At 40.7% G+C, this 144179-nt stretch overlaps 5 protein-coding genes across 5 annotated transcripts in view; 2 read left to right on the forward strand and 3 right to left on the reverse strand.

Moving 5' to 3' along the window:
* Positions 1 to 21050, forward strand: part of CAPN9 (calpain 9) — a 23686-nt gene extending 2636 nt beyond the window's left edge. Inside the window, exons 2-20 of the mRNA XM_063153470.1 lie at positions 2405 to 2474; positions 2894 to 3012; positions 3596 to 3729; positions 4082 to 4250; positions 4753 to 4836; positions 5077 to 5162; positions 6903 to 6980; positions 9364 to 9524; positions 10316 to 10473; positions 11096 to 11304; positions 11957 to 11993; positions 13094 to 13174; positions 13684 to 13741; positions 14312 to 14376; positions 16710 to 16778; positions 18154 to 18232; positions 18872 to 18988; positions 20037 to 20095; positions 20883 to 21050. Of these exons, the coding sequence (XP_063009540.1) occupies positions 2405 to 2474; positions 2894 to 3012; positions 3596 to 3729; positions 4082 to 4250; positions 4753 to 4836; positions 5077 to 5162; positions 6903 to 6980; positions 9364 to 9524; positions 10316 to 10473; positions 11096 to 11304; positions 11957 to 11993; positions 13094 to 13174; positions 13684 to 13741; positions 14312 to 14376; positions 16710 to 16778; positions 18154 to 18232; positions 18872 to 18988; positions 20037 to 20095; positions 20883 to 20909 (1860 nt within the window). The 3' untranslated portion in view covers positions 20910 to 21050. The remainder of the gene's footprint in view (positions 1 to 2404; positions 2475 to 2893; positions 3013 to 3595; positions 3730 to 4081; positions 4251 to 4752; positions 4837 to 5076; positions 5163 to 6902; positions 6981 to 9363; positions 9525 to 10315; positions 10474 to 11095; positions 11305 to 11956; positions 11994 to 13093; positions 13175 to 13683; positions 13742 to 14311; positions 14377 to 16709; positions 16779 to 18153; positions 18233 to 18871; positions 18989 to 20036; positions 20096 to 20882) is intronic.
* A 16825-nt stretch (positions 21051 to 37875) lies between these two features.
* On the reverse strand, positions 37876 to 59071 carry C3H1orf198 (chromosome 3 C1orf198 homolog). Its single transcript, XM_063151670.1, has 4 exons — positions 58704 to 59071; positions 51499 to 51549; positions 42226 to 42777; positions 37876 to 40316 (listed from the first exon to the last, which is right to left on the reverse strand). The coding sequence occupies exons 1-4, from the start codon at positions 59049 to 59051 to the stop codon at positions 40260 to 40262; spliced, it is 1008 nt and encodes a 335-aa protein (XP_063007740.1). The 5' UTR covers positions 59052 to 59071; the 3' UTR covers positions 37876 to 40259.
* Positions 59072 to 61818: 2747 nt separating this feature from the next.
* TTC13 (tetratricopeptide repeat domain 13) lies at positions 61819 to 101256 on the reverse strand. The gene is made up of 23 exons (XM_063151671.1): positions 101058 to 101256; positions 97369 to 97463; positions 94534 to 94609; positions 91683 to 91753; positions 89350 to 89415; positions 87769 to 87861; positions 86411 to 86527; positions 85480 to 85590; positions 83004 to 83086; positions 81755 to 81896; positions 80357 to 80531; positions 79781 to 79937; positions 79379 to 79509; positions 78943 to 79075; positions 78357 to 78449; positions 74140 to 74223; positions 72624 to 72708; positions 70229 to 70338; positions 68761 to 68896; positions 68002 to 68081; positions 66795 to 66873; positions 65381 to 65460; positions 61819 to 61969 (listed from the first exon to the last, which is right to left on the reverse strand). The coding sequence occupies exons 1-23, from the start codon at positions 101254 to 101256 to the stop codon at positions 61846 to 61848; spliced, it is 2520 nt and encodes an 839-aa protein (XP_063007741.1). The 3' UTR covers positions 61819 to 61845.
* Positions 101257 to 101443: 187 nt separating this feature from the next.
* ARV1 (ARV1 homolog, fatty acid homeostasis modulator) lies at positions 101444 to 116320 on the forward strand. The gene is made up of 5 exons (XM_063151672.1): positions 101444 to 101593; positions 110716 to 110835; positions 112488 to 112641; positions 113811 to 114035; positions 114521 to 116320. Exons 1-5 carry the CDS (start codon positions 101495 to 101497, stop codon positions 114625 to 114627), a joined length of 705 nt encoding a protein of 234 aa, XP_063007742.1. The 5' UTR covers positions 101444 to 101494; the 3' UTR covers positions 114628 to 116320.
* A 10788-nt stretch (positions 116321 to 127108) lies between these two features.
* Positions 127109 to 133332, reverse strand: FAM89A (family with sequence similarity 89 member A). Its single transcript, XM_063151673.1, has 2 exons — positions 133078 to 133332; positions 127109 to 129107 (listed from the first exon to the last, which is right to left on the reverse strand). The coding sequence occupies exons 1-2, from the start codon at positions 133330 to 133332 to the stop codon at positions 128949 to 128951; spliced, it is 414 nt and encodes a 137-aa protein (XP_063007743.1). The 3' UTR covers positions 127109 to 128948.
* Between the last annotated feature and the right edge of the window lie 10847 nt (positions 133333 to 144179).

Consider the following 144179-nt stretch of genomic DNA (forward strand, 5'->3'; position numbering starts at 1 on the left):
GATTCAGACAGGTAGTGATTTTGTTTAGCAATCCTTTTAAATCCTTTTTAATTACAAATTCAAACTGCCCTTTATCAAAATTTTAGAACGATCTGAAGAACATAAGACTCTTTTCTCACTATATTTCCTTTCCTTAATTCAACAGTTCAGTGTCTGGGTAAGTAGACATATGAATTGAAGAAAGAGAAAAACCCAACCCATAAAAGGGAAGACAAATGGGTTTTACCAGTTTCAGATGAGTCTATGGTCTACAGGAGGAAGTAAGAAAGAAATATTCCTAGTATGAACAGCCACGGACAACCAGTATGACAGGTTGGGACCAGGCAGAGAAATGTAATCACAGAAATCACCTAAACAATCTCACTCCCAATGTGCTTTAGGTCTCTATGCGTCCCCTCTACCAGTGCAAGACAGGCACTGGGATGCAATTTGTTTTCTTTTGGGTTTAAAGAAACATAGCTTTAATGCAGCATCAGGACAGTCACAGGTCACTCTCTTTCATCTCTCTGAAGACTGCATGTTCCTACTTTCAGGCAAAGTCTTTGTGCAGGTGAAGCCTTAAATTACTGCATGCTGTGTGTGAATGCTGGGTTTTGTCCTTTAACATGCCAAAAGTCCTGATACATTATTATACCATCTGAAAGTCCTTTTAAAATTAACATTATTTTTGCAACACCCACTCAAAAACTATAGTGTGTTTTCTTTTGCTCCGCAGAGAATATGGCACAAGTCCAGTCAACACCCTTTCAATTCCTTTTTATTGATTTTTTTAAAAATTATTTTTGATTTCTCTAGACACAGGAGATTGAAAACATTTTTCTATGTATGAGTTACAGAGATGTGTTACAAACAATGAGTCACAAATCAAAGCCATGTCAGTGGAAAGGATTTTTATCCTGTCCCTTGCTAACACACAGGGCTTCTTGGTAACAGCTAAATGCATTAGTTGCAATGAGAATTACATCTCCTGAGAGCAATGGAGATAAAACAGCGTGTTGTTGAACATCAGCTACTTTATCAGCCATTGCTATATCAATGTCTCAAGGCAATGAGCTGTGGTTTTATTGTTCATGCCCAGCCCCAATGAGACTGAGTGTATTTAACTAGCAGGCGGGCCAGGTGAGGAGGAGCTGTTGTTTGCTTCCCTTTGCTCCACGCTCTGGGGACATGGTGTGCTGCGGTACCTCCTCCCCAGGCACCTGTGCCTGAGGCACAACCTGGCCACCACCTCCTCCCCAGCAAAGGCAAACAAAGATTATGCAAACCAGTTTCCTCCGGGATGTTGCCTCTGCAGGGGGAGCTCCACAGCAGCGGTGCTGCTTCACTGAGGGGAGTGCCCTGGCTCCAGCAGCAGGTGCTTCAGCAATAAGTGCAGGAAGCTGAACAAAGCTATCAATATTCTGCCCTATGGTCTGAAAAAATGCAGTGGTATGAACGCAAAGCAGCTCAATTTAATCTAGGCAAAGGCAGGGATTAAATGACTGAATGTGCTCTTCTATTTCCCCCGCTCTCCCCATTAATTTGTTTCATTTGCCACTTAGGCAGAAGGATCTGCTTCATGCCACAGGGTCTGCAAGAATGTATCAGGGCAGGCTGATTAACAGCAGGCATATTCCTCCAGTAATATATTAGATATTTTCCTCTCCCCTTTTCCATTCAGTTCAATCAATTACATTCAATATACAGTTCATGGGAAAACGGAGAAGAATTCCTGCCACATTAATTGGTTTATCACTATAATTTTTCTATCCAGCCATGGTACTAGTAATTGAACTAAACCAGTCTAATGAATGCTTGGGAACTGCTGTAATGGCACCATGAGCACCATTCCCTCTGACCTCTGACCCCATGGCGTGGGTAGTGTTATCTCCTCCTAAAAATTAGCAGGACTGAAGCTGTCCTTGTTGTTTGCTTTTTTGAGGAGGAAGTTGTCTCATGGTTGTCAGACACTGTAGGTTCCAGGTATTACATGCAAGTAAATAAAAGGCTTACTAGTTCAGTTAAAAGTAAATTGCCAATTTTATTGTTTTCAGCCATTGGAGGAAAGCAAGTTAACAAAAAGCCTTGTTAACGAGGGCTGCAGCCTGACATCAATCTTCTGAATGAGTTTGTGCTATGATATTTTAACAATTGCCTACAGATGAATAAAGAATGCCAGCCTTTCATTAGCAGCCAACTAATTATGAAAAATATGAGGATAGTTGATTCTTTAATTGCTCTACACTGTAATTAATTAGCAAGGATTCCCCATCTTGTTTTGTGGTGGCAACGCTGCTGCAGGATAATACAGCTCATGTGGCACACAGGGTTTGTAAGCCCTGCTGGAAGTCTGGTTCAAAGTGAAGGTGATATTTTCCTATTTTCCTTAGAAATTCTAAGTAATTTCTCTGTTTCACTGTTGCAGGACATTGTCAAAGACCCCAAGTTTATCATTGGAGGAGCCACCAGAACTGACATTTGTCAAGGGGATCTTGGTGAGTGATTTCCCCTGGCTGGATGTGTTTGTGTGGAGCAGCAGCAGCAGCAGTGTCCTCACAGAGGAGGGGATGTTGTCCCTCTGGAGCTGGTGGCAGCAGTGGAGCTGGAGGTCCTGCCCAGGCTTGCCTGGCCCACGGCTGCTTCTTGGATAGATCCCACCCATCCATGCCAGGGGCCATCTTGGTGCAGTGGGATTCAGGGTCAGGGAAGGGTCTTCACTTGGTGCTACTGTGAGCCCAAGGGAGTCTTCTGTCTATCAGCTCCTCCAGACTGAACACAGTCTGCCCTGGCCAGGCAGGGACAGCCTCTCTGGGGACATGCAAGCTGTCTTTTGAGTTTCAGGGGAAGTGGCAGCTAACTGTCTAACATCTCCTCTGGCCCCTTTTCCTCCTCTTTCCCCTTTCTCAATCCACAGGTGACTGCTGGCTTTTAGCAGCCATAGCTTCTCTCACACTGAATGAAAAAACACTAGCAAGAGTGGTGCCACTGGATCAAAATTTTGGGCCAGATTACGCTGGAATATTTCACTTCCAGGTAAGGTAAACATCTGTCACAGAATGAACCTATCTCTGTCATTACATTTCATGGTCTATTTTGCAGTGAGGCTGACAGGTACTGCAGAGGAGACACCAAAAAAAGTAGGATTTATGAGCTTACAGTGTTGTTCATGTTTTGAGAAACAAACTAGAAGGCTACATCAGCCTCATACAGGCACAAACACAGCCACTCTTGTTATGTGAACAGATACATAGCTTTAGAAATAATTTCATATTTTCCTGGGCACACACACCTCACTTAGGATATAAATCCTTAAAGGAGTTGAACTGGTACCTGTAACACACATATGTCCTGAAGGAGTTTTGAATTATGTGGTAAACACTGGTGTGATTGACATAATCCAGTCAAGGAGCTACAGTACAGGTCTACACATTTAGCCTTGGTGTTTTCCTAAGACAGATCACCCTTCCTAGAGAGCAGCCTTGCAGGGCAGAGCAGAAACAGATGGTTTACAAGTCATCTAATCAAGCCTTACCATTAGAAATGCTGGGACACCAGAATCCTGCTCTCAGGAAATGCTGTGCTGTCAGCAAACTCATGCACCATCCTTTCTAAACAGTTTTGGCAGCACAACGAGTGGCTGGATGTCGTGATTGATGACCGATTGCCCACCTTCAAGGGCCGGCTGGTTTTCCTGCACTCAGCTGAACTCAATGAATTTTGGAGTGCCTTACTAGAGAAAGCCTATGCCAAGTAAGTCCCACTGCACATATATAATTTGCTACTTGTACATACATTATTCACAGTTTGTTCATATGGTATTCACAATTCTAGTGAGCAGCTTCTGGCATTTGCTGCTGCCCTTGCCAGCCTGACAACTGGCACTGAAGAGAGAACACCCCCAGGCCATAAAGATACAGAGAAATGGATGAATTAAAAATACAACTAAAAATGAAAGCAGAAAAACCCCAATACTACTGCTTGGGTACACTCTGGGGTGCTTGTTTTTGACTTCAGTGCTATTGCTGCAATTCTACACACATGTGAGAAAGCTCTCAGACCCATGTCTGAAAAGCAGTTCTCACAGTCAGTGTGTGTTTTCCAGGTTGAATGGCAGCTACGAGTCTCTGAAGGGTGGCAGTACAATAGAGGCCATGGAGGATTTCACTGGGGGCATAGGAGAAACATATGATGTTAAGGAGGCTCCTGACAATTTCTATGAAATCCTAGGAAAAGCCCTGAAAAGATGCTCAATGGTGGGCTGTTCTATTGATGTAAGTAAGAAATGGGGTCTCAATTTCTTGGTGCCCTCAGCTTTGGGCTTCAGTGTTTTCTGGTTTGAGTTTCACATTTCCTCTTGATGAAGTTTGCTGCTTGCAAAGACTAGTTAAAATTTTATTGAACTAGGCAGTGTGATACTCAGCTGGCTGATGGCGCCCTTCACCACCATCACTGTCCATCAAAGCCTTTTTACAAGAAATGAGACAGTCTGAACACCTGATCTCAGTCTGGAAATGTAGATGGTGCTGAAACAAAATCAAAGGGCAGAGAAGGAATTCCACCCTGGAATAACCTCATTTGAAACAATGTTTAAAACCTTCCATATTTTTTCCCAAAAGGGGACTACTGCACCATGGTTGAGCAGAAAGACAAGTTCCCTGTTTGTAGTATGGGTTAGCCACTGGTTAGCCTGGTGCTTAATAGAGACCAGGTGGCACCATTTGTGATCTCACTCTGAAGAGAGAGGTTAATTCACATTTTTTCCCCCTATTCCAGACCAGCAGTGCTGCCGAGTCAGAAGCCCGAACCCCGTTTGGCCTTGTGAAAGGCCATGCGTACTCTGTGACTGGCATTGAGGAGGTATGTCCAGCAGCATGGGGCAAGGAGACACCTGGGGAAAAGATTAGGGAGTGTCCCCTCAGCCTCAGGAGGAGGTTATCCTGGGGAAGGTATCCAGATTCCAATCCAACTCTCCCTCCCACACCTCCAGTGGCACTCTGCACCTTTTGCCCAGCTGTTAACACCAGCCTCTGCACGCTGGGGAAGCCTTGCTCCCTAGATCCTGGCACTTGATATTTTCTGCATTTCCTTTTTCCCTAGGTGAGCTACAGGGGCCAGCAAGTGCAGCTCATCAGGGTAAGGAACCCGTGGGGACAGGTGGAGTGGAACGGCCCTTGGAGTGACAAGTGAGTGCACTGTCCCTTACACACTGGCCTTGCAAAGGCCACATCCCAGCTTCTGCTCCATAGCTGGCTTCCTGCAGCCCCAGCTGCTCCATGGGAAATCAAACCAAGAGTTTGCATGTGCCTAACAGTATTTCTGCCCCACAGCATCTCCCCCTCAGCACATTCAAAGCAGCACAATGCAGGGACACTGTCAAGGTTGTTTAGCCCCAAAAACCTAGAATCAGCAGAAATAATGCATGAATATAAATGAGATAAGTTAATATTAATACACTCCCAATTGTAAAAGTTACACATTTTATTGATTAAATATTTACAAGCCTGTTGCTGTAGTACTTGAAACACAACATCCATAGTTTGTCCTACTACAGATAAGCTGAAACTGATAATGTATTACCCCCTTTGAATAGCTTGCATCTCTCTGTTTATTGTTTGGGGTTTCTTAAACACATCAGAAGTAATACCTTAATAATAATAAATGGCCATTATAATTGTGGAAGGACCCCAAAACACAGCAGGGTTGGTCTAAAAACCAGTCAGGTTTTACTACTAATGGTAAACAAAGTGCAAACAATACAAAATGAAAAAAATACGTGGTAAAAAAATCAACACTATGTTCCTCTCCAGCACACACTTTTCAGTACATTTTTTCACATTGTTTCATTTTTGTTTCACTTTTTCTACTGAGGTTTTTTTTAATTCACATAGATGCAGAGGAGAGGAATCATAACCGGCCTGGCCCTTTAATATTGCTGAGACATGTAACTAACCATTTGTAGGACTACTTCAAATTTCCCTGTCCTTATCATGGCTCAGAAGTAAATTAAATATGTCCACATCAGCTCAGATCCTTTATCTTGAAGAAAAACATGGATAATTGACGTGTATAATGAGTTCTTAAATCTGGAAAAGATGGAGAGGTTATGATCAGGACAGGCATCTGGCAGTTTATGCTGTTCATCAAAAAGGCTGTCTCTGCAAAGCAGAGCTCTGACTCTGCACTTGGGAAGCTCTCTGGAACTCAGGGTGCAGAGGGGCTTGCAGGTCAATACAGGAGCCTGTATTAACATATTGCAGTGGTTGCTGGAATTAAAAACCACAACACAAGGGGCCTTCTACTCCTTAAGTTTGTTATGTCAAATTGGAAATACATTAATGCACTTCGACGTTTCCTGAAAAGATTTATCAGGTTTTTGTTTGGTTTTGATATGCCACAGCTGGAGTCGAAGGGGTGCATGTAAAGGAGGCAAAGGCTTAACCTGGAGCCACAGTTACTCCACTGAATCTCTCTGTGCAGTCAGTTCCCACTGACTCAATTTTGAAAAAAACATCTGGCCCTAAATTAGCAACAAGAGTGAAAAAGATGCTGGTGCTACAGATGGAATACAGGTTTAAGGAGACTGTTTACTTACCAACATCTTGAGGTTTACCAATAGCCTTACTGTCTCCAACCCAAACACCTGAGACCAGTCCCAATGTCAATAACTCATATTAAGACCACTCTGGAGCAGCTTTGGGATTTTTGGCCTGATGCTGCTTTTGGCTGCATTAATTGGGTCTCTGCAACCATGAGTGCCAGCAGAACCAGGAAACCTCTTAAATGCAACTGTATTTGTGTAAGCTGCACAAATAAGACACATGTGAGAGAAAAGCAGCCTGCTGCTATGTCCTGCCAGTCATTCTGAGCCAGGGAAAATGGATTGCCACATGCCTGTAGTAAAGCTTGGTCTTGTTTTCCTGCAGCTCTGCAGAGTGGCGCTCAGTCAGCCCGTCGGAGCAGAGACGCCTGTCTCAGGCAGCACGGGATGATGGAGAGTTCTGGTAAGACACAGGTTCTTAAAGTCTGGGACTCTAATCAGAAATCAAGGTGCAAGTGGCCAAAACAAGCAAAAAGGAAGAAACCTTTGCATGATGAAATTCTCAGCTTCTGCCTAAGAGAGGACAGGTAGAACGCTCCCTTTGTTTTCTGTGTTTTCTATGTGCCTATACCTGTTTTAATAACAAAAGCCCTCAAAAATCAGTTTAGTTAATGGCATTGGTATTTCAAATACTGTGTGTCTCCCATGAATGTAACACCCTTTAAATCCTTCCCATGAACAAAGGCAGGATATACAAAAGGGAGCATTGTATGGCACTGTATCAGCTAGAAGATTCATTCTGGGCATGCACTGGGAGAAGAATGAGTCCTGAGAAACCATTCTACTAGTTGCATAAAGTAAAGGAGCACCAAGATACATATGAAATTGTGGAAAATTTGAAGAAAAGATGGAATGGAATGGAATGGAATGGAATGGAATGGAATGGAATGGAATGGAATGGAATGGAATGGAATGGAATGGAATGGAATGGAATGGAATGGGGGAAAAAAAGAAACCAACATGGTGGAAATTGCTTTAGAAGTGTGAAGTGTTCTTCATGCCAGATTCATGATCTCAGACAGAGCAGATGGCTGACTTGCACATGATCCTCCCCCACACCTTGTATTGATTGTGACAATGTGTTGGGTCACATCTTCTAGGGCCAGATGCTCAATTCTTTTACACATAGGTAAATCTAGAGACGTATGCAATGGAGCTGTTCCAGGTTTTGCCTGTGAGTTAAACCAAAGTTCAGCTTCAGGCCTGAGAAGTTATTTGAGATAGACAGTGCAGCACATTAAGTCACACAAGATGTTTTATCACAAATTTTGATAGCTGGAGGGAAGTAGGTCCAGTGGCTGTTCCGTTACTGTATTTTAACATAAGATATTTTGAATGATTTTCTATTGACATAGCAAATTCTTTAGGGCATTTGCAGCTTTTTCAAAAAGCTTTTGTGTTTGTTTGGGCTTTGGGTTTGGTGGGATTTTTTTGTCTGTTTTTGACTTGTTTACAGCTGTAGTTTATATGGTGAGCGTAAAGGAGACAAAGACTTTACATGGAACCCAAGTAACTCCAGCAAGTATCTCAATACGGGGCAGAACTTAAGCCCTGACCATGTGATGGAGGTAAAAGTGTGCAAGTAGGCATCAAATAAACAGTGAAATTAATGGAAAAAATCCCTTTTTAAACCCTTTTGTCCTTTGGACTTGTGAGAACTGAAGAAAATCTTCATGATGACAGGCTGAGGACATTTTGACCTCATTAACTACCTCAAAGATGTTTTAGCTACGTATTAGCATTTTAGATTGGTCTTGTCCAGGTGCTTCTAATAGATGCAAAGGGGCATCTTGTGATTGGCTAAGGAATCAGCTTCTTAGTCCTAGTCCCTTCCCTCCTATGACCAGAGGGTCAGAATCTTCCTCTCCCTTCATAAGTAGTACAAACCCAGAACAGCTCTAGGGAAATCAGAACAGGTGTTTTACCTCCTTGAAGTCAAATCTATAAAGGGCTACCCCTTCCTCTGCTGTGCAGTACATTTCCAAAGAGCCCAAAATTGCATTGCGTGGCCAGGAAACCAAGCCATTTAGAGACAGATTTTGCTATGCTGCTCCTGCTTTAGTGTCCTGAGCATCAGAGTGAGAATAAGCAGTGCCTAGGGCTAGCAATATCTGGGAATAGCTGACAAGAAAGGGCAGAACTCAGCAAAGTGAACCCTGCTGTTTCTTTTCACACCAAAACAAAGTTGTAAAATGGCCCACAGCAAGTGTAAATTAATACCACCGCAGATATCTATTTGTTACGAGGAAGAAAAATTGAACTAGCTCTGTTGGACGAGGCACATTGGAGGCTTGCTGGATCCTGTCTGCCTCTGCCACAGATAAACTTGCATCTTGGAGGGCTTTTGCTCTCCTGCTACTCCATTTTGTTGTTAGGCGTCTGCCACAGGAGGAAAAGGATAGTTACAGAAGTTATCCATTTCTGTGGATGTCCGTTTATGTGGATGAGGAGATCCATTTCTGTGTGTTATTTCTGTGGTCCAGGGAGAAAGGGAGGCTCTTCCAGACAGCAGTTCAGAGCAGAGAACAAATCTAGATGTCAAATTACCCTCATGAAGGCCTAATGCATCAGCTCTTTTACAGAGGGAAGTTCAGACTACCAAGGCTACCCTCAGGCTTAGAGTATAAGTGAGGGAAAGCTAGTTGCTCTCCTGCTGGCATATATCCATGGTCACCAAAACTACTCTGCATGAACTGGTGATCTGGCCCTGGGGGGATAAATACTTCTGCTGGGCATCCTTCACAAAGATGAATGGCTGCCTGTTCCTTACCACTTCTTTTGCTCAGGATGAAGTTTGAAGACTTCAAAGTGCATTTTGACAAAGTTGAGATCTGCAACCTGACTCCAGATGCCCTGGAAGACAGCACTGCCCACAAATGGGAAGTGGCCATCCACCAAGGAAGCTGGGTCCGGGGAGCCACCGCAGGAGGATGTAGAAATTTCCTAGGTAAGTAAATACCAGTTTGAAAATGAGAAGCAGACAGTGAAATCTTTACCTGCCCTCAGCTATAGCTCTTCAGAGAAGGAGCTCTGTAGCCAGAGCTGTGGGTGCAAGGCAGTGCAGCTGACAGGAACCAGCTAAAGGGACAAATGAGGAAACTCAAACCCCTGTGTTGTTTAAGAGTGCTGTACTTTAATGATAAGGCCTTTCTGTGACTGGCTTTTTCGAATGAACACACCAGCAATGAACAAAATGATAAATGTTCATATGGTCCCACTTGAGACTTTGTGGTGAAAGACTTTGCTTATTTTGCTCTCAGGTTCATTGGATCTGATTTACCTGTTAATGACATTTGTGTGAGCAGCACAAAGTTCAAATTAGCCAGTTAAACTGCAGCAGCAAGTTTAAAATGAGACAAAAAGCCCAGATCAGCCAACATGTTTATGTGCCTCTGAAGCTGTGTCGTGGGTCTGAACTCTGTTAGTGTAGAATGGCACCAGCACTATAGGATCATTGCAGCTATGAAATTTTAACAAAATTTCATCTCACAACTGCATTTGAATTATAGTAACTTAATAAGGCCCCAGGCCTAAAATCTTTCCTACACCTAGTTCCATGAAGGACTTTTGGATTTGGCTTATTTTTTGCAATGCTTAGTGGAAAGAAGTATAACGATTAATGGAAAAACTAAGTTTGAGTGAAACCTCATCTTTACTGTCTTTGGGGTATTTTTGTAGTAGTAGTGGAGATTTATTATTCTGAATCAAGAAACTCTCTGGTGTTCTTTACATTGGCAGAGACTTTCTGGACAAATCCACAAATCAAGCTGCATTTGACAGAGAAGGATGATGGACAAGATGGATGCACATTCATAGCAGCACTGATGCAAAAGGGTCGCCGTAAGCTCAAGAAGCTTGGAGCTGAAATGCTGACCATTGGCTACTCTATTTATGAGGTACTCCTTTGCTGCTGCAGCACAGGAGCTGCACTATTGCTGTTTGGAACTTTCCCTTGCCCCAGTTTTGGGGCCCTTGCACCTAAAATAACCTTTAGTAAGTAACCTAACATCACAGCCTGTGGAGGATGGAGTCCTCTCAGAGGAGAATTTAGTAGTCCCCACAGGGCTATGGGTTCCTTGAACAGACACCTCAGCCATTCTGTTACCCTCTGCCTGGCTCAGGGAGAGGGAATATTGCTTCTTCTGAGCATCCTGGGGCACGTCACACACTGATGCCTGTCCCCGAGTGAGGTTGAGGTTGGTGAATCTGTTGTCACTGCTCTGTGACACCCTGTCTGAGATGGTGGTGTTTAATGGCAGGGTATGTTTAAGTAGGAAGGCAACATCCCAGAGTACTCTGAGACTGCCTTCTGGGTGAGAAAGGACAGTGCTAGTGGGTCCTTGCCATAAGGTGGGAGCTAAATTACTGTAAGTACCTGGGAGAGGGAATGAGAGTCAGGATCACAGCCTGGGTTGATGCTTGTGCCAGGCAGAATTTGTCTCTGTGATTAGGAAGGGGGTGAGTATGGCTTTCAGCACACCCTGGCCTGTGCAGCACTGCCTGTTTTTCCCCTCCTAGAGCCCTGGCACAGATGGACACTTGGGCAAAGACTTCTTCAGGTACCACGCTTCCAAGGCCAGGAGCAAAACCTACATCAATTTAAGGGAAGTATCCCACCGATTCAAGCTGCCACCGGGTGATTACATTCTCATTCCAACCACATTTGAGCCACACCAGGAGGCAGATTTCTGCCTGAGGATCTTCTCTGAGAAGAAGGCCATCACTGAGTAAGTCAGCAGCAAGCTTTGGGCCCTCCAGTGCTCCCCTGCACATGGGGTTGTTGGCTGCTGGGTAGAGTGTGGCTGCCAGGCACCCAGCCCTACAGCAGAGACCCAGCATGGCAAGCTCTTGATCATTTGGGGGTTTTTGTTTGTACTTGCCCATTTTTGCTAAACCCAACCTTATTTTGAGAGGAGTTGAGAAGGTGGGAAAATAGGGTGTGCCATGATGAATCTGCTGGATGTTTGACAGGGAAGAGTTGCTAGCTGGCACTGTCTGGGTCTCTGTGAATACAGCAGTGTTTGCTTCCTGTTTGTTTCCTCCCAAAGTTTGTCCAAAAGACAATTTTATGTTAAAAAAGCATACTGAGGAAAAAATGTGTTCACAATGAATAATGAACAAAGAATAAGATGAATTCTTTAGCAGATGACATGCGCAGCTGTGTCCTCCCTGAATCCTGCCTAATGTCTGTTCTAACGGCTTATACCAAAATTTAAACAGTGTAAAAGTCTGCTTGTTTGATGAATTTTAGCTAAACATAACCTGTTACGTTAAAAAACCCATTTTATCATTCACCTGGGGAAAAGGTAATTATCAAGCTTCCACCCCAAGCAGATGTTGAATACCTTCAGATACCAAATAAGGTTTTGTTTTCTCCAGGGATCTAGATGAAAACGTTGCCATTGATCTTCCTGAGGTAAGTCTACAGAGTTAAAGTAGCAAGGGAATAGCTCAGCAGAAGCTGGCACTCATTGCTTTTGCTGTCTTTGGCTAAACCATGTTCATTTCACAGGAATGTTACACTACTGCCAGCTTTGTGTATGTCACTGAAATGCTAAGCTCTGCTTAAAAGAGCTGTAACAATCAAAATCATAACTGTTATGCCTCCCATCCCCTTGAAGGCAGTCAGTGCCAGCCAGCACGAGAGGTGGCGTCAGCCACCGCACGTGCAGTGAAAGCACCACCCATTAGCACTGGGAGCCACAAGGCTGTTCACATCTTTTAGCATTTTATTTATTGTGAAAAATAAGGAGCAAGAGAATGTCCAATAGACCTGAATTAATTTTGCATACAAATATCTTTATTTTACTTCTCAGTATCCGCAGGACTTGAGAGGGAATGCTTACACATGCACATGCCTACTGAAATGATTGAATTCTTTTTGCTTTTCAATGGCTTGGTCTGCCTGCTGAGCACTAATTGCAGCTGGGTCTGAGTCAGCTCCTGCTTAAATGTATCCCTGCAAATAAGCCATTAATTGTGGTGTGCCTTTCCATGGAAACAAGCTAAGCCAAGATCTAATTTGTCCCTCTTTAGTAAAACTCTTCTCCGGGGACCCAGCGAACAACGACATCTTCATTTCCGTGATCTCAGGGCCATATTCTGTAGCAATATAAATCTGTGCTGGGTAACATGCTCAAGTGAGCCAACTCTGGCTGCTGCTCTCATCATCTCAGAATGATGCCATGAGAGAGAGCTCAACAGTGCTGTGGTTGTTGGAGGTCTGGGGAAACAGAATGGTGCAGGGTGGGATGAGAGGAGAGAGAGGTGTTTTACTCTCTTGGTGCTCTTGGTTTTTACCAAGTCAATGGCACACTGTACTCTTGCCCAGGTGAAGGAAATGAGAGGGTGGGGACTCCCCTTGGGCAGAGAGGTGGCTGGGAGGCCTCAGATCTGGCAGAGTTCAGAAGCACGTGTACCCTTATTTTAAGATGTACATTGGTCCGGGGTGCACATTTGCAGGAGAAATGTCATGTTTTACAATTCTTATAAGGACTTGTGTGGTTGGTGTTGCAGCCTCTACATCCAACCCCAAGCTCACAAGAAACTGAAGAAGAAAAACAATTTCGGGCACTGTTTGAGCAGATTTCAGGAAAGGTGAGTGCAAAACACTTCGGGTCAGAGCAAGATGTAAAAAGAAGGGAAATACTTCTGCTCCTCTACAAGGCCAGGGATACATGTAACAAAATATTTTGGGAGTATGCTTAGTTGTAGTGTGTTGTTTGGGCACCAGATGTCACCATGCCTTATGGCTCGATGGATAAGGGTGCAGTCCCTGGTGAGCGAGCAGGAGGACCAAAGCTAGAACTCAAGCTCTGAAGTAGCCTGCCTGGTTTAGTGTTCAGTTGCAGTTGAGTTTTCTTTGAATCAACAGCTCCCACTTGAGATCTCGTTCAGACAGACTTATGCACAGCAGCACTCCTGTATTTACCCAGCCCTTACATTTTTTAGCTTTTTCTGGGTTTTGTATGGTTCTCTTTTGTTGAGTTGCAATAAAGTACAAATTAATGATGTTTGTATTTTCTGGGGTTTTTGGTAGATCTGATTACAGAAACATTAAAGTAATAGATGCTTCACTTTCTTTTTTTTTTTTTTTTTTTCTGCAGGACCTGGCAATATCTGCAGAAGAGCTTGAATATGTTCTGAATGCTGTATTAAAAAAAAGTAAGTGCTGACAACTTCTAAGTTAAGGGTTGTATATAACTTTGTAAAATCTGCCATTTAATTCATTCACATATAGAAAATTCAGGGCTGTCCTATGACCCCAGCTTGGTGTTCTTGAGCCAGAGAAGGCAGAGCCAGGAAAGCATGTGGTGCATGATCTGACCAGGAGTTTGCCCTGCCTCCAGCATGATCCATGCGAGCTCAGTGAGGCCAGCTCTCTATTGATCTGCCACTCTGCTGTGGAAGGACAAGCCCTAGAATGGAACTTTTAAGGCCTGGATGTAGCTCATGATCCTGCTACGAGCCCTTTGTACAGTGGAAAACATGTCACTCCCTGAACCTCATCTTCTGATTTACAAATCAAGGACAGTGTTTCATGTCTCCAGTAATTGCATCTTCTGTCTGGACTGACTTCTCTGTGGTGAGAGTTGCCTTCACCTTCCAGTTGACAGCCCTCCCACAATGAGGACTAAGATTCAGCTATCTCTGCTCATGAGTCCTATTTTCTCCTTTCTGCTTATAAAAGACAGCTTTGCCCATGATTTCTTTCTTATTATTGTTCTTTTTCAGCAAAGAATATAAAATTCAAGAACTTAAGTCTCATTTCATGCCGAAATATCATTTCTCTTATGGATGTATCCTTTCAAATAAGTGCCTGTGAGGCTAAATGAAGAATGAATATAATTATCCATAACATTATATGTCGTGGATGTCAGAAATGGATTTGGTAATGTCGTGGCAGGTCACTACCCAAAGAAAAGAAAAATACGTGACTGTTTTATTCTGATTTTTATTTTAGAAATTTAAGGTTAAGAGTTTCAGCACAAACTATTTTATATTGCAGACTTAGAGGCAGATGCTTTAATGCTGACCACCTTTAGAAGTAAATCTTAAGCTACTTCTGAATAGAGCAGTGCATTTTTCAAGCTGTTTTTTATTTGAAAGAGACCTAGAAAATTTAACTCAAGAAAAGTCTGTTGTCTGGAAGGCTAAATTCACCAGGCAGAGTTGTACATGCAAGTTATGGGTCAGAAATTAAGGCTCAGCAGTGGTGAAAATTGCTGATATCAAAGCTCTTTTTTGACAGTCAGTTTAAAAACTGGAAAATCTGGTCTTTCAGCTAGCTGCTGGGACTCCAGGAAACAGACATGTGGGTGAGAGTTGTCTGTCCAAATTTAGGCATTTGTGGTGTAGGTGTCTACATCTAAGCCAGCTTTCTAGACTTCCTTTGTAGATAGCAAAAGGGGTGGTGTAATTAATTTTTCTGGCTGTACCTAACTGAGGGGTGATAAATGACTGCTCAGGCACCAGGTGAGGTGAATCACAGCCCTGGTGCTTCCCCACCAGATTTGTCCTTTGCAGAGTTCTGGTTGCTGCTGAGTTTGCTGAGCATGGCTTCTCCACAGGTAGAGCTGCTTTTGCAGTATGCTTTCCCAATAAACAGTTTTGTTACACATAAGACAAAACAGTCCTACCAAGGCAAGTATCTAATATTTGGTTTATGTCTTGCTTGTTCAGCTGAGATGTTCTTATCTTTTGCTTTTGTTGCCCCAGTCCATGACAGAGGTAATATCCATTAAACATTTAGAGAAAACAAAAGCAGACAGAATTTTATCCTATTAAAGCTAGTTTATAATATTAAAACTCAATGCAGATTAATCACTCTACACATGCAATGAGAAATGGGACCAGTCCTAAATTTCCTTGCTTAAAAACCAAGGCTCAGTAGGGAGCTGGTCCATGTTCACATCTCATCCTTACATGGTATTGGCACAGAGCCAGGACCTGTGCCTGACCCTGGAGCATGGCAGCAGTTCTAGGTTTGCTATTTAGGATACAACTGAATAGTTTCCACGATTTGCAATGCTTCCAAGCAAATCTCTGCATAGTTTTGAATAAATGGGGAGACATCTCTTCCTCTGCTTTGGAAGCACAAGGAATGCAGACACAATCATCCCACTCTGGCCATGCTATTTGGAGCACAATTGAAGAGCAAAACCATAAAAATGAATATCCAAGTCAGTGCTGGCACAGTCTCCTCTGTGTCACATGCTACTGAATTCCCTGGCAACTGTCACCATGGGGTGGTGAGGAGCAAGGACGGAGTTCTACATGATCCTGGGAAGAAGAACCTGACTGGGTAAAAAAACCCTTTGCAGAAGTGAGAATGTCCTTGGGATCTGTGGGTGCCCTCAATAATGTCACCAGCTCAAATAGCAGCAGGTGATAGCCAGACCCCGTTTGGCATGTTTTGACCTTTGTGAATGCTCACTGAGCCAGTGTCCATCTGAGCAAGGGCTTTGTCCTGGCAAGATGGAAAAAGGAAGGGGAATGGGACCATTCCTTATTTAGCATTTCAGAACAGGTGCCTCATCCTCAAAATGAACTGTGCTCAGTTCATCAGTAACTCAGTGAAATAAGTCCCTCGCTTCAGGCAGAGGGAAGGCCAGGCAGATCTAATCATTGCCTCCTAGAACTGCTATACAGGCATTTATTTCAGACCACAAGGACCAGATTTTGCCAGTCTCACCCCACTACTCCCATGAATTTTTCGTTGAGCCATTGCAACAGAGCCTGGTCTCTAGATAAAAATACTGAAGAGCACATTGGTTGACTAACTCCTTTGGGTACAGTAGCAATTTGTTTTAATCAGGTAATTTAATTCTCTGAGTCATTTATATCCCATTTACATCCAAAACTGTTCTTGCCTTAGAATAATCTTTCTTCCTCATGTAGTGCCTGAATTGCTCAGCTGTGTTTTTATATCACATAATGTTCCTCCAGTATCACAGCCACAGGCATGACTGTAACTGCTGGAGCTCTACCTTTTGAGAAATTCCAAAGCCAGTTTCAGCAGCACCATAGGCTTTCCAGTCAACATTTTCTTCTTAAGGGAACTACTCTGATAAGTTCAGACTGAATTTGGACTTTCATATAACAAGTCCTTTTCCTTAGTTCGTATTACCAGACCAATGGCTATGGGAAACTGGAATTCAGTGAGTTCAAAGTTTTCTGGGAAAAACTGAAGAAATGGATAGTAGGTGACATTATCCACTGTAATTTTTCCTCCATTTCATTAGCTACTTCCCAAACAGTTTATTAGGTAAAAGCAGACAAAAATGGAGACAGGAGTGTGTTCAAGCCATGAATTTTAACACAAAACAAATGTTTTAAAAGCATGGGGTTTGTTTTGGATAGTCAGAGACATTCTTAGCTTTCCATGATGATAAACCATAATGGTTTTCTGGAAATAACTGAGATTTTTGTAAACGAATCAACTATGTTTGGGATAAAGAATGCAGTGGACACTAAAAAGCAAGCCATTCAAAAGGAAACTTAAGGAGTTTCCATAACTGCTGTTTTACAGAAGAAAGTGATGATTCATGACTAGTAGGAAACAATCATTTCCTAAGCCCCTGCGTTTTCATTACTGATCTCTCAGGAGTCAACTGTGCTGAAGTCTGGGAAAATGCTGATTCTAATTTTAAACATATTTTTCTGCCACTGTATATGGCAGTAAGAATAAGTAGGCTTGCAGAATCAATCACAGACTGAATATTCAAATAAAAGACATTATAATTGTTTCCTTATGGCCATTAATAGGTTTTTCTGAATTCGTGCTTCACCAAAGCACTCAAAATATGCAGTTCTTTGCTTCTCATCTGGCCCATCAAAAATGGCCAACACTTTTTCTGGTTACTAATGCCACATCTCTTTTAACAAAGGACACATTGTGTTTCAGTAAGGGGCTTGAGAAATCCTTGTATCCTGTAGGAAGATTTGCACATATATTTGCTGGAAAATTTTAAGCTGAATGTGACGACAGCTCCAAATAACTCATATTCCAAAGGAGAGTTGTATTTGTCGTCTCAATAAAAGGATGGAATTTAACTCCAGCTTGAAAACTGCTTAATATATAGGTCAAACCTCAAACTGTTTGACCAGTTCTCTTGGTTGTACCATGAATGTGGCTATTCAGCTCTTTTATACTTAGAAGCAAATGAGTAAGTGAGAATATTAACATCATGTTAAAATTTGTCTCTGGTCTACAGAGAAAAACATTAAAGAAGATTAAGAGAATGTGTCAGTTAAGAGTTAAAAGACAGAGAACAATACATCTTTCCAGTTAAAATTACTTTTTTTTTTTTAATCACGACATTTTTAATCAAGAACAACTCATTATTTTTTAATGCTTGCATTTGGCAGTACTTTTTAAAGTCACAACAACCTGTTATATGACAAGAGAATTGGGACCAAGATTTGCTCCTCCATTACAAAATCAGACTGGATCTAGACCAAAGTCTTATCACCTTTCTTAAATGCTTATGCTGTGCAGTTGGAGATAAACACCTTGCCTTCCTATCCCTTTCATATGCCAGTACTGAGCTTTCTGTGTGCTCCTTTCATAACAGAGTATCTTCCTTCAATTTGACTTTGATAAATCTGGCTCCATGTCCTCTTATGAGCTTCGTGGTGCTCTTAAAGCTGCAGGTAAGACAAGCACTGCACTTTATCTGGGAAAGTTGTTGGGCCAATCAGTGTGAGTGAAGAGGACAATCAATCACAGGTCAGGTGTTCCTGAAAAGGAAGGAGGAGAACCTGGGCACATTGAATAGGGAAATTTTGCCCCAGTTACCCCCAGTCCTGAAAGGCAGTCAGTCAGAATAATCTCTGTATTTTCTTGAGCTCTGTTAAACTCAGCAGGGCTGCAAATGTGTAGAGTTAGACCTTGAAACAGACCACTTCAGAGTCAATCTACATTCAAGAATTAAAGGAATAGCAAGTAAGCTGCCATGAAGAGAGATCACTGCATTAGTATTTCATCACAACTTATTTTTATCAAAGCAGAATAATTTTACAGAAATCCCTCCGAATTCAAGAAGACAGAATAGTCTGTCATACATCATAGTGTGCATGGACTAGAAACTGCAGTGCCTGAAAAGTTTCTTGTTCAGAGTTTGCTATTCATTGCAGACTTAAGGACCTTTGTGGTTAGATCTCTTTCTGGACGGATGTGTGCCACCGAGTATCCTCCCATTAAGTGGCTTTCAAGATTATTTAATAGAGATCTGTAGATTCCCCCTGACATGTGAGGTTGCTTACCTTTTCTTTATGTGTGTCTTTGGGAAGGATACCAGCTCAACAATTACCTGCTGCAACTGATTGTCCTCCGATACTCTGATGAGCAGTTCCAGATTGAATTTGATGATTTTCTGAACTGCCTAATACGCCTGGAGAATGCGAGTCGTGAGTATCTCCTTCCTCTGGAATTTCATCCCCTTTGAGAAAGAAATTGTTCTGCTTTTGGCTGTTGAGCATGTTGCACAATATCTGAGATGGAGTACAAGGCTAACAGAAAGGAGCTGTGCTTAGCATTTGCATTTAGGGTGGCTTTTCTCCGGTAACATGAAAAATGTTCTGCTGCCAATGGAAAATTTCCCCATGTGAATACAGCTTGCTACATAAACTCTGCAGCAATGTTGAAGGCATGTGAAGAATGCTGGTAAAGTCCATGTTGTAACCCTTCTTGTGGCTCACCCAGGAGCTTTATTTGGGATCACACAAGTTCAAGGTTCAAATATTACTTGTGCCTCATGGAAAGAGAAAATTGACATGTGCTTGGGCAGGTATCTCCTGTACCTTTTACACAACATGTTCCCTTTTGGCTTCAGATGTGGTTCCCTGTACATCAAGGCACCCAAGGTCTCAGTTCACTTCTGGCACAGGGTCACTCTCATTACAAAGCAGCAGTAGTAGAGATTGGTGAAAAGGCTGGATAAATGGCTGCATAAAGTGACCACTAGTGTGGCTGAGAATTCAAATAAAACCCAATTCACTCTATGAGAAGAAAAATCAACTTTCTTCACTGATTTTTTTTTGTTTTGTTCTTCTCTTTACTTTCTGGCTTGACTGTAGCAATAGAATTATTAAATTCTATTGCTAGAGAGATAGAAGTTAAATAAGATTTTTAAAGGAATGCACATTGCTTGGATTGATTTCAGAGTATGCTCCAAATCTGACTGTTTAGCAGAATCAGGACACCTCTTCCAGACAAGTCCTGAAGTGACCCTTGCCTAAAGGCCTTCGGTCAGCAAGACATTTCCTCTTGCAAGGACTTTGCTTTGTCAGAGGAGCTACCACCACCAAGCAATCCTAAGCAATCTGCCTTTGCACCAGGCCTTCCCTCTCCCTGGCATGGCCACTCGTCCGTCTGTCCGTGGTTGTGGGCGGGAGAGCTCGTGTATGAATATGAATGAGGTGTATTTATAGCACTGCTGTCCCTCTCTCATTGCAGGAGTATTCCAAGCACTGAGTGAGAAAAACAAGGACTTCATTAACCTGAATATAGGCGAGGTATGAGCACAGATTCATAAACACTGACAAAATGATGGGCTTTCTCTAGAGCTTTGTCCTCTTCTAAGAACTGGAGGATTTCTGCATGGCACTTCAGGTGTCCATGAGAGTGCAGCGGGGTATCTGCTATAGGTTTCACCACAGCTGGAATTTTACAGCCCACTACAGCCCACTCACTGATTAAATCTCCTCCATGCTATTTCTTTCCTTCCTTGCCCTGTGGCATATTGACAGCTTCCCATGCCCCTTTCTCTGCTTTTATTCCATCCTTTGGTGCCGGGTTTCAGTGGGGAAAGAGGAAGGAGCAGATGGGGATGGGGCGGTCTTTCACTCCCCCTGGGTCCCCCAGGAATTCAGATCAGCCTCGCCTGTGCATGTCTATCATTTGCTTCTCACAATCCTCAGCACAGGTTTCTTATTTTATTGTGCTCTCCTTGTCTCCCTGTTGCTGTGAGCTGTCTCTCATTTCACACTAAGCCAAAGCTTCCTGGGGTGAGGCACAATGAATTCCCAGGGAAAGGAAATGTGGGAACAAATGTAGACGGCTGGGATGCAAATAAAGTAACTGCTGCTTCCAGCATCTAGTGTTTTGCCTTATTCCTTCCTGCTGGCTGAGGTCTCTCCTTAATGACAGGATGTAAAAGCCAAGTGAGCAAAGGTCCTTTCCCTGCCTGGGGTCAACTCAGAGCAAAGCACTGCTTTGGAAAGGCTCTCATTTGGGAAAGACATGGGGAGGGAGAAGGGCCTGAAATACTTAATAATAAAGTTGACCTTTTTCTGATACTAGTTTATCAGCCTGGGAATGAGCATCTGAAGAAATCTGATTTGGATGCCAGGAGTTTCTTGCAACTCTGCTGCTGAGACTTTTGCCCCAGGAGCTGAGGTCCCCTTCACATGCAAACTTCACCGGGAGATTTCCTGCAGAGAAACATGCATGCTACCTCCACTTTCTGTTCTCCAGCCCTGTGGATGAGTTCAATGTCAGATCATGTGGTTTTGGTAGAGCCTAAAACTGGATTTGGCACTGAGCATTTGGAGGGGGAACACATGCCTCTCAAGCAGGCTGAAACTGTTGTTCCTGAATGACCACAGGTTTTTATGAAATAGGATTGTGTTTAGTTTCAGCATAGCACAGACTACAGTGATTAAAAGTCTTTATTGATGCTTGGCTCCTGATTACTGTAAGGTGCTTTTGAAAATACAAGGTTGCATAAAACTTGCTCAGTTTGGAATTTATTTCCGGGCATAATGTGTGGCTGCATGACAAGTACCCCATTGTAGCCACATGAATTGCAGTCTGGTGAGCTGTGGACAAAGAAACACTAGGGACTGTATGGATGAAAATTCACTTCTTAATGGTTGTGGTCCTTCCCTTGGAAGGATGGTTAAGCTAAGGTTTGACATTCATCACAGGTATACTTTAGGGAAGAATTATTGCACCTCACATTTTCTTAGTCCTTCCTCTGCTACCAGCAAAGTTCCTCTGCTTCACATTTTGCTCTGTAGCCAAGAGTGTCCCACAGGCCCATGTCTGCAGAGTTGCACACAGTTTGTCACCATCTTCAGAGAAACACCTGACCTCTGAGACAGTGACAACTTGCATGGGGCCATTTTCCTCCAGGCAGTCTGAGATTGTGTCCCACACCAGCCATGCTCCAGAAGAACAATTATAATCATTTTAGATTAACTAAATGTACCCATTGGTAAGGTCCTGATCTCTGCAGATGCTGTTTTGCATCTGTGACTTACACAGTATTTCTCGTGTGATGTGGGTAGCCAGTGCTGACTTAAAAAGTAACAGTAATAGCAGCCAGGGACTTAAGAGGTCTTCACAGGATTTGTTTCCATGATAATCTTCATAACTTGTGTCTATTTTATAATGAATCAACTGTCTGGCTTTGTTTCCTAAAACCTTCCTTGCAGTGTAACAGATGGCCCTAGGCTAGCCTTGCATTCTCTACTGTCTGGGATCACTGAGACAGACAGGGCTTTGTTTTCTCTAGATTTAGACCTAATGAAAAATTCAGGAAAGAAAATCAAGCTGCAGTAAAGGTGAAGCTCAAACAGTGAAAAAACATACAGATCATGGTGTTTAAAATACCAACTTTCCTTTTTTCTAGCAGTTACAAACTATGCAGAAAATACTCTGGAGCTAGCTGGAAGCCAAGCAAAAGCTGATGGTTGCAGTATTTGATTAACTGAGGTACTCAGCCCCATGAGGTGTATTGATTTTCAGATGTGCTGATTGTATGCTCTTTTACAGCACCAGAGACAGCTGTCTAAATTTGTGAAAGTTTGGATTAAAATCTAGACTGTCCTATGAACATTCAGCCACACACTCGAAACATAAAAAAAAACAATCCACAGATCTTTAACTGGTTCACTGTACAAACTTAGATGTGGATACAAATTTGTTGTAATATACCATTGTTCACATGCCATGCAGAAGAAAAGAGATGTCTCAATACCTGGCAGTATCAGTGTAGCTTTCTGTTGCTCTCCACAGAGCTGATGTTGTCTAGAGAAATCAGGATTGCTGTACAAAAATTTTAAGTAAAGATGGGAGCAATGAGGTACAGGCAAAAATCTCTTTGATTTAAAAACAAAATTCATTCATTTAAGAAAAACACCGCCTGAGGAGTTTTCTGCCCACTCGGAGCAGTTGCCTGCTGACTGCACCACAAGGAACTTGGGAGGTAACACCTGAGTTCCTTTGGAATCAGCCTCTTTCTTGGGCAGCCAGCTCCGCAGAGAGCCCAGTCCCAGTCCTGCCTTGGGGCTTACACAGCACCCCAGCCACAGCAGAGGGAGTTAAGCACAAGAGAACTTGCAGGTACAGCTGGGCTGGTCCATGGCCACTCGGACTCTGCAGCAGCACAGCTCCTGTCTCACCACTTTGGCTGTAAGGATGTTGCAGATGCCTGTGCTGAAAGCCTTGCCAATATCAAGGTGAAGAACAGTAATTGCTTGTCCTATGTGCTAGACCTGTTCCTTTCTGCACTGGAGCAAGGCCCACCTTAAAAAGGGAAGAGTAGCTCTGGCAGTAACTTTTGCAGCATGGAGAGAGAATCCCTGGTGAGGAGGGGGTTTTGTGTGCTATTAGCCTGTTCGTGTGAGTGAGTGAGTGAGTGAGTGAGTGAGTGAGTGAGTGAGTGAGTGAGTGAGTGAGTGAGTGAGTGAGTGAGTGGGTGGGAGAGTGAGATGTTTGATTTCACAGCCCCACCTGAACACGACTGTCCTTCTCACCCACCTGGTGTTAGAGCAGGAGGGTGACTTTGCCCAGAAGCAGGAGTTTGGGCTTGCTGGTCTTCTTTTCTTTTAATCAGAACCTTGAAGATAGATCTCTCTGCCTTCTCTGACATGAGATGAGATGCAGATGTATTTGGCTCTGTACCATTACAGGAGCTATGGCAAATCCCTCTTCCAGTGCTGGGAAAGCTGGGAGTGGTCCACTCCCTAATGTGGTGCACACAGACCTTGTTAGCAAGAATGGCTCATGCTGGGAAGCCCTGCCTTGTCTGCTAATAGCAACATTAATGGGGAACATGAGAGTCATTTTTCATAATTATGTGAGTGGAAAAAACTAAGAATCACTTAGCTACAGGGTTGCAATCTGAGCATGCTTTCCCACTAGCTAAGCAAATGGAAATCTCTCCCTAAACCTGCTGCTAAAGCCTTAGGTTAGAGTTAGCAGGGGCTGGCTGCTGCCCTGGAGCTGATTGTCTCTCCTCTGCTCCCCTGTGCCCTCTCAGCCACCTTGGTGCCCCAAGATGTTGGGCAGTGCTCTGAGACATGGCACATTTCTGAGTTTAAAGGAACAGCATCAGCTCAAGGCACAAACCTTTGGTGAGGGTATTCACTTGTGGTTTGCCCCAAGCTCCACCACCTCAACCACCATGATGCTGGATTTGGCAATGGCATTTTCCTGCCTTGCTGTAGGTTTTCTTCCTAGCCTGTTGCTGAGGTCAGAAGGAATTTAGTGAATACTACCATGAAAAACTGCCTTAAAAAAAATAAAAAATCTGAAAAACTGTGAAATTGTGCTCTGCCTTTTCTCCATACAGAGACAGAAACCACCAGTAAACATTGTGGGCACAAGGGTGGTCAGAAGTATCCCATGCTTCTTCAGAAAGCTCCCGAGGAGTGGCTCAGCAATGCTGCATGTTTGTTTTGGTTTGGGTGTTTTTGTTTGGTTATTTTGTTTTGTTTTTTGGTTTGGTGTTTTGTTTTTTTTTTTGGTAGGTGTTTTGGGTTTGTTTGTGTTTTCTTTTGGTTTTGTTACAGACCTATTTAAGTCCCAGTAGGTCTTTTGGGAGCCTACAAACTCATGTGTCAGCACAGGTGGTGCACGAGACATTGCAGGGGGAGTGAGGGGAAAGAAAAAAAGTAAAATCTGGCCATCCCACTGTTGGCAAATCCTCCATATTGTGGTGCTGTGATATCAGGTAGGAGAAATGCTAGAAGTGATGTGGCAGCTCACCCCATTTATAACAGTTGTGGTTGCTTCCAGTCATGAAAATTAAATATTTGTGGATAGAGATGAGTTATCTAAATAATTTAAATTTAAACTGCATTATCTCTCCACAAGTCCCCCACTTTCCCCTGAAATATGTGAGCCTTTGTGCTCTTTGACTTGTGGCAGCATGTGTTTTGGAAGAACACCAGAGTGCTGAGGGCAGTTTGCAATGTTCCCAGCAAGGCTGGAACTTCAGAGTTTTAAAAATTAATTATAAATACTTGCTGATTGAGGTAAACACACAAGATGTCAGCAATTGCCAGCAACTATCTTCTGCACGACAGGCACTTATAAGGGCAAGTGTGTTATAAATTGCTCTCCTAAAATCTCTTATTTTCATCCTTTGTCCTTTGCATGACTCTTCAAAGGAAGTGAGCTCCACTGAGCAGGATTTGGCCTCCTGGGCAACCTGGACACCTCTTTGAGTGTTATCCACAGAGGCAGAGGACTCAAACACAGCAAAGATAGCAGCAGGCATTAGATACATGCCTGCTCTTCTTCTGGCCCAAGGAATATATAACTATCACTCTTAATTGCCATTTTATTTTTTTGGGGGATAAAAAGCTCAAACCAAAGTAAGATGGTGTAGTCATCTCTCCCACGTATACAGCAGAAATGGTGAATAATTTCCTTTTCAGGTACTTCACTACTACACTTGCAGTGTGCTTTTTTTCCTGGTCCTTCAGAGAGGAAAAAGCATTTATCCCAGATCCAAAATGTGTCCATCTTTCATTTGCCCTCAGGGGCAGATGGAGCTGCCTACATGCCTTACCTGCAGTGCAGTGTTTGCCACGCATGAGGGCCAAGTTCCCTCACACCTTGGCAGAGGCCCCCCAGGAAAACAAGGACAGGCATGGGGGTCTCCTCATGAGCGTTGTGTGGCCACCTCGCTGGCAGACAGCCCCCCCAGGCACTGCCCTGGTGAGGGGGCAATGCCAGCATTTTGTGACAATTTTATCCAGTTGCTAAGCAGCTGGGTCCCAGGGACACAAATAAAGAGAAAACAAAGTGTCCCGGGGGAGAGCAGGCGCGTTGCTCTGGGAGGGCCCTCGGAGCCATGGCTTCCTCTGCCCTCCTGCGCCAGGCCTGAGGGAGGGCATGGCCGGTGCAGGGCTTTGGGAAGGGGCTCTGGCAGCCAGGCTCCAGGCTGGGCTGGCTTCTCTTCTCGGTGGTTTGGGAGCCCATACCTACCTGCAGAAGGCTGGCTGAGGGTGCACAGCTGGCCGTCCCACCCCCAGCTCCAGCTGCGCCTGTGCAGGGCACTGAGCACTGCTGGGGCCAGGGAGAGAGGCTGTGTCCAGCTCTTCAACCCAGCACTCAGGGCACCACTGCTGGGAGGCAGTGTCTGTGCCCCTAGACAGCTAAGTGTTTTATGGCACTAAACTAAGTGTTTTAAGTCTGACCAGCAGATCATACTTTTCATTGCTTGCACACTCCCTGCATCCCTGGCCTCTCAAAGAACTGCCCCATTTCACTGCAAAGCAGAGTAGCTCCAGCACAGGGAGCTGAGAAGATCCCAATCACCACAGTCTGGCGTCTCATATCCCAGTGATGGGGGCTGCAATAGGAGATCTGGGCTCAAAACCCCTGAGTAATTCAAATAGCACTTACCTCTCTCCAGTCTCCTCTGGTTGTTAGACACTCAGCTTTTCTGCATCGGTTTCACACCCAAATTCAAGGCTGTCATTCATTCAGGAAATAGTCTGTGGGACCTTATTTCTCAAAGAAATTGTGGAGTCTCCCTCACTGGAGAAGTCTAAGAACTGCCTGGACACAATCCTGTGCCAAGGGCTCCAGGATGGCCCTGCTTGAGCAGGGAGGCTGCACAAGATGACCTCCCCTGGTCCCTTCCTGCCTGACCTATTCTCTGATGTATCAGCAGGCCATTTTAGGACACAATACCATGCAGCAGAACCATTTATTGTACAAAGGGGAGCCAACACAGGTCTTCAGGGGTGCAATCACATTGCACCACAGCCCCCTTGGTCACCCAGCAGCAGGCTGCCAGTATGGGCACCTCAGCATCTGCTCCAGCTTGAAAGCAGATTATCTGGTGCCAGAGAAAATGGATTTATCATGACTGATCCCATTCATTTCCTAGAGGACATGCCAAGTGACTGAAATAGAAATGGGGTCAGCAATTAATAGGGTTGCTCTCAGCCACTGTCACCATATGTTGATATGATGATGGCTGGTTTATCTATTTACCTGATAAATAGCTTATGAAAGTTCTATCAGGACATGGGTCAAGGAGAGTGGAGACAAAACTCAAGGGGGCTGTTGTACAGACACTGACATCCTCATAGATTTCTTCTCCAGCATTGAAACTTGCATAAATATTTCTGCCATTTCGGGGAGGGTTTCTTCATGTCCCTGGGGAAAGGGGACTGGATGAGTCACAATCAGCTGCAGCATCAGCTTAATTTTCTGTCCTACCAGGTTCAGCTGGAGACTGACTGACTTTATTCCTTAAAGGGACATAATATATTATGTATTTTCTTGAACTGGGGTAGGAAAACTTTTGAGCACAAGAAACAGAGATTGAGAAGTGTCTTAATAAATGTGCCATGTCACGAGGGCAGCAGACCAAGCTGTGGCTTATGCTGTTGGAGCCAGGAGCTCTGAGACATCTTCAGTCCTGCCATGACAGAGGCTGTTTCAGTTTCTGATCCTTGTAATAAGTCCAGCTTTCTCTGCAGCTCATGGGTAATACCTTTCCAACAGAACCCACAGAGCTCTTTTAGAGAGATGTTATTCCTTCCTGAGGCAGGAAATTTTAAGCTTGTCAAAGCACTTTTCTGAGCCAACAAGAGCTACAGTAGAAAAATTTTGATCAAAAACAGGTGCACAGGCTGGCTGGGAGGCTGAAAAAGAGTCACTGTGCAGTTTGCACAACCCTTGGGGAAAAGATATGTAACTCAGTGTGAGGAGAGGAAAATGAGCTCTGGGCTGAGTGCGGGATGGGGAACCTGCACGGAGCTGGAGAGGGACTGCTCCCTCAGCAGCTCACACGGCAGTCTGCAAACAGTTCACTGCAAGTCTGGCTTAGCTGGGGGGCATTACAGCTTGCCTGGCCCACTAGGGAGCAAATGTCCTGCTCCCTTCTTCCAGGATGATGAAAGAGTGTAAGACCATAAAAGCCACAATTATCATCGGTTAAAGTCTTGGGAACCAGAAGCAAAGGCTCCATCACCACCCCAAAAGTTCTGAGGAGACAAGACCCATATGTCAGGGGCTGAGTGTCTGATAGAGCTCATTGATGTTGGGGAATGATGTATGGGGCAAATCCTTCTCGGTGAAGAGGCTGCCTGAATGTAGTGTTTGGGGACAAGACACTTTTTTCATTATTTTAGCCTATAGAGACCTCCAGTAAAACCCTTTAATCTGATTAATTCAACACCTGTGGCACTGGAAGGAAATTTTCCCAGCTGTGTGCAGAGTTTGCATTTAAACTGCCCTCATGCTCCTCAAGGCACGTCCTCAAGGACAGCTGCCTAACTTCTGCATTTCCTAAAAACAGATGCCAATTTTTGAGTATAGAAATCTCCACAATGTCAAAGCCCATTTGAAGAACTGCTCACACAGAGCAGCTTTGCTGCCAGGATGCAGCCCCCCTGATGAGGATGGTGTGGGGGGCTGGGCAGGCAGCAGCTGGAGCCCACTGCTGTGGCTGGCTGCAGGGATGTTCCCACAACACCCAAAGCATGGGGACAATTCCCCTGCTCAAGGCAAAGACAGCCCTGTCTTTGTGTCCCTCCACAGACCACAGCAAATTTCTCCATTACCACACCACACCTGGACCTGAGATGGCCCCAGACATGGTTCCTCTGCCCTGCTGATGGCAGAAAGACACAACCCATGGTTTGGGATAACTGAGAAGATGCTCTTTGCCTCATGTGGGGTGGAAATCTGCTCACAATTTCAGTCTGGATTAGAAAGGCACCTTCCTTGCTGGCAGCCTGTGCAGTTGTGCTGTCAGTGCCATAGAATTTCATTTACTCCAGAAACCTCTGAGAAAGTGAGAATTGCCAGGATTTTTACTGGAAGTTTCAGCTTTTATGATTACCAAGAATATTTCTAAAATGGCATTAGAGCAAGTCTTAAAGCTTCAGAAAACTGAATACAAATAAAGATTAATCCAAATTTATTATTTGTGAAGTCTAAACCCTGTTGATCATTTCAGTGGCCCTAACTCATGGTTTGTATATTTCTTTATGTGTTGTTACTGCTCCTGACATGAAATAACCCTACACTGGCTTTGTTTACAGGCAAGGATTTCCTTCCCCAATGAATGATTGAAAGTGTTGTCAATTAACTCTCCAGAGTCATTAATTTAGTAGTTTCCTGATCACTAACAACCAGTTCTTGAAAAGCATTAACACCAAACTACCCCAAGAGTGGAAATCTGTGGTTTGGACCTATGAAGCCGTAACATCAGTTTTCTAATGCTACATTGCTTGACTGAGGAGCATTCCTTTCCTCTCCAGAGTCTCTTTGCTCTCAGGCATCTCTTAGATGGGGAGATATGGAAGGGAGATATGGAGATCTACTGCTCCAAAAACATATTAATATTTATGTTAAGGTAGGCTTATATACTTAATATAAAATATGTAATATAAATTATTATTTTCATATAGAGATATACATGTGTTTTAGGTGCATGTGGCACAGCTTGTGTACAAGGCTTCAGTCACAGCTGCTTGTAGCAAGGCAGCTGGTCCCCTAAAGATACTGACAGCCAACTTTGGGTCCACCATCCATGGATTATCCAATTTCACAATTAACTGGGAAAGAGTACCAAAGCCCTGCACAGAAAATTGCCTGTAATCATGGACTCCCCTCTGTCCCAGGGGCAAAATTCTGTTTCTCCAGTTACTTATTAATGTGGAACCCAAAAAAATCTCCCTTATGTTTCATGGACCTCTGAAGGGAAGACATAGGAATGTGCATGTGTATCCATGTGGGAACAGGCTGTGGTGCTGTAAGGAGGAGACCCCTGTGGCCAGTGCAACAAATCTTGTCATAATCAAGGCCTGTCAATCAATCCTGCACCACTTGTTTTGTCTCTAAACGGGAGCCGGACTTCAAAACTCTAAATATTGTCCAAGTGACAGGGCCAAGCAGGCAACAGAATGCTGAACTCACTGTAAAATGCCTTTTTTTCCCAGCTGGTCCCTTTGCTGTGTAGGTTGTAGAAGCCTCTATAATGTGATTGGTCTCCTTGAAACAAGGAATCAGCTGTCCCTCATGTCCAGCCACAGACCTGAAGGATATTCATCACCCTGCAGGTATTTTCTCCTTATTTCCATGCCTCTAACTTTCACCCTGCCTATACATTGCATACACAGATTTCTTCTCAGTCAAGGTTGCATGAGAAAGCAAAACAAAAATATGCCAGGCATTTTTGCCTTTTCTTCACGCCTCACTTGGTTCACAGTCCCTACAAGCCTCAGAAGCCCTGGGTAATTCCTGAAGGCAGAAACATTCAGCTCCAGTCAAAATGATGTTTAACACTCAGCACTTGGCCTTTCCCATCTGAAAGCAGCATTGACTTTAGTGATTTACCAAGGTATGTGGCAGCTCCAGAGGGCTTTCAGGGCTCCAGGGGCTAAAATTAGATGTGGCAGCTCCATCCTGGCATTGGCACCACACGATGCCCTCCCCTGCTCCAGCTGGCCCTGCTGGCCGTCACACTGGGGCGCGATGCTCCACAGTGGGGTGACCACCAGAGCTGAGCAGTGTCCCCCTGACCCAAAGGGGGCTGTGAAAGCTGAAAAAGTGGCCTTCAGTGGGACATCCTTAGTGGAGAGACCTCGTTACTTCCTCTTGGTGAAGGGCAGGATGTTTAGCTGTGTTTGCAAAGCAGGTGGAAAAGAAACAAAAAGCTCTGGATCCATGAGTAGAAAGTGCATCCAGCAGCAGCTCCAAAGCTGGCCCCAATGTGCACCGTGGCAGGCGTTTGGGAGGTGCTGTCTCTCTTTCTGTCAGCATGAGCATCGGTGAAATTCCGCTCTGCTTTCCCCTGCAAGCACAATAAGGCCCTGTTATCCAGGCAGGAAAACTTTTCCATTTCAGGGCAACAACTGCCTGCCAGAAACACAGCACACAGAGATGCGAGGTGAGCACTCTTGCTGAGAACCGGGAACTCTAAGAAAGGGCCGCCAGCTACACACAGCTGGGATGTGCCAGTTCGTGTCCCACTTTGTGTGAGTGTCCTGTAACACCCATGAGTTATTGAAAGCTGTTTCTCAGGCACGTTTGGCAGCCTTTTCTGTTTGTAAGTGTATTTTGAATTTAAAGTTTCAAAACTTCAATTCTGATTGTAAGCTCTAAAGAAAATCTACTGCTTCAGCAAAGGCTTGTCTTTGTGGCATACCAGTGGGTGCCACCTCTGCAGGACACCTCAGTGTGGGAAATTATTTGGGGCTGCTGGTGATAGACTGGCCAGCCACAATTTCATCCCACAGCAGCATTCCTGTGCAGCTCCCAGCATGGAGCCTGTCTTAATGTGGGGACATTTACTCCATCAGCAGCCTGTGTCTCAGCTAGCACCCAGAAAGGCATCTTTGCCACCATCTCAAGTGACTTACAAAGGTCTATTTCTTGTCCTTCCCACCATGAGGCTGCTTCCAAGTGACTTCAGCTGATGCTTTTTGCATCTTTTCAGGAGTTTAAAATGATGCTTTGAGCTGTGTTCTGGCATTCAGCCAGAGGTGATGCCAGGATCAGAGCCCACTGCTTTACTGGAAGTCTCTGAATGGGAGTCTTGATGTTCTTGCATCATCAAGAGAATACCCAAGGGATTTCAGTGCAGAAAAGTTCTTTGGAATAACTTCAACACTGGAAAAAATTATGTCCTGTAATAACAGAATTAGCATGTTCATTCATTAAGCTACACCTCATGCAGTCAGCTGAGGCAGGGGCATCCTCTTGGCTCTCCACAGAGAAGAACTGTGGGCTGTGGATAATTTGGGAAGGAGAACACTGCCATCCACCACTGGTCTCACTGAGGCTGAGACAGGCCAGGAGAGCCATGAGCACCTTGTCTTTACCATGGTTATTAGCAACTGCTCTGGCAGGAGGTTTTCATATTCTATTTCTATTTCCATTTTCTATTTTATACGTAAAAAACCTAATCCACAGGCTTCATGCCCTTCATCTCGCCAGTCCTCAAAAGATGACAACAAATGTCAGCGTTGCTGTCCTTGGGCTTGGATGTGCTTTACACACACACATGAGCAGCATCCCTGCAGGACAGCCTGGAGGTGAAGTGAGGGATCTGAGAGCATGCCGAGTTTGCAGGCAAAGACTCCAGTGGAGGTGTCCTGCAGCAATGCCCCCATCACTGCAGCCTGGCTGTCCATGGCTTCCATCCCAGGCCATCCCTTCGGCACCGGAGCAGGAGGAGGCGCTTTGGGGTGGAGGCCCAGCTCTGCTGCCAAAAGGGACAGCAAAGAGCTGGGCTGTGCCACAATCTGCTCTGGAAACAACTCGACAGATGGAGCTGACTCTGATCCTTGGAGTTTTGCTGAGAGCAGAACCCCTGGCAGATTTTCAGTGTTTCAGTTGCTGTTACAAAGAGTGAGCATTTCTAAGCCCAGTTTCTTGAGTTTAAAAATATATGTATAACCTTGTTTGTATCCTGTTGACACTCAGTGTCCTTCAGGAGTGTGAATGCCCCTTCCCTACAACCACCACTGGTTTGGAGTCTCCTGCAATGACTGGGCATGAAAAGAGAATTTGTGCTGCCCAAAACTGGATCAGCTGTTTGCAAGAGGTCGTGAACTGACCACATTTTGTAGGTAGCTGGTTGCAAGTGCTGAGGCTGCTAAACTCAAAAGCTAAACTCATTTTAAATGTGGCAAGAGTAACTTGAAGCCTATGAATTTTTAAACAGCCAAGCTCTGGATCAATTAAAAATCTTTCAGTGCACCTCTCCAGTAACAATTTGTTTGTGTGCCATGTGCTTTCCCTCTCTCTGTAACTGGGTTATAATCACTCTCTTTACAAAGCTCTATGTGGTGCACGTGCTTGTTGGGCTTGCCTGCTCTTTTTGAGCCAGTCTGACAGCCGGCATTTGATCCTCTCATCTCAGGAGGCACATTGCCTCACCAAGGTGGGTTTGGAGCCTCTCAGCCCTGAACAGCTGCAAGAGCAGAGAAGAGACTGAGCCACGTCACCTGTGTGCCAGGAGGATGCTGGAACTGTTGGTCCTTTTTATTTCATTTAAACTATGAAGAACCTCAGCCCTCTCCTGAGGCAGTGGGAAGCTCTGAAATGTTGGATTGTCCCCTTTCATGGAGCAGGAAGCTGTTTTGCTCCCCCACCGGTTGCAGTGCCCAACCTTTGTCTCTCCAGGGTGAGTGAGGACGTGAGGTGTGTGCTGGTCTGGAAGCTGAGACTCCACAGGTGCTGGCAATCTCCTCTCAGAGTCCTGTTGGAGCCACTGGCAAATGCAGCTTCCCTGGAGCCTGTGTGTTTCAGCTGGGTTGGTCAGGTTGGGCTGAGCAGCCGCTCCAGAGTCTCCCTGTGATGGCACACGGGGAAGCTGCTGCGGAAACACTGCGTGCAATGCATCCTGCAAAAACAGCTTTTTCACTGCAAGTTTAATGATTTATTCTCTAAGTATTTCTACTGCCTGGCCAAAGTAAAAGTATCTCAAATTAGCTTCCCCAGATAAAGACATTTTTATCATATTTGGTGCATTCCTATCCGAGCACTGAGAGCCAGCTGTTTGTGCAGGGTTACAGAGAGCAATCTGTTTGTAACTGTACCGATCTGGCATTTCTAGCCCTGGAATTAATAGCTTTTTTATCTTTCTACATCCTAGGTTCATTTTTTCCATGCTAAGAGAGCGCCAGAAGAAGCATTATAAACGCTGTATAATTAAAACCAGAAGTGCCTCACAGTGAACCTAATTGTAAATGCTAATGGCATTTCTAGCAAAAGTAATACCCTGGGGGACCCATTGCAAATTAACTAAGAAGAACTCAGTGATGTTGCTTCTATGGATTTTAACTGAAACTGTGTAGTTAAAAAGAATCAGAAGATGGATCTTTTTCCATGTCAATTGAAATCCTTATAATTGGGGTCACTGAGTGCTGGGTAAAACCTGTGAGACCAGATTCAGAAGCCACCCCTGAGTCTGTTTTTTATTATCATGTAACTTCCCTTACCAGGACATACAACCCAGTTTTTCCATCTGCTCTTCTGGCTCTACACTGGTGAAAGTAATTTGGCTTCAGAGAGTGGTGCTGGAGAGAGAAAAGAGCTGGGCTCCAGTGTGAGGAAAGAGCAGGGGCGAGGCCGCAGACCTGGTGGTTGGGCTGATGCCAGCAGAGGGACCATGGCTGGCTCTGTACATCTCACTCAGGGCTCTGCTCCCTTTAGTGCAGAAAGAAAAAAAAAAAAAAAAAAAAAAAAAAAAAAAAAAAAAAAAAAAAAAAAAGTTGATAGAGAGAAAAAAAAAAGCACATTTAAAGAATGCCCACAAAAATCCAGCGGTCTCTTAATGGCCGTGCTTCGCGAATACTTCTGTGCTGATTTTCTGGGCATGTGTGAGATGCAGCCTTCCTGTGGCCTCTCCACCGAGATGCTTGTAGGGCTGGGGGCTTTGGCAGGATGGCAGAAGACTGGAGAGTGAATAACAGCTCAAGATGAAAGTTTTTTCTGTGCTGAGGGTCATGAGGACTTATGGGCTGCAGTGGGCTCTGGTGCCTGGCTTGTGAGCTACTGGCGGTCAAATGCCTCCAAGGGAAATTTCCTTTGCCAAGCTGCTGCTGCAGCAACAATCCCTGCTGCTGAGGGCAAGCCCGGAGGGGAAGCTCCCTTTGAAAGGGCAAGTCCAGGGCTGGAGCAGGCTGGACTGGAGGCTGACAGGCTCATCAGCAAGTGCCCACCTTGCCAGCTCCTGGTTCTAGCTCCATCCATCCACAGCAACCCACGCCCTGAACCCTGGAGAGCCCTGACAGCCCAGACCAGGGACAGGGCAGGGAGAGGGCTCCATCACTGGCTGCAGGCCTGAGGGGCCTGGCTCCATGTCTTGGCACATTCATGCAGTGCTGGGAAGAGGGGAGTGAGTGTCATTCCTGGTGGACACATCAGTGACAAGGAACTGAGAAGTTAGTTCAAAGCCATAAGCAAGATTTGCTTGTTCCCAGCCAGGCTGGTTTTGAACCAGTTGGTGAAAAGAACATCCAGGAGGGTGCTTTGCTTTTTGTTAAGCTTGTTCCTAGTCATCAGTGCTCCTGAAATGTGACTTGTGAGACCTCAGCGATGAGAGGCTTCCCTGGGACGTTTGTGAGATTTCCACGGTCAGATGATTTGATGCCAAAGTTAGCTGGTTGACTCAAAGCTTGGGTCAAAGCTAGTGGTAGAGACATGGTACAACTTGTCCTATAATTGGGCACTCAAAATTATTTTATCTGTGATTCTTTTTCCCTTTCTCAACTTCTTTTAGTGGTTTCTGGAGGAAAAGCAGTTAAGATCTGCATGAAATTTAACATGCCAGGTGTACCCCAGTGAAAGCAGGTCCCTGATGCTTTGCTATGTTATTAACATGTCTTGCAACTTTACATTTTCTCCCTAATAAGGCTCTGCATGGCTCTCAGTGACTGCTAAACCACTCTCCTGGTGAGATGGGAGACAGGATGGACAGAGGGCAAGCACAAAGCAGTACTCCTGTGCTGGCAGGATGGTGGGCCCAGAAGCTCTCATCTGCCGGTCCTTTAGCAGGGACTTTGGCCAGACAGAGTTTCTGGAGCTCAGTGTGTCAGACTCAGGCCGTGGGCTGTGCTGAGGGCTCAGAGGCAGTGGCACAGCCCCAGGCAGCAGCTCCAACACCTCAGAGCCTGCAGCAGTCACTGCCTGCTCTGCTGCCAGCCTGGTAGGTGCTCAGAGGTGCCCTCCTACGTGCTCTGCATCACTGGCAGCAGCAGCTCAGTTTCTCCAGGACAGAGAAGTTATGAAGAAAGGCTTTAATTACCAGCCACAAACATTTGCAGTATTCTTGCCCTGGAGCAACTGAGCTGCAGCCAAACGGGTGGAACCCAAAGGGATCAGGGCAACACTCAGGCCAGAGCAGGGTTTCTTAAACACAAGCTTATAGGCACACACCAGAAGTTTCTTTCTTGGCAGATGTAAGGCCTGAAAAATGTGTCAAGGAAAGCAGGATGTTCAGTTAGAACTTTAATTACAAACAGCTGTAATAAAGCCCGGGCTTCCTACAAGTCAAAATAAATTTTGCCACCAAGTTAAGTGGAGCCAGTGCTCCAGCTCACACAGCTTGGAAATGTCAGGATAAAGAGGACCCATGTGCTGAATTTTCTCCTCCCAGCAGAACTCTGGTTTTTCTTCCATCACATTTTCTTCTTCTCCCACCTCCATTGGGATGCCACTGCATCTTTTCGTAGCAGCCAGCGCTTCACAGCAACAAAAACATTTCTCCTGAGATAATTTGCACCTTCTGAAAGTGGGACATTTTCAAACACTGCCTTCAACTCTGGTTATTGGACTTCAGAGAACAAACTCAGGAGACAAATGACTCATTGAACTTCAGGGTCACTGGCACTCGACACTTTTGGTAAGAAGAGAAGCCAGGGCTCAGGTCAGGCCCTTGTGTAAACCTCTGTTTGGTCACTGAAGTCAAACCATCCAAAAAGCACAGAATTCTCTTTCCTTCCCCCATGCATTTCATTTTTTTTTCATTCCCTTGTTCATTTTGGAGACAAGAACTATAGGAAAAGTACAGTAAGCTATTTTCAGGACAGCTAAATATTTTTTGATTTGTTGGCATCCCAGTCGAATCCTGACTTGCCAAGGGCATTTAGCCCTACATCTTGATCCTGCATAAGGTCCAAGTTTCACAGCCATGTGCCAGCCACCCTTTGGGGGAAGAACTTTTTTCTAATATCCAACCTAAACCTCCCCTGACACAACTTCAGGCCATTTCCTCAGGCCCTGTCACTGGTCACCACATTATGGTTTTGATCTCACAGTAATATACAGTAACATACTGATTCAAGTGGGTGATGGGCAAACTTGGACAGCAAAGCCCAGGGGTCTGTCTGTAAATAATGCCTACAGAGTTGGGTTTGTCTCCCAGGGACATGATTTGCAAGCTCTTTGGGGGATGCAGTTGTTGAATGTCCAGCAGGACTCTGCCAGCTGGGTGCTGCACCAGCACCCACAACCATGACCTCAAAGGTTGTCCCAACCTCAGCAAATACCACCAAAGTCACCACTAAAACAATCAATCAATCAATCAATCAATCAGTCAGTCAATCACCATTCTTCAGCCACAGCATCTTTACTACTCTGCCCTTTCAAGTCTTCACTCATACATCAGACCTGCTGGCTCCTTGTGCTGAGACAGCGCCCAGATGCTGTGGATTTGTCTTTAGTAGAAAACTTTTAAAAGTTGAGAGGAAGCTTAGACAAGATTGAAGCAAATTATATGTAGGCCAAATCCTAAATATAGTTGGAATACCACCCTTAGTTGGCTGTGGAGTCTTTCCAAACCAAATTCTTCTTCAAATGCCTTTTTAGCTGCTGGAAATCCAGCCCGAGTACAAACCAAATTGTTTTTCCAAATACATTTCTGGAAGAAGTAGATGTGAGCATGCAGAAGAAAAACTATCCTTGTGGCTGCACATTTGATTCTCTTACACTTTGGGAGCTTGCTGCACATCACAAAAGGCAGGCAGTGAGACTGCCCAGTGGCCTCTGCTAGCACCTTCCTTCCTGTGAGATGCTTTTAAAGCCCACTCATAACCCATTCTCTCCCCCATCCTGCCTGGGTGAAGTGAGGGAACAGCTGTGTGGTGTTTCATTGACAGCTGGGGCTAAGCCACAACGTGCAGTTTTCAAATTGCTTCTGCAATAATGATCCAGATACTGCTTTGGATTACCTGGAGATACTGGTGGGAGAGTGTTTGTGTTAGGTTTAAGTCTATTACAATGAAGTACAAATAGATTTTAGTCTTCCCAAATCTCATCCTGCCCCCAGTTGTCAGATCACATGATAAAGCAAGGATACCTCCCCAACAGATTCACTCAAAGGCTTGAAAAAACGCAAAGTAATGAAAAAACAGCTGAAGTGTGTTTATTTTTTTTCCCTGATATAAAATTTTGGTTTCTAAATTCTGAATCAAATAATCTTTGGCTGTCTCTCAGGCAGATTCAAGATGCCCCAAACAACTCCAATGGCACCAAGGAAAGCAGAGTATCAAGGACAACATACAAAGCAGCACAAAAACCTTGACAGTTCTATTTAAAGTGACTTTATTAAAACATTGTTAATATAAAATGTGACCAAATACAATTTCGTTTTTGTAAGAATGTTTAATAAAAACATATTCAAGAAAGAAGGAGCATCAACTCTTGCCAAAGCACAGGAAAAACCTACCAGGATAAGTAAAAAGTTCTGCAGCATGTTCTACCAGCTGGTCCCAATGTGTATTAGGGTTGAGTTAGCCATGGAAGAGACAGGCAGCCCCGGTTCTTCCCTAAGAAGCTTTAAAGTATTACCAGAGATTTAAAGTAACCCTCCTTGACAGTAGGAGACTTTTGTTTTCAGATCTCCCCAAATCAGAATAAGATTAGAATGTGCATCTTCATTTTGGATTTACTACTTTTCAGCAGCTGAATGTACAGAAAATCAGATTCACTGGTAACTGTAAACCCCAAGATTAACATTTGCTAGCTTTAAAAGGAAGGTGCAAGTCGATGTCAATAATACACCTAAAGAATTTGTGTTAAAGTTCTACTAAGCTGTATTAACTCTGGATGCTTGTAGCAAATGCTATGAAAGAAAAAAACAGTGGTGAAGTCCAGGATGGTAACAACAAATATTTTCTGAACTGCTGAATGCAGAGATAACATCCAAGAACTACAGGAGTTTGTACATCTCAGGAAGAATGGAAAAAAGCTTTCAGAAGCCTATAAATAAGAGTATGCTATACAATGACTTACTCCATGGTGATCTTACCATTTAGCTAAGGAACCTTTTAAGAAAACACTAGAAAAAGTGGAGGTTTTGGCCTTGGTGTTTTGGGGTTTTTTGGGGTTCTTTTGGTGGAGTGTGGGGGCAAGAAAGGGGGGATATGCTTACAGCATTTTCCTTGTCCAACAAGTAAATGCTCTATCAGCACACTCTGCTTGTTCAGAGCAAGCAGCACACCAATTAGAGGCAAGGATTCTTCCAGGACATTGCAAACTCTTCCTGTAACAAGCAGAAAAAAATCCTGCTGCATCCAATTCTGCACATTTAACTGCCCCTGGCACTGAACCAAATGTCAAGTGCTAATCCATGAGAAGTCTAGCACAACTATGGCTTAGGAGATGGTGACCTTCTTACAGCCTTGGCTGGGACCCATGAGAGCCCTGTGTTTTGCCTTCTACCCCAAACAAATGCTATGGGACTATTGCTGAGGTAAAGGGAAAAGTCAAACCTTTGGCATTGGAGCAGACCAGTCACTGGCTGTGCGTGGGGGAATTAAGGCTTCAAGGTGAGGTAAACACAGTGAGAATCAGGGTGTAAATCATGCTGCATTTCAGAGACAACAGATCCAAATGACAGCTACTCTTGCTCTCTACATTTTAAACACCAAAGATCATTCAAAAGCAGAACTGGAGGCAACACTGCCAAGGGCCACCTTGAGATGCCTCTCGGCACCTTAGGAATAAATGTAAGCCAGATGTTGAACACTAAAGAGGATGAACCCACAAGGAGGAAAAAGCACCAAAGTTGATGAGTCCTTGAGACGATAAGCTGCTTAAAAAACAAAAAAGCCTCACACTGCTGTGGCCTCCCATAAACATAGTGGTTTACTGACACAAGGTAATCTACACTCCAGAAACTCTCAGTGCTGTAGTTCCAGCACCAGTATTACGAAGAGTTATGCTCTAGTAAGGAGGCAGTGAAATTGTGTTCCCTGAAGAATTTCTCCAATTCATTAGGTGTTGTCCCACTCCCTTCTACCCACCCCCAGGTCTTCAATCCAAACACCAGAAACACCATTTCCCCAGGTCATTTTTCTAAAACTCTTAACTTATTTTAGCAGATTTGTAGGGTACAAACACAGTGCTTTTTTTGATCCATCATTTTGGCAACACCTTTGCCTTCTCCAGAAGAAAAAGTGTCTTCAGTAAGTGGTACAAAAGATACTTTCAAAGGAAACAAAATCTACAAATCAATGCAATTCTGAATGTTTGCCTTTCACACTGTTTTTTGCTAGCTATCTGAAGTATGCTTGGAACCACTGCACGTGCAACACAATTTCTTACAAGTCATGCTAGCAAGGTTTCCACTGAAAACTGCAACCTGGTCCTGTAGGTTCCATTTCTAGGATACAGAGACTCTCATTTGTGTTTCTTTAACATGTGTACAGTAACTTCTCCCATCCTCTCAATACAGTAGCTACTAAAAATTTTAACAGATATTAAAAAAATATCCAAATGAAACCACACTTCTATCACTGTTTAAAAAACAAAAACGCATACGGTATTACAAAAGTTTATACAAAGGCAACATTTAAGAGTTTGAAAGTTACTTCTAGAAAAAGACACAAATGCTAGTAAATTAACATACAAGGAGAAAGGTGTTCCACTCCTTCCCCAAAATTGGTTTGATCTGTTTTGAAGTATCTTTTACCAGTTGTCTAGAAAATCAAAGCCAGTCTTCAAGATAACATTGCTTGTACTAGTCTGCAAGGTAAAAAAAAAAAAAGGAAATAAGATTTAGTTGCTAATTATGTTTTTGCAAACTCAATATTTGACTGCCTATCTAAAAACTGAAGCTTAAAATGTTGTCTGACAATTTTTCAAGATCTTTACCATGCTCTAGGATACCTAAGTACCTACACCATAAAATGCTAAACATGACAAGGAAAAATACTCACAATGCCCAAAAAGGCAATTCCAGATAAAAGTAAAATTATCCTTGTGGTCTGCAGGCAAAACATTTTGGTTTTTTCGTCATGGAAAAAATTAATGAAGATCAATTTTTCAGACTACATTGGGAATTACAGAGAATGAAACCAACACAGAAGGCAAGCATCATTAATTCAACAGATTGTCTGTTGCAATTAGAGTCAGTTGTTTGCAGAAAACTACAAAGATTAAACTTTGATGACAAGTTATTTACTACTCTACCCAGAACATACTCACTCCTGCAGGGTTAGCCTTGACATTTAAGGTGATTATAATGTTTAGGAAGAGTATTCAAGAGGCACAGCTGAGTCTCTGGATTCTCTTCCTAGAGCATGGCTTCCCAGAACAGGGAAGATAATCCAGAAAAGAAGAAAGGAAGAAATTCTTATAATACATGAAGTTGCCTGCTCCTCTGTTCCCATTTTCACATGGGAGGGTTGTTTCTCCACAGAGAGAAAAAACAGGTTTTTCAAACAATTTCAGTTATCTTGAAAACATTTAGAAAGGAACTGAAACTGTTAATTTGTAAGGAAACACGATAAAGCCTTTAACTCAAATTAAAGGAGAACCATGTTCACAAATTGTAGCTAGGCAGCTCAGGAAGCATTATCCCTCAGCTTCAGAAAATGGTAACTGAACAAAGGGCTTCAAATACTGGAGTGGCTTCAGTATGGCTCTCTCCTAAGTGCTGCCACTCTCCTAAGTGCACTTCTCTTGCAACCAGTTACCTCACCCTGCATCTTTCTGACTTTACATCATCTCATTTGGAATTTGAACAATCACAGTTGGGAAATCAGAAAAAGCTGTGTGAAGTGCTGAAGGTGTACAGCAATGTGTCAGGCTACTGCCAGAGTGCTGACACAGATTTCAAACAGAACTGCACAGCTCTGCTTGAAGTACCACTCCTCTTCTCTACTTGACAGTTTTCAAGCTTTTGATCTCTTTTTTTTTTCCCCTCCCTGTATCATATCCTGCTGTTTCCTTTCTTTTCTCACAGATCAGCATCTGCTTTTTAAAATAGCTTCAATTGGCTATTGAGCTGCTTAAGGTTATTTTTTGTTGTTGGGTTGTTTGGGTTTTTTCATTAAAAAAAACATTGAGAAGGCTAATTCTGGAAGCTCATTCTATTTCTATCCTGGACTTTAAGAGAAAACACATTTGAAAGCAGCACAGCTGCCTGGGACCAAGCACTGGGAAGTGGCTGTCAGGCTACTGCTTGGAACAGCTGAGAACCAGTTCACCATTCACCACTATGCTGTGTGTACCAAAAAAGTGTGCTAGACCCTAGTTCACCTACTTTTCAAGTTAAAAAGCTTATTCTTTCCATTAAGTGTTTTGCTTTTGCAAATAAAACCCCCAAACCCCACAACCTCTTTTATGTGGTACAGCAACTTGCTAGGTTGCTGTCAATGAGCTACTTGGTGCCTTGTCAGCATTTCTGGTGTTAGATTTAAATTGTGCCTTTATCCTGTGTGTTAAAAAGCACTTAATTGAAGTTAACACGTCAAGCAGACTGTTAAATAACAGATGAAATAGACTTCTTCACATTTGAAAGACAAAAAAGCCATCAAGCTGAGCTATGGCTTAGTGATTTTTGGAGTCCCTAATCTTCCAGTGGCCTTGCCAGATTTTAATGTGCTGTACAGTTCTTAAATATAAAGGTAGTGGGTATAGCAGTACTCACCTGTCCAGGCATTTGTGGGTCTGTAAGTATAGTACCATCAGTATCCTCCTTGTTTGTCCTAGAAGATGCCAGATCCTGTGGTGGATCAGGAAGAAAGAAGTCATCTAGAGAACTAGTGGGGAGCTGGGTGGGTCGAGGTTTCTCCCACTCGAGAGACACAGAGGGTGTGCTGGGGGCAGCGGGCTTCTCCGCTTTAGTTGTGCTGGGCTTCTCAGCTTTGGGCATCTCCTTTGGAGCAGACTCCTGTCTGTAAAAAGAGGGAAGGGGCTTCTCTCCTTTCTCCATGGACTTGATCTGGCTGGGGGTCAGGGACTGGAACTCAGACTTGTCTCCTTCGAACTTGGAGCGCTCTGCGTTTATCTTCCAGAAGGACGACTCCTCTTCCTTCCTGGGTGCCATCAACCCCTCAGGGCCAGGGGGTTTACTGGCCTGAGAGGATTTAGGGACCTGGGCACCGGGCGCTGCTTTAGCAGGCGGCCTCTGCTCGCTCTGCAGCTGGGCACCACCTTGCTCTTGGATGGAGAGAGATGCGACGCTGAACTCCATCTGGCTCTGTTCAGGGACACAAAAACAGCATTTCAAAGAGCTTCACACACAGACAGTTCTGACTTTCTGACCCTGGTGCACATAGATAGCACCTCAACCCACTCCAAGACAGCTCTCAGACAACAGATACCACAGCAAAGCTAACTTAATTCCTCCATAAATGTCTATCTTTGTGGTTTCATAAAAATAATGATTTTTAAAAGCCTGAACTGCAAGCAAACATAAAAGTGTCCCAGACCTGCTGCAGAGGAGACAGAGAAAGGAATTGTATTGGAGTTACTCAGTGCCATCTAGGGCAGCAGTGCACAGCATGCACAGCACTGAAACATTAGAATAGCAGCACTAAAACAGCTGCAGATGCATTTTGAAAGTCAGAGATGTTTTACATGAAAATTTTAAGCAAAAAAAGCTTTAGAATGTAGCTCAAAAGGCAATCTTCCATTATAGTCTTCGAAATAGCTGGCTACAGGTCCATCTGCTTCCAAGATAAAGGATTAGATGTAATGGGTATGCATAGGTAAATAGTTTTATAATTCTAATGCCCCTCTGAAGGAAGAGAAATAACTCCAGTAGAACCATTCTTCACCTATTCCTCAGCCCTGGTTTGTTTTCACTTGCAGTGCTGAGATAGCTGTACCTGCTTCTGAGAGGTAACACTGGGCCAAGGAAGCAAGTGACCACAGTTAATGCATGAAAAACATCTTACAAGTCACAGAAAAATGAACAGTACTTCCAAATGTTTGCTTGACTTACCACCACCTCAGTAAAATGATTCTCAACTAGCTAGACACTCTTCAGACTAATAAAAGTGAAGCTTATTACCCTCTGAGAAACAGGTAAGCATATGTGCCAGGAAAGAACAACCTAATACACAGACTTGTGTTTGTAAAAAGGAACAAATAATGTAAGGAAAAAAAAAAAAACTTTACTGTTAAAGCTGTGGTGTTGTCATTATGGGCCTGATTGGGTTTGAAAAAAACTCAAGAGGACTTGTAGCTTTTGCTACAAATGGTTGAAAGACACTTTGAAAGTTCATTACAAATTTGTGATGTTTTTTCACCATTCTACATCATTACCCAGCCTTTCCCAAATAAAACTGCAATAGCGTCTATGGGCTTCAGTCTAAAACAAGTCCTAGTTGCATATAATTTTCACTGAAGTGTTTGATCTTGAGTCCTACATTATTGTGCATGTGAAGTTCAAAGGGGCTCTAGATCTAGCAGGACTCACAAGCCTGACAGTTAATATTCAGAAACTTCTCATCAAAGAACAACTGTTAACCCAGCAACTGATTATTTATAAAACAATTTTTTTTTAAACAGTCAGCAGCTGACTACACATAATTTGATTCATGGACTTAGATCTGACCTTTCTAAAGAATTAGATGCACGGTTTTTCCAAGGCTGTAGGCAAGAGAGCACCAAGCTCCGTGTTCTCATGAAGAATATACTGTGCTATCAAAAGATGCAGAACATAAACAAGCTGCAAGTAATTATAGCTCTGCTAGAATAAGGTGAGGGCAAGGATACACACAAGTCTTACCAAACAACTCAACACTCCACCCTGCCTGCAAAAAAACTATGAGGAAAAACCTTAGTGCTCTGATTTATTTTTTTTAAACGAGTCATGACGTAAAATTAAGAGCAGGATATTTATTCACAGATAAATTTTGCATAAACAAACCATGGATGCAATGGTGTTGAGGATTATTTACAGTGACTGCCATTCTCTATATTAAAATATAGGGATTTATTTCCCTAAGCTCATTTGGCAGTACTACTGAATAGTGATTTACCACCCTGAAGTTAAGATGCTTTAAGACTTTAGAACTGATAAAATCCCGGCTTAAAAAAAACCCACAACACAATATCAAATAGACCTGCAATTCCCCAGTAGCTGAGAGAAAAAACAAAAGGCAGATTCTAAAAATCAAAGACAGGTTAAAAAAAAAAAAAATCCATCTTGGAAGACTTAAGTCATGTAGGAATTAAAGCAGTGCTACTTTTTGTCCTGCAGCAGTCTGCTGTCTGCTGAACAGCCTGTCCTGGGGGCTCCCACTGGGGATGACAGTAGCTAAAGACCACCACAGCAGCAGTCACTTTCAGCAGGATGATTCCTTCACCCCCCAGCCCAAGGGAGAGGCAAGATCAGTGCCCAGAGTGCAGAGCAGCCACCTCAGCCCCCAGCTCCACCAGGGCAGCGCTGGAAATAAAATCCAGAAAAAACACCCATGGAAGGGAAGTACGGGTGTGTTAAAATAAAAATCAGGGAAAAAGTAAAGCAACAAGATGGCTCTGCATTTCAACAGCAGCTAGCCAGACAAGCTGAGCCAGGCCTTCTGAGAAGTTCTCAGGCTGTGGAGCTACAGCCACTGACTGTGGTGATATTTAATGTTCTTTTTATGGAGCAAAACATCCCTATCTTTTTATGGGGCAAAACTCAGAGAGGTGGTTTGGAAGCGGCACATCGCTCCTAGCGTAGAGAAGAGCATGGCACTGCAGCAGCACCTCAGGCAGTGCCTTTCCAGCTTCAGTGCCTTTCCTTTCCAACCTGCCCACGGATGCATGTTCTGGAGAGGATGTCCTCTCTGCCCTTTTGTGCAGAGACCATGGGGTGCACCATTTCAGAAGACGGGACCACCTGACACTTGAGATTGCATATCTGTCTCACAGAATGCTCTGGAGATCAAACAGCTCATAGCCTGACACAGAATAATCCAAATGAAAATACTTCAGGAGTTCTCCTTCTCCCACAAGGAAGGCAGAGAAGACAAGACTACCCCGACAGGTTCTGAAAGCACCGTGTCTCAGCATGATGTAAATACAGCTCGGAGAGGTCACAGGGAGAATTCTGCTTCTAGCATTTAATTCCAGAAGCCAAGAACTTCTGTGGACCAGTCACAAGATATTCTGTTTCCCCTGAAATATATAATGCTTCTTTTTGACTTCTGAGGTTATTTAACACATCTAAACCCCTAAGAAATGTAGCTGACGAAAGAAAATGATTAATAGGCAATATCTTCCAGTCAAAAAATTGGCAATAAAACACCCTCCCCCGCAAGGAAAAAACAAACAACAGAGCAGCAGCCTAAGTAGGAAGATAATTTCACAGAGATAGAAAAGGCCCATGTGTGAAACACCCTATGCTGATATCTAAGTAATGACTAGTACTGTACACTCTAATGAGTCACTAGACCCTACAAATGTGATTTTAATTAGAGTTCTTCTCTCAATTTCTTACATCAGATTGCAAATTGGCAATTGGTTGCGTCAGCAGGAGAAGGAAGGAAACTATATTTAAAAGACAGCAAGCTCCCCCTCCCTCCCTCCCTCCGTCCCAAAAATGCCCTTTTCCTTTAGGTTTGCCAGCCATGGGAATATCTTGATGGGGCACATCTCTCCTGGCCCCAGCCAAACTGAGGGTGGCAGCTCACCTGTAAAGGTTTCCCTCCCCAGGCTGGGCAGAGCTGCTGTGAGCTGCCCGTGCCCACGCAGGGCTCAGGAGCAGAACGGCACCTGTGGCACTCCGCCACCCTGGGGAGGCAAACACTCTGCAGGGGGGTGTGATTTCATGGCCACAAGCGAATTGTCTGTCAGGCACAGTTTGGGATTCCAGAGAGAGGGCTTCAATTCCCCGCTGCTTTCATTGATTTTTGTATTACTTTACACGAGCTGCAGTTCCTGTACATATAAATCCCCATCTGAGGAATAAAATGAAAATATTTTCTTTTTCCTGCCATCTGTCCAAATGGTATTTCTGGGAATTGTTCTGCCCAGAAAGTCTCAAGAGTTTACAGACAGACTAGTACACTGTAATTTCTAGAAATTATTGGAATTCAAATAAAAGCTATTAACAGCAGTAGTATTTTCAAGATATTGCCTGAGCAAGTCTTTCTCAACACATTAAGAGAGAGGGGGTAGAGAGTGCATGTGAAAGCATGCACAAAGAAGTATTTTGAGGTAAAGCAAATCTAGAACTCTGTGTTCTTTTCAGTCTTATCCCTCTGGTCCCAAACACTGCAAGGGTTTAAATAAAGAGTGTCCTGTCTTGATCATTTTTCTGTATCATAAATATAAATAATATGATAAATTGCAGGTTTTAGCAGGCTGTATGTCCATCTTTCCTTAAAAAGACCAATGAAGGTATTTAGGAATTTTGTTTACTGGATTAAAGAATTTAAACCAAACTTCAGTCTCAAAGCAGCAATAATCCACTAAATTGCAATAGTGGCTGTATATACTCCTGGGAAACAATGTATGCTGAAAGAGAGGCACCAGGGGCACTGAGAATGTCATGACTTAATTACACTGCATGAAATCAGGTCTCAGTTCATAAGTACATATTAAAAACAAGATGACCACAAAGAATCCAGGAACTTTTAAAGCTTCTTATTCACTCATCAGGAATGTATAGTATTTTACTAAGCAGTCACGCAAATACAGCCAAAACAAATTGTTTTGCTTGGCAGGCTGAAAAATCCAAATTGTTGAGACAAAGACTACAGAAACACTGTCAAAAGCAACTTGTTTTAAGCACAGCCTGATAAATGCAGAGGTAAGAAAGCCAATTTTAAAAGATTTAGAAGATGACTTTGCTTTGCTGAATGGACAAAACCAAAATAAATATAGGGCTCAAAGCAGCTGCAGTTTTTGCTTTGTTTCCTGCACACACGGTGGGTGTTTTCAGAGATCTTTTCAGAGTCAGAAAGAAATCCTTAGGTCAGCAGAGGCAAATTGCAAGGGCAAAAAATAGAGCAAAGCACTCAAAATCAATCTAAGTAATTTTAGTCCATACAGAAGTCAATGCCAATGTTATATAGCATGGACCTTTGGAGGAAATTCCATTCTATACTCTGCAGATATGAACTGAATGCAGCCAGCCACTGTTTCTGGCTAGCTTGAGCAAGCTGGTACTGACAGTGCCTGGTTTTATGCTCAAAACCAACAAAGATTGATGCAGGTAACTGAACTCTTACACTTGGCCATACAGACTAAAATAAACCTTGAACACAGCTTCTATTACCACAGGTTGGGTTTGGTGGAGGTTTTTTTGCTCAGGAACAGAAGTTTTACAGCACTGTGTTTTAAACACATGTAGTCTGAATCAAAAAGGAAAGGCTAATCTCCAAAGCTCAGGGATCACTCTCCTTCCAAGGAAGTGCTGCCATTTACGCCAGCTTGGTAAAAATAATCACACCAAATTACAGCTTGTAACAAACAATTATAATATCATGCTGCTAAGGAAGGAAGGAAAAAATTCTCTTCTGCCACTGTGTTCCTATTTAAAACAAAACACCAACTAGGGCTCGTACAAAGAAGGATACTGAAGACTGCCTCAATTTTAGATAAAGGAAGCAGTTGGTAAAGCATGTTTATTACAAGTGGAACATAGCTGTTTTCTCCCTAAATCATCCCTGGGATTAGATCACTTCTGTAGCAATATAATTAGGGAATTCAGACAGGGAGGCAGCAACTAGATTATTGAAGGGATTGAAGCCTGTCACTTCTTCATTTTGCTTTTTGTTTGTTTGTTTATTTTAAACACACCTCAGAGGCTTCTCTTTTCAACAAATACCTGAGGGCCTGTTGAAAACAGAAGAGAATCGGCAACTATTCTACCTGTATCAAGAAAAAGAAACCGTTAGATATGCAGATATGCATGTGTCAATTTAAAGTTTTTGGAATAAAACCTATTTTCATTAATAGCATGATTGCAATTTATTCCCATGCTGTTCAGTACATTCTGAGGTGGCAAACCGAAATATTTTCTGACCATTACTAAATTAATTAAGTCCTCCCCTGCCCCTGCCCAAATCTAAAATCACAAAATCCACAAAGTTCTGAATTCAGGAAGAGTTGCAGAGAAATTTTACTTCCAAGTTCAGGCATGATTCTTGTTTTCCATTTATATCTTGAGGTCTGTGCTGAGTTTCACTGAATTTTTACTTCAAACAAACCAAGAAACCTCAAGGGCTAAACTCAGCCAAAATGTCATCTTTCATCTCAGGTAAACCTGAAGCCATAAATAGAATGCCCTGAATTCATAAACCTGGGTAGAGCTCCAGTAAAAAATGTAACCCACATTTCAAGACATGTTATGTCCATGAGGGCTCCACCCATGAACCAAATCACTCCCTCCAATTCAATCTTTAGTTTTAAAATGTCAGCCCTTTTGCAGTGCCAAGAGAACTCACTGCTTCCCAAGTTTTCCTTCTGAGAAGTGTTATCGTTATCTACTAAAAATATTATTTTAAATGCTGTCTAACAGTTAACTCGGCAATTTACACTGTAGTTCTACTTTGTTTGCCTTGTGTGAGGATTTAAAAATAAAAAGGTGAGACAATAAATACTCATCTAAAAATAGTGGAGATATTCAGGCAAGTGTTTGTTGTGATATGAACAACTGCAGCCCTATCTCACATTTGTGTTTAAAATGAGAATACAGAAAGTTTATTTGTGACACAAGAGAAGTCACCAAGCCCTTCAACAAGGTTCTGAACAGAATGACAGCAATTCAGTACACTCTTCTCTGGGTAAGTTTGACTGCATGGAAGTAGGGAATCCATGGCTCTAGCTACAGTGAGAAACATTTGTCCATACCTTATCAACTAGAATGCCCACTGGCATCCCTGTTACAGTGACAGCTTCAGCCTGGGAGAATACATGCCCTCCCCTCTTCCCTACACTTCTCACTACCCCTCGCAGTTTCCCTCATGTTAGTTACAGAAAATACTCATTTTTCTGCTTTGTTTTCCTTTCTCAGTGTTAAAAAGAAAAAAGGTCCTATTGGTTTTACTGATTTACATCTCTACTTTCTTCTGCTCTGCCAAGCCACATTCCTTACCCTTCCTTGGGTAAGACAGAGCATATTTGTGCACATTAAGGCAATAGCATGCTAAAAACCCAAACCAAACAAAAAGCTCTGCATTAAAGGGAGATCAGGGAGAAGAGTACTGTGGAAAGAACAACCCATCCTGCGGAGAGCTCATGGAATGGAAAGAGCCTGAGAGCCTTAAATAACAGTGGGATCAGGTCTGGCTCACAGGACATTGAACAATGCATTACAACACACCAACCTTCCTGAACAGCTCATTCAGGTTTCCTCACATGGCACCACTTGAGTAAGGCTACTTTTTCCTCAGCCGGTGCCTCATTAAAAATTGCCTCCCAGTATTACCTCATAAAAGTTAGGGAAGATCAAAGAGTAAGCACAAAGCAAGATCTCCACTTTTGAAAAGGAAGACTCAGCAGTGGAAGGATTTGGTTGAAAGATTGATCCACTGGGGAAAAAACCAAAAGGAAGAATCCACGGGAACCAACCAAACCATACCCCATAAATCCAGACAAAATGGATTCTCTAGACTTTTGCTAAAGAAAAAGATCATGCAACTTTTCAGCTCACAGCTGTGGCACAGCTTTTATTTCTTTTTATTTTATTTCTTGTCAGCAAGGAGGGAGAGGGGAAAGAGGGAAACACAGAAAATCCTCCACTGGTTCCTGAACCATCACAGCTTTTAAGGGAGTTTTAATGCAAGTGAAGACTGGCATTGGTTTCTCTCAAACTGCAGCACTGCAGGCTGCCAGGACCCAGGAGTCACACCAAGTTATAGGTTAATCAGCTTCTGCACAGCACAGATGGGGTGCAGCTACAGGCAGTGACCTTGAGCAGGGAGGGCTAAGTCTCAGGTCAACTGGATTAATTTAGTATTCGCTGGCATTTCCAAATAATTACTCTGCATTAGGCTAAGATTATATTCATAAGGTCATACATGATTATCTACATAGTTCAAGGGCAAAAAAAAAAAAAAAAAGAAAAGAAAGAAACAGGGAACAGGGCAGTAGCAGCTTTCTCTAGCAGATAAGGGCAGAAAACACAAAGTCTGAAATGTGTGATTAAATTAACATGCCTGCCATACCCAGTTGAGGAGGACAATGAGCTGTGGTTTTGCTCCCAGAATTTTTCCAACAAGAAGAATTAAACTCGATTTCCCACCACAAATGTGGCACAACTGTGTTTCCTCACACTGCAGCCTCAGAAAGATGGAGAACTCTGGCTCTGTGTTAGCCATATGAGAATCCCATCATAAATAATGCTTTAACAAAATACCAGCAATAAAGTGAGGTGTAAAAGAAACTCTCCAAACCAACTCACCACAGAAAAATATGCTGGTTTTTTTAAGGAGCCTTTTGAAAAGGAAATAACATAGAGCTTCTAGCATGGCCCCAGGTTAACAAGTTTCACTACATTTGTCCTAAGACAACATTCTAGTTCATAATAAAAAGATGAAGTACTAGACAGGCTCCAGAAAGAATCCAGTGAAGTTAAGTGATACCTGCACATTTCTCACACCATCTTCTAGCTACTTTACTCCTGACCTAAAAGTGAAATGCAGCTATGTTTATACAGTATCTGAGACAAGGGTCTTACTAAACATGGAAAGTTGATTAAAAAGCTTGCAACAAAAAATAAAATTGTAATGATTTGGTTTTACATCTGCACTCAAAGCCAGAACATTAGTTCATGAAGTACATTTTGAGCTTCTCCTAATGTAAATCAAAGCATACCAGTCCTGTTTGATTTGCAGCATGGTCACTTCATACCACTTGCATAGAATAAAGGTGACATTAATCTATCAAGCTAACAAAATGAAGACAATAAATGCAGTAGGAACAGTATAAAATGGCAAAGCAACATAAAAAAAAAAAAAAAAAAAAGTTGTTTAATTACCTTCGTTTCCCAGGAGAACGGAGCTGAGTGTTCATCTTGCCAAGTTATGTCCTGAAATAAAATTGAAGAATAACTAAAAATCAGAAGAGTAGCTTCATCTTCTCAGAAGCATCACACAGATGACATTATGTTACACTGCTGGAACTATAACAACCACTGCTACAGAACTGACTAAAAAGTGAAAGCACTACTTAAAGATGGCACTGATTATATTTTAAGACTGATTGAAAGCAGGTCCTCTAAAGGGAAGGTTATCAATACTGTACCAATTTAATCTACAAAATATATGAAGGTTTAGCCTGGTCTCAATCTCCTGAAATAGTTTTTCCACAAACAGCTTTAAAATGTATTATATTTCCAGTCTTCTACTAGGTGTTTCTTTGGTAGCCACTAGCAACACCCAGGGACAGAAACAACAAAAGGAGAAGGGGATTCAGAGAAATCAAGTCCCAATTCCTCCCTCAGGCAGACCAAAGACTACATGCACAGCCAGGCAGTCGTGGGGCAGTGAAACAGCTGTGTGGCCAAGGCACAGCTGGATCCAGCCCCAACAGGATACATCATCGCACCATGGCAGTGAGGGCACTCTGAAATAAATGTTCAGAGGTGGTGAAGGAGCCACACAGCACCCACAGCACCAAATCTCAAATCCACTATTTGAAGATGCTGCATTTCTGAAAATGATCCCAAACAGAGAAATGTAAATAATCTCTTAATACACGGCATGCTCTCCAGAAATACACGCAGCCCCACATTGAAAAAAGAAAGGGTAGAAAATAATTTGAAAAATGATTGTTGTTCATATTTGTTGAAGAATTATAACAACATGATTGCATTTCTATTCCTAGGACTCACTGGTACATTGGATGGTCCCACAAGGTACAGGAGTGGGAACACCGTATGGAAAGGGAAAGGCCAGGAGTAACCATGCAGGATTTTCACACTCCTGCTGTTCAGAGAATAGCAGAACTCAGCCATGTTTTAACACAACACAGGAACCCCACATTTCTCTGTGACTGCTTTTTTCTTCTTATTCCTGGTCTCTGCCTTTCTAGGAATATATTTCTCAGACATCTGATAACATTCTCCTGATCTGCCCTCTCTTATTTCACTGTAGGCAGATTTTTTTGGCCTAGAGCTATGAGATCATGATTAGAAATGTCTAAAACCATCTCCTAAACATAAAAACATGGCATACTCCAACTATTACTCATCTGTGAAATACAGAGTTTCTAGCAGCAAGGTATTTGTGGTATATATGAGGGTGATCCCACGCTCCTAGAAAGCACTGGCCTAGTAGAGCTCATCTAAGAGAAAAGGCCTGGGCTCTTCTCAATCACATATTGTGGCCAAAAGGAAATTTGGTGTAGGACATTTTTGCCAAGAACACAAATGTAATTCAGGTTCTCTCAATCCAGGAAACAGATTCTCAGATGTTTTAACATTTAAAGGAAAAAAAGGAGCTTTTTGGTATCTCTCAGCATTGGCATTGCAGTGTGCTGCTGTCTGCATGGGAATGCCACACCACTCAATGTGTGACACCTCACAGCAGGTGTGTCTAATTATTTCAAACTCCTTCTAGAACAATGTCCTTTGCCTCTGAAATGGAGTTGCTCATTTCTGAGCAACTGGAGTTCATAATTTCTGAAGCATGCCTGAGAGAGGAATCACGGCCCAGATGGGAAGAGAGATGGGAGAACTATTGGATTGAGCATCACACAAGCAGGACTACAACACTTCTGTCTGCATGGGGTCTGGACAAATCAGGGCTTGACTTCAAACATAGCAGTACAGGACAGAACTGAAGTCCAGAGAACACTGTAACACTGCCACAGGCAGTCACAGCACCTTAAAGCTCCAGATGTGTAGGCATAGGTGCCACTGGGTTTTATCTAAAGAGTTTAAAGGAAGCTCTGTCTTCTTGCTATTTACAGGACAAGCAAACCAGCCAGGGACCAGTTTTAAACTTGGCAGTAAGCCATCCTCATGCTGGATCCGAGACATTCAGTTCTTTATTTTGCTGTATTTGAGGCAAGAGAAGACAGCACTGGCAGGGACAGCTCTTCACCCGACTCTCCCTGCACACCCTGAACTCAGCCGTGACACCTCTGCTGTGAGCGAGCCCTGAGGACAAAAGGCTGACCACAGAGGGATGGAAAAGCAGCATGGGCAAGGCAGAGAGAAGCTATGAGGCTGTCATGCAGCAGAATACATCATTCCCTGCAGGACAGAGCAAATCAGCCTCCCACTTCATGGAAGCTGATGTCTCCTCGAGCATCATTGTCCTTGTTGGCACCGCAGCTTGTAACCTCAACCTCCAGCATGGGCAAGCAAAAAGTTCCTGGAATGAATTAATTTTGGTAACAGCTGTTAAAAGTTCTGGTCAGGGATAGAATCTGAGAGTTTCACAGATTATTTGGTTTTTTTACTTAAATGATGGCTCATTGTTTCTTAGGCTGCACAGCGCAGCCCTCCTCAGAGCCAGTAACTCTGAGGAGCTCTGACCTTATTCAAAATATGTTCTGTGGGATATGGCAAAGAATAAAATAGGATAAGACATGGCTGGAGGACACAAACCTTCAAGCAATTGATGTCTGTGGCTATTTGAAGTGTACTTGGGGCTAGGATGAAGGAGACAGTTGACAAGTTCTGCCCTTTGTCAGGGAAGGAAAGGAAGTTTGTGGCTTCCACCTCATGTGTCCTCACACAGAGAACATGCAGAGGATCAAGTGAAAAGACAGGACACTGTTGAACCATGTTCTGCTATCTGAACTGCCTGATTCATGTTTATTTCCAACCAAATATGAGAAGGAACTTAGGTTTTCTGTAGAATAAACAAGTTCTTACATGCTTGAAGAAACTGGGAGCAAAAGAATCAACTGTCTCAATAATAACAAAAGAGAATTATGACTGGAAATTCTAGGGGAAAAGGATTCAAGGCCATTTATCATCAACATAGATGAGAAAAAATCCATATCTGATCAGCTTTTGTTTTCAGCATACAACAATGCCTTCTTCCAGCAAGAAGGCAAATAAATAAACTTTTGTTCACCAGGGTTAAAAAAAAGAACCTATTTGTAAGAAATGGCGCCTCATGCAACATATTTCAAAGCTGAAAAAGACGAGTGAGAAAGAGGCAAAAATCTGGTCATACACTTGACTTCAACAACCAGCTGCAAAATACATAAAAAATAACCACAAATTACATTTGCTATATGTAGGCAGCTTGCTGGAAAACAACATCTGAATTTCAAAATGGAAGGCACTGGTAGAAGTGTGCCTGTGTATCTGACATGAGCATTGTTCACCACAGCTGACAGCAGCTGGGCAAGACACAAACCCACCAATAAATGCTTCTCAGAAGTGTTATTAGAACAGGACTGGCTGGTTACTGAGGTTTTACTGCACTCAAACACTGCCTTTCATTTTGGGTGTTTAAAAAGCACAAATCTCTAACAGACCAAACTTAAAAAAGTTTTTGCTATATTGATTATTTGTTGCTTTAAAGCAATTTTAAGTAGGGAGGTAAAGGGTTGATTCTTTGTTTGGTGCCAAAGTTCTTAAGGCTAAGCAAAACAAACAGCATCTCTGCTGAAGGCAGGTAAATCAAGCTTCCCTCTTAAAACACAATGAATGAAGCTAACCAAACTCTCTCACCTGCCTTTCCTCCACATAAAATGTTTACCACTTCCGAAAGCATATGGCATTTTTTCCAATGAAAAGTTAATTCTTTCACATCCAACTCTTTTACCACTCAAATACTTAATATCCATTAAAAAAACAAAAAACAACTAAAAACCAAAGGAAAAGTCAGACCCTGATTCCATGTCTATGTCACATGATTATGCATTAAGAGAGATGGTATTAAGAGAACAGTGAGAACTTGCTGTAAACTGAATATCTAAATTATCTTTACTGAACCAGAGAGAACTCAGTGGAATCAACTGACACCAAAACAACTACATTACCAAAGGCTGACCACCTCAGCATGCAAAGGGTTGTAGCCTCTCAATACTGCTGGTTTTCCTCCTATTCCCTCTTGGTTTACAGCATATTTCAAAAATAATCAATCTATATTACATTCATGCTCAATCTCAGCTTGAATTTCCAGATTTCTGCCTGCTCAGTTAATCTCCATTTCTACCGCTATGGGCATTAGAATGAAGAAATTATAAATGGAGAAATGCCAGCAATTGGAGGCTTGTTGGAAAGAGGAAGCTCTGTTGCAGCATCCCAAAGCCCCTGGACAGGAGGCCTGGGCTGTCTAGACACAGAAAATTATGGAGAAGCAACAAATAGCCTCCTGTGCTGGGCTCATGTGCGATGACAGCAAGTCAATCTTCAGCAAACAGGACAAAACTTATTTCACTTATTTCAGGGGTGTGAAATGCCCCTGTTAGCCTAATTCTCTTTTGAAACTGTGCTCACAGTGCCTGCAGGGCTTCTGCTACCAGCTCCATGACTGGTGACGCTGCAATGAGGATAAGATGGAAAGGAAGGAGCAGTGACTCCAGGCATTTGCTAAGAGTCCCACATGGTGCTGCAGTGCTCTAGCATTATAAAATGACTGGATCATGGCTACAGGATGCCACGGTCCTGTTACTGCATATCTATTTTCTATAACACCCTTCCCACACAGCCAACAGTCAAAGGTGTTTTGAAAACGTAAGCGATGTTTATAGTTTGAGAACTTACAGTCCTGGGCTACAAGTTCAGAAGATAAATTTGGTGTTAGAAGAAATATACAGGAAATGGTGGGGACGAGAAAGAGGGAAGCAACTGTCCAGAAATACAAGACCACTACATATATCCTCTGGAACACCTTATCATAATGGTCATATGCATGAAAATGGGACTGAAACAATGAGAGACCGGACCAGCAAATCAGTATCTTCAGTATTCATCCTTGCTTTGCTTTCTAGCACATCTTCCAAAGAACATGAGGTCAGAGAGATCAAATTTCCGTGCTTAAGCAAGCCCAGGTAGATCACTACAGATTTCAACATCAGTTAACAGGGAAGATGAGCTGTGGCTGGAAACATGAAACTTTTGGACCAGGTGTATCAGCAAGAACATCATCAGGCCAAAACACTCTCACTGAAAGCGCTGCAGCATCCACAAGTGATTCTGAGGCGTGCGGGCTATTCCCTGTTTCCTTGCCTTAGGAACCACACACAATAGGCAACCCACTCGTCCTGAGCGAGGGCTGGGTGCCCACGGTGCGTGAGTGTCACACAGGCTCAGGGGCACAGCTCCCTGAGCAGGACACACAGACAGCAGAGCCCTGCAGGCCAAGCCTTCACCAGCCTGGGAAGCAGAACTGAACCGGCGAGGGACCGGCACGGCGCTGGCTCTGCCACAGCAGGACAAGGAGGGACAATTTGTCAGCCAGGGCAAACGTCCAGCAATCAGGTCGAATGCCAGCAAGGGAGCCAGGAGAGAGGAAGCTATCAGATGAAGAGCCAGGAAAGGCTCCAAGGCTCAGTAGTACAGTTGGAAGAACTAAAATGGAAACGGCAAATGCCAAAATGAGTAAAATCTCTTTTCTTCAGAGAAACAATTTATATTAACTTCTGCTTAGAAGTCAAAGAGGAAGTCAATTGAGCCAGATGCTTCCAAAATTAAACACTTTGTATCAAGTATTTGGAGGAACCTTGCCTTCTTTGGTTAATGGCTACAGAAACATTAACATTATGCATATTGTAACTGTATTTGGGGAGAAGAGGGGAAAGAAAACTATTTGCCCAGTTTCAGATGGACTCTCTAGATGTTTAGGAAATTATTATTTCCATACAGTGCAGCACAACAGCCTACAAACATGCTTGCTTTCCTTCCAGATCCACATAATTCAAAGCAGAAAGCACAGCAGAGCTCTCCAAGTCTGAGAAAACTGAACATATTTATTTTCCACACTCTTTAAAATTCTTTCACTACTAACTTCAGATTTAAGTTACTTTTCAAAGGTTGTTTGCACAACCAAATTTGTTGTCATGTGTCCTTCTTCTACACCTCTTTCTGGCCATTACTATCAAATATTTATCTAGAATTTTGGGTATCATGAACTAGACAAGCCGGAGCTACATCCTGCGCTCTCTAGCTTTAGATATGATGTGTGTGCAGCACAGCATCACACCCTCCTGACAGGGGAAACACAGGCAGCAGTCTCCTGGCACAAAGCTGGTTGGGCACCACGATGCCCAGTATCAGTGTGCCCCACATGCTTCTCAGAAATCCCATTGCAAGGGATATTGGAGAGAAGCCTAAAAGTAGCCCTGCTCTCTTTAAATTGGATTCATGATTACAAATGGAGAAGCGGATTTTTTTCTTTCTCTGGTAGAAGGCACATAACTAGCAATGGGTCACTTAAAGTTATTATATGGACATAGTGAAAGAAACTGGCTCTGTAACCATACGAGAATAAAAGAATATAACAGAAATGTAAAAGAATAGAAAACAAAGGGAATCAATACACTGGATAAGAGACACAGTATCCGAAGAGTACTGTCAGGTTGCTTCAAGCATTGTTAGACCTTCCTCTTCAAGGGCTCACACTGGGTAACACGACCCACTGCTCCAGACCGGGTACTCTTTTACTGTGGATTTCCAGAGGGGCTGCCACGCTTCACCACTGCATAGATGGCTCTCAGATGGTTCAAAATCCATACTTTTTGCCATCTATCTTTCCACACCCTTGTTTTTCCTGGCATGTGACATGGAACAGGCTGCATTTTTTTTAAGGTGTCAAACATGCCAAGAGCTGGAATGTTTTCAGCGTTGTATTTTTAACCGTGTCTAAAACTAGAAACGAAAAGGAAGAGATTTAATTCAGTGTAAACATTCCCTACAGCCCATTTTCAGCAAGAGACTATGTCCAGCGCCATGCCCCGCCGTCGGGGGAACTGGGACCGTCCAAGTCCTTCTGCAAAACCCACTCCAGCGCTATCGCTGCCGGCGCCTTCCGTGCCTTTACGGGCGGCGAACATCCCGCCCCCAGCACAGCCAGGCAGCGGGGAAAGGAACCCAGCTCATCCCCGGGGCAACTCGCCCGGCTGCCGACGGCGCGGAGCGCCCGCGACCCCGAGCCCGGCGCGGCGGCACCGCAGCCCGGGGATGAGGCGGCGGCCGCACCCCGCCCGTGCCGGGGCCGGGCAGCGCCGCTCCCGCCCGGACCCCGGCGCCCCTTCCCCTTCCCCCGAGCCCCGTACCTCGTCCCCGAAGCGCACCACCTTCTGCCCGGTGTTGAGGCGCAGGCTGGGGTAGGAGGCGGGCTGCGCGGGCGGGCGGGCGGTGCCGCGGTGCGCGGCGTAGCGGGCCTGGACGTGCGGCTCCACCAGGCACTTGTCGATGATCTCGTCCTGCTGCCGGGGCGGCAGCCGCTCCCACTCGGGCCCGTAGCGCTCGCGGATCCGCTCCTTCTCCGCCATGATCTTGCGCGCCATGGGGCTCAGCGAGGAGAAGTAGCTGAACCGCTTGCGCTCCCGCTCGTCCAGCGGCCGGTTCCCGTTCATCACCGCCGTGCGGGAAGCGGCGATCGCCGCCGCCATGGAGGCCATGGCCACCCCGCCGCCGCCAGCCCCGCACTCGCACGGCGGGATTGGGGATGGCACCGGGAAGAGAACCGCCTCCTCCGCTCCCCTCCCGCAGACGCCGCCTCCCTCGCTCCCTATAAAGCCGGGCGGCCGCCGCCCCGCGCTGCCCGCCCCCCGCACGCCCTGCCCGCCTCCCGCCGCACCGAGCCGGCCTTTCTCCTTTTCTCCTCGGGCCGCCCACAGGGAGGGGAGCGGGGACACCGCCTCCCGGGCGTGCTTCGGTCTCGGTACCGTCGATAGCGTGGGGCTGAGCGCGCCCCTCCGCCCTAAGCGCTCCTGCCCGTAGCGCTGGTCTCCCGCAGCCCTTCCCTTTTGCCGAGGAGCTAAGCTGTAGTATTCCCACGCTGCCCGGGCCAGGAGCACCAGGAAAGGACTTGCCTCAGCTGGCATTAGAGAACCGTGCCCAAGAACCTGCCTTTCCTCGCTCTTAAATAAATCGTACATGTTTCTTAACACGATAGAAGGTGCAGCAGCTGCTGTCAGAAGAGAGAGGATGCCGGGCACAGGCGCTTCTGTCCAACTCCACGGACTAGGGTTCAACATGGTCTGAAGCCTCCGTATTAATTTGATAGTACAGCTGAAGCCTAAGTGTAACAAGTCTGTGCAGTAGGCATTAGTTACATTAGTAAAACAGATTTCTAAAGGCTGAAATAATTAGGCTTTCTGGTCTCTTCATTTGCTGTACAAATGCTCCTTTCCGGCAACAAGTCCTTATTTTGGCAAAAGATTCACTGAGGTCCCACACACACATTCCCAAAAGATGACCAGTCTCCTGGGGTGGGGTGGAGGAAGCATAGTTCCTTTCCTCAAAACAAACAAACAAACAACAGCAAAAAAAACCAAGCTTACCTAACATAGGCAACTATATCAGTAGATTTATATGAGACTAAATCTATTTTGACTTTTTGGCCTAGGTAGTTACAAGGAATTTTTATTATCTTCAAAACATATTTCAAAGTAGCACAAATACTGAGGTTCAGATTAATGGTTTTTCATTGCTTAGCCTATTTTTTTCCCTCAGTCTGCTTTCTTTAGTATCATTCTTAATAGATAAATGACTGGGGCTGCAATACATTAATGTTCCCATTTAAGAGTTCAAATGGTATCGCTAGACCAGCTGTCTAAGACGACACAGAAGAGGATGGAAAATGATAATTAGATTTCTCCACATACTTGGTTCTTTGGAGGTAATTACAGTTCCCCAAGTCATCACATACCAGCCCAGTTATATAATCCTGTTTTGTTTGTTAAACTTGTTTGAGAGCACTTGACTTGAGCTCGCTTTCTTTCTTAGTCATCTGCCTCACGCCCAGAGAAAGAAGCCTCTGAAACACGTTTGCAGGCACACACACACACTCTCCTAAGAGGTGTAACACACATTACCCCAACCCTCTCGGGATCTCCCATTAATCTCTTTTGTCTGCCACCAGGGGGTGGGGACGAAGTCAGTCACAGGAGTAAGAAATGAGGACAAGGAAACCCAGACAACTGTACATGGTTTGTTTGTCCAGGAAGTTTTTTCTTTCCCCTTCTCCACTCCCTCTGGTCTAAACCCCAAAACAAAACCCCTCCTTTTTATAGTTCCCAAGACAGTCTGGTCAAATGCCAATATAATTCCCCTTTCTCAATGAGTAATACAGGGCATAACAAAACTTAGAAGAGGCTTAGAAGATCACATTAGAACACAATCAAGGTAAAAAGTTAGGCACATTTTTCCAGGAAAATAATAATTCTTTTCCTCCTTAATATAGCGTAGTAGAGGCTTCTTAAACTTCTAGACTTTTAAACAGAGGAAGCAAACAGAGCTTATTGCTAGTGGGATAGAAGAAGGTACTTAGGAACAGAATGTTGGGAATACCTGTGTCACAAATGGACAGCATCCCAATTCCTTTATGAAAACTTACACACCTTCTTTATCCTTAGTTGCAAAAAAATACCTACTTTTGCCCTTTACAGAAATTCTGATCAATAAAGTTTAGAATTCACATTCATTAGTACTAAACAGACAGGTGGTCAAATTTACCTTTATTAAGGTTTGGTTAAGGAAACCTGCCTTTCCAGAATGCTGCCAAGTCTGTCCAACAAAAAACAACTCAAGGAACATTAGCTAGCACTCCCAATATAGTTCAATCCTGTCAATCTGTTAATAACTTTTGCCAACCATCACCAATGGGTACTTGGAAAGGGAGATTGTTGTGTTTCTGACATTTGCTCACCAAGAGCCTAACTCCAAATAAGTAATTGGTTTGGTTTTGTTTCCTAATGATGCATCCCTGAACCTCATTCTTTTAAGCTGACATCTGTTCCTTCACTGGGCTGCACTACATGAAATGCCTGTGTATTCTCCAGTTACTCACACATGGGAGAGCTCTAAGTTTTCTGTGCAGAGGTTTGGAAAAAAACAATGAGAAGTAGTATAGTGTTATTTCCAATGAAGATTACTTTCCTTTCTTTATTAAATAAATTTTCACCTGCAGTCTGTTCAGTTTGTAACTGATCAAGTTTCTTACTGCTCTTCAGTTTGGCCCCTGAATAACTATTTCTGTTAGAGTGTGTCTTAATATGAAAAAGTAGTTGTTCTACTTCTTTTTTCCTCTTTAATATTACTGGTCACAGGAAGATTTCTTTTACTGGTGATAAACAGTCAATTAAGTTTGTTCTATTAAAAAAACCAAAATAAAATCAAACCATTTTGATCATAATTTGTCATTCAAAATAATTTACAAAGCAGTACCTCTTGGCCTTTTATTTGTATAAATTATACAACAACTATAGTTTTTTTTAAACAATGAGATGAGTCTGTATTTAGTACTTCAATCATTGTTCTCAGAGTTGGAAAAGTCTCCGATACCGATGGCAGGCTCTTGTAAGAAGGTGAAATACTGAAAGAGAAAAAAAAAAAAGTTATTTTTTAATGAGTTTTATAATTTACCTGCAAGTTAACACATTAACTTAGTTAACTAAGACTTTTTTCTTATCACCTTCTCCAACAAATTTGGGACCTGTGTCAAGAATTGACTCCGTGCAGGCTTGGAGCAGAGTGGCTGAAAGCTGCTGGGCAGAGAAGGACCTGTGGGTGCTGGCTGACAGCAGCTGAACATGAGCCAGCAGTGGGGCCAGTGGCATCCTGGCCTCTGTCAGCAATGGCATGGCCAGCAGGAGCAGGGCATTGATGGTCCCCCTGTACTCAGCACTGGTGAGGCCATAACCTCAAGTCCTGTGCCCAGTTTTGGACACCTCACTGCAAAAAGGGCACTGAGGTGCTGGAGTGAGTCCAGAGAAGGGCTGGAGCTGGTGAAGGGCCTGCAGCACAAGTCTAAGGAGAAGCAGCTGAAGGAGCTGGGGTTGTTTAGCCTGAAGAAAAGGAGGCTCAGGGATGACCTTATTGCTCTCTACAACCACTCACCAAGGAGGGTGTAGCCACATGGGGTTGGTCTCTTCTCTTAGGTTAACAAGGGACAAGACCAGAGGAAATTATCTCAAGTTGTGCCAGGGAAGGTTTAGATTGGATATTAGGAAATACTTCTTCATGGGAAGGATGAAGACATTGGAATAAGCTGCCCAGGGAAATGGTGCAACCACCATTCCTGGAAGTCATCAAAAGTGTGTGGATGCAGCACTTGGGGACACGGTTTAGTGCTGAACACAGTGCTGCATGAGCAGCTGGACTCAATGATCTTAAAGTTGTTTCCCAACCTTAATGATTCAATGATTCTCAGAATCTGCTGCTCACAAACAGCTCTTGCTTTTCATGACTACTCCATCACCATACAGAATGAAAACAATGTCTACATAGAAGAGCTTTCCAAAGCAGCAGAATTTAAAGAAAAAATGTATTGCTTTAAGTCTTCCAGCCTTATTTACCACATCCACTATTATTTGTCTACCACAAACAAATAAGCCCCTCAGGCTAATTACCTTCATATTACTACATCAAGTCCTTTGGGCTGTAGTTCTTCAGATTTCTTTTTTTCTTTTTCCTCAAAGGCAACTTTAGCATTTTCTCCACTCTGGCACATTTCCTCACCTATTATATATACACCTCTAATTTGACCCAGCAATTTCCTAGGTTCTACTATACTACAAAATGGTATTGGTTAAAAATAAATTGTTTTGGCAAGGTTATTTTTAACACAAATTACTTCCCTGATCTGGTTTGACATGGATTCCCATAAGTTTCAACAGTACAGCTGAGGGAGTCAGAACCACATGGGTAGCACCAAAATGTCTTAAGCTGACTTTACTCCCAAGAAGGAAGTAAGATATGTCTTTAGAAAAAACCAAACAAAACCCACAAAACCAAAACCAGCATGAACAGAGGATTAATAAAGAAGAGTATATAACTGAGAGAATTACAGAAAAAAATTGTGGGAACCACAAATAATTTCATATTTCCAAGACAAGTATGTCTCAATATTTGTGCAGGCTACTTCTAATAAAATCCACAACTTGCTACACCTGTAGTTTAGAAATGTCCCTCCTTAATGAATACTGAATTTTACTCATTCACAAGTAGATTTTTATCCTGAGTTTGACAAAGATGTCCTTGAATCTTATTAAACTTCTTCCTTTAGGAAGGGATTTTCTAGTGAAAAGGGACAGTCTAGTGAAATTTACCAGGCTCAGGACCCCTGATCATAAAGTTAAGTAACACACATCAGTGTGAGATGTTTGGCACTAAGAGCAGCTGCAGAGTTCTATAGACTCTAGGATGTTGGACCAGACCTCAGTAGGTATGGGATCTAAGATCCTGTTCAAAGCAAGGTAAACTGAGAAAGCAAATCAAGGTGTCAGGGCTTTATCCTGCCAAGTCTAGAAAATCTCCAAGGGTGGAGACTGCACAGCCTCTTTGGGCAGTCTGCTGATGAAAAGATTAGGCCAAGTCTAAATGTTGTTTCAGCTCATGCACATGGCTTTTTGTCTTCTCACCAAACACTCACAGGTCGTGCAGAGCTGCTCTTAGATCAAAGCCTGATCTCCCTGAGGCTGAACAAGCCCAGCTCTCTCCTGTTAAGGCATGTGCTCCAGACCATTGGCCATAGTGGTGGCTCTACACCGAATTTGTTCTGGTTTATTATGGTCTCTACTGCAGCTGAATGTAGTATTTTAGGTGTGGTCCAAAGTGCTGAGTACCTCCTAAATTTGGTTATCCAAACATCATCTTAATCCATCTAGTTGTCCTTTTGTCCAGACTATAATATGCTATCTTGATATGAGAGTACTGTGGGACCCTTGCTGAAGTAAATAAAAATAAACAATGTTGATTGTTCTCATCATCCCCAAAAGTCAGTTTTTACCACAGAGAACCATCACTGGGTCACAGAATGTTTGGTAAGCCCACATGGATTGTTTTCTGTGACTTCTTCCTCCATATCAACTGAAATGCTTTCCTAGAGGACTCACTTCATGGCTTCCCCAGGGATCAAAATGAGGCTGACCAGCCTACAGTTTCTCTGGGTTTCCTTTTGGCTTTCTTGAAGAGGAACTCAAGATTTCCTTTCCTGCAGTAACCAAGAATGTCCCCTGATGTGCACCATATTTCCAAGATTATAGATGGCCCTGTAAGGACCTTGGCCAATTCTCTCAGAACCCTTTAAGTGTCTTGACCCTGACTTGAAGCATACTAGAACTGGTGTTGTGTCTGGCCTGATTTTTAGATTTTGTACAGGGAATAACAACTAGGGGACCAATTAAATACACTCAAATCATAATATTAATTCCTTGTCAATCTATGCAGTATTAAATTATAAATTCATATGAAAATCAAAAATTTGAAGCATTCCACAAAAGTCATGCACCTATACCAAGTAACGTAATTCTCCGTATTTAAAATGTCTACCTACTTTGAAAACACTTAATCTCCAAATCAAAACAGAACTAAAGGATAAGCAAATTACTTTGGATATACAGTTTGAAGAGACCCATAGGAATTTTAAAAAAGGGTCAAAAAATTCCCCTTGCTTTGTTCACTCATTGCCAGTGATAATCCATAATATAAAAAGACAAATATAACCCACTGGATAAAATTAAGAAAACATTAACCCAACCAACTTCCTCAGAGAGTTTACTCACATAACTGGATGTCTAGACTATTAACTACTCTGTTAGACTAGAAATACACTAATGTATCTGTAAATGCAAATCTCATCAATTCCTAAACAGTGTTAAAATATACACTGAATCCTTTACTAAACTCATAATTTCTAAGTAACGTTTCTTAGTATAGCTTTGAATTTTACATATAGTCTTTCATATTTTATTTCCCCATTCCCCATCTGAACAAAAGTATTTACCTTTTTAGATTCATCCAGCTCCTTGCTATTTTGGTAAACGCTTCAGACCCTGGTGCTGTCATGGCTTCAAAATCAACCAGCTGAAAATTCAAGAAAACAAAAGAAATATTAAGAAATTACAGAATTTTTAAGTTCTCTAACTTCAGGAAAGGCTTTGAGGGCTTTGCTACCTATATTCTTGGTAAGACAGGAGTAAGCTTACCAACCAGTCTGTGCCCTCACTACTTTGTCTCTCACAATCTGTTTGAAGCATTCAAGCCAGACACTAAAATCCTCTGTGGGTTTGCACACCCCAAAACAACCAATACTGGGAGCTACACTGGCCATGTCATGAAAGGTTTTCTAAAAAACAAGTTTATTTGTATTCAGGCACACTGTTTGAGGAAAAACCCTCAAACGTAAAGATGTCTCCAGTGATCCTGTAAGTCAGAAATCCTGCTTAGTAGTAATCCTGAAACTCAGTTTGCCTGCATAAAAATCAGTCAGCAAAATACTACTCTATCAAGTTCTAAGAAAATACTTAAAAACCCCACAGAAGTGTTTTACCTTCACTTGAACTCCCACAGAATGGGGAAGATACCAGCTTAATGATGTACTGAAAAGAAGTTTTTTTGCTGCTAAGCAAATGCTGTTTGCTCTTAAAAGTTCACTGCACTCAAAGGAGTACATTGTTTTCAAGGCTTTCTAGAACAAAAGAGAAAATTATCCTTTCTTCAGTTATCCATGCAGGGTATTTTCTTCAACAACTTAGATTCTTATTGGAATTTTACTGATTCTTTTGACAATACATTAAGGAGACAGAGGCATTCTCACTCCTGTCATGCTGAAAAGGGAATACAGCTAACAACCTCAAAGTGCTGAAAAAAAGGAAATCCTTTATTAAACAAGGTGGCATAATACTCAAACAGAGTCACTTAAAAACCAGGACTTAGTTTGACTTCAGCAGAATACAGAGGGGAAGGAGAAATCAGAGAAGTTGCAAATCCACTTCTACTAACCAAGCCCTAAAGCTCTACAATACACTGAGAGTACAGGCAGAAAATTACTGCTGTGCATCAGAAGAATCACTAATTCTGCCCCAGTATTCTCAGAACCCTTAAAGCAAGCTGAAAAGAGCAGCTCAGCACACTGGAAATGCTTCAGTAACAGATTTGTAATTCCTTTTGGACCAAACTGCTACAATTTGACTAATCCACATTACTGCACATGCCATCTCCAAATTCACCAGCTGTCAGAACAGCAATGGAATTTTCAATACTCTCTCAGGCTGCAAGACATCATGGCATGCACACGACCCATCTCCAGCAAATAAGCATGCAACTTCTGTTCATTCTTCCAGCTCTTTCCCCACATTTACAAGTATTATCTCCTCCATCAAAACTGAGCTAATGCACTTTGATATTTTGATACTTGCCTTTCCTTTAGGGATTTTTCCTGATACTTCTTTTCCACTTGCCATTAGTGCTCCCATGATCACTGAATAGGCTATCACACTAAAAAAATAAAATTAAAAGCAACAAATGGAGTAAAGTCTTTCCATAATGCTATTTTAGACTACAAAAGAAATGGAGCATAGTATTGTTTCATAGAAGGCTAGTAAAGATTACTGTGCCAGTTATTTTAGAAGGAAAAAAACAAGCATAAAACACTTAAAAAGTTAAATCCTTGTAATTATCCAACATCACTAGAATGAAAGTTAGGAACCTATGGAGTTTTACTACTGTTTCTACATTAGTCAGAACCATATTTTTAGACTTTGGAGCTCTTAAGACTCTACAGGGCTAAAAACAAAGCAGACTCCTGTTCCCAAGAAGATCAGCTGTAGCCCAGAAGAGTTTATTAACTCTACTCCAATAGAGCTAGAGGCACTGTAAAGCTATTCAGTTATTTCATTTTTAACTTAATTTTTTGAACTGTGAATCTCAGACAGAATGTCCCCTAATTTTTACAATCAATAAGATAAATGCAAAATCTGATTATAAAATCCCAAAATCTCAGGTTTTTTCTTCATACTGAACTGTATCTAGAAGTAAGATTAAAGATGTTAAGTGCTTTGTAGAACAGAACAGAGATTCAGAATAGTCTTACATGTAAGCAGGTTTGCATTAAACTAGAATTCCAGTTGAAGAGTTCTGTGATATATGCAACTTTATCCTACAGTTTCATCTGGTGACCTTAACAGTTGCAACAATTTACTAACATAATATTTTAATGTATACTTCATTGAAGTAAGTTATGCCAAAGTATATCTCATTTTAAGTACACATTTTAGAAAAACTTCCTAAGTGAAATTACAGTGGTGTAACACAATATGGATTAGAAAACCAAGCATTAAAATTTAAAAATAACACTTCTCAATGTGTGAGCTGAGACTACTCATCATTTTAAATATACATGCAGCTATGAATAGTTACCATTAGCAATTACAAACTAGCATTTAGAACAGTACCAAGTCAGTTCCCATTGTCACAGCAGCACAAAAGGAAAAGCTGTGCAGGGCACACAGCTCTATTAAAAATAATATTAATATTAAAATTTAAAAATTCATTAAGATACTGCAAGGCATGGACATTGTACAGCAGGCAACAAAGGTAACAGAGGTGATGAATACCAACACTAACCTAGATCCTCTTGAAAGTGGCATTAAATTATAGAAGTAATAAACTAGTGACAGGATCAAGTTGCAAACAGCATCTACTTCCTAAGAGAAGAAAAAAGCGTGAATTAAAGATAATTTAATAGCTGGCTAATACCTTACAAAGGTATAGATCGCAAAGTCATACATTACCACAAGTATTTTTAAGAACCATTTTAAGAACCATTTCCCAATGTGAAAATGTCAAATAATGAAACTGAAGTCTGATTAACAGAAGTTTGAACAAACTACCTTGTTGTATCTCTAACATTTAGGTGAAACACAGTTCATCTATACACATATTAAAGGATGAAAAAGAAAAAGCTCAAATGTAGTCAGACTGTCCTAGCAAATCAAATCAACACAAACCCAATTCAAGAGCTTCTCACAAATTTGTGTTAGTCATCTTATATGTAACCACTGTGAGCCAAACCCTAAACAGCACTTACAGGGATGATGGCAAAGGTGAACACAGGCCCACGAGAAAAATAAGAAACAACCAGAACACACTGCAATACTGAGACCTTGCCTGGACACTCTTTAGTACTGCAGGCAAAGCCCAGAAAATTTTAAAACGACAGACAGAATGATAGCAACTTCTTATGGTACTTGTCATAACTGGGTTTAAGTAACTTTATTACCTATGAACTCTGTCAAAAACTGTTACAACTGGGACTATTAAACAGAGAGTATAAAAACATAAAAGGCTTTTTTAAGGAATTAATAATTGCTTGAACAGCCTTACCCCCAGCTCTGCAGACAGAATTAGAATTTTTCCTTTAGCTGTTAGATCCTTATATAGTGCATCTATTTCTGCATGATACAGCTGTGTTCTCTCTTCTGTTGTCTGAGTTTCTACTGAAAATAGTATGTTCCCCACTCTGTTAAGCAAATGAAAAAGAAAAGGAGGTAAGACATTTTTTGAACAGAACTTGATGCATATGTAGGGCAAATTACAAATCTACTACAGTTACACATCACCTTTTCCCCATCATCTTCCTTAAGCATGTGCATTACTTCCCATTCAATTAAAAATCCCCAAAAATCGCTGAATTAAAAATGCTACATCAATCCTAACTTTTAAAGAATGCATAAAGACTGCCACCTAATCACAGATGAAGTATTTACATTGAAGAACACCTGACAAGCATTAGTGTTCCACTTAAATTGTGGGTAAAAAAAAAGAAATATGAAATTTTAAAATATCTTCATGGAGTCTGGATTTTTGTATAGAATGCTGAATGTAGTTTTCTTCATTTCTAAGAGGATTGTTTTGGTATAAGGCAGTTACCAACTATGGATCAAAACAGACTGAATGACACTGAACAAAGTTTGTCTGGAACAAAGTTAGGCTATTTACTGACACCAAAAAGTTTCCCTCAAAATAGTGAGACCATATATTTAATGCCCTTTCATCATACATAAGCCTGTGATTTAGAATGTAAAATAAAAAAACAAGAGATACATTAATATTTAGTAGGGAAGTTTGGATTCCATGCCACTCATTGAAAGCACACAAATTCTGGGAAAAATCCCAATGCATAGAATTTTAACTTTTTTAAATTAAAGTTTTAATTTAATAGTTTGACAGTGTTTCTGAGCTTCAATTTGCTCACTTTAAGAAAGACAAGGAATCAGAATCAATAAAGTGAGACATTTACTATCTCATCCAGAGAGTGACCCAAAGCCTCCTATTGTATTGTCAGACATTCAGGTACTATTTAAATTTTCACTTGCAGATAGAAGGTCTGCAAGCATCTCAAACACAAAAAAAGTCAAAATCTCAAATAGAAGACCGTGTCTTCTATTCTAAGATCACAGAAATTTCCCTTCCATTCAGGACTTCTCAGTAAACACAAAAGACAAGGTCTCACAACAAGAAATGCATTTTGATATGTATAAAGACTGAGGTAGTTGATATTTTTCTCCTTTAGGCATTTTATAGTCTAAGCTGAAAAACAAGGTCTCTTATCACTTCTGTGCTCTATGTTTGAGAATCAACTCAGTTCCACCAGTGTTATCCAAATTCCCTTTTTGTTGAAAACACAACAGGAATCAAGCCCTCAAATGAATAAACTTTAGTTATTTACAAAAATGCCACTAGTGAAAAACAAAACCCACTTTATGTGAACAGAAATGGCATTTCAGACAATTAATTGCTAATAGTTCATCACTGCTTAATGTACCCTAACCCTTGAAAACAGTGAACATACTTATCTCCCGTTATTGTAATTGTGAATCCATCATATTCTTTCCCTTGATCCTTCAGGCTGGGGACTTTTGTGTTCACAGTGAACCCATCTCTGGTTTTACTGTTAAACTGCTTTCAAAAGAAAAAAAAGTAATATTAGAGGTAGCAGAGGCTGCCTACCTATTGCTTTGAAGCACATGAAATACAGGGAGCAGAAATGAATGTGGACAGCTTACAGAACAGAACAAAGTTACTGTCAGTGACATTATTTCATTCATCCTGTATTTCCTTCTGAATGGAAACCATAAATTCTGAATGAGACACAGTGGCATTTAACTTTATAACTAAATAGTGAATAAAATGTGCTGTTTATGAAAAGCCAATGTACAAAGCAGTTCAAGTTGTACAGATTTGTCCCCAAGTTGCACACGGATGGTGACCTTTTGGTGCAACCATGTAAATGGAAAAGCAGGAATTTGAGACCCCATTTTATGTTTACACTAAGAAGTGGTTGCATTAGTCCAAGTGTGAATTCCAGAATAAAACTCAAAGCAACAGTTTCTTAACTGTGATCCAGTTTCAAGTGATGTTTATTCTCATCAGAAGGAAAATATCTCTAGGTTTAAGAACTTTACAAAGCTACATTATGTAAGAGTAACACTGTAGCCATAGAGTTGTATAAAACCAGGCAGAACTGCATTTAAGTAAAGCCAAAATCCCAGCTTTCCACATAGAGCATTTGCCAGCTACCCAAATAACCAAATTACATCACTATCAGAAAGACATTCATTTTATACAGGCACTAATGAAACTAGTATGCACTAGTGTTTACTCATGCAGCCATTTACATTAACCCAAACCTGTGTTCCAGGGTGTTTTGTTTCAAGAGAATCTGCATTTATTTTAATGGAACAAAAAGTCTCTAATGAGACAGCATTCCACTTTGATACAGTCTGGAATGGGATGCAGGAGACTCAAACCAGACCAAAATGTACAGGTATGGAGACTTCTGCCAGCTGAGACATTTACTTTGAAATAATTATACAGTCCACTGTGTTTATATATTTTCATCACTTTCTTGGAGTAACCTGTATTTTTAAAATCCACTGGTAGCATTTTTTCTAGCCTACAATTCAAAAGTAACAAGATTAGATGCCCTACAGGGTCCTACTTGCACATGTGAGTGTCAGGAGGGAACACTTAGCTGCCCACCCCAGCATCTACTACCTCTTCAGGGAAAGCTTTTGTTAAGGTTCAGTTTGTATCCACTTGGCTTCATGTTTCAAAGCCAAGAACAAGACAGTAATATAAAAAGGGGCTCTGAAATTGGGGTGTCTTCAAAGAACATATATTCACAACACATTTTAAAACCCAGAGAAAAATGTAATGCTTAAACCACGTAGCTCCTGCAAAGATAATTGCAGTGCATGAGTGAGCACTAGTATCAAGAACTCATCCAAACCCAGACAGTCTGTCAGGAGTAGCAGCAAGGCAGCTTCAGAGACTTCTGCTCTATGGCAACCCAGCTGCTTTGCTTAGATACAAAATTCCAGTGTGGACACACAAGATAAGAAAGAATTTGTCTCTATTTAGCATAATGGTTTCTTCCCAAATTTTATTCTGCTCTGATTAAAATCCTGTACAATCCTTTAAAAAGACATACCTTGTAATTTTGTTTCCCCAACCCCAAATACTTACACACTCCTCACCCCCAGATTAATTTGGAGGTGGGGGGGGGGGAAAGGGGGAACAACTTTTACTTAAATCCAGCTCAAGACTTACTACTCAAGTTAAGATAGGAGTATAAATAATTTTGCAGGTCATATATCCAAAGCCTTTCTACAAATACCACCAGCAGGAGGAGTAAAACCTGCAGGTTTCCCACTCTTTTTTTTGGCAAGTCTTCCTAAGCTCAAAAATATTATCCAGGATTTCATTTTAGCTGTCAGTCACAAAGAACAACTACTCCCCCACTTCCCCACGCCAACCCCACCACATACTGAGCTGCACCAATGAACCTAAAAGTAAAAAGAGCTTCTATATTCCTAATCTTATATGCACATCAATCAATTTTTCTCCTTCCTATTGTACAGGCACAGAGTGAGGCCACTATGGCAGATCTGACCAAAAACGCTCTTGGGTTGAGAAGGCTGGCTTCCAAGAACTACATTTAACATTCTGGTTTCCCATTATTTTGTTACCAGTCCACAATTAGGCAAAGGATTTCAAATATACATCACCCATTCACACATATCAAAGGGAAGATCCAATCCTATATCCAGATTTGGAGTAACCTGAGCTAGAATTTCCAGTTATTCTTTTCAAGCTTATACAATGGTTTTATTTTGAGGAACTGAATATCTCCCAGGACACATTTCATGATTTTTACCATATATTGAAGTTTTTCTGTAATTTACCTTCATAATGGGGAGAAGATCTTCTACTTTATGTACCTTTTCCAAAGCTTCTCGAACTTCTAGCAGTCCTTTTGGATTATTAGCACTGGAAAAAATTAAATATGAAATACAACAGTTGAACACATGTAGTATTTCTGGAAATACACATACCTTTAATCTAATCAGCCATAGTTAAGTAAGTTGTTGAAAATTAATTATTTATGTTCTGAAAATAAGTTCCCTTATACTTGTCTACATGTTCTCCTATATTTCAAAAAGTAATTTTCTCTTGTATCAGCTCAGCTTATTTTTTTCAGCTACAAACCTCAATTTCAGTATTCAGATTTATCTTATTCTAATCAACTACTCTGTCTTACTCTTGCTGTTGACCACTCTAAAGCATCAAACAGTGTTTGCATGACTGTGTGTGGGCAGGGGGTTCTAGGTAAGGAAAGATGGAAGTAGGAGAGAGTTAAAATTAGAAATATTCTTCACAAAATACGCATCTGGGTAGCCTCAAAGGCAAGTAAATACTTCAGATGCAGGCACAGTGGGATCACGAAGAAACCTGTTGAATTACTGCTCTAATCATTATTAATTACACTGTACCAGATTTTAAGAACATAATTATCTCAGAAATCACACCACAAATTGGTCTGGTTTAAGGTCAAATGCTACTGGGCTTACTGTGAACAAACTTCCTAGCAACAGAGGACAGAGTGCCAGCTACATATTTTCAACAACTATCATAAATTTCTAAAACTTGAACATTTTCAACTGTTACAAGGATTTTCTGCACTTTCATTTTTTGATATTTAAGTAGCACAATGAGATTGAAAAACAGAACTCAGTATTTAATAAAAGTTACCAGGCCAGAGGAAAATTAGAGGGCTTAAAGGTAAAAGAGTTTTTTTGTTTTTTATGTTATCAGAATACTGTACAGTATTCAGGACAGATGGCAACATCAATTTTCATGTTACCTTTAGTCATATTATTTCATTCAAGACTCTACAACTCTCTTCAGATCCAGGGCAGCATCTACCAACCCATCTATGTAACAGATAGTAAAGATTCTCTGCTCTTTTAAAGCTCCTTGTCAAATACCTGTTCAATGAAAATTACCTTCCATATCTTTGTTTCTCTTTTTTTCTCCTCACTTCTTAATAAATTTATATCAACAGTCAGAGTAACTGTACTTGATTCTACCAGGAGGAACCTCAACATCATTAATAAATCATATGCTTAGAAAGAATAGAGATCCTATCATGACAGAACCATGGCTACAAATTCCAAGCAGTTATTACTTTCAAGGTATACTATAATTCACAGGGGTTTTTTCCCTATTAAGTTCCTTTATGTGGCAATGAATACAATTTTCCATTTCCAGCAGGAATTAAAACAATTATATATGCTAAGGAAACCAGAACTTACTAAACTAAGAAAAAAGTCTTTTGGACTTTGTAAAATGAATATTTTGTAAAATTCAGATCACTATAACCAGGAGAACAAAGGAGGGGGCAAAAAAATTGTAATTTACCCATGATAAACAAGGATCCTGTCTTTGATAAAATGAAGAATTTTCTCAAAGTATTCCAGGTACCGCATGTTAATGACCTGTCCCCTACAAAGAAAAGAAAGGGTGTTTTGAAGTCTTGTTTTTCAACCCAACATTTCAGGACACAAATATTACTCAATATTTGACACAATTTTTTTCACAATTGCTCTGTAAATTAAAGGAATGAAGCATGTAGGATTTATCTACATGGTAAATTGCCAATCTCCCATTTTAAATATAGATTACATAGTGAACTTGCTCAAATTCATGTATCATTAGAATTGGTGTTCTCTGATAAACTACATTCCATGCATATTTCTCCATTTTTAGTGTGCCTGACTCCAGCAAATCTTATCTATATATAATAATTATGAATTTGTACAAGATATATTCTTCCCTAGACTCATAGATACAACATAACTAGAAAAGAATTCTCAATTTTCACATCTAGATAACAACATGCTCCAGTTTTCATATTTGGCAATATACATGTTGATCTGCTCTGACTGTCCACATATATGTTTCTTTATTCACCTATGTTCCTTTATATTGAACTATTTTTGCTTTTAATCCCAAGAATTACAAGTAGTAACTGAAAAACAAAAACATTAAATGTGTTGCTTTTTCCCTTGGACTTCTAAGTAAAAAAAAAAATTAAAAATCAATATTAAGATGTGGTAGAAACCTGTTGGGATTACAACCACTCTGAGAGGAAAAATTACATACCATTACTGCATTTGTAGGAGTCCTTCCTCTTCTCCCAGTCTACAAAACAAGATTTTATAAAGCAAGCGTTATCGCTCTCTGAGGAAGCAAAACCACTGTCAATCACAGGAAGCTGTGTGCACCTAGCTTTTTCTTTCCACTTTAGGGGATTTTTGTCAGCTCAAGTCCCTGTCTAATGTCTCACTTGACAGTCTCTCACCTTAGGAGGCCTAGTCTCAGAAAACCAGCAGAATCAGTCCTCAAAAACTGAACAGAATTAGAACACATACACATGTCTGCACATAGGAAAGGGAGGCAGGGAAAGTGGAAGGATGAAGACAAACCTAATATACAGAATTTGCCCTTGTTGTACGTCCCATCCTTTTCCATCTGTATTAAAAAATATCTGTACAACAGGCAGTAGTGTGTCAGTATAAGGAAGTGGGTTCTCCTTTAGTGTCATCTTGGAAAATACATCCAAAGCAGACCTCTCCTCTATAAGGCCATCGAGAAGCTGTTGTACCAAGAAAGAATTTTGGTGGGTGGTCAGAAGTGATTTGTGTTTATTCCCACTCTTTCTTCTTGTTTAGCAAACATTACCACCAAGAATTCAAAAGTTGCAGTGTTCCAGAGTGCCTCTTTTTCCCATAAGAACATTAAGCATATCATTAATGTTTAGCTGATCACAAATCCTTGCTTTGTCTATGAAAACAGCTAAAGCTTTCCAAAACATTTTCTCTACTTTAAATCAAACTTACTAGCTTTCATCATTTAAGCCAAAAAGGAGATAAGCCAAATTCACCCTTATCTATGGACCAACAAAGAGACAGCTGACTGACACTTGCATCTTAAGATCTGAAATCCTATCAAAAATTGTGAAATGCAAGATGTTTCTTATATATCTTTTTAAAAAGGTCCCCAAATTGACACAAAACAAACAAAAAAGGTTTTTATTTCCTGACACACTCCAAACATTTTGCCATTCTGGAAAAGAAAAAAAAAATTAATTTAGCAGACACTGAATCTAATGCCTCCATGACAAGACTCATTTGACAGGAATCACTGCATAATACTGGACTTCCAATGAAAAGAACTTGACTAAAGAAAAAGACAAGTAATCCAAGTATTTTTGCCCACAGAAATTCTTGGTGTGCAATTCAGATGAAATAAAACCTAGAGACAGCTTGAGCTCAGCATGAATAGATCTTTTACAAATGCTGGAAGAACACCCAACTGCTGTTGCTACATTTCTTGTTTGACTGAACAGCTTTTATCTTAATATACATAACAACCATGCAAACTGCTATTTGTCAGCCTAAATCTACTGTTACACCTGGCTGTCCGGTAGCCATGCTGTTTTAGAAAGAATTCAGCCTTAGTCATATGGGTATGAGAATAACTTTCAAACCATAATCTAACTATAAAACAAAGTATATGTTCCTGAAAGACAGTCAAAAGACCATAAAGCCATCTCAGTTACCAATAAAAGGGTATTAGCTCTGTGCCCTATTAGTCTTTTCAATCAGCAGCCATTTTACAAGCTGAATAATGTAAAAATGAAATTATACAAATCTGCATAATTATTTAAGAAGAAATTGTCATTTAGAAATCTGTGAACTAGAAGATGCTTCAAAACTGTGAAAAAACAACTATTAATGTTTAATATGTTCATTTATTTTATCCCTCACATCACATGAAATAATCAGGATGGAGCCAAAAGCAGACACAAATAAGAGAAAGCTGATCAAAGAAAGAGGTTATTACTTAAGGCTGGAGAATGACCAAACTAGACCAGGTTTCCAGAGTCAAAAAGAACGCAATCACCATCCAGTACTAAAGCACAAGAAACTCTTAAGACAGTGGTATTTAGGCTGCTTCAAATCTATCACTTCAAAACAGGCAGCAAACCAGTATTTTTCAGAGAACCACTACTTAGCTATCAAACAAGCACAACCAAAATGCTAATGGGATCCCCAAAACCCAAGGCTGGGCAAAACCAAAAAGGTTAGAATTAGGTTCACTGTGGGCCTACAATTCTGAAGCTTACTTCAGACTTCTATAAAATGACCAAAACAGCTGTGACAGTACATCGTCAGTTTTGCCAGCATTCTCTGATGAAAGGAAAACAAGTACCTTGGTCACCGCAAAACCAGAGTTCCTGACACAGAGATTCTGTACAAGGACATATCTCCACAGATTAAATGTTCAGTATTAGTTTCAGGACGTTAATTATGTGTTGTTACATGAATGCCTTTCTGCCAACACAGGTCACCTAGAAGTTAGGCTTTTACTCTCCTATTTAGAAATAAAACCATGAAGAAACAGGTGAAGTATGGAATGCATCTCTGTCTCCAAGGACAGATGGCTGTGGTTTCTGCTGCACTGTACATACCACAAGAGAGAAATGCAGCAAAGATGGAAACAGCTTGGAGCCCAAATGTAACCCTTGGCTTAGGTGAAGAGAGAAGCCTGAGCACAAGACTGTTTAAAAAGCAGCACATCTTGCAAAGTAAATGATCTGCACTGGAGTTTAATGCAGCATTAACCACTCCAAGTAAAGGAGAGGCTGCTAGGGTCCGTTCCACAGACTGAAAGGAAGAGTGAGGACAAATCCTCATGAGCCTCTGCATATGAACATCAGAACATCACTATTCTTTTCTGCCTGAAATAATTCTTGAGAAGGCTTTGTTTCCCTCATTCTTCTTTTTCAGTACAGCTTCTCAAAGAACAAAGAGATAGACACACATAAAAGCAGAATGACAGATCAAAGATTCAGTATTTCTTAGGAGGGGGTGGATTAAGATGAAACCTGGCTACATATTTACTTACACAAACACACTGCTCCTGTGATTGACAGTGATGTTGCCACATCGAGCCTGTCACACTTGTACCACTTCAAAGGGGGTAGCACTGTCATGACTACAAAGTTTTGCAGCATGGGAGAAGATGGAACGTACAACAGTGGTTGAATCTTTTAAATTTTATCTTTATTTGAAAGTGCAACTGTTACATTTCACAGGTTACTTATTTCATCATTTTTGCTTTACTTTGGCCTGCCTTGAAAACAAGTATGAGAACTGTTTTCCTTCATCATTGTAAATCACTATTAAAACTAATAGAACAGCATTGTTTCAATCTGCCTTTGAGAAGCAGGATTGACAAAAATTCCAACTATGATAAACTTAATAAAATTTTTACACTTAAGGTTACTAGGGAATTAAAAATAGCATGTGAAAATATGTATATTCTGGATCCTTTTTAGACACTGCTACAACTCAGTAACACAACTGCAATTCAGGAAAAAGAGGAAATGTCGTAAGGGAAAACTGTGCACAAATCCCAAATGTTCCATCAGGAATCATAAAATGAATATTAAAGTAAAACAGTAAGCACATACACATTCAACCTTGTAAAATGCTGTTTCACAAAGAGCTGGCAATTCTGGTGCAATCCCTTAGAGTGTGTGGGAATGCTGTTTGGTAAAACTCTCATACCTGATTAAGTTAATGTGATTATTGAAACCTCTGCTAAGGCTGCGGGCAGGCATTTGGTCCAACCAAAGCACAGGCTGGTCAGGGTCAGCTATCCTACAAAGACAAAGGACATCAACACTGGCACACATTTCAATCCATGCAATATTTCTAATAAAGCTTTTTTCACAGACAAAAAAATTTTAGGCATAAACTAGAATTCAGAGATTACAGAAAAGAATTCTTCCCAAAACACAGGTTTTTTTTCTTATAAAAACCATACAACTCAAACATTTGATGTTTCTGGAGTTGAAACTGTTAGTTTTTATTTGCCTTAGCTGCAATGGATCCTATGGTCTCTCATAGCTTTGCTTCAACTGGAAAATGCTATACCTTTTTTCCCCTCCTTTATAGAAGAGAAAAAATTGAGTATTTTCAGAAGTGTACTCCTTTTCTTTTATCAGAACTACACCCATCCTTTTATCAGAACTTTTCTAGTTATAGAGTGGCAGCTAGTGTTCATTTTCTTGTCCACGACTGCAGCCCTTTGGTTACCTGGAGCACTCATCATCATGACAACCAGTCCAGGCTTGCCCTCTGCGACCATTACCTTCTCCACTTGACAGCAATATCAAACATATCTCTCCACTGCATCAGCCTGGTCTTCCCATTCATCCGAACTTTGGAGTTTGCCCAAGTCCGCTGCACAGCCTGCATCACTTCTAGAGTGGCCAATCCCATTGCTGAGGTGAGGCACGAGGACACAGGTACCAACAGCAGAAACAGAAAACCAATTAGAGCCAAATACTCAGTGCTGCACAGACAGGAAACTGAAGTGGGAAAGCAATGTATTTACAGGAATAGAATGGACAACATCAAAAAGTCTGGGAGATCCTGATTTCCAGTGCTCAGCCAGGTCAATCATTATTTTAAAGTTTCTATCTGATTTGAAAGAAACCCAATTTGCAGACAGAAAAGATACAGCATTCAATTATCACACTGACTCCCCTGCCCCCTCTCAAATTTACAGAACATTTTCAGTATACCTCTATGTATCCTTTTATTGGGAAGAAATCCTGGTGTCTCATACTGCATCATGGAACCCAGATGATCAGCTACACATATGAGCTCTTGCACATCAGGCTTATAGCTTTCGAAATTCTGAAATAACACATCTCTTACAGGGGAGAAAAACATGCATCAGACATAGCTTGGTTATAAAAGTCCTGAAAGCATTTGGCAAACAAATCTATGTTTTACAAATCAATACCATTTGTGTGAGAAACATTTTAAAGGACAAAGAACACTCATTCCTCCTCCAGCCCACTGAACATACATAGTATGTTGCAGTTACATGCAATATCTCAAATTAATTCAGTCTTACTGAATTCAATGGCAGATCCCCCCCCCCGCCATTTAAAATAAGTTTTAAAAATAAAAATTCTCACTTTATATGTGGCTGTAACCCTGGCTGTTCTTCATAATTTTCTATAAGAAAAGGAAGATTTTTGGCCCAGTGATCCTTGAAATTTCCAGGAAGATCTGTATCAGTATTATACTCTGTAAGAGGGGTATCCAAATGTGCATGCAAATACCTAGAATACTCTGAAGGAAAGAAATAAAATTAATACTGTTTGCATAATCAGTTTACTTATGCCATTACACAAAAACAGTAACCAGGTTATATGCTTGGCAGTTAAACAACATGACTTAAATAGTCATTATTTTTAGACAGTATCATTTTTCTATTAGCCAATTTCCAAGATAAAAATAAGTACTTTCCAACCAAGTATCCCAACAGTCTACATTTATATAAAAATGTATATTCCATTTTTGGATCTAGTTTTTACATGTATGAACAATACGAATCAGTGTCTCTTTTTCTTAACATCCATAGTCAACAGTGCTCATGAGAATGCACACTGTTTTCTCTAGAATGACCATAATTACAAGCAAGCTTACACTTTTAGGGTCCTTGAAGCATTTAAGAAAATTTTTTACAAACCCAAATAATTCCAACTTACCTCGGAGATATTTCACTTTCAGATATTCTGGACTGGCCTTCTGTCCTGGTAGAGGATCATTTAACATAACTTTGGTCTGAGCTTTTATGCCTTCATAAAACTGTCCCATTGCAACATGGCTGAGACCCTTCATGTACTGGCACACCTCGTTGTATGGTTCTAGCTGAAGACATCTCTAGGAGATTAAAGGAACAAAGCACCCATAAATCAAGAGACAGAAAGACCATCTTCAAATAATCCAACCTGTCTGGCCACAAGACATGTGAAAAGACTTATTGATTATTAAGATCCACTTCCATCATCATTTTCTTTCAAATGCTGCTGAGCACTTAAATTGCTAGCAAATTTAAGAAAAAATATTTTCAGCTTTATAAAAGGGGAAAAAATCTGAAACCCCACACCTTGTCAATGCAAATATGTCTTTGCATACTTTGCTCTAACAATATTAGCTCAATGTTAGCTGGGTGAAATTAGGCAAAATATACTGACAATATTGCAAATTATTTTGGGTTAAGTATATAGATATACATCTCTTCTGTCATTTCCCCCATTCATCTCTTCACTACTTCATGCATTAGTACACTTCTATGTTAGTCAGCTATTTACTGTATGTTAAACACACAGCAAATTCCTGTTTATGATTCAGAAATGAATGCTCCAATTCTTCTAGTAATTACATGTTTTTAGAAGAGCATCTCCATCTCAGAAGTTGAAGTACCTTTTCAATTACATCACTATCTACAAATTGGGTTATAGAAGGTGAATATGTAATAATGCACATAAAGTGTTCTCCCTGGGATAAGCACAGACTCATTTGGAAAGGGATCTTATTTCATTCCTTGTTTTAAGAATATGGGCGTACAAATAACATCTGCCTTTTTTTGTTCTGTCTCCAAAATAAGGCAATTATTTAATGCCAGTAGAGATAGGCAAGATTTTGGCAATATGAAAATTTCTGCAAGCACAATGAACCACAACATATGCTGAATTTTTCAGAATAGAAAAATTAGATAAACACTGTAAATGATTTTCAGCTGAAAATTACAGACTAGTATATTTTACCTTTTATGCGATATGAAAAAACTAAGTTTCAAGTCAAAGTATCAGCAAGAACACAATTACCAGTTTAAAAAGAAAAATAAAATATTTCAGTTAGCGTTTGGCTTTACAAACACAGAAAACAGTTAAAGAAGCCACTTTAGTTTTACCAAAATTACATTCTTAATTACAAACTGTTAAGTTTTATCTTTTAAGACAGATTCAGAAAAGAATACTTCTAGTTCAAATGCACACACACTCAGAATGAAAAACTTTTAAATTTTCCCGTTTTATTGCACTTGTTGCATACAAGACCTTGTTAAAACATGTAAATTTTGTGTTTACTTAGGGCCTGCTTACCTTAAAATTCTTTAGTGCTTCATCTAAGCTACCATGATGATAAAGCATCATTCCCTTGAGCTGTAATGTCTGAACATGATTTTGATTCAGCAGTAATGCCTTCTGGAAGCTCTCTGTAGCAGCATCAAAGTTGCCAAGCTCTCTAGGTGATTCCAGAAGACAGAAAGTGAAAAATACAGAAGGCAACAGTGACAAAAAAAAAAATTGTTAAAGGTGATTTTAACGTGTCCAAAGGGGATATCATTGAAGAGAAACAAAGTACTAAAGCAAAATTTCTTTAACAAAAGCAGAAATTTTGCAACCATTCTCCTGTGCCAATGAAAGAACAGCTGCACAGTTTGTTACTTCCAGAAATATGTACTCTGATATACAACCCCACAAGAGCACAGATCTTCAAAATCCTCAGCAGACACTAAAACTATAAAAACACATACCTAAGGTATTTCTTCAGAAACTAAAAAAAGTAAATAAAACTTCCTCACAAAGCATTCTTGGAAAAAATTATCTTTGAGAGGACTTTTTAACTTTTAAAATACAGAAATGTTATTAAAAATTTACCAAGTACTTAAATGTTGAGTAAGAAGAAAGCATATGGTGTTTGAAAACGGAAACTAACTAAAAATTTACTGACTGGAATTACTCCATGTGTAGGACAGCTGTACATATCAGCTGACAGTAAAAACAGTCACAGAGAAACTGTCGTGAGAAAATTAAAATAGAAATAGTATACAATTTAGTTTATCATAGTTTTTTAGTTCAGTAATTCAAAAAAGAGCAAGTCAAGAAAAACAAACAAGATTTACTAGTTTTAAATACATTTGCCAAGAAGAATTTTTAGCAGAATAGTGATTAACCACAGCTCTTTACTTTCAAATAAATGCATGAACACCAAAGCCACTACATTTGAAGCAGGATTTAATCAGCTATAGCTCATGTTGTATTAACCCTTTCTATCATTTTTAAATCATTTAGCATACTTAAAACACATCTTACTGAAAACTGCCATTTAGCTAACCATTGTGTCTGGGAGACTCAAAGAGCTCCCAGGGACTAAATTAAAAATACAAAGCAAACATAGAAATTATTTATATTGAACATATCCTGACATAGTCATACCAACTGCTGGAGCTACCAAATATCACATTTGGTTCTGCACAACTTTGTAGTAAATGTGTAAAACTTAGAGTGCATTTTAAAGAACACAACCAGATGAAAAAATGACTTTACAACTACTTCAGAATATGAGTACCTGTAGGCTTGTCCAAGACTTTTATATGCATCTATGAAGTCTGCTTTCTGCTTCAGAGCTTCTTTGAAAGATTCAATGGCTTCCTACAGAAAGGAATCAACAGAAAAATCTGTAACTTACTACATTCATTAAGTTTCAGCATCCTCAGTAGTTATTAGCTATGGAATTTATGGTTATATATCACAAGCTTTGGAAGGAACAAAGAGGCATGAATTTATTACAAAATCTATAGAGTAAAAATTATTACATAATAAATGAAATACCAAAACATCCTTTACAGTACTGACAGATTTAGCTGAAATTCCTTTGTCTAATATGCAGTGGGAATGAGCAATTCTTTTAGCATTTTAATAGAGTTTAGAGATGAAATCCCTTCAGAGTTGCTTTCAAAGCACAGTCTGCTCCCAAAAGCAAAGCAGTCTCTCCTTACAGTCTTCTTTCTTCATTCATAATACACCTCTTAAGTTTTGGAGGCCAAAAGACTCCTTCAAATCTGCACTCTGCCTTTAATTGTCTTACTGCATTCTTTGTTATTGTCTCAGTTGGAAACATTCCCTTTAGGGATTACAGAGGAAGTGATCATCTTCACACAACAGCATGTAGTGTTGCTATCACTGCTATTGCTGTTGTAAGGAATACAATGTAATACAAACAAAAGCTAACAATATAAGCATGTGGTTAAAGAAATATTCCTCTTCAAAGAATCTGATTAAGAACTCAGCTTTTTTAACTAGAGTGGCTACAGAAACTGGAATATTCAATACTGAGACTTAGAATTAAGGATGGAATAATCAACTACTTTATATTACAAAGGAATGCCTGGAAAGTATCTTGAAGTCTTCAATGCAATAAATTTGATGCAGTAAGTAAAGAATTACTGGTATCTTTAGTCACTTTAGAAATTCTTGTTTAGAAAAACTATCAAATATATTCTGAGCACTACAATGTGCACAAAAATACCCGCTGAACAAAAATGCAGGACAATCACCTACAACTATAGAGAGGCTCATATCCTACAGATAAGTTTTAAAATCAAGATTATTATTCCAAAAACCAGTGATTCAAACAAATCTCTTTTCACCCAAAAATTAACACATCCACCCTCAACCCCAATCTTCAATTTTCATCAAGCCTTATAAAACCTAACACATGGCATAGCTTTCCTTTAAAAGGCAGCCTGAATCTGACTGGAAGCTAAGGTGTACCTGGGAATGAAAAACCAGTCAGTGATAATCTCTGAACATGAACATCAGAGAGGGAAAATGCTTCCTTTGAGAAAAGAAATTGGGGAGAAGGATGTGGCAATACAGAAATGTATTGACCTGTGTATCAGAAAGAAGAAAACTTTGCTTCTATTCTGCTAACTGAGACAGCACTTATTTTTGTCAACTTTTCAGTCAGCTTTTTATTTTCACCATCACTTTTTGGGGTCTCTGTTGCCTACAACGAAAATCAGAAATCCAGACTATTATTTGTAAGTGTCTCTTCTTACTGCAAGAAGACACAGACAATAAAAGTTCCACGACAGTCTGATGTTCTCACAGTATACAGTGAGACTGTGGAAAAAATACCTGCTTGGGTACTAAAAAAGTGAGGAAGTGTACTGCAAAAAAAAATAGAGATTAAAAAAATAGTGATTGCCTATGAAAGATAGTGGGCTGAAACTCAAGAGTCCTGGGTTGCCTCCAGATTCTGCATACAACCCTTAAGGAACCCCAAGCTGTTATCAGAGGTTAAACAAAAAAGACAGCTTCCACTATTGAATTCAGGAATCACACCATTGCATCTTAATTTTTCCAACTGAGGATTTCAGATAACTTGTCTAATTACTCTATCCTCTGGAAAATGGCAGCAACACCTCTAAATACTTTACAAACAAGAAACGGGCAATATTACTACACCTAAAACAGAGAGAAGCTTTGAGTTAGAAATGGTGAAAACTTAAAGACATGGGATGAACTTACTTCCCTGCTGATTTTAGAAACTGAAGGAGCAAGTATGTTCCCTCAAGTTAAATATCAGCCTTCCAGAAACAACATAGGATTGAAATAAACATGCATAAATGCAAGGCTTTACCAGCACTTTCCTTTATTACTCCCTAGCTCATTCAAGAAAGAGTTCAAAATTAATTTCTTCTTCATCCCTCTTCCCTTCCTAAAACTTAGGAAATCTCTACTTAATTTTGAAATTTTTGAACATAATCACACAAATACTAGCAGAGGTGCTAAGTACAAATATCTTTCAAAGCATTATCCTTGAACATGCCTATTATCACTGACCTAATGAGATTCAACAAGACCTGCAGTATTTACAAATCATATAATGGAATCTTTTTGTTTTGCTTGCACGCTCTTACCTTAAAAATCTTCCTTATGTGAGAGAAAATACAACACCAATGATATTTCTACTGTTTTATGGAAATAATTTCAAATAAAGGGCATTGTTCCACATGAAGTATTGTTTAATACAGCTTTACCTTCAGAAGTCCTCTGTGAAAGAAGGTTAAGCCTTTATAAAGCATAGCTATAGGCTGATTTTTGTTCAGTTCCAGTGAGCGCTGAAAATCTTCATGGGCTGTTGCATAATCCTATGATAAAGAAGGTTTCAGATGACACAGAAAACACCATACAAATAAAGAGGAATATGCATTTTTATTTCCATAAAAGTAAACTAGAGAATTTTGTTTAATATATGAAGTCAGTCTCATGGCTAAGCAGCAATGATTATCAATTACCAATCAGAACATTAAAGAATGCACAACACACTTCCAACTTTTACAGAAAGGGCTGTATAAAACATAGTAAAGTAAATGGAAAAATAGCTGGAGGCAAACAGTAAAATCAAAAGAATCAAGCAGGAAATCAGCTATCTAGTATTCACACAATCTTTGAAGATAAAGCTACTTGTTCTACATTAAAGCTTTAAGAACACCACACACAGATCATATAGCAAAATGGGATGTTAGCATTTTTGTAGGGGTTTTTTGTTTATTGTGAGAAGTGTTTTTTTAAGTATATAAAAGACTTACTGCCTTGGCCGTAAGTATTTTCCTTCTTAGACTGGTGTTTATCAATACTAATTAACTGCAGATTATAAATCATGTCAAAGTCTTTATCTACTTCCTACTCCTCAAACACAAAAGTATCTGAGGTGTGCATGCAAGGTACTTGTCCTCTGATTCTCAGCATTAAATAGATTTGTCATTGAAATACTTTGTGAATACTCCTGAACTGTCAGAAAGCAGCTACAGGAGAAGCAAGGCTTTTGTTATTAGAATGGTTTAGGTTTTTTTAACTAAATAGGAAAGAAGTTCTAGAACAAAATTAAGAACTAGAACAGAAGTCAACAAAATCATGAACAACATCCAAATCAACCAAAGCCAAAGAGAATCCCCAAACTCCACTAACCTCAGATATGAAGTAAAGGGTACCTCTGTGCCTGTAGAGCCTTGCTGATGGTTGTAGCTGAATAGCTTTGGTGAGATCTGATAATGCTTCACTGATTCGTCCTAGTGGGGACAATATCTAAGAGTACAAAACCAAAATACAGTTTAGAGCAGACAGACTGAATGGACTTGTTTTAGAAATAGAAGATTATTCTTTTCCATGTTCAGCTTTAACAGAGTAATTGTATTTGCTAGAATAGGTTGGAAAGTTCCACTGTAAATGTCAGTAATTATGGCTTTTAAATCCCTATGAAAGAGTAAATCTGGAAGAATTTTTCTCCAAACTATCAGTGTACATGAACATCACCACATATTCAGAAATCCTGTATTCCAAACCAAAAACAAGTCGATCAAAGCAAAATACTCAATTTCAAGTGATTTCAACATATTTAAACGAAAATGTAATTAAAGTATCCTCCACAACCTAATTTGAAAAAAAACATTCCCCCAATGGAAAATGGTCCATTTCCAATTATTTTAACGTCCTTCACATTTTTAGATCAAGGTTAACAAATGTGCTAAGAGGTCATTAAAAACATTAAAACTCTGAATATTATGGCAGCTATCACTGTATAGTGATAGCTGCCATAATATTCAGAGTTTTAATGTTTTTATAATATACTATAATATAATATAATATTTATACTATAATATATATAATATATTATATATACTATATATATAGTATATATAGTATATATAGTATATATAATATATATAGCATATATAATATATATAGTATATTATATATACTATAATATAATATAATATATATACTATAATATAATATTTATACTTTTGGTTTGTCTACAAAGCTGCTTCTTAACACCCTTAACATTTTCTGTAATGTAGTTAGCAAAACAAAACTTGATTTTTAAAATAAAAAATACATGTGGGTTGGAATGATTTTTAAATTACATGCAGAAATATAAACCCAGAACATTAAATTTTTTAAAAATTTGGTATTTTAACAATTAGTATTCACTGCAGATTCACTAAGGTGACAAAAGGTGCAAACAGTAAGGTTCAAGTGATATTTTCATTAATTTCATAAAAAAACGTAAACACAAATGATCATGTTATATAGTATGTCAACATAATACATGCAGTTCCATTGGCTAAAATAACTCTATATGGTCTGTGTCTTATTTTAAAACTAAATATTCCACAAATTACACTGTTTGAGAGGAAATGTGTATATTTTAAAAGAAAGGAGAACAAAAAATCAAGCTTTAGGCATTAAGTCAGTTAAGATATGACTGGAAACACAGTATAATTGCAACTTCTCCTAAAGTCTGAGAAGACACAAAAAATGCTCACTTCTGCTCGCTGTTCAAATACTTCAGGATGATCTGGTTCTAGACTAATCACCCTGCTGAGCTCAAACAGGGCAAGTTCAGCGTTTTTCATATCCTGGAAATGAGAAAAATAAACAAGGTGAACAACTGTGCACGCTTAGACTGATATACTCTCAAGATGAAGGACAACTAGATTGGCTAAGTGTTTGAAAGTGTAACAGTTGACATTAAAAGCTCTTCACATCTTTGGTAAAAACATCAAGATGCATTATTCTGCAAATAGCTGGAAAAAACCACGTCTGGTACAAACAACGAAACTGAACTTTGTTTCTACACATAATCTTTATGTTGTACCTCTAATAATTTATTAAGTAACTCTGTGAATAAATATTAGATTTATAGCTCCAGAGGTACTTTGCTTGGCAGCAAAGCTGGTTCAAGCTCACACATGAATTCCAACACACAGGAACACTCATACCCACAGTGCTGTCATCAGCACTGTCTGCAACTTAAGCCAAGTAGTACTGATAATTGGGATGATGCCAACAGCATCCTGCCTATCTAAAATTATAAACTGTCCTCAATTAAGTAGTTAATCAATAGGATGGAAGTAATTACTTCATTGGAAAAAAATTCTAAGTAATTATACAGCACATTCTAGATTAGATTCCATTGATTGTTTTTTCTCAAAGCAAAGAAATTTTGTGCTTAGTATCATCTTTGTGTCTTGAAGGTGTCACTCAAAAACTTTTACCAAGTGAAACTGTATCAGCACCTAGCTAAACCAAGAAAACAAACTCACATTTATGTTAAAAACAAGCAAATATGAGGGACCTCAAGCTCTTGACAGTATCCCTAGATAATTAAACACTCTGAAAAAGAAAATTTTCAAGGAGTTATTAAATTATTCATTCTTCTAGAACTCTAGCAACTATTCAACCATGATTCAACTGGCCATAAATTCCTACAGGGACCAGAGTCTACTCATAAATTTCTCAAATTTCTCTCGGATCAAGAAGTTATTCGAGCATTAAGTATTGCAACCAAGTAATTTTGATTTTTTTTTCACAAATTCAAAGTGGTATACTTATCATGAGGCATAAGCAACCAAAAAGCAATGCAAAGTCCACTGTATTGGATGAGCTGACAACGTTTCCAGGCTGCAAAAGACTTTTTCATTTCCAAATACAGCTGAGGTATGGAGATGAATTCAGTGGGACTTCATAAATTTCTCTCAGAGGCAAAATACTGCCTGTTATCTTAATAGGCAACTCTTTCAAGAAGCTGTGGCTCACAGCCTTACTATCTAGCACTCACAACAGTGCCCAATCTCCTCCTTTGGCACACTTACATTGTGCAGCTTTACTTCCACAGTCTCACAAAGCAAATGCACCCATGGCTTGAGCAGCATGATCTGCTAGATCCCTCCATGTCATACAGTGCACCAGCCAAGGGACAGACTCCTCATGAAACAGAGGAGCACAAAGACTTAGGGGTGTACTTAACACATTCCCATCAGTCTAGTTATTCCTATTACAGGCTTTCTGATAGTTCAGACTCAAATAATTCAATCAGATATTAATTTAAAAAATTATCTACTCACATGCAGTCCTTTTTTTCCATATGCTATCCCTCGTCCATAAATTGCACTAACCAGCTCTGGTTCTTCCTGTTAAACAAATAAAATATTAATTTGTGGTGTGGGTTTTTTGGTTTTTCAATATGTATTTAATTTTAGCTGATCTAAAGTAGTAAGCAATGAACAATCACAGCTACCAGGCAAAGAAATTTATTGTATTACACTCCATACTTTCATGTGCTCACAACTTCCAATTCAATTTAATGGAATTGTTCTGGAGTATTTTGCTGATAAAAAAGCCAAACAGAGAGCAGTTATCGTGCCACCTACCAAAACTATTACCCTGTGTACATTAGACTAGATTACAATACACAGTATTCATTAGAATACTCTGTTACCCATTGCAATAGTTGTAACCTTAGTGGTAATTATGTAACTTCGGTCTCATGTCACTGAACTGATAAAAAACATACAATTTGGCAACTCAAAGCTTATTTTCCATGCAATTTAAATTTGAGATTTAAAATTTGGGAGCAAGATATTATGACATCCTTATGAAATTTATATTCAGACAGCAGCTAAAACCAGAGGTATTCTACTAAAATAGTTCTGTAAAATTCAAACCAACTTTCCCTGGGTTAGATTTAATTTTGTGACTTTCCTACTTGGGCACTTAGACAGGATGCACCCTACATAGTAAATCTACTTCTTGTTTGATGTCATTTACTCCAACCACAGTTTCCCACACAAGTTTCAAGAACTATACAGCAAAACTGTTTTGTCAACACAACAATGCCTATACAGCAAAGTTTCCCTGAAAACCAGGCAGGAATCACCACCTTCACACCTGCAAGGAACACAGCTGTCCTACAAAGTTTGTAGCACAGGCCTGGTCTTTTTTAACTGGGACATCTGCCAAGAAACAAACTGTTTCCTAAGAAACAAACTGCTCTGGACAAAACAACAGAATAGTGGCATATCAGTGCTGGCAGCTTGCCAGACTCCAACTTATTCCAAGTTTATGCTTGGCTACATCAACAGTAGGTATAGCTTCCTACTCTTAATACTATAGCTAAGCAAGGCTGGTTTATTCAGTTAAATGTTTTAATGCTCACTTTATATGTATTTAAAATTGCATTGTGGAAAACTGAATGAACAATCATGATTACTTTACAGCCTTTCAGGCATACCATAAGTATGATATTAAAGCAGACTTTAAACTGAGATGTGGCCACTGCAGAAGAACTCTAGCACATAAATGCTTCTCCCAGAATCTTTCTACAGTTGGTGTATCTTGCTTATCTTCACCTTTTAAGTATTAAGTTTCCTTCAAATAAACACAGGAAACAATATGTAAATCCAGTGGTTTTGAAAGCAGGATTTCTCATTAGGGTAAAAAAAAATCCTCACATTAAAGCAAATCAAAGACAGATATCACTAAAAACTTTTATTTGGTTTATTTGGTATCAACCAAATAAAAATAAAAGCACACAAAACCCCCAAACATTCTTGTCCTCAGATAAATTCCCTGGAATAATTCCATTAAATTGCCACACTTCCAGTCAATTTAAGAACAAGCCATGTGACACTTAAAAGAAATACATGCCACTATTTGCAATATTGCTTCCAGCTTGCATTTGTGTACTTTAAACAGTTTAAATGAAAAAGTATGTCCATGCTTCTGAACGTTCCAGGTTTTTAGCCATAAAAATGCAGTATTTTTAAAATCTTTAGTTGAAGCATATAATATTGTTGGGGCTGATTTTGTTTTAAATGTGACTACCTCCTACTTGATTAACTGTAGAAGATTCTGAATTCTTTATTTTGGTCAGGAAAAACACTCATAAGTATTAGTTATGTTTTATTTATATATTAAACTAATTAAATTCTTACCATTGAAAAAGGTCAAAGGCAGCATACAAAATCATTTATCACTGTGAAAGCAATGTGTTACTTGCCACTAGCAATAAATTATCTCTATCAGGGCTTTTTTTCTCATGTTATTGGCACCATGCTGTCACCCAAAAAAGTCTACTTTAAAATATCTCATCCTACACAACAAGCAGACAATCTAAGAAACTTCAGCTCTGCAGAGGTCAGGCCTCTGAAAACACGTGCTTTTTATGGTCAAAGTGCCATAAAAACTTTATGCCTACAGATGAGAAAAATACTCACCAAATAAGCAAGATACTGATCACCCAGTTCTAACAGTATGCTTACGTTTGGATGGAAAAGAAAATGAACAAACAGTAGAATAATTACTCTCATTTTAAAATCCTTAATTTAATATTTGTTTTATTAAAAGCCATATGTGGCAATGGATATTTTCATTAAGTTATTTTAAGCAGAAAACTTACCTGCAGCATTGTTGAAAAATGTCGTATAGCTTCATCATACAAGCCGTTGCCAATCAACACGTATGCAATTGCTAAGAAAACATTAAAAATGTAAATAACACAGAAAAAAAAATCACTTTTTAAAGCTATTAAATACTACCAAATTGTAAAATGTTTAAGTTGCTACATGGCAGTGAAGATTATTTTAATCAGAGGATTCCTGAATGGCCACCAAAATGACATGACTTCCCTCAGCCATTACCTAGCATTCATGAATTACTCAATTCATACTGTGCTCTTCAGAGCTTTTTTGGGATTTTGTGATCTACTTGTGGGCTTTTTCTCTCCTTTTTACAAGTCCTTTAGGAAAGGACCCATGTTTGCTTCTCAAATACTTAGGATCAGAAAAGGCACTATGATCCCAATACAACAGTTTTGGATGCTTTCTCAGAAGTGTCACCTGGCTAAGTTTTTTTGACACTTTGATTAGGGAACTTCTACTTGTTTGTGCACATATTAATAAACTTTATTAGTTCACAATAAGATTTTCCTTCATTTGAATTACCTAGAAATACTTCAACTAAACTGATTTCACTATTTATAAAACAGAAACTGAAAAACAACTGAATCTTCAGCTATGTTATAATTATGAAAAGCTTTCAAGTTCTTGTGCATCCCCCCATTTTGAAGTAGAAGCCAAGTGTTTGAAAAAGAAACAGACCATTAGAAATACGTGCCTGTAATCTCCACAAGATATAAAAACACAGTCAAATCACAAGACTGGAAAGCTGTAGTTTTGCTTGCATGACTGAAGTTCAGTTCTGACACCTGAATATCTCAAGATTGTTTCATTTTGCATGTTTTAATCTCTCACTATTCTTAACTCTGGACTAAGCTCTATCTACCCAGTACCTTGAAGACCACAGCTATGAAAGTTAGAGAGAACTTTTCCCCAGGCAGTTTGTTCAAACAGCTGGCAGTGGAACTACAAGCAGATTTCACCTTTCCCCACCTACAGTGAATTTAGCAACAGAAGAGGCACCTCTTAGCTTAATTATTTATTCAAACATGAGAAGAGACAAGTAAGTCATTTAAAGCAAAGGCATTATTAACAGGACACAGACATCTTTCAGGCAGGCAGAGCCACATTGTTTTGGCAGTGCTGCTAAGAGCTGCTAAACAGTTCATTAAAAAAGGAAAAGTTAAATGAAAAAGAAATAAGAAGTGTATTTAATCCAGAGCTTGTCTCATACTCAGAGCACTTCTATTATGAAGAAGGAAATATTTGTGTGCAATATAAGCTTTCTCCTCAATACATAAAAAGCTTCACTTGGCACAAATACATAGGATTACCAAAAAAGGAAAAAAAATGGCCAGGGGGAAGGACAGGATGAAGAGCTCTTGAATTTTCCTCATTTCATTCTTCTTCAAGACTATACAGTTATTACTATCATCTTTAGGCTTCGAATCCCAGAACACAGAAAAAGTGGAACATAAAATAAAGTCAACTCAACCATTTCAGGGTTAAGAAAAAATCTGGAGGACACAAGATAACCAAGACTTACATTGTCACTCAGTTGCTTTACTGATAACAACTGTATTCAGTTTATACAAGATACTTGGCAAAATGCCACACTGAACTGTGAATTGTCTGCAAAACTCTGGCGAGCGGCTGACAGCTAGTACCTGATACAGTACCAACTTCTTTTAAACAGTATCCTCTTGATTTTTTAATCTTTAATATTACAAAACTACAAGTACTTCATTATGAAAAAATCTAATGGTTAACAATGGCCCATTGGCCAAAGTATTTCAGTCTCAATATTCCTTCAGAAGGCCCCATACATTCTGTGTTACTTCTCCTCAGAACAGTTAAAAGCAACATGCAAAAACGAGAAGGACCAAACCAGGCTCCTCACACCACAACATCCTCGGACTAAAGTGGGTAGATAGGTGCCAGTCTACATGCCAAACATGAGGAAAGAGACCTTCTAGCAGAGTATTCCAAGTCTACAGAACAGATACTAGAAGTACCAGATATTTTCATCTGAATAGAAGCTTCGTATTCTTTGCAGGATTCTATGAACATAGAGCTAGGTAGTCTAGGAATATTAAAAAAGATTAAGCCCCCAAATTTTCCTGGATAAATTCATGAAGGTAGAAACTAAGCCAGAAAAAAAACCTTCTTAATTATTTTAAATTCATTAGAGGGGATTAAAATCTCTCTTTCCTGTTACACAAAAGAAGGTCTGCTGCCTTCCTTGACACGTCCTCAACAATCTCTTGGCTACCTTGTAATACCTCTATTTGAAGAAGCATTGCAACTCCATTTTTGAGTCCCCTGAGGAAAGTATATCCTGCTCATTTATTAGAAATGCTCCCATTTCTTTGTGCCGAGTGTGCTTTGAAAAAACTTCAAGTAGCAGCCTAAGACATAATTCAGAAAGTCTTCCTGCTGCACATAAGTTTTGATGGGAGGAGTGTGGAGACAGGAAACAGATCCAAGATCTATGCTTCATAGAAAGCATATTGCATTGGTAGCATTTTCTGGATGTTTGAACAGTTTTAGTCATCAATAATCACAGAAAAATGGAAACAGGAAGTAGCTGAGCATATTAAAAAGGATTTAATCAGCATTCTTTTTGAACATCTGCTTAAGCAGACATGGTGAAGAATTCTAGTGAAGAAAGCAGGAAAGGTTTTTAGCATCATTTTTTTTGCTTTATACGACCAGAGAAAACTTGCTGTATTTCCAGACTTACTACGATCAATTTGAAGTTAATGCATCACTTCAATCATCAATTTTCAAAACATTTAATGCTAATAATTAGCACATCATTCACCTGCACAAACCTTATATAAAGCATCTTACCCAGTTCTTCATTTGTGTTGTCATTATCAGTAGCAAATGGAAATCGTTTTTGTTCTGCAAGCAACTTCGCTTGACTCTGTAAAACATCATATTTTCAAGTGTTCAGCAAACAACAACACAGAATTTAATAGAAAATCCATGTCTTAAATCCTTAAGAGAATGCCTTAAAACACAAAGTTAAAACGAATGTGATTTCACTAAGGTAACTGAAATCAAGTTCATTCCTAGTCTTCCACAGGGAGAAAAGCTCCTCTTCAGTCAGATGCTGCTGTTTTCTGCTCTAACATAAGGGTAATCAAACCTCAGAAACAACATTGTCAGCATTTTACCAGGGACTGATGCTTCTGGATTGCTTAAGGTCAAGTTTTCTGGCCTTCTTAAGACACCTTACTTCTTATGAAAGTTTACACTGTTTGCCCTATAATTATTCCTTTGTCTCCTGCAAGGGAAGAGTACTGCAGAAAAGTAAAACACTGAAAATAAACACTGAAAAGAGCATCACTCCATCAATATAGAACACATCAATATAGAAGTTTAGAAAGCTAAACTTCACAATGCCATACTAAAGAGGCTGTCCTTTCAAAAATGACATTCTATCAGCTCTACACTTTGTTCAAACTGTAGTCTTATCTAGGATGTCTGTTCCCTAAAAATGCACCTATAGAAACCAACAGTGTCAAAGACAACCCCCTAGAAATGTAGAAATATTCAGCTCTATTTATTTCCACAAATACTTTTCATAGACAGCTGAAAGCCTACCAGAGCAATTTATCTTAGAAAAATACAAAATGTTCATTTAAATCAATTGGTCTTTCAAACTGTTTTAGGAAACAAGAAGGGGGGGAAATAACATCTCTCTCCATTCAGTTATCTTCTTTCAATTCAACTAAACAGCTTGTTTCCACTACTGTTCTCCTTTAAGGTTGTTTTGCCTGTCCAATCAAAAGTAGTCTCATTAACTGTGTCCACAACACAGACATTTCATTTACCTAAAAAGTGCAGAAGTTAAATGGCCAGATTCCACTGCACAGTTTTTGCCCTGTGTGTCTAATAATGAGGAGAACATCTGGTCTGCTCTAAGAATTTAGTGTTTTGGAAAACAAGAATGATTAGCAAATGGATTTTAGAAACTTTTTAATTTTTACTGCAATTGAAGGCGCTGTATGAGCTCTACATTACACTATACCACTGAAAATTGTTACTCTGCCTGTATCTGTACCTCTACACTAACAGAGTGTGGCAGTTATTTCCCTTATAGAGAAAAGCCATTAGTAAAACAGCACAAAAATGAGCAGAGTTCAACAGATATAACAATAAGAAAACTGAATCTACATTGCAATCCACATGTATTTACCAACGCAACGCTTTCATATCACCAATGGCCATCATGCAATATTCAGAAAATGACCTTTAACAACTCTACAAAACATTATTCTTCTATAGTTGTCTTAATATTAGGAAAAAGGGCACAACATTTTTACTGAAGGACAATCTCTTCCTTGATGGATTTACATCAGCAGATCTACACATCTTTGTCTGCAGACAAAGATCTAGCCAGATCCCACACTGGTGTTGGAAAATAAGCCCCAAGCAGAAGGATCTCACAATACATTAGAATGATTTCCTATGGATTACTGAGCTGCATGTGACAGCAGGAGAAGTACCACTACTTCATGTGTTTTGACATTACAGGGTGACAGAACCGTTGTGGTGGCAGAGAAGTAGTTTCACACTTCCTCAACAAACTCTGAATTCAGGTACAGGTTAAACATCCTGCAGCTCTACACTCAAAAAACATCAGTCACTCTGTCTTCAAGAAACAGAATTCTCATCATAGCACCATATCCCAACAGGTTTAATTCTTGCTCTCTTTAAAACAAATATTTTGGGGTTTTTTAACGGGGAAATTTCTTTCTAACAAATACACATTTCATTGTTAGAAAGAATTGCTGGTACTGCTGGACTAGACTGGAAAGATCTCCTGACCAAGATATGATGAAGTCTAAGGAGAATATTCAAGTCAAACAATTGGCTTAGTGGATTTGCAGTACAGTAATTTTAATTCCAAGGGCCACCTTTGGAGAAGTTGCTTCCAGTTAAAATATTGTTTACACATTCCCTCAGCCAATAATTTCTAAAAATTTGCCAAAGCTACTTTGTTAATTCACATGGAAATGATTTGAAAATTTTCAACACCTGCATTCTACTGGACTGAAGATGTAACATCAAACCTTTGTTCTCAAAAGGCTAAGAATAGTGCTGCAAGAAAACCCAAATTGCAAACTAGTCCTCTTGAGGTCTCTCTACCAAAAAATACTCTTCTTTTGTCAGAATATTCTTCACATGCCACGTCAGTATCACATTTAGTGAAACACAGTCTGAAGCCTCTAACTCTCATCTTTGCACAGTGCTACTTCTGTAGAGACTAGAAGTTATTACTCTTACTTCTACATGCATTTTTCAGTAAACCTCAGGAAGCTAATCTGGGAAAAAGCTAATGCACCTCTCCCTTTTTCAGGCATAGCCCCTGCACCCCCAAAACCAAAAAATTAATTGGTTAATTAATTGAGGTGAAGGTTAGCTCTCAGTGACAACATCTGCTTCAATTAGTTGACAGCCCTAAAGACTCATGACAGATAACTACAAAGTAATACTTTTATGAGCAACTTGAGTTTATTCATACTGAAGCCTTTTGGGCAGCAATGCCTACTGATTAACAGATCTATTTGCATTTATTTCCCTGAACTTCATTCTAACTGGTTATGCAGCTGAAGTAGTCTGCAACTTCAACAATCTAGTAAAATTATTTTGTACATTATATTCTTGATAACATACCAGAACTTTTTCTGTATTCAAGGAAAGTATAGATTCACAGGAAGATGATCCTCCTATGTCACAATCCGAGTCATGGAAGTGCAAAAATGATGAATCTGGGAGAAGAGAGAGAAAATACTTTTAGGAACTCATAGAGTATATGTTCTATCATCTCATCTCACATTTCCTCATGTTTGGCTGAACAGCTTCCCCACAGGGCATCCCTCAGGGCAGAACTTTCATGAAGTGCTCTCTACCCATAGCATTACACCCACAGAGCCAGGGAAGCAACAGCTGACATGAAAGCTTCATCTAATTAGTTTTATCCCTACTTATGTTTATGCTTCTGGTTATGAATAGATTAATAAAAAGAAGTGCTAAAAAAATGGGGCAGAGGTGAAAAAGGAGGAAGCTGGAAGCAAATAACAAGGGCTTGGAGTAGGCATGTCTTCTTTCAGCATTATGATTTCATTCTCTCATCCAAAAAGTAGCAGATAAAATTCATTCCAATCGCAGAGAAGGATATAAATGGAATGGACCACAAAGACATAGGGGAAAGCTGCAGAAAACAGAGGTATAAATACTGTAAAAAGCAGACAGAATAATGAACTCTAATTGACCAAACATATACAAAGGTAAGCTACTAAGAATGTAATTTCAAAAAGCATAAGGCTGATTCATTTCTCCTAAAAGTCAAACACAGCTTGTTGGCATCGCAGAGAAAAAGTTTAAGATATCAAACAAATAAAGAAGTAACAATAATAATCAACTACTCCCTCAGATTGATAGGCAACAGAAACCACTCCTTCCTCTATGTCATGCTTTTAATTGCTATTCCAATAGAACTGTTGACTTTCAAACCTTTGGAACCTAGAGCTTCTATCATCTTTAAATATTTCAAGAATAAACAAGAAAGAGAAAATATACTGCATTATGTCCTTGAAACCATGTCACAAATACCAAATTTTATCATCTCCCTTGATGTTTGTAAATCTAAATGATGCTAAGTTTGAAAGGCTGAGGGGCAGGGTGTGCTCTTATATTTTGACTTCTTAAGGACTGTAGTAATTAATTCCCTATCTCTCATAAGCACAGAGCTAAAAAAGAAAAAGAAACAGTCTTCTTGTAAAGAGAAATAAAGGAAGCATCTAAAATCATTCCCTGTAAACAGGAACTTGGATCTACATTGAGCCATAAATGATAACCAGTGGGAGAAGTTTTACAACAAAAGCAAGGGTAGTAAAAAGCAGAAGTTCAAAGTTTAAAGTCAGTCCTGTGAGAACAGTAGCAAACCATTCACAGTTTCCAAAAAGAGCGCTGCCAGCATGACGTTTCATCACTGCCCTTTGTTCTTCACATTGGTCAAACACTCCTGTGCTACGCCAGCGTTATTAACACGTTACTTGCTCCTGTTGGGGCTTTTGATTCAATAACTTCAGAGTTTTGGCTGCAGACTCAACAAGAAACTTTTGCTTCAGACATCAAAACAAAGAGGTGCAGGCATGGCCTACTTCTGGAATAATTTTCTTCATAACAGCAAGGATTTACTGAAATAATTTAATTTTTTGTTAGGTGGTAGGTAATTAGACAGCCAAGCCACAAGCTTGATACAAGCTACAGCAGGGAAAGACTCCCTCAAATCCTGCAGTTCTTGGGGAAACAAACTGCTTTACTCTCATGGAGAAATGGATCTGCCTTTGTCTGCAAGTCAGACACAATCAAAACTGAACCACATTAACAACTTCATGAAAATGAAGTTTTCTTCATTTTCAGAAACACAAGCCAGAGAAAGTACTTTGGACCTTGTAGTAGGCTACAGGGAAAACTACTTGAGACCAAAAAAAAATCTCAGCTTCTGTGCAAGTTGTACTAAAACAAAGACTGAGAGCTCAAGGAATTTTTCAATTGGCAATTCATTTAGTCCTAGCATGTAAACAGCAAGGAGTGAATTGGTATAGAGCTATTTGAAAGTAAGTTAGTTGTTCTGTTAAGTAAGGCCTATCTTACTCCCAGTGCATGCAAGGTACCTGAGACACCTGATGATTCAAGCAGAACTCTTTGTACCAATCCTAGCTACACCGGTTTCTTTAAAACAACATCCGCCGTTAAATCAGAATCTAATCTTCCAATTCCACCTCTGAAGGAGTGCCTTGAGTCAATCATTCACGTCAGGTCTAGTAACAGATGTAATCAAGTGCTTTGCCATTTATTAACTTGTAGGGTGTACAGATTTTTATCTCAACACTGGGTGAAAGTCTTCTTGTTTTATGCTTAAGCTTGAATAATTTGTAGCAACGGTTACCTGAGATAACTTTCAAGATCTGGTTTCACCTTTAGGTACTATGGCTCTCAGCCACTGCAGCCACACACACACAAAGGTGATAAAAACTAAACGAAGAACTTTATAGTGTGAAGACAAAAGCACATACAGAAAGGAGGGGAGAAAGCAAAAACCCAGGTGCAGGAAACTCATAAGAAGTTATTTCCACTAAGTCTGTTATTCAAGTGGATTACATTAGTTTTATATTAGTTGTTAGGGACCATGGAATTGCTGATATGAGCATAGGCTTTATGAAATAAAGGGCAGGGGAAAAAATCACAAAACCATGCTGACAGCTAGGATGTTACGACACATCACTGTTTATTCTCTTATACATAATTTAGTATCACATTCCAAGCAATTGATAGACCTTTTTCTTCATCTGCATTGTGTGCACATTGCGATTCAGACTGGCATGTTTGTATGGCTCATTCACACCATGCTCAAAATCAACAATCACAACACATTAAGCCACATGATCCAGATACAAAAGATACTCAAGCAGATAAAAACAGTTTTAACTATGCCTGCATTACAAGACATCAATTAACTTGAAAAACAGCAGAAGATCTGCTACTCAAACTTGGTACTCATAAGAGAAGCATCCAAGTCACCAGTAAAATAGATGTAATGTAGCTGAAATGAAAATGAGCCGCACCTCACTGAAACAAAGAACTGATATGGTTGGAAGAGACCTATGGAGATCATCCAGTCCAACCCTCCTGCAGGGTCACCTTGAGCAGGTGACACAAGAACACATTCAGGTAGGTTTTGAACGTCTCCAGATAGAGAAACTCTGTAAGCTCCTTGGGCAGCCTGTTCCAAGTCCTCCGACATCCTCATACAAAGCGGTTCTCCCCCAAGTTGAACTGGAACTTGTATTTAAGTTTGTGGTCACTGCTCCTCCTCCTATCTCTGGGCATCACTAAAAAGTCTGGATTCTCTCTCAATCTTCTTTCCTTTAGACTAAACATGCCTAGCTCCCAGATTCTCTCTTCGTGAGAGACGCTCCAGACCGCTGGACCGTCTCCGGCAGCTCCTTGTACTGAGAGACCCAGTAACACAAGCAGGGAGTACAGGCATATCCCCAAACTACTGAGCGCGGGAAGGAAAAAGCAGCAGAGTCCAGCAGCCGGGCTCGGAGGTGAACGGGCAGCAGGGACACTGCGTGTGGTACCTAAGGCTCGCCCGCGCAGGGGTGAGAGGTTTTCCCGGGCTCGCTGCCGCAGCCCCTGTGGCTCCGCGCCACACACGGGCGCGGCGGGCACGGCGCTGCCGCTCACCCTCGGGCAGCCTCGCTGTGCGCCAGCCGAGGGCAGCGGCGGCACAGCCCGGGGCCCGCCGGCACCCCGCACCGCGGGCGGTCACCGCGGCGACGTCCCTGACTCACCGCACTCGGCCGAGTACTGCTCCGCCCACTCCCCCGCCGGGCCGTGGCGCTGCCGGTGCCGCTCCTGCTGGAACAGGGACAGCGCCGGGTAGCGCTCGGTGAGGGCGAGCGCGGCCGGGGCCAGCAGGGCCAGCACGGCCAGCAGCACCCACGGACCCCGCGCCAGCCCGCCAGCAGGTGCCATCTTCACGGCGCGCATGTGCGCCGCCTCGCCCGGGAACGCGGGGTGTCCCCGCCGCCCCTCCCACGGGGCCGCACTCGCACTGCCCCCTGGGACATGGAGTTCTCCACCGGCGCAGCCTGGCGTGCGGCAGCGGTAGGAAAACCACAGCTCCCGGGATGCAGCGCGGCTCGGTCTGGCTCGGCGGCGCTCCCGAACGCGGAAACGAGGAGGCGGTGTGGAAGCGCTGACAGGGCTGGGCGTGCTCCCGCGCGCCATGGCGGCGCTCGGCGCCTACCGCTGTATCGAGTGCAACGGGGAGGCGACGGAGCTGTACCGGGACTACCAGCGCGGGGTGCTCCGTATCTCCATCTGCGTGAGTCGGGGCGGCGAGCAGTGCGCGGGGGAGGCCAGGAATGCACGTGGGAAGCTCTGACGTCAGCAGGCGGCGGCGCGCGGCACGTGGTAGTGGGCCCCGTGGCACGCGGGCGGCTGAGCCCGTTGGAGCGCCCCCTGCTGCCGGACCGGAGCCGCGCCCGCGCGTTGGAACCGCTTTCCCTGAGTCCTGGGGTCCTGTGGGGAAACGCTGAGAGAGTTGGGCCTGCTCAGCCTCCAGGAGAGACGGCTGAGAGCGGGACTCATCAATTGTATAAATAGCTAAAGGGAGGGTGTCTCATCCAGGAGTATAAATATCTAAAGGGAGGGTGTCATGAGGATGGAGCCAGACTCTTCTCGGTGGCCAAGCAATAGACAAGGGGCATTGGGCAGATACTGATGCACAGGAAGTTCCACCTGGATATGAGGAAGAACTTCTTTACTGTGCAGGTGACTGAGCACTGGAACTGATTGTTCTGAGAGGTTGTGGAGTCTCCCTCACTGGAGATGTTCAAGAACCATCTGTCACAGCCCTGTGACACATGCTCTTGGATGGCCGTGCCTGAGCAGGGAGGTTGGACCAGATGACCCCGTGAGGTCCCTTCCAACCTGACCCATTCTGTGATTCTGCAGGTTTTCTGTCTGCTCTGCTTCCCAGTGTCATTGTCTCCCGTTCCTTGAGTGCACCTGTGTGCTGGAGCTGTCCTGACTGGCATTGCAGTGTGTCTGCTGCTGTGTGTGCTCGCCCTGGTTCTTGCTGAAGGGCAGATCTGAGCATGTCTCCATGGCTGAACACAGCTCCCGTGCCACTGGACCTGAATGCCAGAGTCTGAGTGATGATGATTTAAAGGGATTTGGAGTCCTGGTCAGTGGCAAGTTGAACATGAGCCAGCAGTGCCCTGGCAGCCAGGAGAGCCAACCCTGGCCTGGGGGCATCAGGGACAGCATCACCAGCCAGGCAAGAGAGGGGATTGTCCTGCTCTGCTCTGCTCTGCTCTGCACTGGGGCAGCCTCACCTCGAGTTGTTGGGGCAGTTTTGGGCAAAGCAGAGTAAGAAAAATGTAAAGCTGTTGTAGAGCATCTAAAGGAGGACACAAAGCTGATGAAGGATGTAGAGGGGAAGCTGTGCGAGGAGCAGCTGAGGTGACTTGGCATATCCAGCCTAGAGAAGGGGAGGCTGAAGGGATACCTCATTGAAATCTACAACTTCCTCTGGTTTATTAATCTAATGCTGATAAACAGATTTAAGGCAGCCTGGGAGCCAGTAGATGGCACTCATTCCCCTTGGCATTTAACCATTTGAGGACCAAAGATCCTGGTCTGTTGCAGCTGTGGCATGCCATGTAGAATCAAAAGACTTAAGTCCCAGTTGCTATATTCATCACAAATACTAAACTCATATATAAAGAGTAATGAATTGAGTAAAAGAAAGAGCAAAGAATCACATATTCCTAGCAATCTGGAATTGTGTCCACCTTTCTCCATGCAGCCCCAGATCTGTACCATTTTTCACTGACTTGTACCAGTCTGTTTGCTCTGGCTCTGTTGTGAGTCCTCATGGTTCAGGTTCAGTTCTAGCTGCTCTTACGTGGCACATGTCATATTATCACAAAGCTTTCCCTCAATTTCTGGCCACCCAGGCAGTGCTGAGAGCAGGAGACATGTTAGCTCATGGCACATTAAGTGGAGATGAGAATGCTGAAAGATTGCCAAGATCAAAAGATTCTTTCAGTTGAACTGATGTGACTTTGGGCAGGAAAGCCCTACTGTTGTCTCCAGCTACCAAGGCCCCATGGTTTCCAATAGAGCAGTGCTTGGTTTACATTTTCCTTTTTAATCTGCAAGGATGGTTTTGTCACTGTACCAACTCTCTGCAGGCATTCTATTCCATGCAGGCAAGGCTGTGCTCTGGCCAGAGACCTGGAAAGTTGTTCATCATCATGCTGCTGACAATGAAAAATAGTCAAGTACTGAGTGTCCTTTGATACCCTTCACAGACTTTCATGAGTAGGGATATGAGTGTGTCTGTGTTATGAATCTTCTTGATGATCAAACCTGAAAATAATGATAGCTTAGAAGTCTTCAATTAAAAATATATGAAGACCCCACTTAACAGTATGAAACATCATTTATATCAGTTATATATAAAACTTAGAGTGTAGGCCTCTAAAAACTTAAGGAAAGCTGAAGGTATTTAAGAAAAATTGAAGGTTTGAGGTGAGATTAGAAGGTGTGATCACTCAGCCTGAGAACATTTTTCATCTGTCTTCATGGAGTGAGAGCATTGAGTACTGCTACTCCACTGTAGCATTAAGAGAGAAGAAGTAAAAAATTCATAAAAAGATTGTATGTTGATACTCAAAGTGAGGCTAATGGGCATAATCTAGATTTTTTTTTTTTTTTTGTTAAAAGCACTTGTGTTTCATTCCTATTTTCAAGTAGTACCTGGAAATATTGACACCTTAAGGAAAAAAAAACAAACAACCCAACACTTGTTCTGTATGGTAAATAAAAAAATAGAAGGCCCCAGAAAATTGGGAACAAGCAGAACATTGTCAAGATCATCACTGTTTCATACTGACCTACAGACTTTCCTCAATACTATTTTAAAGTCATCCTTGATGCATTAAGAAATCTGCATCTAACAGGTATTTGCCATTCTCAGGACAACCCTGTCATTCAACACATTTTGGAACATTATCTAGATTCTCCCAACAGCAACTTCTATCTAGCCCTACATTTATTTTAGAATGTGTTTAACCTGATCTGGATGTGATTTTGAGGTGGAAGATTTAAATTTGAATGCCTAAGCAAAATACCATGAATTTATATTCTGTTATTAATTTGTTGAAGAGAAGAATGAATTTTTTTCCAGAGGCAAATACTAAAAGCTTTCATTAAAGAACATGTGTTTCCAGCCCACAATATTAGAGTACAATTTTGGAAATTCAGCCTAATGTTGCTTTAGTTTAGTTACTGCTCTTAATATAATTAAAAGTTTCTTTGAACTCCATATTGTAATTTTAATGTGGGCAAGCATTAAAGACCTCACAAGTGTTATTATCCACTCTGGGAATAAATTTGTAATAGATGCTGAAGGAACTAAAGAAACTTTCTTCTATAAAACATAGAAGTCCACACAGTACACTTGGGTTGGAAGGGTCGTGTCTTTTCTTAATAACTCTGCAAGGTGGCTAACTGCCACAAATTCCTCAAGTTCTGTAACTTCTTTTTAAGTCTGTTTTGTTTAATTAAGGCCATCTTCAGCTGAAGCCTAGCCCAGACCTCTGGCATTGCACATTTAGTGGATGAACCATTTTTTCATCTTGCATGTACTTAGCTGTGGAAGTAGCATTACAAGAGGCAGATGGACCTCCTCAATATGGTTTTTGTTCAGTGTGATAACTGAGGAGTGGCAGGGGAGGCTGTGGAATCTGTGGGCATGTTAGGATGAGCATGTTGGCGCACACTTTTCATCTCCTGGGTCTGGGTTTAGTCCTAATCTGTGAATTACAGTTATATTCCCTATTCCCAGCAAGAAGTTGTGGTAAAGGTAAGCCTAGGTGGCTCTCCTTCTAGAGAAGGTTTTTTGCTATTTATTTTGAGACTCTTAAATTTAATTAATCGGTAAATAATACAGCAAATCTTCACTGAATATATTACAAAGTAACCATTAAGAGCAGTAAGGAAAAAATACTGTTCAAATAACACTGCTGCTACAGTAATAATTCTGGGGCATGGGGTGGGAACACGATTGCCTAACCTGAAATAAACTGTGAAGTGCAATGAAACAGAAAGAAATTAGCAAACTTCAATTATTCAGAAATGGAAGGAAAAGCATGCAAACATTTCTAAAATTTGGATTTCAATTTCATATATGTTGTTATGTTTAAAAATAAAATGTTAAAAATGTTTCAGACCATAACAAAGGAAAATAAATTACTTATTGCAATATATAGAGCACAGTCAGGATCCCCCTTGTGTTTTGTAATAAGAAAGCCAAATTGCCTGAGCAGTGCACACTTCATTTAGCTTTTCTGCAATTAAAAAATAATTGAAAAGCTCTTTTTTTTTGCAGCAAGGCAGAGAGACCTTGATTTGAATGCAAAGCATTTATATGGTATGGTAAAGAATCTGTCAAGAGTACAAAGATCATCCTGGAAAATAATATATGCTAATTATACATAACTTTGTTTACAGACCAAATCACTACTGGAAAAAAATATTTTTAATTTGTTTTCTGAAACTGGGCTGTTTTGTTTTTCAGTCTGCTGTGACACTTGGCTGCGTCCCTAATAAAGAATCCATTCCTGAAAGCAGCACAGCTAATGTGTTTTATTATTTAAGGGTGCAATTGGGATTAAGGGCACTCTCACAAGAGTCTTTAATTTGCCTATGAACCTATGCAAATGGACCCCTGTTCATGTGGAAGCTATGTAAATGTTGTTACAATTTGCTGTATGTGTAGTCCAGCAAAAAATTGTAGCTTAATTTTGCCAAACTCCAAACCCTGGAGAAAGGAATGCTATAATATGACTGTTTCATTGATATTTCTAATGCCCAGAGATTTGCAAATGTATTCCTGGTGTGGTTTTCATGGTAGTTTTAGATCAGGATGAAGCTTAGTTCTTGACTGTATATTTTTACTTTCTGTCATGTCCTATGGCTTCCTCTTCAAGAATTCTTTTACTTTCCACAAACCCCATCCCAAAATATTTTTATTTAAAAATAAGTAATGTTTTAAAACTAGAGAGATGAATCCAAAAAAGTCATGCTCATATACTTTAGAAGCTTTATCCTTCAGAGACAGAAGGTGTTTTCTCAAATATTTGTTTACTGTACTGTATTGGGCACACATTTTTTCCAAGCTGAGTATCTTTGATGAACAAAGCAAGGGTTATGTCTTTTGAGTAGTGATTTATAAAAGCCTGATAGACATGAAGTTTGAATTAACTTATCAGTACTTTTTTTTGGTCATATTTAATACAACTGAGACTTTAAATTGTATGTTACTTTCCTTAAATGTTTTGGATTGCTTTGATCAAAAAGAATCTCATATACTACACTATGAAGAAGATGATTGTACTGGCTTTTGAAGTTTTGTTTTTTCTTTAATTTGCCTTTGATAATTGGTTTTAATTTTTTTAAGATGACTAAGCAAACTTCTAAGTTATGAAAATGGAAGATTTTTTTTCAAACAACAAACAAGCATAGTCAGATTATTCTAAATATTTGATTAATCAAACAGTTCTTAAAGTCATAGCCATTTAAATTTGCTAGAATATTGATATACTTTTAACATCCTTTTTTAGGGGAGCACAGTATCTGTTGGACTTTTGTATGTCACTATCAAACACTCATAATCTTTCTTAAATTTACCAAATCAGAAGAAGATGTGTAAATAGAATTTATAGTGTGAAGCTTGACTTTTCTTCTGACATGTAATCTGAAAGTACCTTTTAATCAAAGTAGTGTCTAGTTTTTCAAGAAAAAATACCAGTTACTTGTTTCTGATGCCAATTACATATTTAAGGCAGAAGTTGGGAAATGGCTAAAAGCATGGAGAAATCCAGTTACCCCTTTTTCCCGCTTTTGTGATAACTGAGGCACATCTTTGAGAAAGTCTGAAGACGATTAGAAAGCTCAGTATGTTAAAGATGTGCCCTCTTCACTCATGCTGCCCAGGCCACTGACTACAGCTGTGCAGAACAGCAGTGAGGAGCAAGACATGAGCGCCAGGATTGGAGTTCAACAGCCTGACTAAAATCTTAAAGTAAGTCTGCAAGTAGTTCTCCATAGCTGAGCTGCTCATACCAATCTTCTCTCAAAGTGTAAGTGATTATCAGTGTCCCCAAAGTTACATCCCTTTAACTAGCTGAAACCATCTAGTGAAACATATGTGTATTAAACTGCATCAGTCCTTGCTTGCACTGATTTTGCTGAAGTCAGGCTTCACTCACAGGTTTCCTTCCTAGGCATTTGAAATTGGTGTCAGATGTTTTAGTTGTGCAGCTGGAAAAAATAATGAAATAGCCAGGTACGGAAAAAATTCTTCCTAGAGGGCATTTTAGTTCTGTAGTGTACTAATGATACATCAGCCATCATCCAGTTAGTCTGTAGCAGTGCACACACAAGTCTTTGCAGCAAAGGTGGTTTGTAGGTCTCTCAAATCCCTGGGTGAGCTCACGCTGGCTAGGTCACTGGCTGGGTAAGCACAGAGGACTTTTCCTTCTGGCGGCAGAGACTCAGAAATAAAGTATCTTAGGAATGGAATGTATATTAAGAATAGGGCTCTCATCTAGTTCTAGAAGACAGAAATACTAAATTGAACATAATTTTCACAGCTGCAGAGAAGGTTTGGTATTTGGCTGCCAGAAGCTGTGGGGCAGAAGACGCCACTATTTGTGTATTCATTTGTAGCAGTCTCCATATATATCTACAGTAAATTTCTGAATTGTTGGTTTTGCCTGGATGGTTGGTCTGATAAATTTTCATTGTCTAAAATTCACGTCAGCTGTCAGTGAAAATTTTTCAATACCTCTTAACTGCAAATTTTTAATTAGTGTTTGATTGGGATCCTCCAGTTGAAAATACCATTCTTTACTCAGAAAGATTTTTGGTCCTGGTCAGAAAATGTTCTGTTGTAGGAGAATTTGAGAGCATAATAAAACTGGGTGTGCGTAGGATACCCTTCATCTAACCTTTATGACACCCATTGTGTTGAATAATCTTACTTTGAATGGACTTGTCCAGTGCTTGTGTGAATAAACCTATTTAAAAAATTGTACTTGTCCAATGCTACATCAACCCAGAGATCTGACATATGCAAATTATCACCTGTAAGAATATCTGTTTATGATTTCCCAGTAGAAAGAAATGAAGCAAGACACTACCTCTAATTAAAGTAGCAATTTCTTTTTCACTCTATTAAATCCTTTAACTGTGGTCTTGTGTTATGTCCTTTTTCCATCTAATTCACTTTATCTTTAGATTTCTCAAACTCTTGGTTAGTTGAGGGAGTGCTTTAATTCATTACGTCCAACCTGTGTACTGTCATAGACAGTGTTGTCTTATTGAAATTAGTTTTTTCCTTAAGCTGGACAAAGAAACATTGATTATAGGTTGCAGCATTCTCTAGACACTCTATTCAGTTTATGCTTTTGTTCAGATGCTTTCCTTGACATTGATGTTGGACTTCTGAGTCAATTTGCTGGTGAAATTCTGCATTCTAAGATGCTACAAAAATAATTCTGTTAAATAGCAAGGCAGTGTTAACTTTGGACACTGTCCTAGTTTTGGCTGGTTTAATTTTATGCCTAGCAGCCAATAGAGTGCTGTGTTTTGGATTCAGAATGAGAATAATGTTGATAACACACTGATGTTTTAGTTGTTGCTGTTAGTGCTCACCCCAAGCCAAGGACTTTTCAGTTTCCCGTGCTCTGCCAGCCAGCAGGTGCACGAGGAGCTGGGAGGGAGCACAGCCAGGACAGCTGACCCAGACTGGCCAAAGGGATCCTCCATAGCCCAGAGAGTGTCCTGCCCAGTAAATGAACTGGGAGAGTTGGCCAGGAGGGGCTGATCACTGCTCAGGGATGGAATGGGCATTGGGCAGTGAGAAATTGTGTTGTGCAGCTCTTGTTTCTCCTGGGCATTATCTCCCTCTTATTATCTTCCATTTCATTACTATTATTATTTTTATATTTTGCTTTATTTCAATTATGAAACTATTCTTTTAACCACCCATGGGTTTTACCTTCTTCTGAGCCTCCTCCTCATCCTATTGCAGGGTAAGTGAGCAGCAGTGTAATACTCAGTTGGTCTTGGTATGACAGAAAAATAAAAGTTGAAAAACCTATATGTTCTGTCCTGGGAGTTTGTCTGTAGATGTGTGTTGTCTGATGCTCCTTTTTAAATGTTCCAGCAATTCAGAAAGCGGTGTCCCAACATTTCTCTTCTGGCAGTGCACCACTCATTAAAATGGAAATAAAGATAATTTCTGTGACTGTTGTGTTCTCAGCATGACAGCTAATGTGAAGGCCTGGGGGACCAAGATTAGCTAAGGACAGCTTGGAGGAAACAAGCAGTCAGACCAGAGGATGAGCAGCAGGAGAAAGCTGGCCTGCAGGAGAGCACCCTGCTGCAAGTGCACTTGTTTGAGCTGAAGTGGTGGCTGCTGCTGCTCTGCTGCTCCTCAGCTCTCTGCTAGAAGTTACTTCCCCCTTAGGTCTGCTAGATGAGCCATTTGTGAGATTATTTAACCCCCCTGCTCACAGTATAACAGCCTTTTATTAGCCCTAGCTCAAATCAAGGAGTGATCAGGCAGGCAGGTAAGTCAATGAAGCTGGAGGGGATTGATGGCAAGCAGCTCCCAGTGGTCTGGGTGAAATAACCTCTCTAGCAGAACAGCAGATGTGTTGGAGAAGTGATGGTTTAGTGTCCTACCACTGCTTAGAGGCAACTGACTCTTTGGCTGTGGATCTGTGTGAAAACTACATTATCAGTATTCTGAATGTATTGCTGTTTGCTTAATGATGGAAAACTGGTTGAAATATCCAGACAATTTAACAGTATGGAAGAACAATGCAACAGCAAAAAACATTTACTGTCTCCTTGAAAGGAAGAAAAAGGTAGGATAGGAGGATAAAGCATCTCTGAAAATAAACAAGTGATAGAAGAAATTAATTTTATTTCTAAAAATACCCAAAATAACACCAAATATGCAGATAAGCCATGATCAGTTAACCTTTAGCATGATACTGGTGCATTTCTTGAGTCTTAGGGAAGTAGTTTAGTTTTTTGCATCTGTGGAGCACAAAATGATAACTAAGTCTATTCCTGCATATTTCATTATCGATCTTAATCCAAAGCCTGCAAAAATCAATCAATAATAAATCATTCTACTTTATAAGGGAATTCTGTGTGTCAAGTGAAGTGTCAAGGGAGAAGAAGCAATTTTTCTGGATGGATTAAAACTGTATTGAAAATGAAGATGACATTAGGGAAAAACTACTTATAATTGAATTGCTAATTTGTATTTATCCAGTTGTACTAAGATCAGAGGAAAATTTTATAAACTCTTCCTTTCCTTTTTTCCCCTAATTCTTCTTATTTTGTGATTTTCAGAAATCCTGCCAGAAACCTGTGGATAAATACATTGAGTATGATCCTGTTATCATCTTGATTAATGCTGTTTTATGCAAAGCACAAGCATACAGGCACATTCTTTTCAACACAAAGATAAATGTAAGTTGCTATGTCCCTGCCTTGTGGCTTTTTTTCTTTTTGTTAAAAATATATTTAGGTTTGGTAAGTCTGTTGTATTAGTTATAAAACTTTAAAGACTATTCATCTCCTGCCCCTCCACAGATTTCAGCAAGCTGAACCAGTTACATGATGAATAGAACACATGGAATCTCAAACTCCCACTGTTACTAAGACAGCTTCTGTCTTCACAGCAGTGATGCTGCAGTACCAGCAAATACAAAGTCATCTTACATGTTGAAGAGAAGGAACTGCAAAGAACTGTTCATGCAGTTTCCTACTTAACCTATCATGTTAATTGATGCTAAAAGGATGATGTGCTAAATTCCACTGTAAGAGAAAGACCTAATTGCAGATTAATTTTCAAATTGAATTTCTGTTGCAAGCAATTCTTTTTCAAATGAGCAATAGGAGTATAAAATACCAAATTAACAATCCTGTGCCAGTTAAACATACTGTACTGATTTCTCACAAGTTTCTCACTGTGTAATTAACCATGTCCTCAAAGCCAGAGCAAAAGTTGGTGGCTTTCACTTGAATTGTGGTTGATGCAGAATTATGTAGTTGGGCTGGCCAGGTCTGGAGGTGCAGTGTTTTAGTATTACATATTTTTACTGTAAGGACTAATTTCCCAGGAGAGGGAAGCTAATCTAGAGCAAAATCTCTAAGCATAAGTATGTGCTGTGTTCATGTTGGTACCTCTTAGCCAGTGTAGATAAATACACTCGCTTCATCTTTCAAGCACAAATCTATCTAAACATTTGTAATTAATTCGGTGCTTCTGGACACTTGTAATGATGTTTCCTGTGAGGCTTCTTCAAGGACTGTTTGTGAAAAGTTCATCTATCAAAATAATTTGAGTTGAATTTTAAACTGGCAAAGCCTATGCATCTATGTGCAGTTGGTATAACTATTTCCTCCAACAGAAAAAGTAGAATCCAGCACAGAAATTGTTATGGCTTGTTTAAATCTTGTTTAAAACCAGAAATCACCTCATATATGCACTGGCTTACAGACTGTATAATGTGGAAACATGGAAACATGCTAACTGTTGGCCCTCACAACATAATTTTTGATGTCACTTCAGAAGATATTTTAAATAGCTTTGTTTGGTTATATTGCTGCCTTTATTTTTGGTGCCTCACTCTTAGATGAGGTAAGAAATATTTGGTATAACTACACTACCAGTTTCTTCTAATGGAGATTGTCCCAGGGAAAAAGAGAAACAAGGCTACTTAAACCAGTTTGCTGAATAGAGTAGTTGCCCTTAAACAGAAATTTTAGATAGTATAATTCTATGCTAGCAATGGTACAATTTTGGTTTTTCATTCCTAGCTGAATAGCCTTCCCAATCAGGCCTTAACCACAGTTATATACCTTCTTCTGTACAGACCTGTTGATGCAGTTTTGTGCATGTTATAATTTGACTATCATGTTAGTAGATATTAAAAGGATGATGGGATAAATTAGTGGCTCAGCAGAAGTAATTTTGCCGCTTATATGCTAAAGAGAAGTAATACACCTACAGAGTTTGTGTGGAGGTGTTTAAATGTTTTTTAAATGCTGATTTCTTACTAATGCTTTAATTTATGCTGATTTAATAGCACTCCTTTTATTATTCTTTCATTTACCAGATTCATGGGAAGCTCTGTGTATTTTGTTTGCTCTGTGAAGCTTATATCAGGTGGTTGCAACTACAGGATTCAAGCCAAAATACAGATCCTGATGACTTAATCAGATATGCCAAAGAATGGGATTTTTATAGAATGTTTGGCATAGCTTCTTTAGGTAAGATTGGTGATTTGTATTATATACTCTTTAAGCATTGAAGAACTTCAAGCCCATACTGCAAAAATTGATAGAGAATGGATGTGATGTCCAACCCAGTATAGTTAAACAATTACTCACATACTCTCTAATTTGCCTGCATTTAATGGAAATACCTGTTCTGATTACAGTTCAGACTGATATGATCAGCATTAGATATGAAGAGACTGAAAAGTGGCAATATTCAGAAATCTTTGCCTGATATCTCTTGACATAGTTTGAAGATCAGTGTAAAGTTCAGCCTTATTCCATGTTTCATGTTGACTTCAAGGTTTATTATTCATGAAGGTGATACAACCTTACTAAAGTAAAAAATTGGGAAAAGTTGTATCTGTTTGGGGTTGTTTTTTTAAACAAATACACTAAAATACAGAGCAGTGTATTCTAAGACTGTACTTGAAGGCAGGGAAGTGGTTTTGTTCTCTGCTGGTTAAAACATTTTTTCTCATACTTTTTCAGATGATAGTGTTTAAGTCAAACTTGCACACTAAAACTAGTAATTTTCTTACACATTCAGAGCTTAAATTAAGTCCTTTATTGTCTAATATTGTTTTAAGTAGGTTTTTATAATATGTCAGTAAAAATATTGAACTGATTTTTCAGTAGTGACTCATCTATTACAATTATTGTGGGAGTTTCTTTGACATCTGCATTAATGCCAGCATATCACAGGAGCAGTGTCAAAAAAAGTCTGGTAGCTCAAAGGTATTTTCACCTTGGTGTTCTTTCTCATGCTGGATGAAAAGGGTTCATTGCTGGTGACCCTTTGCAAAGGAGGATTGATTTTGTTTTACAGCCTAACAGACAGTTGAAAAAAAAACCCTCTCATTGCTAAAGAGTGAAAGTGAAGAGGTTTTGTGCTTAACTTCTTGCCCTAAATGGAGTCAGAAGTCACAAATATGATAATCCTACAGATAGAATCCTGTGATAGAATTATTCTGAATGTCATTTAAGGAATATTTGGCTATTAAAATGAACACAGGAGATAGAGAACATTTGTATTTGCCTGTGGCTTTTAAAAAGTGACTTCATTGCATTTGGGACATGCCATTTTACTGAAATTCATTCAGATCTGGACTTGATTTTTGGCACTTTTTTCTCTCTTTCCAACGCCTCTTATTTCCTTTCAGAACAAACTTCATTTTTCATTGGTATTTTCATTACCTTGTGGTGGATGACACCTGAGATGCTGAAAACAAAATCTGACTTCATCTTACTTCTCAAAGCACTGCTGTTGTCCACCTATGGAAAGCTCCTGCTAATTCCAGCTGTTATTTGGGAGCACGACTACACGCCTTTGTGCCTTGCATTTATAAAAGTGTTTGTCTTGATATCAAACTCTCAGGCAATTAGAGGTACATTTTTGCATTTATTATACTGCATTATGTGTATAGAATATGTGTGAGAGACTGCTGATGTTACAGAAGTCACTATTATTGTTATCATTTTAATCTGTATCAGATACCTGACTGAAATAGCTCTGGTTTAAAACTGTGTTCCTTAAACTTTAATAGAAAGTGATTGAAGCAAAAAAAAATTAAAAAGGAAGAAAAAAAGTACCTCTTATCTCACCATCATCTCTTTGTTTATATAGTATTATATCCACCAGATCCATCTATTACAATTTGAGGCAACTCATGGATCATTGAAACATAGATATTTTTTTTGAGTTTCTGAAAAATTAAAATTTCATATTAATTTTATTCATGTCTTTGGAATGCAGACTTTTAACAAATTTGTGTGATTTCTAATACACACAAATTAATGTGAATTCTCCTATGATTTCTGTGATCTTCTTAAATGGTACATGATAAATTTGTTCTGGTTTTTTTTTTTGCAGTTACATTGAACTTGAACCGAATACTCCCTTGGTTTGCCATCTTCTTTGGATTAATTTTGGAAAATGGTGTGGTCTGCTTGTTCCAGAAAATGGGATGGGATGTTTGAAGTGTCAGCCCAATGAAGAAATACCAACAACGTGATGACAATTTTCTCAGAATGATCTCTGCCAGCAGGCTCCAAAAGCACTGTTTTCATAGGGATAAAGAAGGTGATAGATAACAAAAAAGCATTAGAAGTTTGGCTATTTCCTGTGCTGAGCCATAAAACTTCAGCCTTAGGTTGTTTATTTTCCCAATAAAAATATGAATGTCTCACTATTCTAACAGTTTTATAAATCTGGCTGCATAGCTGTGGCTCTAAGAAGAAAGGTACACTAAAAAAACCCAGCCCTGCTACCAATCAGTGCATTTTGGCAGAGAGGAGGATGAATTGTTCCCTTAAGAGGAAGGGAGTCAGTGGAAAAATGTAAAAGCCAAAATTTATATTTCCGTAAAACCAGATTTTCAAAGAGAAAAGTGAACATTTGCAAATAGTTTATTAGAGAAAAGGCAAGTATTCCAGAGTGAAACTACAATGGGAAAGCCAAGCTGCATTCTCTGGAATGTTTATGTTAACAATCCAAAATAATAAAATATCTAGTTCTAGAGTAATCTCTAGGAATGATAGTTTTAAACTGGCTTGACATTTTAGGTGATCTCATAAGTACTTGAAATTTTATGTGATCTCATAAATGCTGGTTTCTTCTGAAAGATGAAGAGTGAAAGGACTGACCCCCAACATGCAGGGCTGTCTGTTCAGGATACTGCTTCTTCTGAATTTAAGTCACATCCCCCACACCCAGTCTTCATCTGGCTGCACATTTAGTGGAAGCAAAAATTGAAACGTGAGGCCATTCAGCAGTAGAGTAGTAGTTAAAAAATAATAAAACAAACAAAAATGTTCAGGCCTAAATTAATGAAGAAACATTTCTAGAAGTTCTGCACTTTTTTCCTCAGCAGGCAAAAGGAGAGCTAAGTGGCCCACAAAGGAACGGACAGAATCAATTTCCACAAGACAGTAAAAAGAGCACAAACCCACTTTTGTGCAGGCCAGTTTCTATTCATCCCATCCGATATTTAACTCTCCTGCTTGAGTTCTGGAAGGCTGTACTGTCCATAGGGATTACTTCCATTCTTTGTTTTCCTCAGATGCTGTCTCATGTCTGTGTTTTCCAGAATGAATCAAAAAACATTTTGCAACATCTTCAAGTTAATTCCCAACAGGTTTAGAGTAAGTCTAGATTATGACCACAAAAGACATCAAACATGTTTTTCTGATGGAACTGCCCATGCTATGCAAGTTATTTGATCAGAAAAGCAAATGGTTGCTGATTCTCTTTTATTAAATCAAAGGCTGACAGCAATTTTCTTGTTTGTGTTACACTTCGCAACTTCCTGAGCATGTCAGAGAAAGCAAGAAACCCCAATTGCAACATTTTTAAATATGGGAGACTCTTAATTTGATTGGTAATGGATTAATTTCCCCAAGTTGAGTCTGTTTTGTCCATGACAGTAACTGGTGACTAAACTCTCCCCATCCTTATCTCAGCCCATGAGCCCTTCCTTTTGTTTTGTCTCCAGTGCCTAGCTGGGGAGTAACAGAGCAGCTTTGGTGAGCATCTGACATCCAGACTGGCACTGGCAGTGGATTCAGTCTAGAGGCTGAGTGGAGCCCATTTCAGTGTAACTAATGCAGGTTGTTATATGTAAACATGATGCTGTCAGCAGCAAAATTGTAAATACAATGTAAATAAATTTTATTTGAGAACAGTCTTCTTAAATTAAACTTGATTTTGAATTTTTAAAAACTGATTTCAGGTATTTTTTGAGGTTTTTTCCAGAACACCTAGAATGGACACTAACACATTCTGAAAGAAGCAGTGTTTACCTATTGTGCCACATACACTGATAATGCATCAGTTATGCACTCTGTAACGCTGCCAGGAGCCACCACTGCCCTTACACAACTTTGAAGCAAGAGAGGACAATTAAAAGCTACAGAGGTGTGGAACAAAAGCAGGTGTGGTACAGGTTCTCAGTCTTCAGAGGCATCATTAGTAATGTAGGGCATTCAGCATTATTTGGTGTTAAAGTTACTCCTTTACTGAAACAACACGACAAATACACTAATATTTCATAAATCTAGGGGGAGCTTAAGGACACCCACTGGGGGAGGGGAGGGAGATGAGTGCATTTTTTATGCTTTGAAAGCATATAGTGCTTCAGAGACAACCAAGAATCTTTTAAGTTTCTGCCTGTTTAAAACTGTCACATCTTTCTTGCTTTTACTCTTTTTTTGTCAACTTTTTGTAATGAAACAGTTACCTATGCTGGAATATGGATGGCAAATAGCCCTTTCTATGTATCATAATCTGTTTCATTAAGTTACAGGAGAGGATTTATTTGAGTTAAAAATCCAGCAGCCTGGAAGTGAACCTATAGAAACTTTTGAGTTTTGCTTGGAATCAGAAGGGGTATTGTGGCCTATGGAGCAAATTCAAAACTGTGTTGTATGAAATGCACAGAAAAACCAGGGCTGTTACTGAGACTGAGATTGAGCAATGACTCAGTGATTGCGCAGTGGGAGCTGGGAACTCCTGCAGGTCCACAGGCCATGTAGCAAGTATTTAGAAATTAGCATATGCAGAATTGGAGAATTGGAGTAAAGGCTAAGGAGGGTTAAAAGAGAAGATAGGAGTCTGGCAGACTTCTACAAAATTAAGATGGCAGTAAAAACTAAGGAGATAGCATCTCAAGAAATATATGTAAGGAAATACTCAGTATAGATGTTTATGAGTATCATGAAGCAAATATAAAAACATCCTACTACCAAGTTTACAAATGATGAACATGAAAGAAGAGTAGTATTAATTGCAAACATTTTTGTAATAGTCTAAGTGACAACATGACGTAGCAAAAGATAGGTTTCCCTAGAAAAGGTCCCAGTAACCTCGTTATTTCAATGGTTTGCACTACAGCCTTGAAAATACACTTTTATAAGGCAGAATTAGCAATTGTACAGTGATAGAACTAGTCAGTGAACAGGAAGAGCTGTGCAACAGCAGAGCTTCTCCCTCCATTCTGCATTACTGTGCTGCATTAGGCTTTGCTGGTGCAAGGGCTACCACCCTTGTGCCCTCCTGCACATACAGACAAGGGAGCCCTTTCTTCCACACAAACCCTATCTCAGAGGCATATAAGCTGCCATTTGTTACCCCAGTCTTCACCAAACTGAAAGTAAAGCAGGACATCTGTACTGGAAAACTATGAGCTGATTTCTCACAAAACAAGCAGGCCCTTGTTTCTCAGGGGCTTGGTTGCTTTTGCATTCCTTGGGCACTCCCCAGCCGAGTGGTGCTGAGCACTGCAGGGCCAATCTGGAGTTGATGAGGAAACACTGTTGATTTCAAAACTGGAAGGAACATACAGACACTCTTACATATGTGTTCTTTGATTAATTTTTGTTTTTTAAAATCACAAATCCAAGCTTTTAAAAATGAACACCCATCTTCAGTTTGGAGAAATGTGAGAATGAAATTAGTGATGACAAACAGATCGCAAAATATTTGTTTTGGTGACTTGGTATCAAGGTCAATTCAAGATACAACCACAAAAGCTATAAAATTCAAATTATTTTAGGATGACATCTTTTAAAAATCTAAGTAGTCCCACAAGCTGGGATTATTCTGAATCTTGTTGAGCTCTGCAAAAATTCATGTGGCAAGAGGGAGAATGAATACATTCCTCCACTGCTAAAAATCAATAGGATTTTTGTTTATGAATTATTTGAAACTCATGTTTCTGCAGTTAAAATTTGCAAGAAGGTGTATATAACAAGATTCCCATTTTCTCTCCTGCCTCTTAGCTGTTCTGACCTTCTTAGTCTTTCCAGTAATGCTTACTATATTACTGAGGTGGCAAGAAAGAAGATATGAACATAAGGAGCTTCACAAAATCTTGGTCTGCTGTCCTAAATTTGTAAAGCTTTTTTTGAGCTCTCTATAGACAAATGACAGGTCTGCAAAGCAACTAGGGAATACTGCTAATGATGTTTTAATTGCTTTTCATTAGAATAATAGCTATTGTTTGGGTTTGGTTGGGTTTTTTTCCCTGGGTAAAAATGTGGTTTAAATTCCTTTACACAGGAGCATAAGAGTGTGAACTTAAGAGATTTTACATGTGCTGGCTGCTGCTGAAATAAATCCAGATGATCCCCTTGATTTCTTCCAATCTCTGACTGTAATTCTGAGGACATTTTTAGGCAGAAGAACTGTTTTGCTGCACAGAAGTGCAGCACAGGACTGGGGACCTGAATTAAGACCTGAATCCTAATCCTGGCTCTAAGACCGAGCAGTGCTGTGACCTTGAGCAAGTCATACATGTGGCTCCATAAAATGATTGTATCTCCACCATCACAGGATTTGGGGGAGGATTAATTTGTTCATGTCTGCTTAGAAAGATGAAAAGCATTAAGTCCTTTCAGCTGCAGGTTGTTAGGAGTCAGTCAACACTGTGAATGTCAGATATGAAACAGACATGCCAGGAGCCAGAGAATGTGAATATTAAAGGTGACATGTTTAAAGTCTTTGTTATACTAAGGGGAGCTTTAATTCTGACCCTTGCTGGCATGCAGTTCTGGAACATACACATCTGAAGACTTTAAGGAGTATATACAGCAAATCACTGATCCCTTATTATGATTTTGAAGTTATTGCAGCTGTTGTGTGCCAAAATAAATCTAAAATTAGTTAAAAAACAAGCAAAGGGAGCTTGCACATTAGCTGATCTTACTTTCAGCAATCTAAAAAAAAAAAAAAAAGATACTTTATTTGACAGTTTGAGACTTTGAGGTAGAAAGCACTGGTACATTTTCCAGAAAAATATTTCTTAAAAAAATACTACAAACCATTGGTATCTTTTCAGTAAACAAATTCAATAACATTGCACAGATTTAAACAAGACCTCAACAACATACTCACCTCAACTTCTACTCACCTTGCACTCCTTCCTCAGAAGTGCTTATCCACTCTGTGAGCATCTGTGGGTGTTACCTTTATAGTGATTCCCTGCCAGGCAAGCTGCAGCCCATCTGATACTGTCATACATGCATCACTCCTTAACTTTGATCCTTTCTTTGGTCTCTCACTTCTCTTCCAGAATAAAGCTTTGGTTCTAACCATCAAAGCCACACATGTATCATGTCTTGGCTACAGGAGAAATAGTCTCTCTTTTTCTCAGTAGGGCTACAGCGTTCTTTTGATCACTGAAAATCAAAAGCCAACAGAAGTGTAATAATAACTAGGAAGAAAACATTTCCCATTGAGAACATGCACTGGATAATAACATGCCACATACCAGCACCAGAAAAAATGTCTTGGATTTTGCAGGATAGGGACCAAAAGAGAATGTATTACATTGAGCATACACCTCATAAATTTGTTCAAAGCAGGAATCTGTTTCTGTCTAAGGACATTTATCCTACTTAGTAGTGTGAAAATGGCAGATGGGTTGCATGGCAAGGAAAGCACAATCCATCTCTTACTCATTTTATCCTGGGAGGGAGCAAAATGAAAATAAACACTGATGACTCATGAAGAATTTTTTCAGGAATGATGGACATAATTTGAACCCTTTTCTTTAGAGAAGCAAATTAACTTTGCTGTGGACGAACACAATGGCAGGTATTCATTTCTTTACACAACCACATGACAAGACTTAATTTGTACTAGAACTGTCATCTTCTCAAATGGATTTTGCACTTCTGTAAGTGGATTTTTCCCTAAAATACTTTTCTGCTCAACTGCATTGTGCAATTTATGTAAACAATGTGTGTGTGCGTGTAGATGGAAGGAGAGGGAAGGTCAAACCAGTTCCTACAGCCTGTGCATTTTCTGCCTTATCTATGTATGAAATGGTGCACCTTCTGTCTGTTTAAAGGTCCTACATTGAAAGAAAATGCCAACAGCAAGAAAGGCACCTTCCTCCCACAACAGTTTGAGTATTGTGCAACATAACAGATTGTATCGGTTTTAAAAAAAGTCATGTCCCTGACAAAACAGTATCAGAGGCATGCAGAGACCACGTCTCCCTTCTCTCATTGTTGCTCAGCCACTTTTATGTAACAAAATGCCAGCATGGTGATTCTAATCTAATTCAGCTGCACAAGCACTTTGATTGAAAGTTCAGAGAGGTGTTTTTAATCCTCTCCAACACAACCTAATAGAGGATGGCAAAACAGGAAGCCCTCGTGTGCAGATCCTTCCTCCCCATAATGGCAGGGTGGAAGGTGCCATCTGTCATTTCATGCCCTTATATTGGAAAGTGCTGTCTCCTCTAAACTCCTTGCAGCAGCTGCTCCTGAAGGCTCAGCTCTTTGTCCTGAGCAGGCAGCTGCCTCTGCCACCCCCTTGGGAACAGTTTTGTTTTCACAGAATCAGACAGGGCTAGAAGTGATCTCAGAGGTCATTGGTCCTTCCGCCAGCCGCTGGGATGGACAGGCACTCCTGACAGATGTTCTCCCTGGCAGGCAGACATTCTGCTCTCAGAGACCAAACCTGAGCTGCCTTTCCCAAATTAGGAGACCTATCAGCTCCTACTGCATGCAGCAGCAGTCTGATGCCCAGCTGTTTTTCAACTATGACCATTTATTCAAGTAATATGATTTTGTGAAAATACAAGATTTTACTTGAAGAATCCATTGTGAAGATGGTGGCTAGGTCTTTTAGAAAGTTTCTGTCCTTCAATTTTATTCTCCAGGTTGCCTGCTTCCTATTCCCCTACCCCCTGCTTAGCCTTGCTAAGCCAGTGACATGAAAATCCATCAAATTCCTTGGCTGCAGGACCACAAAGCATTGGAGATTTGATTTTAAATGAACAAGGCAGCCTGCACCTCTTCGGATCTACTACAGACTTTTTGTAAAGACACGGGCACTGGATAACACACCATTAAGCTGAAACAAAAATACAATCAGTGCCTACAAATGAAAGTAATTCAGAGAATGAGAGAATGGGCATGGTGCATTGAGATCTCTGTTCCTGGAGAATAAATGCATCCCAGCAAACTCTCTCCTGATTTGCAAAAGAAATTGCAAATTTAGTGTAAATTTTCATTAGTGGGCACAGATTTTAGCAGATGCTTATACAAATAAATGCCTGCAGTAATAACGAGATATACTTGGCTTCTCTAACACTGATTGATGCATTCTGCCTGTACACACCTGCACTCAAAAGCACAGAAAAGAGTATTATTCTCTGTGAGAAGAAGGAACATTGAAAGCTTCAAACAGTCCTGCATTTGCAACAGAAACAGAAAGGACTTTTTGAATGACTGGCTAGTGATAAGTGAAAAGTCCCATTGTGTAGCCACACAAAGCACTGGAGACAAGACAAACCTATTTACATATGAGAACACAGACCTCAAGCTAACCCTATAAGAAAGGACGTGAGACAGGATAAAATATATGCAAAAACTAGAATTCCTTTTCCCCCACAGAGATTACTGCAAATTTCTACTGCTCTCATTTATCCATAATCCTGTATGCCAGCAACTGTGCAATGATGCTCTCCAAAAAATATACTAGAACTCTGGTCATAAATGTCTTTCCTCTTCTAAAAATGCACACAAATTATACATTGAATAGGTGCTATATATTCCATGCTCTCTACAGGTCATATGAATGATGCAAGGTATTTAAGGAAATGCTTCTCCAGTTTGAGCATCATGACTAAGTATCAGTCAGAAAGAGCAAGGTTATTTTAAAGATACAAGATTGTTCATACAGGACAAAATTCACATAGTAACAGAGCTTTGATATTCTAATACTATGAGAAATTAATTTTCTCTCTGATTTTATGTACTATTTTTTTCAGCTGATTCTGATAAAATGTCCTTCCCCTATACCAAACTGTTTTGATATTTTAGTTGTTTACCTTTAGTGCAACATAGCATATAAGAAGTTATTTTATTCCACAATACAGCCTTTGATGTTGTTTAGGAGTAATGGAAGAGGTAATATGTGGTCCTGTTTAAGCTTGTACTTTACCTTCTCAAAACTTCACTTGTCAGGTCACCTCTGCATGCAGTGTTTGAATTTTCCATCATCCATGAGGCCTTTCAGTACAAATAATTATTGCTTTGTTAAAATTAAGATTCAGGTAACCAAAGATACTGTAAAGAGTTGAGAGAGGAAAAAAACCCAACAAAATGTACTGTCCCTGTCATGCAGGTGCTTTCATAACTGAAGAAACGACCTTATTACACTGCCTGCTTGTAAATAATTTAAAAGGTTCTGCTGTTTGACGAGTCAAAAGAGTTTAAGCAAGAGCTGGTAGGGCTCAGACAGGCGACTTTATTGTTTGTGACAGCACCTGGTATCCTGAGCCAAAAGGAGCTCACAAACTCTTACTCATGTGTCTACCCAGATAATCACAGGGACATTTCTGACCTGTGGAAGAAATGCTTGTGATTTCTGAAAGTGAGTAGTTAGCACTGCAAGGAGGATTGAACTGCTAACATGAATTTAAGGCCGTGGTTTGACATAGAACTGAACTCTCTATGCACTAACAATTCCAAACAATCTGCTTCAGCCATTAAATTCTAACAATCCATTATTTTCACGGGATTTCTCCTCACATATTAAACTTGAGGAATTGTGAAAGATTACATTCTCTTGAAGACGTTATCTTAATAAAGTCTTAGCATAAGTGCATTTATAATCTGTGGCAAAAGTTCAGAGAAGAGGCAAAATAGTCACAAGTCTGTGTATTTCAGTAGCAGATAGCTTTGTCTTTTTAACTTGCATACCAACCTTATCTGAAAAATGTAAATTCTACTGCTAAAAGCACATTCCTCTGAAATCATATGTTGGCTTCATTACTTAGGGCTGGTTGTTTCCACAATCATTTAATTAAGTTTTGCGACTAGAACAGATGAAAGAGAAGGGGCCAAAAACCTAAGGGAAAGAGACTTTTGCAGTGAGTATTCATCCCCTCCAAAGTTCCTCTGTCATTTAAAACCAAATAGCCAAACTCACTGGCTGAGTGAGTCATCTCAGTGAGAGCCCCCTGCTAATCCTCTTCATTCCTCACAAGATGCAATTGCCCCACAAGCTGCAGGTGCCAGTCCAGCACACATCCAGCCCTACCTCAGCTTTAATCCCTAGAGCACATCTGGGGTCTGTGCAGCCACCTCAGCTCAGGAGAGTGTCCCTGGGCACAGATCCCCCAGGCTCTTTCAGCCATGGCAGAACCCAGTCCTCACAGCAGACCCTGGGTGTTTGCAAAGCTGCCTGCAGAGCTGGAGAGCCCAGGTTCACAGAATAAGCAGTTAAGAGGCTTTACACATAGGGAGCTTGGAAACTCACAGAAAATGTTAAAATCAATAGAAGATGACTTTGGAAATAGGAGAAATCTTTTAACTACATTGCTAAGAAAACAAACAAGTTATTTCCTTAGGTCATACAACATTGTCCAGAGTTAAATGTAGTAACTTCAAATAAGCCAAAGATAATAGATGGAAAAATCTACTTCTGAGGAGTTATTTTCTGAGCAAATGCATGTCATATATGAAAAGGAATATGAACCTCAAACTGCTGTGGTAATGTATCCTGTACAGGCAGGCTTCACAAAAACAGAGTAAATTCTTTCAAAGTGGCTGAAGGTCACAGAGCTGTACATTGGAGAAAAGACCTGTTGTTAGGGTTCCCTTTGGCACATACCTGCTTAATCCATTTCACATTCCTCCCCAGCAGCCAGCTGAACAGCAGACTGGGGGAATTAGTTTCCTTTGCCCTCAGAGCAATCTAATTCCTCAAGGAAAATGGATGGCTTTAGCTAGGCAGCTAAATAAAGTCAAAGAAAACACGTTCTTTTCAGTTAAGCAAAAATGCATACCTGCAACAAATGACTGCCACATTAAAAATACACAACAAGTAGTGGAACCCCAGCCTCTAAACAGGTCAAAAAAGAACATGAACAATCCCCCAAGGTGTCAGCAGCAGAAGTAATCAAACACGTGACTTCAAAGGACTCATGTCCCAGGACCTCAGCATCTCTTCCAAACTGTGCCAAGCTCTCACCTCCAGAAACTCTTAACATTCCTCCCCACTGCTCTTCCCTTCTAGCATCCCACTGAAGGCAGCCCCTCGATGTGCATGCAGTTTTCATCCTCACTCCCTAAAAGATGTGCTGAGACTCACCTCCTTCCCACTGCCCCCCGGGCACCCAGCACTGCAGAGCTGCCAGCAGCTGTGTGACCACACAGCTTTTGCCTTCTGGCAGCAGGGTGGCCTAACAGAAGCCAAAAGGGGAATTATAACTGTGATCCTGTCCAAGGAAGAAGCAGTTAAGCCTCTCTCTGCTCCTCCAACTCCAAATCCTTACAAGCTTTCTAAGAACAGACCAACTTCTGTCCTATCAGCTCTAGTTCATAGCAAGCAGGCTGATGGGAAATGCCTGGACAGATTTACTGCATATGTTTTGTTTCCTTAGGATGAAGGCTAGATGTGACACAAAACCTTAGGCTTGTAAATAAGTACTAAGTGGATCAATTATAAAACACTGCGGGGGCTTTGCTACTCTCTTCATTGCATTTAAAATTTGCAAACTGTCTTATTTACAAGAAATTGTAAACATAACTTTAAAAAAATCAACTTGTTTTAGAAGCCACATAAAATGACTGGTTACCTACGATTAGGAACTAAATTAATTACAAATACTATAGTAATTTCTGCCTAATTCTCCTAGTCTTCCAATCTCATGACTACACCAAATACTGTACTAAAGCCTCAACTTTACCAAGCATCTAAACTATGCATAAACTGAGTGCAGATTTGCCCCATCTTTACTGGAAAACTCCTTCTTTGAAGCAACATTCATGCTTTTTACAAATTATTCTAATGATTGCCTACTGCATTTCAGTGCATTAATGCAATACCTTTTAGTAATACATTTGTCCTGTGTATTTGAATATCTCCTTTATCTAAGTATGCAGCTGTTCCACAGTCTTGGAAATAACAAACAGCAATTCTGATTTTAGGAGAAGATCCCTGCTTTGAAGTCAATTACACTAAAGTCAATAGCACTGACAGTGACTTCACCAGGAGCTGAAGCTGAACCTAAATGTTCATCTGTTATATTAGCCTTAGTATCAGTCACCCATTACTTTTTGGCACCCACTTTCTCCAAAGCAGAGCACTCCTTCCAGACTCTTCTCTTTTTGTAGACTAAGGAAATTTCCAGGGAACTAAACTGTAATGTAATTATGACAGTATGACTCTGCAGTTGTCATAGCAATGGAATGAGGGTGATATGCTGTGAAGTAAAAATAAAACTTCAAGTACAGCCAGTGGAGAACTAACAATTATTTCTAACTGCTTTACCACATTTACAGGCCCTTTGGAGAAAGGCCATTGAAGTCACACAGCATAGACTGCCTTCTGAACTGCTGTACTCAAGAGTTTTCCACCTCTGGGCAGCAGGAGCCTGACTGTTCTTGCTTCCTTGTACACCTTTCCTGGGCCTGCTCATTATTGCCCGTGCTACGTGGGACTGGAAAAGTTCCGCAGTGTTCACTGGATGGAGAAGATTCCAAGGGTTTCTTTCATTGTATCCTTAAAATATACAATGTTATCCTTAAAAACTTAGGAGTTGACCCGGGGTTATGGAGTCAAAATGGGAAAGCTGTGTTGGGATGAGGTTCGGACCACGTGTAGGAAGCTTCTGTAGTAACATGACTCCGTTCTGTTGTGTGCACACCAAACTCAGACTGAAGCTGCCTGCAGCAACTACTCAGTATTTAAAGCTACACTTTCATACCAAGCACCTCTTTCAGAGCAATTTCATGCTGTAATAATGTGGTAAAGAGATACAGCTCAAAACTGCAACACCAGGCATAGAAATCAGCCTCTGAAACAACTGCTTATTGCTTAGTTTTAAAACCTTTTTCTTTCTGCCCTTGTGGCATTTGGGTTTTCCTTAGGAACACAGACTATAACTTCTCTCCCATGCAAGATGGTGTTATTAAAAGGGGCAGGGTGCTGAAAACTTAGCAAGTTCTTATAATCCATCCTGTTTTTCAGTCCAAATTTTGTGGAGTAGAGCTTTAGGACATTTGTTCTTCCCTTGGTAGAGGGAATACCAGCCAAATGTTCCAGGTTGCCTAAATCATGAGCAGGATTAGAAATATAAATCACTTTGCTTTTTAATTTATGTAAGAGAAAGTACTGTGAATTTTGCTCAAGTCCATTCTCATCACCAAGACTATTAAGGAATGGCTGTCTAAAGATCTGTAAAACAGAATTACTAGTTTTAGTAGTAGAAACAGGATTTTCTCCAGAATTCAAAACCAAATAAAATCCAATTAAGACAGAGAAGCAGGAAATTCCATTCCAAATAGAGGTAGGTGGAACTTTTTCCAATTTAATTCAAAAATTGCTTTCCTCAGTCCAGGGTGATGACTAGTCCTAGTTTTCTTATGGGAGGGTTGGGAAGGGGGGTAGGGTTTGTATTCACTGAAAAGGTAAATTAAAATACACACAACATTAGAAAGGTATGCTAAACATCATGCTTTTTATTTCTGGGGAAAGAGCAAGAAAATAGCAGTACTTCAACAGACTAGAAAAAGCCTCATGTAAATACTAAAAGCACAGCAAATTATACTAAAAGCTTATACATTCTTAAGTCAAAGCAGAAAGTTGCATGTAAATATGTGTGTGTATATATACTTATACATGTATACACACATAGGCACACAACTTTTAAGTACAGATATAACTATCTGAATTATCTGTGTTTTCCTTATCATTCAGTGTAGTTTTGGGTGAGTGAAGCAATTAGACCAGAATTAACATAAAAAAAATTATCCAACCACTGCCACAGAACTAGATTAAGAACTTACACACATACACAATCACAGCACAGTCTTTACTCTCGTGGCCTTTGAATTCCACTAAAATAAGCCAGTTTTAGAGGGAATGCACCCTGGAAGTCTCTTGGCTTTTATCACTGAAACATCCTAGCCTTTGTTAAAAACTAACAGAGGGGCTACCCCAGAATGTGATCTCCAATTCTTCCTGCAAACTGCATGCATGCCAGACATGAACCATGCAAAAACCCTTTGAGGTTTAAGCCCTTAATTATTACCTTGTGTCAAGATTCAGGCACTGTGCTTTACAGCAATCTTCAGAATTAAATTTAAGAAACTAAAATTGCATTGGGAATTAATTTTACTTAAAATAGAGAAGGGTGAAAACTCAGATAGTTGGCAACTCTCAGCTGATTAAGCATTTCACACAATGAATTAATAAAAACTTAACCAAGTGCTTTAGTAAGTTCTGAAAACAAAAATAAGTTATATTTCAAAGAACAAGTTAGTATAAAAAGTTTTAACATATGCAAAGTATGTGCTCAAAATACTTGTTTCGCATTTTTAAAAAGAGCTGTCATCTACCTTACAGCAACAAAGTTCACCCAGTATAAAATATTGCAATTTGTCCCATTGTGTCATATGAGAGGTTTCCTTATTCTTCATATGATCAAGAACACTTGCACAAGAGTTCATGTTATTCCAAGCCACATAGTGGCAGACAGACTATGTTTGAAAACGTGCTTTTACTATGCAGTGCAGTAAAAGCTGAGCAAACCATTTCAGAGCAGCGTTTAGCAGGTCGAAGAGCTATGTTGATGCAAGAAATCCAGAGAAGAGTATAAAAGTTAATGCCAAGTGGCAGTACCAAGAAAGTGAATTTGATCAACAGAAAAAAAACCCCTGCTGATAACATTCACTATCACATGTACAGCTTGTAAGCTAGGAATAAATTAGCTTAAGGAGAAAAAAAAATTCACTGTGTAAACAATTCACCCAGTACAAAACTGGATGCAGCCGGTAAGAGCAGAACTAGCTTAGTAGTGCTGAGGATGTGCGTGCATCCAGATGCCTGTTCAAAATGCATTTATCAATGCCACTGACCCCCCAAAAATCACCTAGAGCTATTTACACCACAGCAGAGGCTTCCCTCCCCCCTTATGAAGTTAATTACAACTCAGGAAGTCGCTGCTGTCTACTACGATTAGAATTCCAGTTATAAGCTACCGATGTTTGTAAGATGAAAACACCCACCTTCCAAATTAAATTGAAAACTCTTGTCAAGCATGTCTGAAGACTCTTCAAAAGTTAAAGTACAGCACTTTGCTCAAGTGGTATTTGCATGAGTAAATTGTACTGACAGCCTGTTAAAATAAGAGAATTTAACACAACTCGGGGTAGCTGGGTGTTCCTCCTCAGGAAGAGGGATCCATACAAATTCCAGTCGTTCTTGTTGAGGTGTGTTAGAGGGAGAGAAGGACCAAAGAACCTCAGTCCAGTCAGCCTCGAGGGGAATCTTCCTGCTTCTAGAAGTATTCCTCCTCTTCATCAAAAAATCCGTTTTCCATGGCGTATGAGCAGTCTGCGTTAGAGTCAGCTTGGCAGGCACCTTTGTACTCTTGAATGGACTCGTACAGGGAGTAGAGCTGACACAGCAATGACATATCCAGCTGCCGAAGGCCAACCTGGAGGGGCAACAATTCAAACCATCATTACTGCAAGTGTCTTTCTATGGCAGTATAGTGCTATATATCTTTTGTTGCTAAACAGGAGGTTCAAGCTTCCTTCCACCTTGAATAGTTACGAAAAGTGAAAGTAAAATTCATTTTCTAAGGTGGCAGATGCCCCGTGGGATAAACTGGACAAAAGAACAAGGAATGATGTGACGCAATAGTACAGAACAAATGCAAAGTGTTCGTCCAAATGCTGTATTACAATGATGGGTCTAACTTCCAATAAGCAGTTCACTGCTGTCGGAGCCATGGCAGATAAATTCATGAAGTCTATATTCCTCATTATGCAAGGGAGATATTTTTCCAGAAACACCGTGTGTCTTTCACACATCTTTCTCTGACACCATCACAAGGTGCTCCGCTTTTGTCTGAAACAGCCTGGAGTAAAAGTTTTAAATGGGACTCTGACTGGTTTTCCCATTTCCCAGCTAAGTATTTCTACTCTAATTTTCTTTTCAATGTTGATATACATAGGCATCTGACAAAGCCAGGTATGTCCAGCACAATACAGCACACTACTTCCAGGCAGCAAAACTAAAGCAGAAGTGACACAAGGACAAACTTCATCTCTTACAAATCTTCAGAGTACTTTCATGTGCCACTCAAGCACAGGCTTGATTATAATTAAGCACCTAATATTTTGGTCCTTAAGATTCTCAAACATTCCAGAGCAAATTAAAGACTTAAAACCATTAAAAAAAAGGCTGCATCTTTATGTCAGGTACAAAACCAGTATGTTGCACTGCAAACTGAAATCATGCTACTCATTTAACTCAATTCAGTCTCCCTCTCTGGCAACAAAATGGAGAGTTTACTTGACATTGTCACCTATCCAAGTCAGATCAAATTAAAACTGGGTTTTGCCTTGTAGCTAATTTAAACCACCACCCAATTAGTGATTCTAGAGAAACAGCCATTTCAGCCTTATTTTTCAACAAAGTGTTAAGCCAACAGACTGCTCCTAGTGAGCCTCAGTTTCATCAAATAAAAAGTTTTTGCCACAACTTATGCCAAGAGGAAATAAATAATGTTAGCAGCATTAGCTAAATAATGTTAGCAGCATTTACTGCAACCTGAACACCAGGCTGTATTTTATTCATAATGAGAACTCTAACCTCTCCTTATGCTTCTAAATTCTCAGGACAAGACACTCAGCACACAAGAAAACCACAACAAGCTAGCATGAAGATCTTACTTTGACATTGCTGAACTATTCTATCAGCAGCTCTTTCTGAAAGTGGGGAGAAAAAAAAAATCATACATCAAAATGCCACTGAGAAAAAGAGGATACAGCATCTTTCAAGAACAACACAAATTACCCGGTGACATCATGAAGCCAAAAGATGAAGTCTTGCACAGGCTAAATGTGAAGACTTTAGGACAAGACATGGAGCACTGTGCTAGCTGCCAGGATATTACAGGTAAGTCTTTCCACACCTCAGATCTATGCTACTTTTCTCATCCATTTTCCTTTATAACTTAAACTGCTCACCTCGGGTAAGAAAGAATGCTGTGAAGTTGGACTTAATGCTCTGACATACAAGCATGAGATCCACCTGCAGACCTGCATGAGAGCTAAATGTTTGAGGGACAAGACTGCAGTCCAGAGCTGTTCAAAAAGCAATCAGGAGTGAGTCGAGGCAAAAAAGTCAACCGGGAGACCAGCGACCTTTGTCTCCCAAGGAAAGTGGGAGCATTTTCACCAGCAGCTCTCCTGTTTCAGCTCCATAAAAGACTTGAGCACTTTCTGTGAAGTTCAGTCCTACTGACTGCCAAGCACAAACTTCAAGAGAAAAATTGCCCAGCAGAATTAACATAATAGGTCTTTAAACCAAATGGTTATGTTTAATATCTTATTTTTCTGTTGCTGTCACTAATATCAAGCAATCAAACAGGAAGTCTACTGAGAAAAATGCAGCCTCTTCAAAACTTTCAATTATGATCCCTGAGGTAAGAAAAGCCTGAAGAAATGTCCAACATTGATAGCATTAGCACAGTTTTTAATGCCAGCCAAGCTGTGTTTGACTCTTGATAAGGCAACCTATAGTGCACAATTCCATGTGATAATTCTGCTCCTCAAAATCACGGTTCTGAAACGACCTCTCCTTTCCTCCCTCTCTCCCTCTCTCCAAAGCACCCAAGTTCATCACTTTCTCAGCTTTAGAAACTTACATACATCCACACAGTACCTTGCCTGATCATGCAGGAAAAGATGCTCTGTGCATTTCTTCCTCATTCACTATGGAAAATTTAAATCAAGCCTATTACTCAATAAAAATATCTTTGATTGCTGCAAGAAAGAGTGTTCAATATCAGTAATAAAGCCCTTTAATCTTCTTGATGAAAGACAGCCTATTGGTACACAAGAGTGTCTCTAATTTGTACAGGCCACAAAAAAGTACATCTGGAACCAAGGACCCTGTTGCTTGAAAGTCTTTGATGTGTTTAGAAGTATCTTTTTCTTCAGAAGTATTTTATCAAATTATCATCAAGGCTAACAGAGTATTAAAGGAAAGTTTAAAGGGGAAGTCTAGTTATCAAATGACTTTGAGAAGTATCTCATTTGATTTCCCATTACGAAAAAAAATAGATTAGACTTGCCTAATGAGTTCTCTTTGCTTTTTTGGAAAGGCTTAAGACGACTAAGACCATATGTCCTTGTTTCCTTTTACAGCATTGCAGAAGAAAGCCCCGGCAGTCGATAGACACCCATCCTTCCTGAGCCTTAATGCAAACTGGCAATTCTAATACACAGTTTTAAGAATTATCTCTAACTGTTGAAACACTGGTGGCAAACTAGGATTTCAGCACACTACACTGTTCTTCTAAATCCCCAGAAAGACCTTACAAAAGAGCTTTTTGTCCTCAAGCACATTTTTAGCCTGAGAAAAAGTCTTTAACTTGGCAGATTTTCAGCAATACCATATTTTATATGCTCCACAGTGTTATTAGAGATGAAAGACACCTCTGGAGATCATCCAGTGCAAAGCTCCTGCCAAAGCAGGGTCACCTCAAGCTGGTGACACACAAACGTGTCCTGGTGGGTTTTGAATGTCTCTAGACAGGCAGACTCCACAAGCTCCCTGGGCAGCCTGTTCCAGTGGTCTGCTGCCCTCAATGTAAAGAAGTTTTCCTCATGTTGAGGTGAAACTCCTTGTGTTTCAGTTTATAGCCATTGCTCTTCATGCTGTGGCTGGGCACCACCAGAAAGAGTCTGGCACCATCCTCTTGAGACTCACCTTTCAAATATTTATATATATTAATGAGATTTCCTCTCAGCTCTCTTTTCTCTAGACTAAACAGATCCATCTCCTGCAGTCCCTCTTCATAAGAAAGGTGCTCCAGACCCCTAATTATCTTTGTGGCCCTCCGCTGGACCCTCTTCAGCATCTCCCTGTCGTTCTTGCACTGATTCTACAGAACCCTCAGCGGGCGAGGCTTAGGCTATTATTAGTCACTACAGCTGCAGCTTGCACCAGCACAGCACCAACACCCAATTAGTGTTTAATCAAAAGGTGCGCCAGGTCGCCCGGAAGAATTTCGCTATAACAACGCCGCGCTACGGGATCAAAAGAGAGTCCTGGAGAGAACCACGCCGAACCACAGCCACCTGGGCTGCACGAATCGCCGCCGACGCTGGGGGATTTTTGACCGCCAGGCTTTCAGCGTGGCTGCCGGGTCCCGGGGGTGCCGCAGGGCGCGGTAAGCGGTTCCCCATCCACATCCGCGGCAGCCGCGCCGCCACCGGCCCCGGCCCTCCCCCGCCGCCGGCACCGCGCCGGGTTACGGGGGCTGCACCGGCCCGCCTGCGCCCACCGGGGCCGGAGCCGGGGCGCCGTTCTGGCCCCGGGGAGGTGGCGGCGCCCCAGCCGCCGCTCGCCACGTCCGCCGCCGCCGCCGAGCCCCGGCCCGCCCCGCTCACCATCTCCTTGCGGAGCAGGGCCAGCGCCGCGTCCAGGTTGGGAGGCTTGGGCGGGCGCGGCGAGCCCCGGCCGCCGCCGCTCAGCTCGTCCTGGATGCGGGACTTCTGCGCGTAGAGGCGCTCCAGGTCCCGCCAGCGCCCGCCCTGGCCGCCGCCGCCGCCCGAGGACGAGGAGTTCAGCAGCCCGCTCAGGCTCTTGGGCAGCGGCGGCAGCCCCGCGCCGCCGCCGGGCCCCGGCAGCCCCGGCCCGCTCATGCTGCAGCCGCGGCCACCGACGGAAGGAGCCGCCTCGGCCCCGCCGCGGGAGGCGCCGCCCGGAGCCCGCCCCGCCTCCGGGCCGGGCGGGGGTGGGGAAGCCGTGCGGGGCCGGCCGAGGGAAGGGAGGCAGGGGAGGTAGCCGGGGGGCGGAGGGGCCGCGCCGCAGGTGCCCCGGTTCAGCGCCGGCGCCGCTTTGTGTGAGGCGCGGTGAGACCCTGCGGGCGCGGCCTCAGCCCGTGCCCCACAGGAACAGCCCCGCGGCAGCGCTCGGTCCCCGGGCACGGCCGGCAGAAGGGCCCTGCGGCAGCGGGGCTGAGCCTATGGGCTCGGCCCCGGGGCTGGGGGAGGGATGAAGCGCAGTGAAAGCAGGCATGAAAGCAGATTAACTGCTGCAGGCGGAGGTGACCGCTTCTTCTGTGGCGATGGTGTTGCATCAGTCGCCTGGATAACGCGCACTGCTCACCCTTTCCATCAAGATGTTTCTTTCTTCCCCCGTTTGGGCTGGGATAAATGGCTTCTTAGTAGCTGTACAGTGCCGTGTTTTTGATTCAGAATGAGAATGATGTTGATAATATACTGATGCTTTGATTTTTGCTGAGTCGTGTTTATCCTAAGGGCTCTCTTTTGTCTCTGTGTGCCTGTCTTATGCTCTGCCGGGGAAAAGGTACACAAAAGAAACTGGGAGGGAGCACAGCCGTGACCGGTGACCCAAACTGGCCAAAGGGATATTCACCTTTTTTATTTGTACTTTGTTCTCAATTATTAAACTGTTCTTATCTCAGCCTACGTGTTTTACTTTTGATTCTTCATCCCATTCCACTGGGGGAGAGGGAGGGGGTGTGGGGGAGTGGAGTGGCTGAACGAGCAGCTGTGGTGCTTTATTTCCAGCTGAGCTTAATCCACCACCCTTTCACATGTTCACAGCCAAGTTTTGTACTTAAAGTGTTTTATCTCTGGGCGTTGCAACCACACAAACCTGGGTCTATCTGCTTTGTGAGTCAAACTTCTCAACCTGAGAGTTAGCTCGCTGTCTGTCTTCCAGCATTATTCACAGAGAGGATTATTGCTCTGCTTTACAGAAATACCCAGGTGCTTTCCTGAGAAGGCTGCGGAGAGGGAGCCATGCTCCAGGACCGGGGATGTGGCACGGGAATCCCCAAAACTGCCAATGTGGCCACAGCAACACAACCTCCATGTGCCAGCTCTGATTTTGTGCCTTTTATGCTTCCTCCTTTTCTCCTTGACATGTTTGCATCTCCGGAGTCTCTTAAAAAAAAAAAAAAAACAAAAAACCAGGGCAGTTTTGGATTATTCAAAATCCAAACCAAAGCAGGGTATTAAATTGCAGTTCTGGGAATATGCTGCCATTGCCAAGCCAGATTGTTTAGAGGTGCATTCCTATTCCCATGACCCTGCTTTGTTTGTGGGGTTTTCTCTTCAAGAAATACCCAGATATGGTGATTTTGAGTTAAGCCTCTACATACTTTCAGTTTTGTTCCCAGACTCGCATGGTTTTTTCATGGTTTAAATGTCATTGGACTCTGTGACAATTGTTTTCAAACTGCTTAAAGTCGAGGAAGCTTTTGCCAATCGTTCTTCATGTTTACATGACACTTTAGAGATTGATTTTTCAGACAACCTGATGTGCTTTTTAATGCTTTTTGCCCTGGAATGAAGATTTTTCCCCCTGTTAGGCATGATGCTACTTCTGCCCAAGTTGATTGTGAAAAATAAAGTTGTGCTCATAGCTTTTATGAAAATAAAGGCATTTAAACCATCCTTATTGTAGATTAAAAGTGTTAACAAAGGGTGCCTGAGTGCACAACCTTTTTTTTGGTTTGCTAAAGAAATACACACTGTACTATTTTTCTGCTTATTAGCAAATGTATTTATTTGTTCTCCATTCACCACTCCCTGTTTTTCTCCTAGATGACAGCGATTTGAAAAAGCTTGTATAATTTTATCTACCACTTTATCTTCTTTTTTTTTTTTCAGTTTACCTGATTTCATTAAATTCTGAGTGCATTTTTTCACACTTATGTCCTTTAGGCACCTTATTGTCACATTGCAGAGAGCTTTATGTTGTCTTACTGCTCAGCTTTGTAATCTGAAAAAGTAAAAAAACCCACTTTTTGGGTTTTCAGTCACCCTTCTCTCAACTGGCAACCTTATCTAGCCTTCATTCATACTAAATTCATAATTATCCTTTAAAATCTAAATCTACTGCTTTATTTATTCTGACCTAGTTATAACAGGGTGATAATGGAAGCTGGAGTCTTTTGCAGTTATGTCTTTCAGTTATGAAGCAACTTTTGTTAGCTTGTAGACCTCTTGGTCTTTGTTGGTTCCCAGAATTGAACTACAGAAACATGTTACTTGTCAAAACTGATCTCTGCCAAGGATGTTACCTCAAAAAACCCCATATTAAAAATATATGCTGCTATGTCATAAAGAATTAGGAAGTTCCAGGAGAGTGGTGTCCCATAACATCTCCTTATGCATTATGGTGTGGGTTTAATTTACATGTTCATATGTGATGTTTTTCCTTTCCTAATTCATCAGGAGGATACACAATGCCTGTGTATCATTTGTGCATCATTTACTAACAACCCTCTCTCCAAATGTGGTGATCTATATGCATTATAGTGTACCTTGAACTGATACATTAAGACTGTTCCCTACAGCCTTTTCTCTGATGTTTTCCCCTCTAATAAGTGAGTTATCCACAGACGTTAATGGAATTCCTCGTTATGACAGCCCTCTGTTAGAAGGTAGTGTTGTTATCCCCGTTGGAACGAGGACATGAGGACACAGGGAGCTGAAGGTAGGTCATGGTAAAAAACATTGACTAATATTAAATGCCTGGTTTGTGATTCCTAGGAATGACTTTCCACCCAACAGAACTGACTAAAGAACATGTGCCTCTGCTTCAAGCTACCCTGCACAGAGCAGCATTTCTGCTTAAAGCTACCTTCAATAGAACTTTAAAGTAATACTCCAGAGTTTGCAGCAATGTGACACGTGTCACATTTGTCAGCTGTGCATCAGGGATATCCTAAAACTTGCCAAACAAGATGCACCAGAGCTCGTCTGTCAGTGTCCTTTTTGTGTTGGGAAGATGTGTCTCATTGGGTTAACTTGCAGTCAAAATTACTTGTCAAGGGCCAGTCAGGGTCCAGATATCACAATCTGGGCATAAGCAAGACAAATTAATAATTAGTTACACATGCTTTACTCTTCCATTTGCCCCTGTAGTTAAAGTGCCTGAACACACTCAGTTTCTCATGAGGCCCATGGCTTTTATCACTGGTATGGAGGAACGAAGATGAGACTGTTTTGGGGTGCTTTGGGAATGATGTGAATTGCGAGATTCACTTGGCCAAAGAGAATTCACAATTTGCTGGGTATAATTGGAACCTCATATATGATGCCATATAGTGGTATATCCAAACAGAAACTAGATTTTCAGCTAAAGATCATTCAATTCTTAGGCACCATTTTTCATCAGTTTTAAATAAAAATGATCGGGTCCTAATTTTGACACTTTTTCCCCAGGTAAATTTTTATATATTTGTCTTAAAGGTGAAACCCCAAGCATATTCTAACACATATCACAGGGGCTTCCAGCTAGCCCCCTAGCAAAGTGGTATCCCAGATCTAGAGCAGAGATCCTTCTATTTAAGCTACCTGAGTAAACAGGAGCAATAGAGGGCTTTTACCTTTTTTATAGGTCTGCTACCTCATAGATACCCAAGAAAGACACTTCAGCCTTTACAGGATTCAGAACAAAGTGCCAAAAACACAAATACAGAGGTTTAGGTTTCTCAACGAGGACGGTATGGATTTTTGAACTAATTTATGCCCATCGGTTAAAGCAGTGAGAAGCAGTATGGAAATCTGAAGAGCGTGCGCATGGCAAATAGTTACATTTCTGCAGTGATGAGTGGTCTAATTCCTCTCTCTCACTGTATTTTTTACACTGCTGTCAGTTCCAAGTGCTGTTTTTTGTGTTGTGAACGGGAAAAAAGACTCAAAGTATGTACTTTCATATCAAAAATTCCAGTTCAGGATTATAGGAAGGACCATGCTAAGGAAAGATAAGGACTGGATCTGAAAGTAAAGTTGATGGAAACTCTAGTTGAGGTATCCAACTGTTGTTTTCCTGATGATGCCAAAATACGGTTTGTTCATACCTCTGTTCAAATTTAGATCAAACTATAAATCTTCTCCACAGTACATCACTCCGTGCACTGCAACACTAGTTTTAAAATCTCCTTATTCTGTCCTCTCCAGCCTCATAGATTCTTCCCCATTTCGTGAACTCTAGAAAAAAAGAATTGTAATTTAGACCAAATTCATAATCCTATAATGTATCCTTTTTTACAGGATTTCTGCTGTAGTTAAGAAACCAAGCCATTTTATTGTTTCTTATAAGTTTGCAAAAGTAAATCCTCCAAAATGAAATGAGAAACAATGGTAGGCTGTAGGAATTTATAATTTCAGTACTATATGAAAATTCATAGCCATGAAAGAATACAGCAGATTTTGTGAGGTAACTGTGTAATAGACTAGCCTCATTCCCAAAGTTCTTAGTGGCTCTGAACATCTTCCCTACATCTCCTTTTGCTGTGTCAAAAAAAAAGAAAAAAAAGAAAGAAGAAAAGTAAAAAGGACTTCAAAGTGCTTTGGGATATTTTTCTCCTCTTTCTCATGAGTTCAGTATAGTTCTGATAAGCATTTGCCTCTTCCAAAAGGTGCTTGAGGGGGCATTTATTACCAGTCTCTGGTTAGTTCAGTTTGTTAGCCTCACAACAACTCATTTCTTACTCTCAAGAGTCCAGCTTGACTTACAGTAACAGCTTTCCAGAATCTGATTACTGAAAGCAGATCGCCACGGGATCAGAGCTACAGGCTTTAAGGGTATTTGTCTTATTATCCCAGTGACACTGAGCAGACCCTTTCCTTTAGTGAGATCTGCATTGGGGTCAGATCTGGAGGATGGGCTGAGGTCATCTGGGGTAAAAATGATGGGAGCTCTAAATCTGCAGGCAAAACAGCACAGCGGGAAGCAAGCTGCCGAGCAGGAATGGCTGCGGGTGCACAGAAGGGGGAAGGACTCGTGCTTGCTGAGTGCAGTATATTGCAGATTCTCTAGCAATTTGTATCTGCCTCAAGGCCTTTTTGAGTGAGCAGTGGTCATTGGTAATTTTAAATAAAGAATTCTTTATTTCTCTGTGAAATGGTCATTTGGAATAAACATGGAAGTTTCTATGTACTATTATGTCAGGGGATGTTAGCAAAGAGATCATATTTCTTGCTTCTTTCTTCTGTGTTTGCCCTTAGCAATTGTGTATATCAGATTTTTTTTTTTTCAAGGCTGAATATGGAAATCTGTTAGATAACATGTTTTCACTGTAGAAGTAGATTACTCTGCTCAGGAGATAAACATTCCTCTTCAGCTGTAAATTACTATAATACTGGCTGGGGGGGGGGCATAATTTTACATTTAGATGTACCTGTGTTCTCTTACCATGACCTTTCCTCTGCTGCAATGCAAGTAGACAGATTTGTGCCTGAACTGAGTTGTGAATATTTAAGTTCAAAACGGAGGCTGCAGAAAGCCCCATTCCACACCGTTCCGTTCAGCTGTGCCGATGCCGCTGTCCCACACTGCCCTCCGCCTGCCTGGAGCTCTGCCTGCGCTGCAAGGAGCCCGCACTCCTCTGCAGGCACTCACAGGGGACAGTGATGAGCACATTTCAGTGGGGCAGCAGCTGGGGTGGCACAGGGTGGATGAGGCTTCAGAGATGCCTGAGAGCACAGCAGCAGCTGAATTGAGGGCAGGCCAGAGCTTGAGGGAGCATCCTCATGTGGACCTGGATCTCCTTGTCCTGTGCTGAAATTGAGCCACATCTGAGGTGGGACAGGGGAAATCATTTAACGGTGTGTAACATTATTTCTAAACAGTTTAGAGGAGAAAGATACTCTGTGTAATTGAAAGTTCATTTTGCTAGAGAGAATGTAATTACCTGGCACAGTTAGAGGAGCAGAGCTATTATGAATCTTTGATAAAAGTTGTCATCAGTTGTTTAATGGCCAACAAGTGACTAGAATTTTTTGTTTCATATTTCATACAAGAACAGCACATTCAGCAGCCCCAGTGACCCCTAAATTCAGTGCAGAGACACTCAGCAATTACTGTCTCAGAGGCAGATGTTCTCCTAGCTGAACTATGATCATTGCTTCTTGCAGCATTTTAGTGAGTAGCACCCAAACAGCAACAAGTTTGGGCCTTATTTCAAATGGGCAACCTACTTCTGTAATGGTACTGACAAAGGAATGTCTTTGAAATACTGTCAGTATTTAAAAATTAAATACATTCTATGCAGCAAACATAATGCTTGAAAATAACTTCTTGGTATAAGTACATGATGCCCAATTTTTACCTGGTGTGAACTTGGCAGAGAAATTGTATCAAAGCAGATTACATTTCCCCGCTTCTTGTCTGTTAGAAAAGCCCCTCTGAGGCAGTGCAAACTGTGGGCTGTTTCTCTGTCTCCTGCCCAAGAACTGTATGTGCCTGCCAGGAGGGAAGATGATCCTTATCAGCATGTGCTGGGCTCATGTGCCTCTCAACACAACCATGCTTTTCAGTTTATTGCAGACAGACACGATTGTCCCAGGCTGACATGTGGACTGAAGGAAACACATCCAGCTCACCAAAGGATCCAAATGTTCAGCTCACCTTCCCTTCTTGAAGTCCCTCCAGCTTTTCAGAGTTGTTCTTCATTGGTAGAGATGTTGAGGAATAACTGTAATGCCAGCAGCTGTCATTGCCAGGTGGGAATGGTGCTGGAGTGCAGCGATTCCTGCACACACCTTAGGCACCTGCTGCAATGCTGGAGACAGCTCACATGTGACAGGATCAAACCATATAATAATCCAGTCAATTCTTTGTCATTTTACAACTTGGTGCCATCTGGAGTATGGCACAGAGAGAGGAGAGCCTCACCCAAAAAGCAATCTACAGTAGATGTTGAGGTTGCAAAAGGAAGTGAAAATGGAAAGTAAAACAAAAGGCTGAAACCCCTGCAGGGGGAAATGCGACAGCAAATATCCGCAAGGAGGGGAAGCTGCTGAGTCCAAACATCAGGGCTGGAAATGAGATCAGTTCAAGCTGATCCCTAATCAGTCACTGACAGGAACAAACAGGTATACAAATGAGTTGGAGGGAAAAACAAGGATTTATGAAGTATTTTTGGCAAGTCTGGAAAAATAAGAGTCATTCCATTTGGGAAATGTGATCTAAAGGCTTCTTTGCTTTTTTCTGTTGAGTTGTCCAGGGAAGATAGAAGCCTACAGAGACTGCCTGAATAAGAACCATCAAAAATAGGATTGCTATCAAGTCCAACACCTGCTGTAAAAATAAAAGTCAGTTTTAAGGTACATCAATAGTTTTATTTCTACTGGCATCTCTAAAGAATGCTAAGGAGTTAGAAGTGGTGGAGACCTTTTGAAGATCTTGTTAACAAGTTGGACAGGCAAAAGCAACTTCTTCCTTCTTGTCTTCCTTCTCTCTTAGCTTCTTTTTAAAAACTGTGACTGGATAAACAAAATGTAATTTATAGAAGGCCACAAACCCCTATACTATGAGAAATAAGATGCGGAGTGCAAGGTATGCATGCTTTGATTTCAACTTACTGTTTTTATATCACTTTCAGAGTGCAATTGCTCTTTCTTATGAGTTACCAGAACTTTTTGGAAAACTAGTGACCTGGAATAACTTTTAGATATCTCACAATTATTGTCAAATTTCAACTGTGAGAAAAAAATGTCAAGTAGCATCTCTTTTATTTTTCAATGCTTATGAAAACTTTTAGAATAAAATTAACATAATTTTGTCAGTGCTTTGAAAATAGGTTACTTGTATCCTGTGGCACTCTCTCTTTTGATGAAGACATTTATATTTACCAGCTTCATTCTTGTCAAGTCATGGTTTTCTCTGAGATTGCTTTGAGGTAGAGAGAGAAAGAGGTAAAATGATAATTTGATATCACTTTGGTGAACTATCATAGATCAGAAGATAAACAGTAACTCATAAATACCATGATTTTTAATTATTTCAGAACTATGTTGCTGTCTTTGTTCTAGATTGATTCTGAAAATTAATTACTTTTAATTCTCGTTTATTTAATGAAGTATCAACAAAGCCATAGCTAGCTAAAACTGTGAGAAGTGCGCAATTTAAGATATTTTCCAAAATTTTCATAGGAAGATGCTTCCTAATATGTTCTGGAGACCTCTGTCATTCCTTGAATAAACCCCATGAGGCTTGATCCAAATCTCATGGAATTCAGTGTCAGTCTGTCCACTGGCTTCAGCTGTAGAGAGGATTGGGTTGGAGCCTGTGTCTGAAACAATTGGAGCTGTGGTGTCTGAATGTTGGATGTTTCAGAGAAGAACTGACAAACAATCTTGCTGTCAAGCTTTTCTTTAGGGGACCTCGGTCTTCAGAGCAATACTGATTCACCAAATAAACCTGGGAGGTGCATAATAATCACATAAAAAAGGTTGGAGAAAAATGGTGTTGTTTGTAATACCAGCCTGTGTAAAGGACACAATCAGTTTTGTAAGAGAAAATGTAGGGGACTTGAGGAAGGCTTTCATTAAGCAGTATTAATAGCAAAGTTCCATCGCATTTCACAGACACTAAATGCGTGAGGTTTTTTAAGTGTGAGGGCAAGAACTTAATGTGTGATTTACAAATGCTACTTTTGGTACTGGCTGTGGTATGAAACTATTTGAAGAACTGCAGCTGACCATGTCCTGGATTACTGTTGCGCAATAACATTGGTGTTTCGCTGCCAAATGCCCAAGTTGCGCAGGTAAGGTGTTTTTGCTCTTGTCCTCAATGGTTTTCACACTATTGCTCCATCTTGCTGATACATTTGAGTGTGGTTCAGCCTTTCTCAATTTTAATCTTCATCTTCTTAAGATTTGTTTTCGGGTTGGTTTTGGCTTTCTGGTTTGTTTTGTGGGGGTTTCCTGCTAGGTTTTTCTTTGTTTCTTCTAATAGCCATGTAGCAATACCTTTACCATTGCAGACTGAAAGGCCTGGTTTTATGTAATCCCTCCTTTTCCTCAAAACATCTCCCAGAAGTGTTAAGTGCACTGCCACACTCATTGAACCCCAGCACAGCAGTTAGGTTGCATAATGCACTTCTCTAAGTCAACTTGAGCAGATGGGAAGGAAAATAGCTTGAGCTAGCACAGCACAAGTCCCCTTGGGCCCTTTTCAGATGGAGGTGGAAGTGCAGCCTGGCAATGCCCTACTGTCTTCATTTTGTCCTCTTGAATGACAGAAGCAGCCTAGCCTGAACGAAGAATTATTCCCCCTGGCTCCTTCTCTCCTCCCAGTTTACACTGGGAGCACTGTACAACTACACTCTTTTAAATATTGCTTGTATGGTAATTTTTCTCAGCCTTCACACATTGCTTCATTTCTACTGGTATTTAGGCAAAAAAGAGAGAAGATAAATAAAAAATTAGATAACTGAGATATAAACAAGAACAACATAGGTTCAAAGGTGATTAAAAATAGTGACATTAGTAAGTCTTTTTTTATGTTTATCAGGTAGGAAGCTCACAGCTGTATGAAGAAATTAAAGCTTGTTAGTTTATTAAAACTCCATGATCATGAGTGGTTAATTTATCTGAAACAGAAGGAGCAGAATACTACCAAGCAAGGCTAAATGCATCACTTAATTCAACTTCACTGTAATCACTGAAGTAATGAATTTGGGTTTAGCTGGCATTGTCTGGTCTCAGGTGTAGAAACAAATGCTTATATAAAAACAATGCAAAAATCAAGTCAGAACTGACTGTTTTAATGAACCATTAGAGAAAACAGGCTCCCTGTTAAGACATGTTAAGCAAAAGCTTCACCTGGAAAATTTGTTAATGTGAAATTAATTGCATACATAAATATCAGTGGTGGTGTCACAGGTTTTTAAGTACCAGGTCAGCTATTCAGTGAAGGAGGGACACATCCATGATCTGACCAGAGGTGCTGCTTATTCATGGTGCCTCATGAGCAAGCAGCAGGAAGAGCTTAAATCTTTAGTTTAGTACCCTTGCCCTAGAGCAAGCCACAGTTGTACCTCAGAACCTGTCCAAAGAGCCACGAGAAGATCAGATTTTCTCCTGCCCTTGCTCTGATAATGCAACAGAAGTGCCTGTCCTCTTTTTGTTGTACTTCATCCAAGGATTCTGTTCACATCCAGTCTTCTTTCCTCATATAATTTATTGATGTCAGTCGTTGGGAAATTGCTAACTACTTTAAGCTTTTACAATTTTCAAAAGACTACAGCCCTGTGTGCAAGAATATTCCCTTATGTACGTCCTCTGCAACTTAAATTGTGCTAGACCTAGTTTAGGATGACAGCAAAATGGGCCAAAGAACTAATAAAGCTACAGAGAGTTTAGGTTGTCAAATTCTTTGTAGTCCAGGGACAAACACTGTTAGAGAACCTGGAGCAGCAAGGTGCTGAGAGAGATTTAAGCCTTTCTAAGCCAACCTGGTTGTGATTTTCCATATATGCAACATTTGGGTTAACTTTGAATTCGCTGGCTCCAATTCCTCCCAGTCCCTTCTTTTTCTTTGAAGTTTCCTGAGTTTTATACCACTCTGCTCTGTATCACATTTGCATCTTAACCCAGCATTCTCTATTTCCTTCACATTTCTCAAACTCTTTTAAATGAGTCATTCTGCAGCATTTTGCTGTGCTTCCATGTCTTGCAAAGGTCAAATGTATTTTTTTCCTACCTTTTTGAAGCTTCAGTGC

Source organism: Melospiza melodia, chromosome 3, assembly GCF_035770615.1.
Source record: "Melospiza melodia melodia isolate bMelMel2 chromosome 3, bMelMel2.pri, whole genome shotgun sequence".
Classification (NCBI taxonomy): Eukaryota; Metazoa; Chordata; class Aves; order Passeriformes; family Passerellidae; genus Melospiza; species Melospiza melodia.

Excerpts from the sequence above, each read along its gene's own strand:
- FAM89A (XM_063151673.1), bottom strand. The coding sequence starts at position 133,332 with ATGAGCGGGCCGGGGCTGCCGGGGCCCGGCGGCGGCGCGGGGCTGCCG. Across the intron at positions 129,108-133,077 it reads CCCTGCTCCGCAAGGAGATG|GTTGGCCTTCGGCAGCTGGA; the intron begins GTGAGCGGGGCG and ends TTGCCCCTCCAG.
- ARV1 (XM_063151672.1), top strand. The coding sequence starts at position 101,495 with ATGGCGGCGCTCGGCGCCTACCGCTGTATCGAGTGCAACGGGGAGGCG. Across the intron at positions 101,594-110,715 it reads TGCTCCGTATCTCCATCTGC|AAATCCTGCCAGAAACCTGT; the intron begins GTGAGTCGGGGC and ends TGTGATTTTCAG. Across the intron at positions 112,642-113,810 it reads GTTTGGCATAGCTTCTTTAG|AACAAACTTCATTTTTCATT; the intron begins GTAAGATTGGTG and ends ATTTCCTTTCAG.
- TTC13 (XM_063151671.1), bottom strand. The coding sequence starts at position 101,256 with ATGCGCGCCGTGAAGATGGCACCTGCTGGCGGGCTGGCGCGGGGTCCG. Across the intron at positions 86,528-87,768 it reads TATTTGAACAGCGAGCAGAA|ATATTGTCCCCACTAGGACG; the intron begins GTGAGCATTTTT and ends TTGTACTCTTAG. Across the intron at positions 79,938-80,356 it reads GAAAGTGAAATATCTCCGAG|AGTATTCTAGGTATTTGCAT; the intron begins GTAAGTTGGAAT and ends TCTTTCCTTCAG.
- C3H1orf198 (XM_063151670.1), bottom strand. The coding sequence starts at position 59,051 with ATGGCCTCCATGGCGGCGGCGATCGCCGCTTCCCGCACGGCGGTGATG. Across the intron at positions 51,550-58,703 it reads TGGTGCGCTTCGGGGACGAG|GACATAACTTGGCAAGATGA; the intron begins GTACGGGGCTCG and ends ATTTTATTTCAG. Across the intron at positions 42,778-51,498 it reads CGTTCTCCTGGGAAACGAAG|AGCCAGATGGAGTTCAGCGT; the intron begins GTAATTAAACAA and ends GTCCCTGAACAG.